Consider the following 135,136-nt stretch of genomic DNA (forward strand, 5'->3'; position numbering starts at 1 on the left):
AATGAGTTGAGTTAATGCAAATACTGATCGCCAAAATGGTGATTTGTGGAAATTGAAACTCGATTGTGCTGTCAATATATATTTTTTCTATCTGCGCACTAAAGGGCAGTGCCGTGGTTGGATAGTGCAGATTAAGGGGCGGTAATATTGTAATAAGACTCGCTACCAGTGGCGGCTCGTGACTGCTCATCCGAGGGGCGCAAATTCAAAATAAGTGCCTGCTGCCGTTTATGATAAAAGAGACGCTCACGTTCACAAAATACACGCAAGACACTCACTTAACAGTAAACTCTGATTATGCATGAGAATAAGCGAGTATCTGGCAAACGCGAGCGTCTCTTTTATCATAAACCCTTTAGACGCTCTGCAGCAGGCACTTATTTTGACAAAACATGTGATGCACATGACGGGCTACATACATGTTGTGACGAACTTCGCATCAAGCGCCTCCGAAAAAAATAAGCCACTGGCCGCCACTGCTACCTACTCACAAAACAGGCAAAATCTGAATGACCTATTTTTCAAATGCTTGCAGCGAATGGTTTACCAAAACTAAGTAACTGTGTTGATCTTTTTCACGTTGTCTAGGTTTATAAAAACAATGGGGATCCAATCATAGCAATAAAACATGGAAACGTCAGATTTTGATACTATGGTCACTTTTAAAAGGGCTAGTGTTCATGTAGCAGCGGGTTCAAAGGTCATGGGTTCGACTCCCAGAGAACACACATAGTGATAAATAAATGTGTAACTTAAATGCACTGTAAGTCTCTTTGGATTAAGGTACCTGCCAAATGAATATTAATGACCATATGTATAAACTGGACATGAAATATTGATTTGAATTGAAATGAGTTTATTATCAAACTAGTACAGCTAAGTAGGAAGCCATTAGTTAGGACGACACTCGATTATACCCAATTTCCCAAACATTTTGAGTGCTGAAACGGACCGATCAAGTGTTCAAGAGAGCTGTGTGCTTTTTGACCTCTTACGATACCTCTTGAAAGGAACGCTATGCCCGCTCTCATACTGTTTACTGGACTAAAGCAGAGCTACAGTCCTTGATCATGATGTAATCTCTTTGTTCAAGGTCTTAATTAGTTTTGGACACACGAAGGTCTTCAAACTGTATATTAATGCTAGCGTTAAAGTGCTCAAATGGAAATGCAGTTTATAAAAACACTCCTTTCTGTAGACGTCTCCTGTAGTGACGTGCATGAAAGCGCTTCGAGCCATGAGAAAGTAGGAACGGTCATTTTTCAGTTACAGTCTAAGAACCTTCGAGAGTCTGTTCAGACGCCACACGCTGAGACTTTCTTTTCGAAGACAGACGCGAACGAACTCCACAACCTCTTAAACGCAAACTGGTTTTCAGAATAAAGAGTACTTAGTACAATGTTTGGGACAAATGGCCGGTTCTTCTTCATGGTTGTTCATTCAAAGTAGTGCTACATTATTGCAAGCACGTGATAAGATTAACTAATTACAGCTAAATGCTGATGGTTAATTTGGTTGAGTGTCCTTAGTGAGTTCAAATGGGCCAAAAACTATTAAAAAAGAAGAGAAAATGAGGAAAACACACAGAGACCCACATTAACCACCTGCCACCATGAAGATGACAAACAGATGCTGGCATATGTAGATTTAATGCTGCATGACAGTAATTTTATTTTGACAGCTTGAAATGTTCTAGTGAGTTGAAATATGCCTGGGCTTGGTTTGGAATAAACTTAAATGAGACATTTGTTAGTTATGTGCAATAATGAAAAACAGCAATTACAAAGCTGTACCATAACTGTACAATAAAAACTAGGGATGCATAAATTGATGTGCCTATAACGATATTCGATGAATTAGAATGACATCTACTGATACTGATAGATAACGATAGTTTTGCTTTTTACTCCTTGTTTCAAATTATGACTTGAAATCGTAGAGATGCAGAGTATACAAATGTGCCAATACAAAATTCTGTGCCGATACCGATATTCGATTGCTTATAATGACATTTACTGATACCGATATATACCGATAGTTTCGCTTTTCACTCCTTGTTTCAAATTATGTCATTAAATCCTTAAAGTGCAGAGATTACAAATGCACGATACAAAATGTCTGCGCCAGTACCGATATTTAATGACTAAAAATGACATCTACCCATACGATAGATACCGATAGTTTTGTTATTTACAAATAATCTCATGAAATCTTAGAAGTGCAGAGCATAGAAATGCACCGATACAAAATTTCTGTGCCGATACCGATATTATTTTACTTAGAATGACATCTACCGATACTCATAGATAACGATAGTTTTGCGTTTTACTCCTTGTTTCAAATTATGACTTGAAATCGTGGAGATTCATAGTGTACAAATGTGCCAATACAAAATTTCTGTGCCGATACCGATATTCGATTGCTTAGAATGACATTTACTTATACCGATAGATACCGATAGTTTCGCTTTTCACTCCTTGTTTAAAATTATTATGTCATTAAATCCTTAAAGTGCAGAGAGTACAAATGCACAATACAAAATCTCTGCGCCAGTACCGATATTTGATGACTAAAAATGAAATCTACCGATACTGATAGATACGGATAGTTTTGCTATTTAAAAATAATCTCATGAAATCCTAGAAGTGCAGAGCATAGAAATGCGCCAATACAAAATTTCTGTGCCAATACCGATATTCTGTTAGATAAAATAACATATACAGATACCGATAGATACTGATAGTTTGCTTTTAACTCCTTGTTTCAAAGTATTATGTCATTAAATCTTTAAAGTGCAGAGAGTACAAATGCACGATACAAAATGTCTGGGCCAGTACTGATATTTAATGACTAAAAATGACATCTTCCGATACCGATAGATAACAATAGTTTTGCTTTTTACTCCTTGTTCCAAATTATGACTTGAAATCCTAGAGATGCAGAGTGTACAAATGTGCCAATACAAAATTTCTGTGCCGATACCGATATTTGATTGCTTAGAATGACATTTACTGATACCGATAGATACCGATAGTTTCGCTTTTCACTCCTTGTTTCAAATTATTATGTCATTAAATGCTTAAAGTGCAGAGAGTACAAATGCACAGTACAAAATTTCTGCACCAGTACCGATATTTGATGACTAAAAATGAAATCTACCGATACTGATAGATACGGATAGTTTTGCTATTTAAAAATAATCTCATGAAATCCTAGAAGTGCAGAGCATAGAAATGCACCGATACAAAATTTCTGTGCCGATACTGATATTCTGTTACTTAAAATGACATCTACTGATACTGATAGACACCGATAGTTTTCTTTTAACTCCTTGTTTCAAATAATTATGTTATTAAATCCTTAAAGAGCAAAGTGAGTACAAATGCACCGATACAAAATTTCTGCGCCTGTACCGATAATTGATGACTTAAAATGACATCTGCTGATATCAACAGATACTGATAGATTAGCTTTTCACTCCTAGTTTCAAATTATTATGTCATTAAATTCTTAGGGGTGGTTTCCCGGACATAAATTACCTTAAACTAGGATTAGGCCTTAGTTTAATTAGGAAATATAACTAGTTTTAACAAACATGTCTTACTAAAATATTACTTGTGTGTATTTTGAAGCAATACAAAGAGCACTGATGTATTTTAGGATATGTGAGTGCAAGTTGTTTTCAGTTTGGACAGCTCTTACATTTATTTTAGTCTAGGACTAGCCTAATCCCTGTCCAAGAAACCGCCTCTTAAAGTGCAGAGAGTACAAATGCATAGTTTTGATATGTTTTTGCACCTTTTGATTGATAGAGTCCGACCTGATCATCATATGTTTTTAAACAATCTAACGATGTCCAATAGTGAGAATAATGCTTTTATCTACTGAATTTAAATTTTAGGTCGATATTTTGGCACATCCCTTCAAGGTTGGCTTAGTTCATGCCAAGTTGAAATGTGATTATACAGTCTATTTACAGTCACCCTAAAATCACAAATAAATCAGTGGGTCTTATGGAAAGAACTGATTTAAATAACAGTTTGAGCAGTTTAGAGCCAATAAACAGACAGTATTTCAGTCATCTTAATCATAAAGCATTGCATTCTCTCCCTCTCGCTCGCCCGCTCTGTCAGATCTAGGTCAGTCGATGCTGAATTCCCTCTGCGGCACATACTGCACCTCAAAGGGGATCTGCTTAGAAACTCTCACCGCTCAAGACATAAAAGAGCTAAAATCCCACCTAACATATGGACTCAGGAACACAGAGGAGACATCTCTGATTTGACTTTGCAGTAAATCACTTGCAGCCGTACTGAAAGTCACTTCTGAGACAGAGAGTTCTTAAACTTATTCTGCTTTCTTCAGACACAGTGACAGCATTACAAAATATTTTCGAGTTACACAACAAGGGAAAAATACAAAAGGATGTTTTATGATTTAATTGTGTTTATGTCAGGAAAAGCATAATAATATGTATTGTCTGAATGCACTGTAAGTCCCTTTAAAAATGTAAATGTAAATATTATTAGCAATATATAAGAAGTATAGTAAATATATTGAATAAATTATTGTAATGTTTGTAATTATTGTAATCATGTAATCAAACTGGGTGCCATGCCCCCTGGGGGGCCCTGAGATGGTGCCAGGGGGCCCCAGTTTAATCACATTTTATAAAATAAATAAGTTTATCATAAATTATGTGTAATTAAACCTAAAAAATAAGGTTGCATACAAACTAAGTTGGACACTTTAATATGTTTTGTTTAATTTAAATTCTAAGTTTTGGAATGTTTTTATATATATATATATATATATATTTTTTTTTTGGGGTGGGGGTGCACAAAGGGATGCACAGTACATAAGGGGGGGGGGGCACACGCCAATACATTTTGAGATCCACTGCTCTAAAGCAACAGAAAGAATGTAAATTTATATACAGTATAAACTAAATTGGTCTATAATTTTTTTCAGGTTAGGTTTGTTAAATATTTCGTTAATGATATTTTATTTATTATATATTTATTACATATTTGAATTATGTATTTATTTATTTTGAACTCAATTGGGCCTACTTTACTATTTTAATTGTAACTTCCCATTTATTGCATTTTTTTAATTGCGCGAATTACTTTTATTACCAAGACTAAAAATATTTTTATACTCTTGTGTTATACTTGTGTTTCTGTATTTATTTATTTTCTTGATGAAATTAAATGGAAAGCTGTATGAAAGTGAAACACGGAGGGGGCGGAGTCAGACGTTCGTTCCCAGAATACATTGCGCGCAGGTGTCATGGCGGCTCTCTAGTCAGCGTCTGCGTGTGTTTATTATTGTTCATCAACCTCTCTAATTCTCTCTCTGAGGTGATTTTACACTTCACTAGTGAAGTTAACACATCTTCAACAACCTCTGACGACATCGCGGATACACTAAACCTATTCAGCACGTGTCGTAGGCTTTTGTTTACCTATATGCTACGTTAAGCTAGCGCTGTGTATGACGTAAGTTATTAAATGTATCAGAGCTCATAATAATGTCAAATATGTTCTTATGATCGTTTATAAACTCATCTGAAATCTTATTTATCACAATCAGGTTCTAAAGCGAGCACTATGACCACACAAGTGAGCTTGATTTAAATTTAAACACCTGCGTGTTTACTCAGCATACTGTATATTATTTATAGGAATGCTTCTGTATGATATTAAAATTGTTTTATTACTTTCTTTTTAGTACAGTATACTATTCAAGCAGGAGCATGGTGAGTAAACACACACAACTGATCTGTGTTAGATCTCAAAACCTACCGAGACGGCAGTTTTGGCCATTCATTCATTTTGCTTCCGCAGCTCACGAGGATTCGATCTGGACGGCGGCGTGGGGTCGCAGCGAGAAGGATGGATCAGAAACCATCATCACTGGTTCTCTGGATGACCTCGTGAAAGTGTGGAAATGGTAAATCGTTATCTATTCCAAGATCACATTTATGCATTTAGATTTCAAGGTAGATTTGTATGTGGTGCATACCTTGCATATAATTATTCTGTTCACCGCTCATATTTTGATGGTTAATAGGACGGATGAAAAGCTTGAGCTACAGTGGACCCTCGAGGGTCACCAGCTGGGTGTCGTCTCAGTAGACATCAGTCAAAACGGGGCAATCGCTGCCTCAAGCTCTTTAGACGCTCACATTCGTCTTTGGGACCTGGAGACGGGCAAACAGATTAAGTCTTTGGATGCAGGCCCAGGTGAGTTTAGACACATTATGATCCTCTTTGTTTTAAGGGTGATTTGGTGGGTCTTTAGTCTTATAATAAAATAATAAACTTTTTTATATGGTTTGCAGTTGATGCCTGGTCTGTGGCATTTTCCCCGGATTCTAAATACATCGCCACCGGCAGCCATCTTGGGAAGGTCAACATCTTTGGTGTGGAGAGCGCGAAAAAGGAGCACTCGCTGGACACCAGAGGGAAATTCATTCTGAGCATTGCTTATGTAAGAAGATAAATAATTACAGGATATCTTGAATCATATGTAAATGACAGTGCAAACAGTAGCTGCGTTTCCATTTTCAGATTTGAGCAAAACTTTAGCGTTATTTTTTAAATGGCTATTGTGAAATGACGGCGTTTCCATTAATCAATATTAGGGTTGCATAAAAATTAGTCTATAGCAGAATAAAAGTTTTTGTTTACATCATATTTATGTGTGTACTGTGTATAATAACTTTGTATAAATAAATACACACACATGCATGTATATATTTAAGAATATATACATAGAAGAATATATATATAGATATATAGAAGAAAAGAAGCGCACGTCTAAAACTAAATCTTACATCTAGTCAAGGGTAGACGTAAGTATAAAGGCTTTTTTTCTATGGCAAAAATAGAAATAATGAAATGTGACTAGACATTGGCACGTCTAATGCACAGGATGAGCAGTGAGCTTTCATGCATGGCAGAGAGAGAGACCGCACCAATAAATTATATCACGAAAACATAAATATTTACAAAGCCACAGTAGATGACTTATTAAAAGCTTATCACACTGTTGGGGCTTATTTCCCGATAACTACTGGCTGCCTCTACATTATCCCTTACTTAACGCAAATGGCATCTCAATATCACTGCGGTTAAATGCATGCGCTGAGAGTAGCTGCGACTGGTTGTAGTCTTAGTTTGTGCAACAGCCGTAAATATTTTTCACAACGTCGGACGTAGCTAAGCTCAATGTAGGGCTTAAGGGCTCGTTACAGTTGTGCGTAGGTCCTACGGCGTAGGTTCCGCGTTTGTTTTCATTTATACTTTTGCGACATTGTCCGCTTCGACGTGCAAACACACGCGCAGACCGCTGGTAGGCAGTATCCACGCGTGTAACCACAGTAGCAGCACGACGTCAAAGAAGAAGAAGCTTGGCAAGTTAACCCACAAACAAAGAAGAAATAGCAACTTGTTGTGTATGATTTGAGAAGACCAGCAATCATGGAAGTAAATAAACAGCGATTTCCGTTGCAGTTTGAGTTAAATCACTCCTCAACTTGGCTCATCTTTGTTTTCGCCGTCGCAAACGGAAATACCTATGACGCAGGTTTTTTTTAACTGGCGGGAGGGGTTCTGGTGGACCAATCACAGTGCTTGTGGTCCGCGTAGAACTGACACGCTGTTAAAAATTTTGTGAGGTGCACGTCAGGCTATAGCCGTGCGTAAGTTGTAGGCTATCCGTAGGCTATCCGTAGCCTGTGCGTAGCTCTGCGTAGCCTGACGTGCACCTCGTTAATTTTAACAGCGCGTCAGTTCTACGCGGACCACAAGCGCTGTGATTGGTTCACCAGAACCCCTCCCGTCAGGTAAAAAACTGCATCATAGGTATTTACGTTTAAAAGTATTTCCCCAATAAAAGTCGCTGTTTATTTACTTCCATCATTGCTGGTCTTCTCAAATCATACACAACAAGTTGATGTTTCTTCTTCGTTTGTGGGTTAACTTCTTCTTTGACGGTGGCGCTGCTACTGTGGTTAAACGTGTGGATACTGCCTACCAGCGGTCTGTGCATGTGTTTGCACGCGGACGACGAGGCAAAAGTATAAATGAAAACCGTCGCGGCTACGGCGTAGGACCTACGTACGACTAAAACGAGCCCTTAACCTACGGCGTAGAGCTTACGCACGACTATAAATCGGGTTTTACACCCAACTATTTTACGTCCGCCTGGTGCAACCGGCCCCAGGTGACCTGAAAATGCGAAAAACTTGTGTTCATTGCAGTTTTGCAAAATACACCTCTTCTGAATTGCCTAAAAAAATCACCTCATGTGAGTGTAAAAAGTTTTTGGCAATATATGGAAGTTTTTGGAAAATTGACGTGCTTCCGTTGCACACATTTTCTATTCGCAATGTCAATTCGCGCAATTTAAAGGGTAATGGATACGCAGCTAATGTTACTCACAGTATTTAATGCAGTAATAGCTACAAATGAGAGTTATTTGGCACGTGTGTGTTTCTGGGAGAATTTTTTTGTTCATTTTAAATTTGTTCGATATTAATTTGATTTAAACAAGATTTTAAAAATAAGTACATCGTAGTAGTACTTTGCAACAGTGATATTGTATAGTTTATCCTAAAGATGCCGAATTTACTCCTTCAGTTTTCCATATCCCTGAACTCTCTCCATCTCTCTCCCTAGAGTCCAGATGGAAAGTATTTAGCCAGTGGTGCCATTGACGGAATTATTAACATCTTTGATATCGCGACTGGGAAACTCCTGCACACGCTGGAAGGTCAAAATATTTCTCCACAGGATTCAATCTGTCTTCAGTTTCTCTGTTAATATTAAGTGTCAGTGTTCAGCAGACATGCTGTCTGGTAGTCTGATCCTCATGCAGTCTGCTAGATGGATTAAGAGTGATTGTAAGTTTTTGTAAGACGTAGTTTCACTTTACTGGCCGTCGCTCAAGAGTCATAAACATCGGTTTCCATCACCGAGCGACGTTTTTTCTCTCCGCCCTTCAATTTCTTACCCATCATTACTTTTGTTTGTTCAGATGAGTACGGCTATAAATCTCAAAGTGTTTGGTGTTTTATTGTGGCAGTCTGTTGTGTGTAGAAAACAAGATTTTTATTTTAAAAAATATTTTTTGTCTACATTACAACGGGGAGATTAATATGAATGCTGGAAAATACATATCAAGCAGTTAAGTGTTAACCAACCAAGCCCACCCTCTTATATCAGTACATAAAGGTTAGCTTCAAACATATGAAAAAATTTGGCATTTTACACTTTTTTTGTAAGAAATCTTAACTTAAGTGTATAAAGTGTATTTGTAATGGGATAAACACTTCCTTACTTTTCTTTCTTATTTTTGTATTTCCAGGTCATGCCATGCCCATCAGATCTCTAACCTTCTCTCCTGACTCTCAGCTGCTGGTTACGGCATCAGATGATGGATACATTAAGATTTATGACGTGTATGTACAACTTCACATGGATTCATCAAATAATTTTACCCTGCACACATGATTTAAAAACCTGTTTGTATGTGTGTGTGTTACAGGCAGCACGCTAAACTAGCCGGGACGCTCAGCGGTCACGGCTCCTGGGTGCTGAATGTGGCCTTTTCACCTGACAACACACACTTTGTGTCCAGGTAAGCGTTGATGTCATTGGCTTTATTAGGATTGGGTGATATTTTTTTAAACGATTGACTAGTACGTTAGTTTATCATTGTGCCATTTTTTTGTCTTTGTAGCTCATCAGATAAGAGTGTAAAGGTTTGGGACACCAACAGCAGATCGTGTGTGAACACTTTCTTTGATCATCAGGATCAGGTGAGTACCCCGATGTGTCGACACCATCGTTCAGCTGTCTGAATTGAACCTATGACTCAAGATGGGAGTATAGATGTTGGATTTTAGATGAGATGAACGCTTCAAACTGTAGTCAAATGACTGTTTGGCCCTGTCCCAAATGGCGCACTTTACGTGGACTTTCAGTCTCATGGCCTTAAATTGCGCTTGCTCACTTAATCTACGAGTCGGTAGGGTGTCCCATCTGTCATTTTTACGTTCCGAAGTGTGCTCATCAGCGCCCCCTTTGAACCCTTGACTAAGGGGGTCTACGAGTCCGGAGTGTGCCATTTGGGACAGAGCCATAGTAGCAGTTTGTTCGCGTATTATGTTGTTTTAGTTTTTAAAGCGTATGCATCATGCATGTGTTTGTGCACGCAGGTTTGGAGTGTTAAATATAACCCAACGGGCTCAAAGATCGTCTCGGCAGGCGACGACAGAGCCATCCACATATACGATTGTCCGATGTGAAGAATCGCATAAATGTGGCGTCTTGCTGGTCCAGTTTCTAGAAAACTTGTGCTTTGCTTGTGTAATCTGATCGAGCTCAACGATATCCACACCTACATAAGATTACAAAATACAGGAAAGTTTTTTATTTTGTGGTTTCATCAATTTCAACATCTGTATATGGAGATACAAATAAATTTTCATTTTTTTTCTAAATGTTTTTGTTTAACCTGTGTATTTTCTGTATCAAGTACACCACATCACATGTTAACATCATACAAACATAACTTTCTTTATTTAATGCTGCCCTCTACAGGCCACTAGCTGGTACTGGACCATTGCCAATTTAATGGACCAATATAAATTTAATAACTTACTACAACACTGTAAACTAGTTTTTTCAATTGATCAGATTTAATACAACTAGAAATGTTTTAGGGACAAAAAAATTTGACATCAGTAAACATAATATTCTGTCATTATTTTAATAAATGAATTATGATTTCTTCAGATCGAGGACAAAATCTTTATTCATTTACTATTGAGCTTTCCTTAAAAACAGTTATGTATGAAGTATACAAATAAATTAACAATCCCAAACAGCTTCATTCTTGTGCAGTTCATTTAATGCACTCGACATTGAGACTTGAAGCACATTTTAGACAAAAACATTTATCACAGCAGTTATCAGAAATAAATGAATTACATAAAACTTTTGGCCCCGAACCATTTTCTCTCAAAGTAAAATGCAAGGCCTCACAAACAAAATATGATCAGGTAAATAAGTTGTTAGTATGAACAACTCGAACCTTGACTAATACATTTCCATAACTTGCCAGTTTAGTTATGTTTGTTGTGTTAGAGACTGGACTCACAAAGACCAATTTCTAGCTGATTAAATATCTGAAAATATGCTTCAGAACTATAATAAATATCTATAAAAATGTCCTTGATGTTTCTGGAAATCTCGATATTAAAATTCCCTGATAATTCCAAGTTTTCCATATTTGTGGAAACCCTGAATGTCTGTCGAAATAATACTTCCAACCACATGGCGCCCACCGTATTATAATAAATGCTTAAATCAATAAACAAACAACAGGTGAAAAGGATGAATGACACAGAGTTCCATGTTGTTTCATTACAAAATACTAATTTGGGTCACACAAAGGTAATAAAATATACAAAATACTCAACAAATGTTAAAGAATAACACAGTTTCACAGTCGAGTCCTTCAGTTATTGCCTGGTCCTCATAAAAACATCAAAGGCATCCGTTGAAAAGGGTAAGAGAGGCCCATAAAACAGGGCTGAGGTATGAAAATCCAACACGGGGTTTAGGTGGGTCCATCTTTATCATCACCAGTGTCTGTTGTGCACCAGTTCAGGCCGTAGGCTGAGTCTCTTTAACGTCTCGTAACCGATGACGATCATGATGGAGGTGGGTGTGGAGGAAATGATGCGAGCAGACAGACCCTTGGTGAGACCCCAAGCGCCCTCTTCGGCTAACAGCTGCTTGAACGTTTCAATCACAGACGAGCGACCTTCAACCTGCAAACGCAGACGTATAATCTTAACACTAATCATTTAAATACAGCAAAACTATTTAAAAATCAATATTATTTTAATTTTTTTAACATTTTTATATTTTTAAAGCTGCTTTACAGAAACAGAAGTATAAGTGTATGCTACACAAGTATAAAAAGCATAAGAGTGCACTGCAGAAGTATAAGAAATATAAATATGTTAGAAATGGGTTTTAGGGAAGGAAGTATAACAGTACACTTCAGAGGTATAAGAGTGCACTACAGAAGTATAAGAAATATGAATATGTTAGAAATGGGTTTTAGGGAAGGAAGTATAACAGTACACTTCAGAGGTATAAGAGTGCACTGCACAAGTTAAAGAGTACACTACAGAAGTATAAGAAATATGTTTTAGGGGCGGCAGTGGTTCATGTAGGTTGTCTACAAGCCAGAAGGTTGGTGGTTCATCCCCGGCACATGGGTGAATGTGAGGCAACTTGTAAAGCGCTTTGGATGGCCATAGGTCTGTTAAAAGCACTATATAAATGCAGTCCATTTACCATTTACAAAGTGCAAGAAAAGCCATTCGCGCACGCTGGGAAGAAAGTATAACAGTACACTTCAGAGGTATATGAGTGCACTGCCCAAGTTAAAGAGTACACTACAGTTGTATGAGAAATGTTTTAGGGACAAAGCTTTCGCGTGCGCAAAAAAAGCGTTCGCGTGCACTGCAAAAAAAAACGTTCGTGTGCGCTGCAAAAACAAAGCATTCGCGTGCGCTGCACAAAAAGGAGTTTGATTACGCTGCAAAAAAGCGTTCGCTGCAAAAAAAGCATTCGCGTGCGCTGCAAAAAAAAAAAGCATTCGCGTGCGCTGCAAAAAAAGCATTCGCGTGCGCTGCAAAAACAAAGCGTTCGCGTGCGTGCAAAAACAAAGCGTTCGCCTGCGCTGCACAAAAAGGAGTTTGAGTACGCTGCAAAAAAGCGTTTGCTGCAAAAAAAGCGTTCGCGTGCGCTGCAAAAAAAGCGTGCGCTGCAAAAAAAGCGTTTGCGTGCGCTGCAAAAAAAGCGTTCGCGTGCGCTGCAAAAAAAGCGTTCGCGTGCGCTGCAAAAAAAGCGTTCGCGTGCGCTGCAAAAAAAGCGTTCGCTGCAAAAAAAGCGTTCGCATGCGCTGCAAAAAAAGCATTCGCGTGCGCGGCAAAAAAAGCATTCGCGTGCGCGGCAAAAAAAAAGCATTCGCGTGCGCGGCAAAAAAAGCATTTGCGTGTGCTGCAAAAAAAAGCATTCAATTTCACCTAGCTTCTCTGTGAACCCACAACCTTTCCGCGGCTAACACATTGCTCTACCAGCTGATCTACAGGACGACTTTACATCATGAATATGAGTAAAATATTCCTGTTACATATACATTTATGGTGCTGCTATAAAGCGTGACTGTCTGAAGTAGTTAATGCCCAAGTCTGTTTGTACCTGGACTCTTGCTCTGACCACATCCATAGGATTGGTTAGTGTAGAGGCAGTAGCTGCAGCCATTGGTCCGGCTATGGCCTGCAGGATCAGATGCGGACAGTCAGATGGGGCAAGTTTGGAGAGCTGCTCTGAAAACACACGTGCATGGATTTTAAGTTTAAAGATATCAAGTTTAGCTTTCGTTGTGAGAGAAAATAAATCGTCTGTTTTCCCTACCTGCATATAAATGATAAAAAGGCCACCAGACAGCACTGTTGGGTATGTAGGTGAGCAACGACGCCACATAGCCTCGATAAAAACCTCTTAATCCATCCGCGTGAAAAATCTGTACCACTATGTCTCTGGTATGTCCGAATGAAAACTTGTGTTTGGATGTGGCCATCGCCATCTTGGGCCTGAGCTTGAAGCGTGTGAGGTGAGACCCTTGACCCTGCACCATCAGCTGCTGGGAGACCACATCGATGGGCACCGTGATGCTCTGGGCAACCAGCGAGGCGGATCCACCCGCCACCAGAGACTTCACCGTGTTATTGGACGAGTAACAGGAAACGTACTTTCTCACCAACTCGTAGGTAGTGATGTATGCCTGACCTGAGATCAGGGTGAACGTGTTGACCATGAAGCCTCGGTAGAGGCCGCTCACCCCCTCGCCCTTCAGAATCTTGAAGAAAGCATCAAATGTGCCATTATAGAGCGATTTTCCCTTCTGGACTTGCAGTCTGGTGCGGATCAGGGTGAACGGGTAGACCGCCGCCCGTGTGGTCATGGTCATAAAAACACCCAATGAATAAAACTTCCTCTTGTCCAGATCCTCCCACTCGATGATCTGAATGTTGCGCTTCTGTTGCATCATGGCCACAGATCAAGACAAGATCAGTCACACGCACGCCTTCAGGTCTATCCTGCAATTACAAATTTAATTTTACTCCAGAAAAGCAAAACTACTAGACTACACTTATTACTGGCTCCTTACGCTCTCTCATAGTTAAGTCGCTTTAAAGAAAAGGGTCTGCTGAATGAAGTGTTAAAGGTACAGAGTTTAAAGGTCACTGCATGTGACTCCTGGATTATGTAATACACTTGTACTGCATAGACAGTTTTCTTTACAGGGTCAAACTTTAAATGTGCAACAAAAATAACAGTCTGAACTTGGGGTCATACACATAAATAGATTAGATTTTGAATACTTTTGAAATGTTTTTTTCATACACCTTCCTGGAATTGCGTGAAAAAATAGGAAAGTCATTGGAAAACTATATGTTTTCAGGAATTCTGAGTACGTCACTAGGGTTAAAACACAAAAAATTTCAATAAATAAGTATTTATACTTACAAAATAAAATGTGAAAAATGAATCCAAATAAGAAAAAATGTCATCAATGACTGAACGTGTTAACGCACACGCACGTGACCCTGATGATTATGTATTCATACATTGTATAAAATAAACAGTGTGCATCACTACAATTACTTCTTATTCTGCCCATCATTCAAATTAAATATGTTATGTATTCTAAACACATTCTAAATTTGAATCCAGCTTTCTTTTTCAGATACACTGTGACCTTTTCAGGCCGAAGCTGCATAAATGACAGGTCTCCTACTGCGCATGCGCGTCGCGATATTCCAAGAAAAACAGACAACCTGACACCCCAAACATAAAAACAGCATATGTGCCCCTCCCTTCGCATCTGTACGTTGCTCTTCTCGCCTTTCATGTCTCAGAAATAGAAGGCATTTGTAAAAATAGAAGTTAATTTGCCCTCGCGCGATAACTCACCCGGTTATCGCTCCATAATTTCCGTTTGTCCATCCAGCGGCAGATCCTGTCATGATATAAACGTACCACTATAACCCATAAAACGATATTTGCTGTGATCGACTCGCGGCCTGCTGTTGCTGCTGGAAAGTCATGCCGAGCGATCACTTCTCTACACTTCCGGCGCATGCTCACACGTCACTCTGACAGAACCGGGTATCAGGATGATTGTATGACATAAAAAAAAATGATTGTATGGCATAAAAAATGATTGTATGGCATAAATTGCACCTCTACAGCTGGTTAGATGTTGGTACGGACACTTTTTTTAACGAATTTCATATTTTGGTGTATGTGAATGGATAAAAAAGGTGCTTGATGGAAAACATTATTATTATTATTATTATGTTGTGTAAATGCCATATACATAAATTTAATTGGAGCATCCATATCCCTTATTTAAATTGTTTTAAAGATGAGTGCAAAAATGACTTATTATCCCTAAAATATCTATCCAAAAATATTCCATCCACCTGTGACATTTATACATTTATAAATACTTTCCTTCTGATTATGTACCTATTTATTTTATTGTTTTTTTTTCTTTTTATGATTTTATTTAAATGTGCATACAACTGGAAGACACAATATGCTTGTTGTCTCCTACTTGATTGTGTACATGTTGATTATATGATATATCAATTAAAAAATTATATATTTTTACCTTCATATAGCTTCATGTTCTAATTTTGTTGTTATGTTGTGTGTTGTTTGAATCTGTACGAATTCTGTACATTTTCTGTATTATTTACACCGCTTATTCGAGCGTGTGCGTATATTTTCTTATTATTTAGTCAGGTGTTTATTTATTTTACATCATTTTTATTTACAGGTATTTATTTTGTGTCAAGCCCCTGCTATATTATGAAGTTAATGGCCGTTTCAAGTTGATTATGTAAGTTAAATGCCATTTTTTTAATATTTTGTTTTTTCTTTAATAAACATAAATAAAGAAAGAAAAAGAAGAAAGTAGCACATAATCTGATGTTGTGTGACACTGCACGTTTGCCAATCTTTTTATTATTTAAATATATTTCATAGATTTAATATAAATATATTTCAATTGCCATATAATACAAACAGTATATCGTTCACAATTATGAATCTCACTGAAAAAGTTTACAGATAGATGCAATAAAATAAAATGGCCTGGCTCCAAACCAATTTCTATATATTTTGTTGTTTTATGCATGTAAATGAAACAATGTCTTTCGTCACTATTATTTGTTCACATTAATGCATTCATTAATAATAAAAGAACATGAAAGCAAGGAAAATGCTTTATTCATTGTCTGAACATTATGTACCAAGCTGAGTGCTACGTCATTAATATGCAATAAGATTTGTTGCTAAACAACACACCAATAAAGTACTCTAAGAGATGCTGTTTGCTGATTGGATGCTTTGTGTATACGCTGGGCTCTGATTGGCTAGTATTTCAGGGTGGTTCTGTTCGCTGATTGGCTACCGGCTGTGGCTCGAGCGAGTGGAGTCGTGTTCGTGTAAAGACTGATCATGGCGCTCGGTTCTCCTCAGCACGGTAAGAGCTCTTTAAACACACAAAAACAGCAACATTTACCTTAATTCCACCACTGACAGGGATATAGTCAACCGGTCATATTTTAATTTATCACAGTGTATTCAGACAGTCGTCAGAAAGTCGCTTTTATATGGAAGAGGGAGGGGGTTTTGTCGTTAGCGGTGCGGCTAATGCTACGCGAGAGCTACTGACATTTGGCTTGACTAAACACACGGGACGGAGTGAACTAGTTATGTCTCTGACTAATGTGTGACAGACTTGACAGCATAGTTTTGCGTGCTAACATAGTTCCCTTGCTATTATCTATGTAGGCAGCTTACTGGGATTTGAGATAAGCACTATTATGTACAATATTCAATTATTGTAGTAGTTTGTTTACACTAACATTTAACGTATCACTGTTTTGTAGATTGATTGTAAGATGCTTTGTTGAAAACGTCACTTAGACCATAAACATACAATTTTTACATATTATAATATCCTGCTTTGCATTATGCAAATGCCATGTTATATGATTATGACAGTAACGTTACCATACTATATATACAGTTACTGGTGCCGCCCAATTACTTAAAAGTGTAAATATTCTTGTTTCATCTTACTTGGCATGACTGGCACTTGAGGATTGTTTTTTCTAATATGAAAGGTTCATAGATGGGCCAAAATAATTACAAATGTCAAAAATATAAGTATGTAACATGAATGATTAGTCATAATGTTTATCATAGAGGTTTCCATAGCCTGCTAGAATAGAACGTAAACATTTATTATGTTTATAGTTTGTGTAAACCAGAAGTCTCTTTAAACTTGAAATCTACATTATGACTTTCAAAAGAAAAAACAGTTGTGCAGAGGTACTTAATACTTAAATTATGTTTCACAAATGCAAGGGGCTTTCTATATAGGGTGGAGTGTGTAATTATAATTACTCGGGCCACCATGGTACACAAACATTTGGGTTATTTCTTCATATCAGCTGGACTGATCCCACTGTAATTTTCTGTCTGATGGTGATAGTATTGTCAACAGTGCCTTGATTAACCTGTCACAAATAAAGATCACTGAATGAATCACTTATTTAGTTGATGTAACAGTTTTTTGTTAATGTACACACCATATACTGGTTTGTCTTCTGTTGCTGTATTTAATCTAACCTAATCTAACCCCAGCAGCAATAAGAAGTGCAGTAGGTTGTGGGTGATAAGCATGTACGTGCATGCTCCTCTTGTGCAACTGAGCCTAAACTGCGATATATATTGCTGTTTTTGAACTTGTGTGCATTTCATGTCAAGTTTCCTGACCCTCCGATTGGTGGAAAGTGAGTTGAAAATTATTGAGTTGTCTGAAAGTTTTTATCTTTATTTACCTACCTGTATGTTGATTTTCTGAAAACACAAAAAATAAACATTTTTGAAACCATTATGCAGCTGTTGATTGGGCTGTACGATATTGGCAATATGATGATGCTTTAAGTTTGTAAAAGCAACTTGGATTATAATATTATTGAATAAAATTATATAACCAACATAGATTTTTTTACATTCTTTTAAGGGAAAGAAAGCATCACTCTTTGTCTCGCCTCGCCAGTCTAAACCTTTGATGTAACTTTTGAAATCATTCAGTTAGGGCAAATAATTGCTATATTCATATTGCGATATGTATATTTGCAATATTCCTGTATACTAGAGCAAGGTTTCCCAAACTCTTCAGCCCATGACCCCCAAAATAATGGTGCCAGCAATCGCGATGCGCCCCAATCTTTAGAGATGGTTAAAGTAGGCTTTACAAACATTGTGGGCAACGGATCACACTAATAGGTATATGCAAACACAAGCATAATGACAACACAAAGCATAAAAATGACCTACGCGTACATGTCTGAATGTTTAATGTGGTGATGTAAGTTGATCTGCTACAAATAATGTCGTAATCACCCCAGGGGTCACGATTGAGGTTAATTTAGGTCGAAAATGCTGATGGGATTTTATTTTTTATTAAACTACAACTTTTTTATATGTTGTTAAAATAATGGATAAAAATATGCCATTTCTAATTGTAACAAAAATTATTGAAAAATATTGAAACTTTTGAAAATTATTTCGCTCCCTCCCTCGCTGTCTCGCAACCCCCTTAGGGATCCTGACCCCTTCTTTTGGGAACCACTGTACAAGAGGTCTGCTTTCCCGCGGGACCCCAATAAGGATTCTTGCATTGTGGGATTAAATTTCTGAATAAAAGACAGTAGTGGTCAGATATAGAGGTCGACCAATAAGTGCATATGTTTTTTTTTTTTTTTTTTTTTGGACGATACCGATATTAGAAAGCTGGTTTGCTGATATAACACAAATGTTATCACGGTAAATAAGATACAAACAGAAAATTGGTGAAACTAGAAAAAAAACTTATATGCATACATTTATAAATATACCCTTTTAAAGTACTTAAAACATATTTACAAGACATAATTAATGTGGATCTGACATATTATGGTACTGTTAATAAGTGTGTTAAAGTAGTGTGGTGTTGTGTGTGAAACAACATAACGTCATGTTAAAAAGTGAATAACGATTCGTCATTTTACTGTCTGACAGACTTTGGCTTTACAGAACAAGTGACACTGAATGTCTATTTTATTACAAACATCATATTTAAGTAATAGAAATATTTCTTGGCCGTTTGAAATGATCTGTCAGCTGATAAAAAAAAAAATCAAAATATCGTCCGATATACTGGCCTGTGCAATATATTGTCCTATCACTAGTCAGAACTCTGGTGTACCTTGAATTGGAACAGGCAGTCTGACAATAGCCCACTTCCGACATCCCAACATCCTTTGACAGAGCAGCGTATCCGCAATTCGTATCCGCAAACCATCATCAGTCAACAACATGTTTTTCTAATGTTATTCATGTTAATTTTGCTAATAATTTAAGTCACGGATGTTTAGAAAAAAGTACAATGTTAAAATATTTTTATGTTGACAAGATGAATAAATATAACTTTAAAATAGCATACATTTTATATTTCTTATATTTGAGATTCTGGAAACAAGTTTTTACATTTCGCAGGATCTGTCGGGTTGGAAAATAAAGAATTTTATTCAGATAGCGGGTGAACACAGAGTGGTGCGGAAGCGATCCTTGCAGGAGCGGGACGAAAAACAGTCCCGTGCAGACTTTAGTGTATACTTTGCTGCCCCAGTGATCGCCAAGCCACAAATTAGACAAAAAACATCCCAAAAGTGTTCCATACTAAACTTGCATCCGGACTTAATTAAGTTTCTCAGTCACATGGACTTCTATGTTTTATTGCCCCTTTGAAGTCTGACAGCAGTGGTCACTGTAACCTGTTATTACTTGACAAAAAATTGAACAATTCTTCAAAAATGTTTACTTATGTGTTTCACAAGAAATATTAACAGCATACCTAGTTAGTTAGTGATTGGAATGACATCATGGTCTGCAAATAATCACAGAAATATAATTTCTTCGAGGCATTTCTGTGTGGTGTTTTCATGTTCTCGCTGTGTCAGCTACTTTACTGTTACCTTTGGTACTCCTTTTTCTCGTCACAGGCCAAAAACATGCAAATTTGTTGGATTTTAGATGTGAAATTGCTCTTCCCCAAACATGTCTATGCATCAATATGTGTGTGGATTAACCGGTTCTCACCATGAATATAGCCATAGATGCTCGAATGGTGTTAATAAGAATAAATAAAAAATTCAAAACATGATTTCATGGGAACCCATTGAACTGTTCGTGGTCTCAGTGCTTTGGTTATGTTTGTCTTCCGTTTATAGCTATGGCTTCTGTGTGCTGCTGGGAACTTAAAAAGGAAAGATTTGAAGGCCAACAAGCTTTGAACAGAGACTGTTTAGTGTTTAGTGAGCAGTCTGTCTTTCTGTTGTAATCTGGGCCAGTTCTGTTCAGTCATAGCAGGTGCATGGTCATAGCCAAGTCTAAATACAAATAAGATAATTGAACGTTGTTATATTGAGCCATTCAGACACATACTGCATCTATTTCCTGTCAAAATTAGATCCATCTATTAGCGAATTCAGTATTTTTTAATTTAACACTCACTGTTTTATACAGAGCATCCATTTGGGCATTTGATCGACACACTTCGGGGGGAACAATATGAAGAGCGAAGATTTTTCAACCCACAGATGCTTGATGATGTCAGATATGGTGAGTTTGAGAAACTTTAATTGTCAAAAAACAACTTGACCACAGTCTAACAGGAAATCATGCTTAAAAAATGGCAAGGGTGACATGTACGGGATAAAGATATCAAACTCAGCAAGGCTTAGATACCCGAGGTGGTAACCAGTGGCGGCCGGTGATTTCTTTTTTTTTCCGTGGGTACATGATGCGAAGTTGGTCACAACATGTATGTAGCCCGTCATGTGTGTGTTTCGTTATTTCAAAATATGTGTTCGACGTGTCGAGTGAACCCATGTGCATTACGTCAAAATAAGTGCCTGCTGCAGACATCTAAAGGGTTTATGTAAAAAAGACACTCGTGTTTGCCAGATACTTGCATAATCTCATGCTTAATCAACCTTGCGTGTATTTTGTGAACGTGAGCGTCTCTTTTATCATAAACGGTGTTGACGTGTGTGCAGCAGGCACTTATTTTGACAAAACACGTGATGCACATAGGTTCACTTGACGCATCAAACACATATTTCGAAAACACGAGCAACACACACGACACTCCGAACACATATTTTGAATTTGTGCCCCTTGAAAGAGCACTAACGGGCCGCCACTGGTGGTAATGTGTTACCTGGAACTACTTCATAGGTGTGCATGTACTGAACAATAATACTTTCCTGTAAAACATTTCTCAGCCAATCACAATGAAGCATTTAACAGCCCCATGGTATAAATATATATAAAACACTAAGCGTCTCTCATGCTACAGAAAAACTCCCATTCTGTATGCGGGTTCTGCTGGAGGCTGCGATTCGAAAGTGTGATGGGTTTTATGTGAAGAAAGAAGATGTCTCCAGTATTCTGGACTGGCAGAAGCAGCAGAACCAAGCCGAGGTTCCGTTCTTACCTGCGAGGGTTCTGCTGCAGGATTTCACGTGAGTCACATGGTTGTGTCTACTGGGCTTGTTTATAGTGTTGAGTGTGTACTGAATTATTTCTGTGTGTTTTTAGGGGTATCCCTGCTATGGTGGATCTGGCCGCCATGAGGGATGCTTTAGCTAAACAAGGGGTCGATCCGAGCCTCGTAAACCCTAAATGCCCTACGGACCTCATCGTCGATCACTCACTGCAGATCGACTACAGCAAATGGTGAGAGTGAACTCTGAGTCTTATCTCTCAAGGGATGAAGGAAAGAATAAAACAGCACTTATGTCTTAAAACCCAATAATCACAGTATGAACATAAAGTACTATAAGAGCCTTTAATAATTGTTTAGGTCTTGTAACGCACACAGTTATTATGGTGGTGGTGATGTATTGTGGATAGCTTAGTATGTAAGTCTTCACTCTCCGTGTCTGTCACCTCGTCTTAAACAGGCATGACAATAACATGTTTTCACTGTTTTATAGGTACCAATTTATGATAAAAAGTCACGTGACACTACACAGTGTAAACATACTAAAAAGTGCCCTACCTGTTTCTCAGTGCCATCCAGAGCCCTCCCACCCCCGTGGACGACAGTCATGGGTCCGCTGCCAAATCTCTCCCAGGTCGGCCTCGTGGGGGTAGCAGCAGCAGTCAGTGTGGGGGTCAAGGGCGCGGTTGCAGTAAAGCAGCATGCTCAGACGCCCCCAGTGGCCGAACCCCAGCCGTACAGATAGAGAACACACCACTGCTGTGCCCCTTCCACCTGCAGCCTGTATCAGAGTACGGCTACACCTTACGCAAACACACACACACAGTATTTACTCCCTTCTATTGTTTACATTCTCTTTTGACACGTTTTTTTTTTTTTGACACCCACAGGCCTGAGACGATGCTTAAGAACCAAGAAATAGAGCTGAACAGAAATAAAGAGAGACTGCAGTTCTTTAAGGTGAGATTTCACCCTGTGTTTCCAAATCTGCGGTTTATTCCCTTGGAGTTCCTGTAAAAAGGCTAAAAAGGACACAAATTTTACCTGCTGTGTTGATTGCATCGTTAAACGGTTTACATCATTCAAATCACAAGAATTTCAGCTTTCCAAAAATATGTGGCATGTTTAGCTTTTTGTTTTTTTACACTAGAGTTTTAAGGGGTTATTGAAAATTGAAAGAATTTAGTTCATCAGCTGTACATGGTTCTTTTCATGTTTTGGTCAACGTGATCTGCCGTAAGGTCGTACTAACACGCGTATATTCAGTGTTTCTCGCAGAAAATTTGTTAGTTAAGGTGCTAGGGTTGGGGCCAAGGGCGTGGCAATACAATCAATATTTTTACCTCTAACTGAAATAGCTGCTTGATGAAGTGAAACTAAAGGGTTAATAATCACAAACTAAAGCAAATGTTGTAGAACATCTGGAGAACGATTATAGATTGTACAAAAATGGAAAAAACTGATTATTTCCCACTATTAATGACATTATCTGTAACTACTGTGTAACTACTGTAGCATGTAAATAATGCACATACCGGTAAATAAAGTGAGCAAGAGCACTCAAAAATTATATCTAATCAACAGGCACGTGAAACCTAGCTAGCAGGTTGCTCAAACAAAAAATCACCAGCTAATTTACTTTAAATTTGAACTATAGACTAATACAAAAACAGGCTTAAATAAACCCAAAACATAAGTCCACTTACAGTTCTCACGGACATTTGTTTTATCAACTGGCTATCCTCCAGACATGACGGACCAGGTCTTTATCTCATTACGCTGTGTGGTGTGAAGTGCGTCCGCTCTATTCTCCGAGATGTTGTATCAACTGGCTAGTTATCCTCCAGACAGTGACGGTCCAGACCAGGTCTTTCTCATTTCATCCTTGTGAGGTGCGTGCCCACTCACGGTGTAAGCGCGTACGCGCAATTGTCCGAGATGCACTTGACGGCCTTTTGTGCATTGAAATGATTATACTTTTTTTGGACGACCTAGTTAAGGCCGTAGGGTTTCCCAGCTTAGGCGGGCCGCCCGAACTGAAATGTGCTACGGGAAACCCTGATGTTGTACTTTGTGCAGCTCCACTGCATTACAGCTACGCACTCCGCCATCTGCCAATACCCACCGGTTCTGTATTTGTTGCAGAGCGGCTGCGTGCTGAAGTGAGGAGGACCAGTGAGGTCTCGCAAATTCACGTGATGATCGCGCAATATCTAGTTCTGTCTCCGCCCATTATGATGTTAAATTATGACGTTTTGCTGGACCAGACCAGATCACAATACTAGATCTCACGAATTCAGGTATGATCACGCGATATAGTCGATTCGGAACGCAGTGGAAATGCACACATTAGCTGTGTCCCAATTCAAGGGCTGCAACCTTATAAGCATAAGGTGAGCACTCGGTCTATCAAGGTGGAAGCTTCAGAAGTTCGCGAAGAGAACTGAAATGAGACAGATTAACCTTCGGTGGACTCATAATTGGCGTCACCCGCTGCATGCGCCTGTCAGCAGGACACAGCGGACGTTTCTGACTTATTAAAATAAATATGAAATCAGAAAAATATTAATTTATTTTAGAAATTTGACACGTTGATGTAGTTTCAAACTATTCAACAGTATATCAAATTAATCAACCTTAGAAATATACGCAACATAAACAAATAATATTAACACAAAACATAACTTATAATACTAAAACAGTGACAAGAAAAAATGTTTTCTGATAAATACACTTTTATTTAATAAAGGTTTTAATTGTTTATTTTAGAATATCCACCCATTATATTCAGCCGTTGCAGACGCGCAATGACTCTTGGGATATCCTCGGCTGTTAAGGATCCATTCATTCTATCCTTAAAAGCGCGGAGAAATGAGGACGCATTTTGAGGCTTCATTCTAAGCATCCTTTGAATTGGGACGGCCTTACCAGCCTCAAGTCGCGCTGCTGTGACGCAATCGGTCTTAAAATACGTCCTTACAAGGTCGCAGCCTTTGAATTGTGACACAGCCATTGACTTGAAAGGAAACAGATTGGCTCCGCCCCTGGCTGCAGGCATTTCGCAGTCGGGTGAAATCCGGGGTTAGTTTGCAGCACTTCGACCTCGGCGCGCAGTAACATCATCACTCCTGACTCCTCCCCCTCCGAGTTACCTCTCCCATTTCTGAATATTTTACTGAGATTTATAATCCTGTGCAAATTGACCAAAAATATTAAAGAGATCCTGTGGGGACTTAAGTTTCAAAACATTGCCAAATTTTAAACATCACGAATGCGCGTATCCAGAGCATGTGATCTTCTGCAATGCCCAAACACGAAACAGACCCTCCCATCTGTGGAATAGCCTGTGAATTTTAGTTCGGTACATTAAATCACATACGTCATGGGGGACACAGTGAAACTCGTAGGTTGTTTGGAAAACTTATCCCATCTGAATAATGCCTTACAGTGATTTTTTTATTTTATTATTATGTTTATGCAAAATTGACTGTTTAATATATATTTTAGATATGGCATATTTTATTTTTAAACATCTGGGAGACACTTTTATCCAAAGCTTAGCAGTGCATTACAGGGTGGCATTTTATCAGTTTGTTAGTTCCCTGGGATTGAACCTTTTGACCTTTTGTGTTACTCGTATAATGCTCTGCCAGTTGAGAAAGAGGAACATTAGGCTAGTATTGACTGACTATTGGGCTGGTTCTATTATGCAAACCTGGCAACCCTGAATGTCTTGTGATGAATATATTATTTATGTTTCTACGATTTATATTGATGTAGCATTTAACTTTTGCAATTTAACACAAGTAGAAAAAGACTTGAAATAACCATTTCTTGTATTTTTAAACTTATATTGAATTATATCAGAAAAAGGAACAATTATTAGTTAGAAAAGGTTATCACATTTTGGTGAATGATAAAGAAAAAATATATATTTCCTGTATTAATATGTTTTCTGTAAAACTGCTATAAATGTGCATGCTGGTTAAAACCATATAGGAACAGGGTACCCGCGGAGTCTTAAAAGTCTTGAAAAAGTATTGAATTTCATTTTCCCATATTAAGGCCTTAAAAGGTATTGAATTTCACCTCAAAGTCTTGAATTTTTCACGGAGGTCTTAATTTTTCAAATGATCAATAGATTTATATGCTGTTAATTCAGACACAAAACTCGCGTGCACAAAAACCACGCGCGTGCGATAGATACGAGCGCAGAACACTATCCATGTTCGGAAAAGCATTTTAGCGAGCGCGCAGAACACTATTCGCGCGCGGTAAAGCATTCTCGCGTGTTCACAGAACACTAATTGCGTGCTGAAAAACGTCCTCCCAAGAGCGCACCTCTGTTCAAAGTCACGCGAGCAAAGTAAAAAGTTAAGTAAAAAGGCTGGGATGATAAAGTAAAGGCTGGGATGAGCGCTCGATCGACTTTCTCTATGCGCTCACAGCTGCACCACACGTACTTGCTCGATCAAGATGACTTTGGGACTGTGGGGGCGGGACAATGACGGGAATCCTCGCACCTGTGATCGGTTGTTTGATTTAATCAGTGACACACACAATCTTCTGTTTCACAATCCGTCTCTAGTAAATCTAGGTAGAGAAGACACGTTTTAATATGATCATTATGTTGAGAAGGTAATTTATATGTTAAACAATAGTCTTGTGTGATCCATGCAATAATAAGCTGCAAACAATAACGCAAATTTGAAAGCTATTATATATTTTGTTTACTGTTTAATTAGATAATATCATCTTGCAATATATACTATAGGCTACATATTTACATTGTCACACTAAGTTAGCATTAGAAAACTTTAGTATGGTCCTGTATAAAGATTAACAGAAAATATTAACAGACATATATAAATATATGAGCTTGTGTCCAGTTTTTTGTTTGGTGCAGTGAACAAATCTCGTCTTCTATGGTCCCTGAGGAATAAACAGACAATTGTGCTTAACTCTTTCACCGCCAGCGTTTTTAAAAAAAGTTGCCAGCCAGCGCCAGCGTTTTTCATGATTTTCACCAAAGTTTAATGCCTTCCAGAAAATGTTCTTCTTTAAATATATAAACATACAATATACCAAATGAAAGAACAGACCCTCTGCTTTCAAACAAAAAAAACCGTTTCATCCTACCTTTAGTGGTTCTTTTGCAATCAGCTTTTGAATATGGGTAGGTTTTTGCAAAAACACCATATTTTGAGCAAAAAGCAGAAATAATTCCATTTTTATGACGGACTTTTCATAGAGATCCCATTCAGAGCGATCTTTAAAACAGACACGGACATGCAGCAGCTTGGCATAGGGCAATACTTCCGGTTTTAAAAAGTTGCGGAAGGGCGCCACCTGGTGGATAATAGCGGTATTGCGGAAAGACGGAATATCTCGTCATTGGCGGGGAAGCGTTTTCTCTTAATTGACGAGAAATCTCGTCAATGGCGGGGAAAGAGTTAAAAACACCAGACACATTTATTACGAAAGTAAAAAAGAATTGGATTTCATCTTGCTGTGCTTTTCTTCTCTCTAGTGGTGTTCAAAAGCCTTTAAAAATGTCAACGTGGTTCCTCCAGACATCGGTGCGGTGCATCAGGTGAACTTGGAGTACCTGTGTCGGGTGGTACAGGAGGGGGAGGGGTTTATTTATCCAGACAGCGTAGTGGGAACAGACTCTCACACCACCATGATCAACGGTCTCGGCATTCTAGGCTGGGGTGAGCATACATCTATAGCTCCTTTTATCTGGTTTATATCGATTATGGTGAATACCTATAACTTTATCTCTCTCTTTCTCTGTCAGGAGTTGGAGGAATTGAATCAGAGGCAGTCATGTTAGGTCAACCAGTGACTTTGACTTTACCCGAAGTTGTGGGCTGTAAACTTGTGGGATCTATAAATCCCCTCACCACATCCATCGACGTTGTCCTGGGAATCACAAAGGTACATCAAGCTCTTCTAGTGGGTTACGATATTACAGATAGAAAGATGATTAGCTACTGCACGGGTCATGGAATTTCTGGAATATCATGGAATTTTTAAAGGTCTTTTCCAGACATTGAAAGTCAGGGAATTTTATATTTTTTGTTCAAATCATGGAATATCAGGAATTTTTGTTTGTTGCATTTATCAAAATGTAATCCACTTGTGACGTACGGAATACCATTTCCTGGTCCAAGCCTCTGCTGACTACAATTTTAACAGTTCACAGTCTACACTCCATAATCCAGGCTCACGACATCCCGAACGCAGGTCATGGAAATTCAGCTTCTTAGTCAATGAAAGTCAGGGAATTTTAAACTTTACTTAAAGTTAATGTTTAAAGGTATTAAAGGAGTGGGACCTTTTTTGGGGAGATTGCAGTGTGAATCATCACTATATGCAAAATATTTATTAACAGTCTGTCGGATCTTTGTTTCTCAGCACTTGCGTCAAGCTGGAATTGGTGGGAAGTTTGTGGAGTTCTTTGGGGCCGGTGTGTCACAGCTCTCAGCTCCTGACCGGAACACGATCGCTAACATGTGCCCGGAATACAATGCCACCGTGAGCTTCTTTCCTGTGGATGACATCACCCTGCAGCACTTTAAACATACCAGTACGTACCATCTTGCGTACGCTACATGATATAGCTTAAGTTTTAGTTAGTGTATTATGTAACTATAAAATGTTTTGTTTTCCTGACAGTCTGCAGTGAGGAAAAGCTTGCTCTTTTAGGAGACTATCTAAAGGCTGTGAAACTCTTTAGAAGCTACGATGACCAATCAGAAGAGCCGCAGTATTCTGAGGTGTGGTTCATTAAAAGTCATCGAAATGGGCGGATATGTTTAACATTTTTACAAAGAGTCAATGTCGTTGGTGTCGTAGGTCATTGAGATGAACCTGAGTTCCATTGTGCCTCACGTCAGCGGACCCAAACGGCCGCAGGACAGAGTGGCCGTGTCCTGCATGAAGGAAGACTTCATAAACTGCCTGAACGAGAAGGTGAGTGCACACCTGCACACATGTCCAATTTGCACATTGCACATCAGTTTTGTTTTATCCATGTCTATGCACAGGTGGGTTTTAAGGGCTTCCACATATCCAAAGACAAACAGGGAATCCAGATCCCTTTCCTGCACGATGGGGCGGAGTACAATCTCGCGCACGGCTCCTTGGTCATCGCTGCCATCATCAGCTGCACCAATAACTGCAATCCGTCTGTCATGCTTGCCGCAGGTGAAACATCAACACGCGCAAAATCTAAGCTATCGTCACAATCTAGACACTGTAAAAAAAACGTATTTGTGTGTTTGGTTCAGGTCTGCTGGCAAAGAAAGCGGTTGAGGCTGGTCTGTCAGTCAAACCGTATATCAGGACGAGTCTGGTGCCTGGAAGTGGAACGGTCACACATTACCTGAACACAAGCGGAGTCCTGCCCTCCCTCAGGAAACTTGGGTATGCATGGCATACATGTAAACATACACGCCGGTTACTATTAAGTGTTCTTATAACCAACAAAAATGTTAATGCGTTACAGGTTCGAGGTGGTTGGTTATGGATGTGCCACGTGTGTGGGTAACACAGCACCTTTACCTGAAAGTGTGGTAGATGCCATCAAGCAGGTGAAGAAGTGCTCCTATCTCTCTTTCTTTATATCTAGTCTTCTGCGTATTAATCTGAACTGTTGCCGTTCACAGGGGGATTTGGTGGCGTGTGGCGTGCTTTCTGGAAACAGGCATTTAGAAGGACGCCTGTGCGACTGCGTACGGGCAAATTATTTGGCCTCGCCCCCGCTGGTGGTTGCGTACGCAATCGCAGGTACAGTCAGCATTAACCTGGAGAAAGAACCGCTAGGTGTAAACTCGGAGGGAAATGAGGTGTTTCTGAGGGATATCTGGCCATCTAAAGAGGAAGTGCAACACACGGAGGAGAACGTCGTCATCGCCTCCATGTTCAAAGAGCTGAGAAGCCGGGTGGAGGTGAGAGGAAGTCATTATTCTTTACAGAGCATCATAAACAATCAGTTTACATCTAAGACAAATGTTTTTTTTTATTTGCAGAAAGGAAATGCGTTCTGGAACAGTTTAGAGTCGGCCAAATCTTCCCTCTTTCCGTGGGATCCCAAATCCACCTACCTCCGCTGTCCATCCTTCTTCAGCAAACTGGTGAGTGTTACCCTGTTCCAGATCTTTTTGGGAATCACCGCTTCAGTACCAACATCCATTTTCTCTCTCCTTCTCAGTCTAAAGAAGTAAGCGCTCCTCAATCCATTGACGGTGCTCACGCCCTGCTCTTTTTGGGTGATAAAGTAACAACTGATCACATCTCTCCAGCTGGCAGCATTGCTAGAGTCAGCGCTGCCGCCAAATACCTTCAGAGCAAACGGTGAGACCATTTATAGACTTTTTTGTCCCTCAATACTATTTTTGTAAATGTATCTGTTTATATGTATATGTGTCCTTTACTAAATTTTTTCAGTTTGACCCCTCGTGAGTTTAATTCCTACGGCGCACGGAGAGGAAACGATGCCGTCATGACTCGAGGAACATTCGCCAGCATAAAGCTTCAAAACCGCCTCATCGGGAAGACCGGACCCAAAACACTGCACATTCCAACGGGACAGACAGTACGTGAAGAGACCCAATCTGTGTGAACGTGATATGAGCTTTGAGAAAAGATGCTGGGTTCATGTTTCGTGTGTTGTTCTGTCGCAGATGGATGTGTTTGAAGCTGCTGAGCGCTATCAGAGAGACGGAGTTCCCGTCATCATCCTGGCAGGAAAAGAGTACGGCTCTGGTAGCTCACGTGACTGGGCTGCTAAAGGACCTTATTTACTGGTACTGTACCATAATCCACTGCTTCTATTCATTCATTTAGGAAGTGTTTACCAGGCGCTTTTATTTAAAGTTTATCCACTTTAATCCGACTTACAACAGTGAGGAAAACAATAAAATTATTCATTATACCCACATATTTCACATACTCACCGCTTAATATCTAACTTTGTTTTGGATATGTTCAGTTTTAGGAGTGCCATGTATTTTTAATATCTTTAATATTGTGCTAAGAATAAATAGCAACAGAGTACTTTAAACTAAGTTTATTTATTTACCAAGCAAACTAAACAACACGTAGATTACCTAGGAAAACATTTGTTATTTTCTATGAGGTATTTGTTCAAGAGTTCAGTTTAGCAACTAGTCAGATCATTAAAAAAACTGAAACCGGAAGTAAAGTTCGGACCAGAAGAGTATCGCGTCACTGCACGTGCGTCCGATGAAACCGTCTATAAACATACAATATATCAAATGAAAGAACTGATCCTCTGCTTTCAAAAAAAAAGTTTCATTCTATCATCATTTCTTTATTTATCACCTCTCAAATATGGGTAGGTTTCTTCAAAAATACAAAAGTTTTTTGTTAGAGATCAGATTCAGAATGATGATCAAAACTTACTTTGGCTGTCCCCGTCTGAGGATTTACATATTTGAACCAGAATTGTCGAATCTTTCTTTAGTCGAATATTGTGTGTGTGTGTGTGTGTGTGTGTGTGTGTGTGTGTGTGTGTGTGTGTGTGTGTGTGTGTGTGTGTGTGTGTGTGTTAGGGCTGGGTAAAAAAATCGGCGCATTTCCGGCAAATCGACGTAATCGACTAGTTTCCAGCCCTAATGTGTATAAACATTTGTTAAAATGATTTCTCATAACATTTTAAGCCCGACATTATACAGAACATCACACAAAGATTTATTCACGCACACTTATTTATGTTTTTCACGCAATATTTATTGAAAGCTACTTCTTCACATATTTTTTGTATATCAATATGATTATACGCTGTATATATGTGAAATCAGATAATGTGCACCTTTATACATCCAAAACTAAATTATCCGAATTTCATTACACATCTTCAACGATTCGACTGTAAGATTGGTAGTCGAATCAAGCTTCTCCTATCGAAGCATCGAATCTTTGATTATTCGGGGTCACCCCTTAAACATATACAGAGTTTTACTGTTTTTTGGTTCTGTAGATGTTTCAGTGTTTGTAAGTTGGGTAAGAGCGCCACCTAGTGCATAAAAGAGGAAGCGTTGTCTTGATCTACAAGATAACTCATCAATGGTGGAAAAAAACAACTGATCTTTGCTCAAAACCCAAACATAAGTTTTAATCATAATATTTGTATGTGTGTGTTCAGGGTGTGCGCGCTGTGATTGCGGAGAGCTTTCAGAAGATGCACAAGAATCATCTGGTGGGAATGGGCATCGCTCCGCTGCGGTTCATGCCCGGAGAAAACGCAGACTCGCTGGAACTGTGTGGGAAAGAGCGATTCACCATCAGCTTCCCTCAGGAGCTCACGCCGGGACAGATGATCACAGTACAGGTAAAGCAACAACTGCCTCAGGTCAGCATGATTTGATAATAGACCTTTTCAAAAGATGTAAACAACACTGGTCCAGAAGCACTTCCTGTTTCAGTTTTTTAACACTAGATAAACGTTGGGATAAATTACAACCAACAGAACATATAGAACTGAATCAAAAAGTTAAACAAACATCTTCAAGATAATGATGTATGTGAAAAAAGTCACAAACTAAAACAGGAAGTGTTTCTGGAACTGGAACAGTGTTGTTTACATCTTTTGAAATGGTCTATACAGAACTGTCACGGCCAACCTTAAATATACACAATAAAGAATTCAAGTGCATTTGTAAAGATAAATATTTTAACTTTTATATACCGGGGAAAATGAATTAATTAAAACTAAGTGCACTCAAAATCTCTTGTCTTTAGAGATTTATCATGTTAACTTCAACAAATGCTATTCATCACAATTATTTTAAATTCCCGAAAGCTGCTAATTCAGTCCTAATCTCATAATTACACCTCACTGTTTGAATGAGCTCATAATCTTTTTGTGTTTTCAGACGAGCACGGGCAAGAGTTTCAGCGTGGTTTCTCTGTTTGAGAACGAGATGGACGTTGAGTTTTTCCGACACGGGGGCATCCTGAAGTACGTGGCTCGATCCCTGTTGCCATAACGTAAGAAATTAGAAACACACCATGGACCTTGGGTTAGCACAGCGCCACTTAGAGGCCTTCAGGAGGTGTTTGAACTCTGTAAGCTGTGCCTCCGGTTCGCCAAATCCTCCATTCCAGGAGGACCTCCTCCTTTAGCACTTAAAAACAAATGTCCAGCGTTTTTCTCCAAAGCTGTGTTTTCACAGTCACTGATCTGAGAAGAGGCTTTGTTGCTCCCTTACGGTGCTGATTTTGACACAAGCACATTAAAAGTGAAAGTGCTCATGTATACAGCGACGTCCAGGCATACTGTTACTTAACATCTCTCTTCTTTATGAAGGTTCATCTTACCATCACAAAGAAAAAGCACTAGTTTTGATCCGATCCAGTGAAGTGTCACTTTATTTATTCTGGTCATCCCTTGTCTAACATTGTGATTAACAATGATGTAAAAATATCAAAGGAAGTCCGAAGTTTCTCTTTTTAGGACAACGTCTGACAAGGTCCAAGACTTTTGTCTACAAACATGATCATCAGGATATGTTTATTTGATTTTCATCAACAGCATTTTGAGTCACTTAACACATTAGAGATCTAAATGAAGGCTGGTTTGTTTTGGTATTTTTTTTTAACAGTGCTGTTCGCCTTCAAGGAGAAACTGACACGCTGTTTTGCGATGTTTGGCTGCATTTATATTCTCTATGTGAAGTCCATATGCAACTCATAAGTGCTGGAGTGATTGATGCAGTAGAATAAAAAAATCATTGTTAGATTATGCTGTTATTGTAAATAATTTTTAATAAACATTGACTTAAGCATGTGGAGTTTGCATTTTTTTCACTTGTCAATTCAAGGTTTTTAAACTTTGTTTTTAGAATCTTAAAGTCGCCGCGACACGTAAGTAACGATTGCCTTATTTTCACATGGTGCCATTTTTCTGAGTGAAACCGGCTTCTGAAATGAAATAAGGCAGGGCTGGATTTGAATTTGTCCATTGAAATCTTATTGGAATCTTTTAAAGTTGGGTCGTGTTGCTAATTGCTAATTAGAGATGCTAAACAATTAATCGCGATTAATCGTTAGCAGAATAAAAGTTTTTGTTTACATCACATATGTGTGTAAACTGTGTATAATAAATATGTATATATATAAATATGAACACATTCATGTATAATTTTAAGAAAAAAAATGTATATATTAAGTGTTTATATTTATATATAATATAAATTATACATAAATATACAAGTGTATATACACATGTATACATTTCTAAAACATATACATGCATGTGTGTACATTTATTTATACAAAGTTATTATACACAGTTCACACACATATATGATGTAAACAAAAACTTTTATTCTGCTAACGATTAATCACGATTAATCGTTAAGCATCCCTATTGCTAATGCAGCGATTTTCTCCCGGATCCCGCCAACCTGCCATACCATATGACCGGAAGTAAAAGAGAGATCGTTTTAAGGAGGGGAGGAGATTTGCATTTTTGATTAAAGATTATGAGGGCACAAATATTAAATAAAAAGAATGAAGCTCACAAATAAGTCCAAAATAAAAAATACCACAAATATTCCAAAACAAATTACAGTTTTCCTTTAATTTTTTTGGCAACTTTAAGATGCAATAATGAATACATTTGGCTTAATTTAATTAAAATTATATGTATTTTATTTTTTAAATAAGAGGCTTTTGTCAGTGGTGTGTCCACGTCTGTTATTGGTCCTCCCGTACTCTGGGGGCGCTGTGGAAGTGAGCAGCTATGCTTTTTTTGCCTAGAAAATCATATTTAGTCCAGCTCTCCCACTCCCATCAGCCCCAAAGGTACAGTGTGAATGAAAAAATATCTTAATCCTCAGCGCTAACCTTTGTTTGAATGCGTGTTTGAATGCGTGTTGTAAGGCAAAGTGAAACAAAAGTAGAATTAGTTTTAAAAATAGTGTTAGTTGTGTAATGATCTTGACATTCAATTAAAACCTGATCACACCAACGATAATAACTAAATATAAAATTGTAAAAATTGTTGTCAATTTAAAATAAAGTGTATAACTATATTAATGTCACGATATAAAGGAACGAGATCATTCGGGTCACTTTTAAGAGCGAAATTCTGCGTCTGATAAATCCATTCAAATGAAATGTCTAGCGAATTTAAAATTGCAACTCGTGGGCTTAGAATAAGCACAACTTGGACTTGACCGCCCAATAATGGGACCCTTTCGTTAAAGTTATTTATGTTTTGTTCTTTTAGTACTTGAAATAATAATAATAATCAGCTTTAATACTGCTAACCAGAAAGAGAAGATTAGCCAATCACCGCGCGGTCTGAACACACGTGACGCGCGGCTGACGTCAATGCAGAGTGGACGCGCTTCCCGGTGTAGTGAGATTCTTTGCAAGTCCCCTCAGTGAACAGACAGCGCGAGCGCAGACTTTAGGTATGAAAATATCACTATTTTATTACATTTTACATCCTATACGTGATGTACACATCAATGTGGATGTTTCCGTGAATAGTTAAGAAGCAAAGCTGCTGTGGGTTTAATTGTGTGAAGGATATTTTATATCCAGTGAAAAGTTGCTGCTTCATGCTGTTATGCAGATGCTAATGCTAAAGCTAAACACATTCATACAGGAGAAACTGAAAGCAGCTTTAAAACTCACATTTGTACTTCATTTCCTTTTTCTTTTTCATTTAAAATCGTTGTGTTTTTCTAAAAGTGCGTGTCTTTGTGAGTGGCTTTGTTGTGTTTTGCTAGTTTCTGTTTCATTTTGTAGCTTTTGGGTTATAGGTAATGACAGCGGCACAATTTCTGTTATTGATCATATTTACATCCAGGTATATTTTGTTACTCATCTATTGTGCATTTTTCCCTCATTTTTGCAGGATTTTTTTTATTATTAAAGCACACAATGGTGAGCATTGCATTACGATGAATCTTCTTTTTATGTATTTTATTCATATACAATGCTGAACTTATTCTTTATTTGTACATGTGTGTGTATGTATAGTCTCGAAGATATGACTCTAGAACGACCATCTTCTCTCCAGAGGGTAAGAGCCTACATTCATATATATGATTTTATTATGCATTACTCATGTATATATGAATGATGACGTCAGTATGTGTGTTGTGTTATTGCAGGCCGGTTGTATCAGGTAGAATATGCCATGGAGGCTATCGGTCACGCTGGCACCTGTCTGGGCATTTTAGCCAATGATGGTGTGCTTCTGGCGGCAGAAAGGAGGAACATCCATAAACTTCTGGATGAGGTTTTCTTCTCGGAGAAGATTTACAAACTCAATGAGTGAGTAATGATCTGCACATTTGAGTCAAGGCATGATGAATTAGATTTTTTTAAATACATAGCTTTAGTATTGTAAGAGTTGACTAACACCAAATGTGTGTCATTCATTTTATAATCCAGCGACATGGCGTGCAGCGTAGCCGGAATTACATCAGACGCCAACGTGCTCACGAACGAACTGAGACTGATCGCACAGAGGTGAGTGACACCTTGTTCACAACCCATGTTGATGAGACCCCGACTAATCTTTACATTTTTAACGTGTGTGTTTGTGTGCAGGTATCTCCTACAATATCAGGAACCCATTCCCTGCGAGCAGTTGGTTACAGCCCTGTGTGACATCAAACAGGCATACACACAGTTTGGAGGTACAACAGTGAATTAAAAATCATAACCTGTTAACAATGTTAATGCTCCTGTTAAAGCTCTTTGTTTTATCAGGTAAGAGGCCATTCGGTGTTTCTTTGCTGTATATGGGGTGGGACAAACATTATGGATTTCAGCTCTACCAGAGTGATCCCAGTGGAAACTACGGAGGTTGGAAAGCCACGTGTATCGGCAACAACAGCGCAGTGAGTGGAGTACTTGGATTTGAGTGATTATTAAAAGTTCAATTGAATTTGCACCTAATGCAACATCATGGCGCGTTTCCCGGACAGGGTTTAGGTTAGACTAGGCCTTATTTATATTAGGCTCCAGAGTAAAAGTCGCATCAATCAAAAATGCGTCATGAAGATGAAAAACATATAAATTGCAATGGACTACACGTCACATTTATTTAGAAAACGATATCACAAAATCCCAGCCGAAGAACAGACATTTAATCTGGAAACTATACTATAGCAAATAACTTCCGGTAAACTCAAGTAAGAATAAATAACAACAAAGTTCTTTAAACGTAGTTTATATAACAAAAAAAAACACATAGATTACCTAGGAAACCAAAACATTTGTTATTTTCGATGAGGCATTTGTTCAAGAGATCAGTTTAGCAACTAGTCAGACCATTAAGTAAAACGAAACCGGAAGTAAAGTTCGGATCCAGACGTGTATGGCGTCACTGCACGTGCGCCGGATGAAACCGTCTATATTGCTTTAGTGAATAAGTTAAAAACTATTAAACTTGATTGTTTAATTCAATACTAGTTTTATATTTCTTTGGAAAGTTTAATAAAGTTTTTATCATAAAAAATTAGTGGCCCGTCAGAGCCAGTGGTGTAGTGGGCAATGCTCTGTCATATGGCAACCTGAGTTCGATTCCCGGCTCGAGGTCCTTTGCCGATCCCATACCCCTGTACTTTCCTTTCCTCTCATATACACCTCTGTCAAATAAAGGCAAAATGTCCCAAAAAAATAAAGTAGTGGCCCAAAACGAATATTCACAATTTGGACAATGCTTTCCACTACTGGTGCACCGTAATAATATTTTTGTGCTCCTGATGGCGCTAACGTCCTCATTATAATTTTTTGTCTATTCATGATTGTGTTGTGATCTTTGAAATGTAAGCTTTTCTCTGAATACACATTTCACAAGACTTTTTTTAAGATGTTAAATAAATCTTCAGTGTCCCCAGAGTACATATGAGATGTTTTAGCTAAAAATATCATATAGATCAATTATTATAACATGTTAAAATTGACACTTTGTAGGTTTGAGCAAAAATGTGCTGTTTTTGGGTGTGTCCTTTAAAATGCAAATGAGCTGATCTCTGCAATAAATGGCAGTGCTGTGGTTGGATAGTGCAGATTAAGGGGTGGTATTATCCCCTTCTGACATCACAAGGGGAGCCAAATGACCTTTAATGACCTATTTTTTCACCTGCTTGCAGAGAATGGTTTACCAAAACTAAGTTACCGGCTTGATCTTTTTCACATTTTCCTAGTTGATAGAAGCACTGGGGACCCAATTATAGCACTTGAACATGGGAAAAGTCAGATTTTCATGATATGTCCCCTTTAAAGTGTGTCTGTGTGTGTTGCAGGCTGCTGTGTCGATGCTGAAGCAGGACTATAAAGAGGGAGAGATGACTCTATCAGCTGCCCTCGCTCTCGCCGTCAAAGTGCTCAATAAGACCATGGACGTCAGCAAGCTGTCTGCAGAGAAAGGTGTGTGTGTGTGTTTGGCATGAGGGAATAAATGTTTTAGCATGCAGATGCGGTGCCAGTGGATTAAGATACTCTGGCATAGAGCAGAGTTTTGCATTATTTATGACCATGACACCACATACAAGACCCACAACCCATCTGAGCCTGTTCAGAAAAAACAAATTAAGTTCTATATTTTGTTATATTTTCTCATCTGTGCAGTGGAGATCGCCACACTAACACGAGAAAACGGCAAAACCAGAATCAAAGTTCTGAAGCAGAAAGAGGTGGAAGAGCTGATCAAGAAACACGAAGCAGAAGAAGCCAAAGCAGAGAAAGACAAGAAAGATAAGGAACAGAAGGAGAAAGACAAATAAAAACCATTGCACTTCTTTTCTATTAAATCGCAAAGCCCCTCTGGGATTCATAGAGAAATCATTTTCTGTCTGTCAATCTGTTCTTTTCTTTATTAAAGACAAAACAAAAAAATAAATGTGACAGTTTGTGTTATTTCTGCGTTGATTATGTTCTGCAAGATTTTTAAGTGGGAAAGATCGAAAGCCCAGGATTATACACTGCAGGATTTTTGCAGTCCTATAAAGATCATTACACTGTGCGACATGGATCATTTAAACTTGGGTATAGGCCAAACGTGTAGACTGTACGATGATGACAACTATTGAATCGGAGGCTGCGACAACGTCAACGTTAGCGCAACATCATCGGCATGCACCAGTCGTAAACAAATACTGGTACGCTGGTAAGTTTCAAAATGGTTAAGTTCAAGACATTTGTACATTGATATGCTTCTAATGTTATTTGGGTAAAATTTTTGATTTCATTTTTGAAGGATGTAAAAGATAAATGTTTAAAAATGACTCAATAAGCATACATCGGATACTGACTGACTCTTGGTGGTTTTCGCGGGATTTGGCGCGTGTTGAATAAGCGCGCGCGGATTCCAGTCACAGAGATAAAACGTCGTTTTACCGATGAACTCCAAATAACCCGACAATACAGTTACGTTGAGAACATTTTAATGGAGATTATCGTGACATAAAACACTAGAAATCGACAAACGACCCGCAGATCTCCACAATCAAAATAATGAGGACTACATCAGGTAAGTGTTTTGAGGGAAAGCCCCCTATATTGTTTTTTCTCCTATACTTTATTACATCACAATTGGTCATTCCTACAATTATGTGCCATTTCAGAGTAGTTACTTTCCACAAAATGCTCAAATTATGATTTTTTAATTTCCGCTGAAAGAGGTCTTGTAAAACTAAATGGACCTATTCAGGAGGACATTATGATGTAATAATTTTTACCAGATTTTTTAAATGTGACATGCAAAATGTGTTGCAGGACATAACAAGTGTTAAGATTAATTGGTTAATATTTACATTTTTAAAGGGTTAAAATGTCCCTAAATGTGTGACTGTATTTTAATAAAATATTATAACTATTTTCCTGTACACGTTAGAGTTCCTTGGGGGTAAAAATGACCCCAGAAATTAAAGGAGTGATTACAAAAAATATATACGTTTTTAATGATACAAATAATATATATATTTTTTGTTTACTTCCCATCTATGCATTAAAGCTGTGTTTTGGGAGATATGAAGGATTTTTGTACCCGTTTACCATTCAATTCCTCAACTACACCATTAGGTTACCTTTAAAATATCAAATTTTTATGAAAAATTCAGATACATTTTGATCTTAATTTGATTTAAATTGTTTTTAGATATTGATCTAGATGTTATGTGTTGAATTTGGCCATTTGGTGTTTAGAAAAAAACAAAAGAATCACAGTTTAGGAAATAATCATTTCGACCAGCAGAGGCCCATAGAGACCCATTCATTTTACTGTATGTGGCCAACTGCTCAACATCAGTACTTTAGTGAAAGGTTTTGTGAATTTATGTTTATATAAACATTAGAAAGGACATTAAAAATAAATATTATTTCAAATAGTAGAATTTTTTGTAGTTTTTGATGCATTTTGAAATGTCTGTTGTTACAAAATGCCACAGAAATTTGAATGTGTGTGTTTTACACCTCTTTAGAACGACCGAATCAAGCCCAGTTTTTATATGAATCTAGACAGATAATCTGGAAAAGTCACAAAATCACACTGTAATTTGAGCACATTTCTTCTAATGCAACAAAAATTTACTAACTTAATCATATTTTGAATAAAATGTACACTATATGTTCTGGGGACGGACTCAAATGGCACCAAATAGTAGGAATGACTGTATCATTATTGCTCATATGACGAGTTTGGTTCCAAAACGAGACTTAAATAAAAAAAAACATGTTTATTATTATTATCATGTTTTTCTTGTGCTACTCAGCTGTATTTTTTTAGTTATGAAGGCTTAAATTAAAGCAAACCACCTGCGGATTGATTGTTATTAATTGGAATGCACAATCAAAAAAAGAATCAAAATCTGGTTTTGGAACCAAACTCTTTATATATTTATTAGCTTTGTGGCCATGTTGTTCAAGTGTATTTCTTGGAGGAATGACACATTTTCCATTTTACCACATTTTTCCCTCAAAATCTAAACAAAAACATAAGGTGTTGTCTGGAAATCAGAAAGATAATTTTCTAGCAGACCAACTAACAGTAAGCATTTATTTGTGACGTTTTCCTCAATTTTACTTAAATAGCTTAGCATTACTGTCATCTTAGGTCTGTGTTTGATATGGAGGCCTTTTATCTTGATTGGGTTGTTTAAAAAAAACAAGTTTTGTTTTTCCCACGTTTATTTGAACATAAGTAAAGTTTAATGTATACAAGTGTAGATTGTCAATAAATGATAATATCTCATTTGCTCAAAATTCTACACTACAAAAAATCAATCAGTATAGACAAAATAAAATCAATTGCTCAAGATAAAAATAAACTTTAAGTGTATGAGCAAAGAAACTCTCTGAAAGCGTATTGTTACAGCTATAAGGAAAGGTAAGTGATATTTACACATGCAAAACCCAAAGACCATCCTGCTGGTTAAGTACACAGAACTGGATTCAGAACATTGGTTCAGGATTTGGTACAGATTGCACCTAAATGCACCAGAAATCTGAGAAACGGAGGCCTCCGTATTGGGGAATGTTTTTGCATCTTATACCCGTAAATGCAACGGGACCGATTTTGCTATCTCATGGCGCTGCTACGGTAGTAAATGTATCATCTCTGTATGAAACTTGAGGCCATAGATTTGAATGGAGACCATTATCTTTGGCAAGTGTGTTATGTTCGCTAAACACAGCAAGACATCTCGGCAGCTCAAAGCATATCTCTCTGTAATGGATATACAATGCATCGCAGGCTAAATCGCATGTGTTTTCCTAAAGTGCTTGCGGTAAAGTCCCCAAGGGGCAAGGGTGGAGTTGGTTCTTGTTTCCTGATGGTTGCTTTTAAGATGGTGAAGAAAAAGGTGTGATGCATTAAGATGGGACTCGTATAGAAGACTCTCTATAGGAAAAAACGAAAGCGAAGATGTCAGGGCCCTTTGAATTACATGTAAAAGCCACTGAGGAGAATCTAAACAGGAATTGGCTGTTCCCTCGCAAACATGCTCATGCATCTAGAAGTAGGAGTTTGTGCCTGACTTGTTGTTTTAATGAATAAACTGACCAATTTCTACTCGAGTCACAAGCAAACCTTACAGCCAAACTGAAAAAATATTAAATAAACTACACTTGATTCAAGTGCCTTGGGGTCTGGAATGATGCACTTTATATTGAAGCATTCCTATTGCAGTAGGAAGGTGAAAACTCAAACCTTCCGAGTTGAATGTAAATCCTAATGGGTTTTTGAAGACTCGTTTGTCTGGAGGTCTAAATGTGCGGTGGGTGAGACGAGTAAAACAGTCTTAGTTGCTAGGAGCTATGCAGCTTGTTTCCTTTGAGCACGTTGAATGATTAACTAGTCAAAGTAGTGAAACTGTTAACAAACAATAAATCCAGGACAGAGAGCTGTGCCGAACTGGAATCAAATAAAGAATCACCAGCACCCGTATGCAAAGACTTCACCGGAAACATAATACAATCAATTTAACATTTCCCTTCTGCAAAAATCATAAAACCCATTATCTATATTCAGTATGTCCACTACATAGTAGAGTATACAACAGTACAGACAGTTTGATATACAGTGTGAATTACAGAGGATATGCCGAATTTCTGTTTAGCACCAACCCAACTCTTGCTAATGAACCGACCGATCGGAATTGATCGGTGGGATAATAACAGAAACTGAACCAATCCGTGTTAGCTGGCCCTTCCCCGTCTTAGCCCTTGGCTAAAAGTCACTTTGGTGCAGGGTTATGTTATCACAAAGAGGGTAAAGAGGAAGGCTGGGGGGGAGTTGATGGTCACTCTTCATCAGAACTGTTGCTGTCCATCGAATAGACCATAAAGAGAAGTTCGGGTCGGGCCGGCACCAGCGGGTGACCCGGTTTCACCACTTCAAAACCCATGTAGTGAAAGGTCTTCATTAAGGATGCTGCAAAATAAGACACCGACGGTTAGCAACAGACAAGTTAATACCAAATCACCCAAAATCGTGGGATTAATCCAATTTATTGTCTAATTCAAAAGGTTAATTCGAAAAATAAGTCGAATCTTTCACCCGCCCTCCAAACCTGTACAGCTTGCTTTTTAAAGAATGTGCTCTTGGCTTCATGTGAATAACAGACTGATTTTGTCATTTTTCAGGCAAATGAAAATATTCCACTTCAAAATGGACGCCAATGATGATCACATAAGAAGAGATGATGTTTGACATCATTGGCATCCTACCCGTTGACTTTGGAAGGCTTTATAATAAAGCAAATACAAAAACAGCCTTGGTCTCTATTATCTACAAGAATGCAAATCATAGTTGGAAGGACAAGATGGTGAGTGAAGGATGATTTGGGTGAACTGGTTTTTTTTTGCATTTGATGGATCTTACCTCGATCGTCTCTGTTTTTGTAAAACCACAGGAATACGAAGCTGACTTTCAGCTGCTCTTCTGCAAACTCCAGCAGCCTGGTGAAACTGCAGCGGAGGAAGAGAGAGAGAGAGGGTGACGCACTGCTGCTTTTACATAATCTCTATCTTATATAATAATGCACCAGCCACAGAACAACATTAAGTTAAAACACACAAAGACGCATCTTAATACTCCAGATGCCAGTTCAGTGCCTACTTATGAAGGTAAAACAAACTGAGTGTCTTCTCTAATGACTGCAAAGATTTCAAAAAATTATTGGATGTGACTGATTCAGACGAAAACCGACTGTCAGAACTTCTTTCAGGACTTGGTTTTCCATTCGTCATGCCTGTTGCAATCTCATACCATTTATGAAACGTCAAATGGAAAACCAAGTCAAGTTGCTTAAAGCCAGCTAAAAGTTTTACTTGTTTCTGTTAAAGCCAAACCCTGCTGAGACAAATTGATCTAGTCCTACAGCCAGCGCCAGTATAGAGTTATACAGTTAAACAAATTATTAACCAGATGTGCGTGTGAATGCGTACCTTTCTTTGCTGCCACTGTGGAGAGCTCCATCAGGGATTTCCAAATAGAGTGCATCGTCTGAAAGAACCGTGTCCCAGGAAGAGAACCGTCGCTCGCTTAGCTGGTACTGGAAGAGCAAAACAGGTGGATCCCCGCTTACCGACCCCGCTCGGGTCACTGTCAACTTTTCGTCCTGGGGGATGAGAGGAGATATAACATTAACAAGTGAACATCTAGCGATATAGAGTTTTGGTTTTTACTTGTTTCTAATTATTCATGAAATCCTAAAGGTGCAGAGAATACAAATTGTAATACTGTTGTCATTGTGACCCAAATTCAAAATAATCAGATAGAATAATTTCTGATGCGTTTTTCTGCCCCTTTTGATTGCCAGGATATAATCTGACCTGATCCGGCCGATGTCTAATAGTGGGAAAAAATGCTTTTATTTGCAGGTGCCAAAATATTGGTGCGGGTAACAACATAAACAAACTAATTTTCAGATTATAGGCCAAAATATCGGTGCATTAACAATGTAATCAAACAAATTTCTGCAATTATAGGCCGAAATATCGGTGCATCAACAACGTAAACCAAAATTTTTTTTTTCGCAGATTATAAGACAAAATATCGAGCATTAACAATGTAAATAAACAAATTACAGCAATTATAGGCCGAAATATTGGTGCATCAACAATGTAAACAAAAAAATTATGCAGATTATAAGACGAAATATCGGTGCATTAACAATGTAAACAAACAAATTACGGCAATTATAGGCCGAAATATCGGTGCATTAATAACGTAAGCAAATTTCTCCAATAAAAGGCCAAAATATCGATGCATTAACAACATAAACAAAACAATTTCTGCAATTATAGGCCGAAATATCGGTGTATCAACAACGTAAACAAAAAAATTATGCAAATTATAGGCAAAAATATCGGTGCATTAACAACGTTAACAAATTTCTCCAATTATAGGCCGAAATATCGAGGCATTAACAATGTAAACAAAATATTTCTTAGATTATAAGACGAAATATTGGTGCATTAACAACGTAAACAAACAAATTAAACCAATTATAGGCCGAATATTGGTGCATTAACAATGTAAATAAAAAAATTCTCAGATTATAAAATAAAATATCGGTGCATTAACAAGTTAAATAAATTTCTCCAATAATAGGTCAAAATGATGATGCATTAACAACATAAACAAACCAATTTCTGCAATTATAGGCCAAAATATTGTTGCATCAACCACGTAAACAAAAAAAATGATGCCAATTATAGGTCAAAATATCGGTGCATTAACAACGTAAACAAATTTCTCCAATTATAGGCCGAAATATCGGGGCATTAACAATGTAAACAAACAAATTACACCAATTATAGGCCGAAAATCAGTGCATTAACAATGTAAATAAAAAAATTCTCAGATTATAAAATGAAATATCGGTGCATTAATAAACAAATTTCTCAGATTATACGCTGAAACATCGGTGCATTAACAATGTAAACAAACTAATTTCTGCAATTATAGGCCGGAATATCGTTGCATCATCAACGCAATTGTTTTTCTCAGATTTTAAAATGAAATATCATTGCATTAACAATGTAAACAAATTTTTCAGATTATAAGACAAAATATCGGTGCATTAACAACGTTAACAAACACATTTTGCCGATTATAAGCCAAAATATCTGTGCATTAACAACATAGACAAACAAATTTCACTGATTATAAGAGGCAACGTGATTTTCCAGCAGCACATATTTTAAATTAAGGTATTACAGTATTAAATTACTTCTTATGTTTAAGTATTTACGTAAAGTATATTACTTTATTTTCAGGGATATCCTTCTACTACAAAAAATAAAATACAAGTAGATCAGTTTTACAGCTCGCATAATTTGGTCTTGCAGAATTTGGGATCTTTTTTACAGTTTAAAATATGTTACAAACTCATAAAACTAAAGGAAACACTTGAATTATAATAGATCAACCGAAGATTCACCTATGCAGGAAACGTCAAATTTGCCACTTTCTCTCTATTTAATAATGGTGTCTAAGGGTGTTTTCACATATACACTGTTTAGGTCGGCCCAAATGACATGTCGCTCCGAGTACGGTGCGTTTGGATCAGTGTGAACACAACAGCTGCACTCCGGTGCGCACTAAACGACCGCTCCGAGACCGCTCTAAACAGGTGGTCTCGGAGCGGCTGTTGCCGAACTCTGGGGCGACCCACCTGTGGTGTGAACACTGCTGGACCTCGGGCCGAACCAAATACAGGAAGTTCTCCACATGTTTGAGCCACTGGGCTTTCGTTGTGACGTGAGCCGGGTGTTATATTGTGGGTTAACAACAAACAAGCCAATCCTGGTCCGTTGCATAGAGATTCGCTGTCTCCTTTACGTTTGAGCTGATGATTTTATAAATGCATAGCTGTCCTCCACACACAAGTAGTGACATTACGGGCTTTTAGCAAACGGCTCCGTGAGAAAGGCTTTAATAGAACAGCTACGCAATTTCGCGTTAAAGCAAAGAAACTTCGCAAAGACGTACAATGTTTATCTCCACATCTTGATAGCTGCGCTCTCCCTGTCAAGCTGGTTGTCGTGGAAACGTGGGGGTGGTCATGAGACGGTAAAAGCTGTCAGAGACCAATGACAGCGCTGACCGTTGTCACATGGTGTACGGTGCGGCATTTCGAGTAAAGTAAAAAATATATATATATGTGAACACGGACCGCACTAACTGAAAAATGATACAATGTATTTTTGTGCGCTCCGAGGCCGCACCACGTGCGCACCAACATATGTGAAAACAACCTAAAATTAACAAAAGACATATTAAATATCACTTTTTTAAGGCAGAGTGAGTCTACCATCCTTTTTGTGACTGTTCATCTTTAATCCTCTAATACAAACACGCGACGTAACCCAGTTTAATGTTTATACTGCATCAGTTTGGCTGTTTAATTTCGGTAATGAAGCCGTCGTAATCCTGGATAGTTTCATATGATTGTCTGGGTTGAGTCACATGCCGCTCTGAGGGATATTTAGATAAGATCGACTGAAATAAATGAGCTGACTGAAAAATAGCCAGCAGCCATTTGTACAATAGGCCCTTTCATTTATATCACAGGTGTGAGTGATCCAAACCCCTCTTTAACCTTTTGAGATGGTCACATGTCTGAACACAGACAGTGCTGACATCTATAGCCTCACATACACGGTCAGGTGCATGACCAGCTCGAGTGCTCGCCGCTCTGCATATGTAGGCCAGATGGAAACTCTAGCTGTAAATATTCCACAGAGCTACGTGACAAAAAAACAAGTTCTTTGGTATCCCTCCACACCCCTGGTTTGCTGACCCTGTCACTTATTGACTGGAGGACATTTACTGTTGCTAGTCTACATATTACTTGTTATGCAAGTCTCTATCCATGTATGCCTACAAAGGTCTGACTAAATGTTGTAAAGTTACTATCCATACTCTATAATGGGCAAGAATTAGTGGATCCAAAATGAAAGTATGTTAAAGGACTTTGTTGGTGGGGACTTCCATGCAAGGGGGGATCCGCGGTGTATATAGATAAAACAGCTCATTCTTAGGTAATAAAAACAATACAGTTCATTATGTAAGGTCTTTAAACACCACTGATAATGTAGTTATGCATGTTATATTGCTTTTTTGTCAAGATCCTACTAAAAGTCCCAGTATGCAAGGCAAGTTCCCGAAATGGTGCACTATTTCCGAGCATGCATCTGCAAATGCTTTTCGAGTTAATATTACATGCAACAATTATTTACTGTGTTCCTTTTGCTTATTTGCTAGAGCACTGTGTTAGCAATGCAAAGGTTGTGGCTTTGATTCCCAGGGAACACGCATACCGATCAAATTTAAAGCAGGAATGCACTAGTAGCTTTTGGGAAAAAGCATTTGCCAAATTAATAAATGTAAACGTACATGGCCTAGGGCTGCATAACAACTAATCGCAACTAATTGTAATATATAATATTTATTACACACAGTATATACACATATGATGTAAACAAAAACTTTTATTCTGCAAACAATTAGTTGGATAAGTTGTTATGCAGCCCTATGCAAAACCAAATAACAAAGCATATGTGGTCTACCCACCTAGCATACAGTTTTTGTTGTTTAAATCCCTATATTTCATACACAATCTCGGTCAATACAGTATACTTTGTAAGACTGCAGGAACAACATGTTGACTAAAGGAAAGCGGGTTGATTCTACAGCAGATGGTAAGCAACGTTCTCCGAAACTCCCGTGAGATTCCCATTCGCTGCTACCAAGGGCAGAGTTTGCCGTGGGACACGAACTCCGAATAAACAAAGCGTTTTAATGTTGCATGTCATTCCCGGGAGACTTTGCAAAACAAAGGTGTGTGCTCTCTCACCTTGTGCAGTACACTGTGAGGGAGATCCCTGCCTGTCCCTCGCCCACCCGGGATCTTCGTCAGTGGGAGAGGGGCATCAGGAGCACCACAGAGGCCCCGGAGCCTGCTGCCTGGAGCCTAGCACAGCACAACTACATGTGAGAAAAAGAGAGAGAGTTCATTATATATATATATACATTTTAAAGGGACACTCCACTTTTTTTGAAAATATGCTCATTTTCCAGCTCCTCTAGAGTTAAATATTTGATTTTTACCATTTTGGAATCCATCCAGCAGATCTCCGGGGCTGGCGGTACCACTTTTTGCATAGCTTAGCATAATCCATTGAATCGGATTAGACCATTAGCATCGTGCTAAAAAATAACTATAATTTTTTCCTATTTAAAACTTGACTCTTCTGTAGTTAAATTGTGTACTAAGACCGACAGAAAATTAAAAGTTGCGATTTTCTAGGCAGATATGGCTAGGAACTATACTCTCATTCTGGCGTAATAATCAAGGACTTTGCTGCCGTAACATGGCTGCAGGATGCACAATAATATCACGCAGTGCCCGAAAAATAATAATATAATTACGCCGCCATGCATCTATGGTCCGAGGTGGTGCGAAAGAGTGGAGGCAGGGACTAATTTGCATATTCATAGATCCATGCATACTAAATGAGACAAGGGAGTAGTGTTACATTCGAGCGGTTTTAAAGCATGAGGAAATTACTGTCACAGGTAAATTTTTCCTATTATAATGCTCAAAGATAAGTTTTAACTGACTACAGGGAGACTTTAAAAGCTAGCCAAGTATAATAAACACAAAACAGGAAAGAATGACAACAGTGTTTTAATTACATAACCTATACTCTCGTTGGCTCTGACATTTATGAATTAAGTGCATGACGCAGTTTGGCACCGGACTGGCATTGCTAGTAGAGATACCCGTCCTGCCAACAGCACAAAAACAGTCTGGCTGTGTGCTGAACTGCAGTGTTGGCACTTTAAAGGGAAATCTCTCTGTGTGTTTAAGCATCTTATCAGACACTATGTCACCTTGCAATGTTCTCTGTTCTGATGTTTTCGCATTAACAATTACAGACTAAATACACAAACAAATCAGTCTGAGTATAAACACAGACAAATCTTAATGTAATTGATTCCTTTAGTAACTTAGTGACTGCCTACCCTAGTGGCCAGGCCGATTAATTAATGGATATTTTTCCATTTTTAGATTATTATCATGCATAATAACACATCAAGGCATGGACATGAAGGCATAAATGACCTATTATAATTTTATTTTGCGTACATATGTGTAAAATATTGTGTAAATAGTGTGATAGTTTCATAAGTGCATGTATGTGTCCATGGACAGCATATAGGGGCAGTTTCCCGGACAGGGCTTAAGTTTAGTCCATGTTTGAGCTGCCTTCATCTAAAAACACCTTGTACTGATATATCTTTACATATATAAGAGACATTGTTTTGTCTCAGAATGCACACCATGTATTTTTGTAAGGTATGTTTGTAAAAATTACTTAAATGTCCTAATATAACCAAGGCCTATTCCTGGATTAATGCTAAAATGCATAACATTATTAGGGCTGCATAACGATTAATCGCGATTAATCGTTTGCAGAATAAAAGTTTTTGTTTACATCATATATGTGTGTGTACTGTGTATATTAATTATGCATAAATAAATACACATGTAAATACGCCTTAAATATCTACATGTATGTGTATATACATTTTTATATTTATAAATAATTTATATTATATATAAATATTTAATCTATAAATATTTTTTTCTTAAAATTATACATGCATGTGTGTGTATTTATTTATACATAATTATTATACACAGTACACACACATATATGATGTAAACAAAAACTTTTATTCTGCAAACGATTAATCACGATTAATCGTTATGCAGCCCAACAGTAAAAGTACAGCATATATCGATATCTAACTGCTGACAGTAAATTTTAATAAGTGCAGCTTATGGCACATCATGACAAGCTGACCTCAGATCAGTTTACAGAGAATATGCGCGTTAGGAGAAACAGATGTTTCACTTTCCACCAGACAGAGAAGAGACAGATCACAAACAAGCACATGATGTAAAAACAAGTCTGTAAATAGCAGCTTGGCTGAGAACATTTCGCATCCCAGAGGGTTTGAGTTACAGCACTGGCGTTTAGAGATCAGTCGTATATCACACACTGACAGAAAAACAACACTTTTTTTATGCTGTTTTCCTACCTCTATATCTATTTACACGGTGAGAGATAAACGCATATGTGACCTGTAATGATCGAATAATCCATTATGGAGATGATGAATGCATTTGTGGGCACATTTATGGGCACAGTTCCAGTATTCTGGGTATGGTTTCTGCTAAACACTGACCAAATGAAATGAGTTTTCAAAGCTGTCATGGTTTCTCAAGATTACCCAGCAGGCAAATTAAAGTAGGGAGGCGTAGGGGTTTCAGTGCCCTGGCAACCAGACATGTAACCCAGGTGACATAATCTGCATGAAAACAGGCTGTGCCCAGCAACATCTATGTTAATCTCCCGACTCTATATCTTTGTTGTAGTTTATATCACGGGACTTTTCAAATGCTTTATTCTGATTTTTCCATGGTGGGTATGCATTATTTTTCGTTTAACGCGCACAGCTAACCTGTCAAAATAACCACCAGAGCGATGTCTGTGGTAACTGTGGCATATGCTGAATAATTGACTCCGGTCCGGGTCTTTTGAATTATTTGAAAATAATCCCCTTTGTGTCGTACCGCACTATTTTTTTAAATAATGCAATGGCCTGTCATCAATTATTTCTTTCGTAAAGAATGGGTATTACTGTAGCAGAGTTTTTTTTATCAGTCCATTCCCTCGCCGCTATACAAAGCAGTGTGCATCTATGAGTGAAATCAAATGTCAGCTTGTTTTGAAAGCCGAAACTTTCGCCCTCTGACATTCAAACCCCTCCGCTGTCTCTGATTATACCTTCTGAATCAGGAAAGGCCAGTAAAAAGAAAAGTGTCACAAGTACACAACAAGACGAAAACAAAAACAGGTTTGTGGATCTTTCTTTCCTGGTTCTGTGAAACATGCAGATAAATTAAAACGAGTTTAACAAGATTATTACTAATGTAGTTCCTAAAATAAAACATGATACGTGCTTGCCCATGCTGAGGTCGAAGCAAAACATGGTTGCCAGGGTATTGCATGGCTGGTTTTTAGCACACTTTATGTATTTGGTTGCTTACTACACTCAAAAAAAGGCTGGGTTATTCTCGACCCAACACTGGGTCAAAAAGAGATGACCCGTTGGGTTGTAATTTAGTCTATGCTGGGTTGTTTTAACCCATTTTTGGGTCATATATGTACATGTTTTGGGCTAGTAGTTTAACCCAACGGTTGGGTTTGTCTCTTTTTGACCCAACACTGGGTTGAAAATAACATCCCAAAAATCTCTTATCATTCGGGTCCCTAAATGTGATCTGCTTCCCAAGTCTAATTTAACTTAATGGGATGCTTTTGCTTGTTTTATCAAAGGCTTTTAAAAAAGCTAAAATCATATCTTTCCTAAGCAAATCATATGATTTTTGTTTTGCGAATGTTCAAACGAAAACGTGAAAAACAAAAGGCTGCTGGCTTTATCATCGAATGACATTCGCCCTGACCTCATAAGCTTCAAGGAAAGCATGGGGTGACAATCCGGATCTGATGAAAGACTTTAAACAGCGGTCTGATTCAGGTTAATCTTTAGTGCCTTAATTACCGGCGCTGCAAAGATATGCTGGAGTAAGACCAGGAAACAAGTCCAAACCAAAACAGGATAACGCGAGTCTTCCAGGAAAACAGTTATCATTTGGCTACAGTGGGGTTTAAAGGGTGACGTCCGACCTTCAACTCCCTGCAAATGCGTTTTGGACTTATCCCTGGCCAGGGAGATATGGCAGGTTTGTGTTTTTCGCATATCACATTACAAAGCCTCAGCATGCAAATGGCCTTGTCGACAACAAGTCTGACATGTTTGTGTTGGATTCTCGTGAGCTTTATTACTTTAGTGCCGCGCATTCTCCAATAAACTCTTTCTGCGCTACGGATCTGGCTTTTTGCCATGCATGACAAATAAAAAAAACAAACGTGAGAAACAGGACATTGTGTGTTACGCGAGTGTGGATGGATTTGTATCGTCATCTCGTGACCTGCAAAACAAGCCATATGGAAAATGCTTGGCTTTCCCAGGAATGCATGACAGTGTATGCATGAAATGAATTTATTTATGTTTATGACATGCCTGCTGTCTGTATCTATACAGCAGAGATGGTGACCTAAACAAGAAGAAAAAAGTACTATATCTTATGTAACGTTAACATTTTCTCCCTTTATTCCTCGCTCAATACGGGTAAATAAGGTTTATTATGTTAGGTTTATCTTGTTAGAAAAACACATTTGATTGAAAAAACAACCTGGAGTTACACAACAGGTGATCTGGATTTTCCATTATTTAGAGTAAGAAGTGAGACTCTGTAAGTAAAAAAAAACTAGATCTTAAATCCAATACAGATTAAGTCTGCATGCACTGCTCATGAATCCCAAATGAGTTGAAATATTTATAGTATCAGTCGTCTCACACTAGTGTAGCCTAATAGACATTTAATACGCGTTTATAACAGTCTGCACATTTAACTATTTTATATACCTTACCTTATAATTTATTAAGAGGTTATTTACTTTTAGGTACATTTTATTTATTATTATTTTATTTAGTGGCACCTTTAAGCGATAGGAGCCCAAAAGGTCATCATTGGGTCGATCTCAGGAACACACATTCTGATACAATGTAGTAAACGTCGCAATGAACTCGCTTTGGATAAAAGTCTGCTTAATGCATAAATGTAAATGTTGACATAATCAAACATTACATAAAAATGCAAATACAATGTTTATTTATGTCAAAAGTGTCACTAATATAGATAATAATATATAAAAAGATGACAAAATAATCATTATCTCTACACTTGTGTGTACAATGTTGCATCTGCATGACTGTAGATATTAAACATTTGTGTGTTTTCTCACCTCTCTTCCGTGTTGCACATGTTTTTCTCGTGGACTGCTTTACTCCGATAACCCAAACAATGACTGTTAAGCAGAAAGTCCAGGGAGAAATTGACCATATGTGTAATAAAAAAGCGATGGTGAGTCTATCGATCGATGCTTTCTGTCACACGCGCCCTGCGCTCTGACACAGAGTACTGGATGTGCTGCGAGCGACGTAACGAAACCTATCGTGAATATTCATTAGGCTACGTTACGTCACTTCAGGTTGCCATTTGATTGGCGAGTGCCACGCAGCCTAATTAATATTCATCGATCTGCGGCGAGGTGAATCGTGAAAGGGAAGGTTCTGACGAGAGGGGATACAGCTATGGCCAAATCTCGCGAGATGTTGGGTTTAGGGTTAGGTATTTCGATGAAAAACAGCGGGTCTGGCTAGATAGGATATTGCTACGGCATAAATCCCGTGAAATGTTGGGTTTAGGGTTCAGTTTGGCGGTAGGATTAAGATGGAAAACATCGCTCATTCGACGAGATTTCACGCGATTTTTGCCGTAGCTGTATCTCTTCTAGCCACAAGAGGGAAGCTCGGAACAAGGAAGAGCGATTCCGCTTTTTCTCAGTAGTCAGTCTAGTTTTGTAGTTTGATAAGGAATTATTTTGAATTATTGTGTTCTTCAACTCTATTAAACTATATAGTTTAATATATACTGTTACTGGAGAATTCTGGGCACCGAGGGATTCTGGGAAATGCAGTTTTAATTATTGAGACTTCTTAAAGGGATAGTTCACCCAAAAATAAAATCATTCTGTCATCATTTACTCACTCTCATGTTGTTACAAATCTGTATAAATTTCTTTGTTTTGATGACCAGAAAGGAAGATATTTTAATATAAAAGATATCAAAAGCTCCATTCACTTTCACAGTATTCTTTCTCATACTATGGAAATCAATGGGGCTCAGGTTTGGTTTGGTACAGTTTCAAACATTCCTCAAAATATCTTCCTTTCTGGTCTTCGTAGCAAAGAAATTCCTACAGGTTTATAACCAATTGAGAGTTAGTAAATGATGACAGAATTTTCATTTTAGGGTAAACGATCCCTTTAATTCATTTACGAATAAACAAAACAAGTAAATGTTTCTAGAATGAGCAACACCAAATGAAATATTGGCAAATATCACATCATCAAACACAAACCAATGGTGTGGGCCCTAAAATGAATCCTATTATTGAATTTAAATAGCTTCTGCAGTTACAAGACTGATTGGGGAACAGTGCAGACACAACTTATGTAAACGCTAATGGAAACATCCCTATGCCAAAAGATTAAAGGATTAGGAATCGGACACCATGAGATCCAGTCCATGCACAGGGTTGGTTGAGTGGGGTGTATGACCTCCAGAGAGGACCCACAACTTACTCAATATCCTAATGATACAGTTTAACTTCAACAGGCCACTAGGTTTCATTTTCTGTAGTAATGAAACGACATAGGGCGTGGGTTGTGACCTGCTTAAATCTCATTATGAGAACAGAAAGCACACCTATTAGAGGCACTTTATTTTTTGTTTTTGTTGTTGTTTAGCTCATTAGGCTATGTATAGCTTTAATGGAAATTTTTCTAAACAATTAAACAAGTTGGGTGACCTAATATGTCACTTCACATCACGTATGTGTTCCAGGTATGTGTCATTTTAAACCCTAAGGACAAAAACTTTTCTTTGTTCATTAATAATGACACCTCACATGCAGTGATGACGAATAATCAAAATAAATAGTACATAAGCCAAAAGAATGAAGGTTATTAAAGCAATAAATCAGACAGATTGGTTGATTGTTGTAATGAAACTGCACTGAAAATTTAAACAGAAATGCGTTCAACTAAAACTTGCTGACACACAGTGGTACACGCCGTTCTGTTAGGCTAGCAGGAACACAGGGTATGTGTCATCCCATGGACAGCATATGCTACAGATCTATTAAAAGCCCCATTGTACCTTTTCCTCCTTGGCGCTCTTGTATATCCAGGAAATGCTTGTTTACTGTGTCAGGTAATCAGCTCGAAGAGTCTCTGTCACGCCAGCTTTTAAATTCTGTTTCATTCATAACATAAGCTGATGCACAGACAGGCACCATTTATTTGATCTCATATATGCATATAGGTTTCGTATTTAAAGAAATGTCTTGTTCTGACTAAGCTCTCATCTAGTTTCTGACTTGCTGCTTGGCAACAATAAAATGCCTCAGTCTAACCGAATGAACTTTCACCAGCGATGCCGAGTTCAGGCTGTTTCTTATGCATGCTCACCTGGGTGTATTCTCGGTTTATTGACGTAGACAAGTGTATCAGGTACCTGCACATGCTGAGGCGCACTTACTTATCAATTAAAGGCACTCTGTGCACCCTGACACCAATGGTAATCAATATGCCAAAAGAAGAACCTTTGTAGCACCTGTGTTGTGCGTTAACCATAAGTGGTGCTTTATTTGTGCTTTAGCAGGTTCTACAGAGGTACTATATATGTGCTATATAGTGCTAAATATTGAGTATGAGCTTTTAGTACCATAACTTTTTTTATTAATAGAGTATATCCATAAATGCTCCTATAGAAGTAAATAGATTTGAACTCTGGCCGTGATGGACATATTGAATATCTGGCATTGATCAGATGGTTTTAAAGCGAGTGTGTGAGTACAGTACAGCACGGTACAGTGTGTTTGTAATACATTAAGCTGATTGACACTAATACGTTATGTTCTTGGCTTCTTGGTTCTTAAAGTTTCCATTGCAATCACACAGGATATGAATAGTGTTTGAATGCCATCTGACTTACAAACAAGAACACAGAAGTCCAGTTTCATTCATTCATATATCCACCAGTATTGTCATTACTATTATAACATGTACTTATCATCCATACACATCTCTTTTGTGTTGTCTAGTCCAGTGTAGTCTAGTCGTAGACTAAGGGATATTCTATGTCAGGACCCATCAAAATATATTTTTAAAGAAAAAAAATGCAGAAGAAATACATTTAGAAATAAAAAAAGAAATTTGTTCTCTTTTAGAAGAGAGTAGGGTTTTTTGTCATTAGGTATGAATTAAATTTAAGTTTAATTGCAATCCCAAAATACCTGATTTTTAAAACTAGTGCCTGAAAAAGATTCATCGCGATTAATCGCATTTAAAATAAAAGTGATTTTTTTGCATAATATATGAATGTGTCCTGTGTGTAATTTTGATGTATATATAAATACACACACATTCATGTATGTATTTAAGAAACATTTACATGTGTATATATATATTTATTTATATTTTTATATATTCTACATTATATAAATAAATAAAAATGATATATAAATAAAAAAATCAGAAATGACTATATGTATGTGTGTGTGGTTGAATATACATAATTACACTCAACACACACATATTATGCAAAAAAAAAAATCACTTTTATTTTGAATGCGATTAATCGCGATTAATCTTTTCCCAGCACTAATCAAAACCATTATTAATGTCATTATTAATTGTCATTAATTTGACAAAACAACAAAGTGACCCACCTAATCCCATAGTCTAGTGGGTCCCAACCCATAGTTTGAAAACACCTGCTTTAGTCCCAGGTCCCAGTAAAATTCAGTATTAAGTGTAATCTCTTTCTAGGCACTGAACACATCTTGAACTTGTTTGAGGAAACTGAAGTCCTGAAGTCATTAGATTTCAATTGGAAATTGTGTCATATATAGAGTCATGAAAAGATTGCGAGCCAGGACTGAAACTCTGGTTGCCCAAAGCAAAACTACATGGAATGTTGCAGCACAGGTCACAGGTCAAGGTTTTTGCCCCTGACATGTATTCTTTTAGAATGACCCTGTGAAAGATATAATTAAATCCCTTGTTCACTCAGCACTTAGTCTAGAGGTGTTTTGTACTGTAACCAGTGGTTCAAGTGTGTCTAGTTTCACTAATGTGCACCTGCTCTCTCTGCTCACCTCACCTGCAGATGATCAACAGGATTAGTTCAGGGGTCAAATGTGACACCTAAAGGTGCCAAAGAATGCATTGAAATAATATGTTAAATTGTTCTCTGCAGTAGCGAGGCAACATAACAAACTGCAAATTTCGTACCAACTCTTGCAAGCTTGTCTGTCTCAATATCAGGAAGCTGTCTCTTTATCAAGGGCCAACTATTTCTCCAGTTTAGTTTCAAAGAATTCTCACTGTCCGAAGACTTTATTTTCAACCTTAAACTTTGTGCTTAATCCTTAAAACTCACTTGGTTTAGGACCAAGTGTAGATCTGTGTGAGTGGTTTTGCAGCTTCTTTATAGACAAGATTGTGGGTATTAGATCACAGTTTTCATCATCCTCATTTAATAGTTGTTACACTGTACAGACTAGTTCTTTTAGTCTTTCTGATTTTCAGGCCTTATCATACTCTGATTTGCTGGCTCTGATTTCAAATATGAAACTAACTACTTGCTCTCTTGATATTATTCCTGCTGCCCTTTTTAAGGAGGTGTTGGATGCTGTACTACCTAGTGTACTCTCTATCATAAATGCCTCCCTGCATAACAGTACTGTGCCATCCTGCTTAAAACATGCTGTGGTTCACCCCTTTTTAAAAAAACAGATCTTGATTCTTCTGAACTTTGAACTTTTTAATTACAGACCAATCTCCAAATTGCCCTTTTTGTTAAAAGTCCTGGAAAAAGTGGTTTTAGGTCAAATTACACCATACTTAATCCCAAATAACATCCTGGATCCTTTTCATTGCGCATTTAAGGCTAAACACAGCATCGAGTCTGCTCTATTAAGGGTGACAAATGATATTTTGTTATCAGTCGACTCTGGAAATTGTGCAGTACTTGTACTTTTGGACCGAAGTGCAGCCTTTGATACGGTGGACCATCATATTTTGTTGAAAAGATTACACTCTGAGGTTGGTATCTGTGGTGCGGCCTTAGATTGGTTTGAGTCCTACCTCTCAAATAGGACCATATCTGTAGAAATTGGAGAATTTTCATCATCATCAGAACCAATTACTTGTGGGGTGCCTCAGGGTACGATTCTGGGTCCAGTTTCATTTTCTATTTACATGCTTCCACTGCGTCTAATCTTTGAACGTTATAAGATCTCTTATCACATCTATGCAGATGATACCCAGCTCTATGTACCACTAGACTTGGGTGATGATTCTGTTTGTTCTCTGTTAGCATGTTTAAAGGACATAAAAGGATGGATGGATGAACATTTTCTTCATTTAAATGAAAACAAGACAGAGGTTATCTTGTTTGGCTCTAAGCTACAGATTGAAAATCACAGTAAAACTTTGAGTCACCTTCAGTCAAAACATCATTCATATGTTAAAAATCTATAGTTGAAGTTTGACAAACAAATAACTCTGTGGTCAGAGCAAGTTTTTTCCAGCTTAAAGCAACTTTAAAAAAATTACAGCAAATCCTTTGCTTTAAGGATTTGGAGATCGTTATTCACACTTTTATATCCTCAAGGCTTGACTATTGCAATGCCCTGTATTGGCATTAGTCAGTCATCTCTGTCACATCTACAGATTGTGCAAAAAAGAGAGAACACATTTCACCAATTCAGGTCTCTCTTCATTGGCTCCCTGTGAAACAAAGAATTGACTTTAAAGTTCTCATTTATGTGTTCAAAGCTCTACATTGACTCGCCCTACTTATATTTTGGAACTTTTACGTTTTTATTTGCCTCAGAGATCACTTCGAACTTCATTTCAGTTATTTTTAAATGTTCCGAAATTGCGCCTGAAAAAAAAAGAAATAGATATTTTTCAGTCTATGCCCCAAAACTTTGGAACACACTTCCTCTCACAATTAGAGCTACTCCCACATTAAATGCTTTCAAAGCATCAATTAAAACTTACCTTTTTTCTCAGGCCATCTCATAGATGGGTATTTATATTGTAGGAAATTTTTAAATGCTATAAGCTGTGGTGCTATGATGTATACATGACTGTGATTTGTTCTGTTTTTACCTTATTTTAATGGCTTGTTTAATTTATTGCATGGTTGTTTTGCTTGTGAAGCACTTTGGTCAACCTTCGTGTTGTGTAAAGGTGCTATATAAATAAACCTTGACCTTGACCTACATAAGGGCCAGGGTGGCACAGGCCCACTCAGATTGACAGTTGGCCCACCCATTCAGAAGTGGCACATACTATTTTTGTAGAAAAGTAGAAGAAATCACACATACTGTAAATTATAATAATCTCTTTTTTTTTAAATCCCTAAAATACGCATAATTCAGAAATAATTACGCATAATTCAGAAATCTCTCTCTCTCTTTCTCTCTCTCTCTCTCTCTCTCTCTCTCTCTGAGTGGACCAGCATTTATTCAAATGTATGCAGACGACACTGTGATTTATGTACATGACAAAACAAATGAACAGAAAAATCACAAAAATTATCTGCTGTCATGATCAAAATCTCGGAGTGGTTAAACCAGTGTTCTTTATCACTAAATGGCCAGAAATCTGCCTGTACGTATTTTAAGATTAAGAAGATGGATGAGGTATTACCTGAGATATTGTAAATGGTGACAAATTACAAATTGTGTCTGATTTTAAATATCTTGGAGTCATTTTAGACACCCATTTAACATTCGAAAAACATGTTAAAAAACCCCCAGCTTAGAAATTTTACATTTATACGTCGAGTCAACTTTTAGTAGAAGCTGCAAAAATCTATTTGCACTTTTTTAATCATTTTTCCATACTGCATTTCTTAATGGTCACAAGCAGGAAAATCTACTCTTCGACCTTTACATAGTTTATATAAACGCGCTATAAAAGTGTTTGATAAGAAACCTGTTAGACATCATCATTGTCTTGTAATTCAGATGTATAATTTATTTACTTTTAATCTTGCACCTCCACCATTAAAGAAATTTGTTTAATTGCACATTTTAGAAAGACAGTGTTTGGTCGATCAGTGTTTTCTGTAACAGCAGTTAATACTTGGAATAACTTACCAACTGAGATTAGACAATGCACTACATTTGTGCAGTTTAAATTACATTTAAAAGGTTGGTTGAAGGCACGTGAGGTTTGTGATCATACACCATATAATGTAGTGAGTATGTTTTTATATTTCTCTGTATATTACTGTGTTTAAATTGTATTGTATTTTAACTGATAAATTGGTGTACTCCTGCCCAGGGACAGCAGACGAAATTTAGCTCTGTTGCTAATTCTGGGGTAGTATTATTACTGTCCATTGTCCCTGTCAAATAAAGAACTAAATAAAATAAATAAATTACTAGCTTTATTATTTGCGAGTGTTTCTAAACCTTGCAAATGTTAACTTTCAAGTTATTTTAAACTATTTGAACATGGAGACGCACGTCTCAAAAAATACACAAAACAGAATCTCTCTGCGTTGACAGGACACATACATACAAAATTATCTCGAAATACCACAGTCTTGGCAAGTATTCTCATAACAACAGTCAGTTATGTCTTAGAGTAAAAGCAAACAGTTCAGAAAGAAATCAAACGTGTGTCTGTATATGGATCCGTGCTTATTCGGTCTTAAAGTGAGAGTACCCTCAAGAAATCTGCTTATGTTTTTGTCATTATGTTAATCAAACAACAGAAGAATCAATTCTGTAGCTTTAAAAAGTTAATATATTTAATTTATACAATGAAGAAGACAATGCTATTTTTCATTTAATTCAATTTCTGTAAATACTGTACTTTATTTGTAACTTTGTTATAATTTTTGTGTGAGCATATCAGTGAACACCACTGACCACTCGGTGAGTTTCACGTCTTTGTAAACAAAAGCATTTTAGGAAGGATTGTTCCAGTGCACCATTAAACCTATTGTAGGGGTGTGAGGTGAAACGCAAACAAGCGAAAATTCTCAGGGCAGCAGCATATGTCGAAAATTCAGTCAAAACCGTTCTATTTCATCATAAACAATCTGAAAACAGGGCTTTAAGTGAAAAATACCGAACTTGTTCTTTAAATGTCCATTTACAACCCTAAGATTTGTCCTCAGAATAAAATGTTCTATTATTACATTATTTGAAAGGGTTATGAATAATGATGTTGAGCTCTTCTCTGATTGGCTGTTTCTCAGAGCAGCTCCTTTCAGTAGCTCTGTATGTGTGTGTAAACAGACCTTATATGTTTGAGCCTGTATTAGTCGAATGTACAGATTTTGAGGAATAATCAATTATTTGGAGATTGTTAATGGATGTTTCTGAGTGGTAAGTTTGTATTTTTCAGTATGGACCTGCAAAATGTAACTGTAACGTCAATAGTAGAACTTCAGCCTAAACGCTACCATATAGCATTAACTAGCATATAGCGCTAACTTAGCAGTCACAATTTAGTTTTTTAGCATTGTACTTAATTTAATGTGAAATTTAATGTTGGGGCGTACTTCGCAACTGTAACGTCACAGTTAGTGTTATGTTGAGATTGGTCTGTTTTCCAGCGGTCTTTTGCATGCACAAGGTTTACATAAGAATGAGGAAACAATCGTGTTTGAGGCTCATGATGATATGTCATTATTATATACAGAAATCTTCTTATTTATCTATGCCTTGATAAATACAGTTTTTCATTCATTTTACGGCACCTTTAAGATATTCAGAAATTTCATCTAAATTTAAAGGAATAGTCTACCCTTTTGCCATATTAAACTATGTTATTACCTCAACTTAGACGAATGAATACATATGTATCTTTTTTCAATTCGTGCACTGTACACCGCGTCGTGAATGTGTTAGCATTTAGCCTAGCCCCATTCATTCCTATGGTACCAAACAGGGAAGCCACCAAACGCGTTTGTGTTTTCCCTATTTAAAGTCTGTTACATGAGGAGTTATACTAGTAAGTATGGTGCCACAAAAAAAATAGGAATGAATGGGGCTAGGCTAAATGCTAACACATTCATAACGCGGTGTACAGTGCACGCTTTGAAAAAAGATAGGTATGTATTAATTCGTCTAAGTTGAGGTAATAACATAGTTTAATATGGCAAAATAGTAGACTATTCCTTTGAAAATTGTTGTAAAACTTAACCTAAAAAGACATCCTAACTATAGAAAACATTTTGAACAGCCTAACAAATGCCACATTATTTGGTGAGCGCAAGTGACCCATTTTCTGATTTGCTCCACACACACAAAGGTCATAGACGTACTCATGGACTGTGTAAAGTGGCCTTCAACTTTTCAGTCCTGAGATCCCTTATTTTTCACTGTTCCCATCTGGCTCTATTTTTATACACGGTGCCCTGAGAAAAAAATCCAGACGATCTTTTTCGAAAAGTGTGTAAGTAGGAAGGGCAGCGGGTCGTGGGAATCGCTTCAACGCACCAGCCTGGACCCTCAGTAGAGACTCGCTTCCACCGAAAACATCAGAAGTGCAGTAAAAGAGAAACTGAGGAAGTGAAGAAACAATGTATGAGTAACAAACACGGAGCTGAATCAGGGTGTGGGACTGCAGAACACTGACAGTTATTTCTCTGGACCCAGTAGCCCACGGAGAGAAAGTCCTGCTTCCCATAATTCTGCGTACATTTCCGGGATTAAAGCTCTCACGGTGACCAGTTCTTATTTACTGGTGTTATTGCTATATTTCCGCTTCCTTTAACACTAAATTTTAAACTATTTAAAGGATACTTTGTGACTAACCTACATTTCAAAGGTCTCTTGACTGGAAATGAACCATGCTGAGCGGTAATGTCTGCTTTTGGGTGTTGTTTATGGAAATGATTTCCATTAGGAAGCTAGAACGTGACCAGTACAGCGGTTTAAGCAAAGCAATCGGTAAATAACATTGTTCCTGTCTTACACAACAAGGGGGGTCATGATGTTCTTCACAGAGATGCCATACAAGAACCATTTTTGGTTCCCGAAAAAGCCATTTATTTCTTACCTTTTTATATTCAGTTTTGTAATATTTAGGTAAACAGAACTTATGTGACATTCTGACACTGAAACAGCATTAAGCACTTAATCGTCATGTTGTTACTGCCCGGCTTTCCTTAATCTCTGTGCTTAAAGACCAAGCGTGTGCAGATATTCCGGGTATGTCCGGGCCTCTGTGTTCTTCCCAGCATTCCAGTAAACATCTGCGGTATAACGCGGTTTCAGCGTTCTGTCCACACGATCTGAGGTGGACCGAGCCATACAGCGAGGCTTTAGAGAGACACATTTTTGCAGAGTCGAGGGAATTCCTCTCATACTTCCGCTCACCGAGTCCATTTCTGCATGACCAAATCTCAGCAAAACAAGGAGAGGAGCCATGCCTTGGTGAACGAAACACCTTAAAACAATTTGTGATGCTTTAAACAAGCATTGCCAGGTTGGTCAGTCACATGGCATTTCTACCAAATAAATCTAGTTGGTTAAGGTAGTAAGAAGCGTATCAGCAACACAATATGCTGGCGGCAGGGAATACTGGGGATGAGAAACATTGTGAGTGTGTGTTTTTGATTTTGATCTCTTAGTGTTTGGTCAGCATGTCTTTGACCTCACTGTACAGCAACAGTGCGTGCTGGGAAACATGTATCCCGGAAACTTCTTGCATGAGGAGGAAATCTCAAATCCATGATTAGAGAGAGAGAAAGAGAGATGGACAAGATCTTCTTGGGTGTCAAACTGCTGTTACTTTTAAAAGCTTTATTGCAATCTGAAAAAAAAGCCCACACTCACAATTAATGCTTGCAAACAAATATGTTTGTGTGCTTGCAGTTGGCCTACATTCATCACCTGACTCAGAGCCCGCGGCGCTGTTTATAAAGAGCTCAAAATACAGCAGCTGACTTGAGATCTGTCATCTGAGATCTGCTGAGTACTTATGATCATTATTTATCAACCAACTTTTGGTAACGTAAAAGAAAAGCATGTGATTTTTTTCTTTCTTTCTTTATTCATTGGACAACTTAAACGGGATTGTCTCAATAATTATTGTCTGATATTTAAGTTGTCATGCACTGATCTTAACCTCTACTAGCAATAAACTACTTTTATGGTACATTTTTATGCATTTTTTTGGCAGATGATAGTATTTAAAGAGACTTTTACACTGCATTTATTTTATGAGTACGTGCATTCCCTGGAAAATGATTTCATGACCTTGCCGTTGCTAGCACCGTGCTCCAGTTACAAAAAACTGCTTTGATTTTAACTTTTTTGCAGCTTGATAGCCCATGGTTACTGTATGCTTTTGTTGTATTAAAAAAGCACAGTTTTTGTCAAAAAGAAGCTTTTTGTGTTCACATAAAGAGCACCTATTTCATTGCTACAAACAAGTTTTTTTTTGTGTATTTGGTATAATACAATTTTGTATTGCGTGGTTTATGGATAAAAATGCATCCTTTTCCACATACTGTACATTTTTGTAGCACGGATTTGAAAAGCTCTGTGTCCCTGATTGGCCAGATAATCTGTACATTGTGATTGGCCTGAATACCTCTGATTTCAGCCGGAAATGTGACGCTCAGTACCATATTTGAAAGATTTGCGCACAATGCAATGCTAACAGGAGTTAACTTACAGGCTGTGAGTCCGAAGTGGGAGGAATTATGATAATGTCGATCTTTACTACATCATAAATCCCAGGAAGTAAACTGTTGTGTTTGTTGTAGTCAGGGCCGGTTCTAGATATTTGGAGGCCCTAGGCAAAATTTATTTTGGAGGCCCCTCACACCCCTCTAATTTTCAGAATAATGTGAGAATGTGTTTTTCTACTGCGTAAGAAATCAGATGAGCACTACTAATAAACATGTTTTTCCCCATTACTTTTACTTTTTATTAAGTTTTATCAACAAATTGATTAACTATATGCTAAAATGTAATTAGAAATTATGCAAAACCACATGTGTTAAAAATGTTAAGGCAGTCACATTAATTTAAAACACCACCTTTTTGGGATAACACAGGATAACAGTTTTGCTTTCTCCAAAGAGTAAAATTAAAAAGACAACAGTACATTGCAAAAACCCAACCTTAAAAAAATTATAGGTGAACACCTCCTAGAAACTTTTATTGTTTTTTTTATTTTAACTTGGTATAAAGAAGAATTTCCCTCTTACTTAACCAATATACAGTATAAAGTTATCTATGACTATTGCAATTCCTTTTTATAAACTACCTTAAATATCCATACAAGTCAGCTGCCACTGGAAGTTAAACAGACAAACTACTTTCATGACTTAAAAAACTAAAATAAAGTGTAGAGAACTTACAAGATATACAGACAGTTTACTTTAAGTAACGCCAGTTTTGTTTGCTGTTCGACTTTAAATACAAACTTTTTTAAATACAAACTTAATTCTTGCAGTGGCGGCACCGCATAAAGTTGAACTCACCTTAAAACTTTATTTAATGCTGTCAGTAGTGCACATGGACTTAGCAGTTATGGAGGCCCCCCTTCCAAGCTTGAGGCCTTAGGCATTTGCCTACTCTGCCTATAGCTAGCGCCGGCCTTGGTTGTAGTCTGATTTACGTTGGAGACGATAACTCGCGTCATCGTTTACTTTGGGGTTTGTACCGTTTGCATATCGTTAACATGTACTAATACACACTAACACACTAAAGGAAATGAAAAAACGTGAATCAGACCATTGGTGCTCTTTAAGAAATTGTCATAGGGGTTTGAATGGCATACAGAGGTTGACAGACCATGACAGAATTTCCTTGATTGGAATAGCATTTTGGGCACTGGTCAGTCAAAGTGACAGTGGATACATTTGTTTATGTAAAGCACAATTTATTTCATAAGAGGTAAGACGTTTGCAGACATTAGCTTTGCCTCTGAATCAAGGATCTCTGTAGTGTTGTATTGGCAGATAGCGCCATCTGTCTGTGGCTGGAGGTAAGATTTTAACAGTGGGTCATCACCATTTTTGTAAAGTATTTTGTCGTTTTAATAATGGATATTAATGTAAAACTCCAAACATTAAGACATGTTAATTGGTTAACAATAAAAAATGCTTATACGGCAAAAACTTTATTAAATAAAACAAGGCTTTAAATATACATTTCTTAATAATTATGAAATATTTAGTTTTTGAATGTAAGAAGATAAATTACTATACAGAGAAATTTTGCATAACATTCAACAAGATGATACACAGTAGTAAAATAAATATTAACACACCATATAAAAGTTATGTTGAAAAGTACGATCCTCTGTGTGACTTACTTTACTTATATATTATATAAACAAATATAATTAATACATGTATACTGAACGTTTAACAGAAGTTAATGGCAACCACATCGTTCATTTTTTACCGAATGAATCACTCTTTCGAATCGAGTCTATGCGATGGCTAGAATCAGAATCGCTAGAATGATCTGAAACGACTCGTGATTCGAGTTCAAACACTTGGCAGAAACCAATGAATTGTTTGGAGCGGTTAGTAATGCCAGAAGACATTTTACAACATAAATAGGAGAAAGGTGAGTATTTACCAGCAATCAGTTAAATTAAACCTGCAAGAGTCCCAATCAGGAAGAATATATAAGTTCAACAACACTGCACGTGCAAGACATGATGTTAACCGAAAGCGCTAACAACACTAAAACATTGATCACAATTAGTAATTAAATATTTTTACCATTATACAGTATTTATTGAGAAACACTGAATAACCATTTACTACCACTGTACCACAATATCCAGAATGTATCAAACCATATACGATCCCTTACGAAAATTAACCATGGTTTTATTGTGGTAAAAGTGTAGTTACCATGGTTTTTTGGTCAATTGATTACTATGAGCAAAACCATGGTTTTACTAAACTAACCATGGTTTAACTATGGTTTTTGAAATGGTTATTTTGTGGTAACCATGGTTTTACTACAGTAACCATGGTTTTTTGGTCTTAACTGTAGTAAAACCATGGTTAATTTTCGTAAGGGATGTTATCCTGACATTTTCCTTATGAAAATGAATCTTGTTTTTTGTAGCCCAGTGTAAAATATGAAATGTTTACTCTCTCCACTAGGGGACGCAAGAGGCCAACTACATACAATAAATAACAATCTCTCTCTCTCTCTCTCTCTCTCTCTCTCTCTCTCTCTCTCTCTCTCTCTCTCTCTCTCTCTCTCTCTCTCTCTCTCTCTCTCTCTCTCTCTCTCTCTCTCTCTCTCTCTGGGGGACGGCACAGTTGAAAGGTCAGAGGTCAGTACAAGTCAACTACAGCTGAGATGTGAATTGTGTCATTTCCGTTCTTAAACATCCTTGATGACAAAAACAGCCTAAATTAGCTAAACAGTTTATCTGGAAAGCGGATTAACTGACCATTTAAAACCATTTAAAATTCACTGGGTATAAGGATCTGGTATGTTTTGTCTGGTCACCCATTATGGCTCAGTTTAAACAGCTTCTGCCACTAACAGACTAGCTTTGTATGTATAAACCCAGTTGGTTAAAAGAACCATTTTATAGGTCTTTATTTTTTGGTAAATTTTAAAGATTGACATCCTTCTCAATCTTGTTTGTATAGGGAAATGTAACCAGAATATTTATAAAAGAATGAAGACCGTACTGCAAATGTGGAGTGATATGAGGGTGAGTAAATAATGGCAGAAATTTTGGCTGAACTCTCATATTTTGCAAAGTGGAATTTAAGCTATTTTAAAACAGTTTGCTGTATGTGAGGATATCACAAATTATTTACATGCCTTAATATCATCTTTACACAGAAGCTACATTAATAAATAGATATCTTGATTCTGATTGGTCGTTTTAGAAACTTTTATATCGCTACAGAAACCTAAAGCACACACCGCTAACTAGTGTAAAATAATCATCTGCCACACACACACAGTGTGTTACAACACAGACTGAGGGGGCTGCGTAACTAACAGCTGGACATAATAAACCAAATCTCCTTCTTTCATTCTTTTCGAGTTTTTCCACAGTGTTATGTTTCATGAGGCACATCGGTCATGTGATACGATGTTCGGATGAATTAGCAGATCTGAGGAATAAAAAACCAGAGGCGTCTTTGCTATTAAAGAATCCAAATGCTTCGCACCGGGACCTCATCTGTGTCAGCACTTTACAAAATCCTCAGAATTCTTTTGTCACATAAGGGAAATATGGGACCACGTAAAATCTCTTCAGAGAGTAAGACTTCACACAGGTCTCATTTACATATGTACACTTTAATAAATCTGACAATGATTAATAACTACTCAGATTTTTTATTACCCTAGTGAAAACCAGCTAAAGTGATTTTTTTTTTGTGATCATCCTATTTAATGTAAAGAACATTGAGTAAAAATATAACCTTGATATCTTTAATATTGATTAAGATCAGATCAACGATTGAAATCAATGTAAAAATCAAACTTTGATGCTCCCAATCTCATTATTAGATTATGATACTTTTGCCTGTATTTCACAGGCAGTGTCACATTTAGGTTTTTCATGATCCATTTGGTGCCTCATGTTTAAATGCTTAAAATAGTTTTTTAAATAAATTCCATCATTTCGCCAAAATCGTTTACAAAACTGGTGTTTCGATTTCATGAAAAATGTAAAAATATTAATTTGGTATGGATAAATTAGACCAAACAGTAAAGGCAAAGCAGTTTGTTGTTTTAAAGAAGACACTTTAAAGGCGGGGTTCATGATTTTTGAAAAAAAAAAACACACTTTGGAAAAGGGAGTCGGACCGAGTACCAAAACACACTTGTAGCCAATCAGCAGTAAGGGGCGTGTCTACTAACCATGGTTGCCTGGGTTGCGAATGTGTGGGACCGGTCTATCAAAACAAGGCCCAAGATTTATTGGAGTAGGGGTGTGTTTGTTTAGGAGTTTATACGAGAAGTTTCTAAAAATCTAAAAAATATATGCAGTAACATTTTTTGTAACAAATAAAAAATAATGCAAGTATATATATATATATATATATATATATATATATATATATATATATATATATATATATATATATATATATATATAATATATAAGTATCACAAAAAATGTACTGGTTTTAGTGGTTTTACCAACAACAGCCACTAGGTGTCATAGGTTTGCTGCATACTCTTGTTACAAATTAATAAATTACTGTCATTGCATTATTATAACTGCTAAAAGGGTTTGAAATCAGACCTTTTCAACAATATATAGTTTGTTGTGATAGATTAAAATGTACATGCAAAATATTGAAATAAACTCATGTGTCCCTAAAAAGCCCCTGTGGTCCGATTCCAATTTTACATTTCCTTTGGTGTGTAAGTGTGTGTTAGTACATGTTAACTATATGCAAAAGGTACAAATCCCAAAGTAAACGATGACACGATTGTCTCCAACGTAAATCTCTTTTCTTGGACTAAAACAAACACACGGATTGTAGGCAACAGTTTACTTCCTGGTATTGGTGATGTAGTAAAGACCGACATTATCATAACTCCTCCTACTTTGGTCTCACAGCCTGTAAGTTAACTCCTGTTAGCATTGCATTGTGAGCGAATCTTTCAAACATGGTAAGGAGCGTCACATTTCCGGTCAACGTCAGAGGTATTCAGGCCAGATTAGCTGGCCAATCAGGGACACAACGCTTTTCAAATCGATGAGTTTTGTACAAAATCAATGCGTTTCAGGAAGCGAGTGAAATCTGGAGCTACAAAAATGTATGGTGTGTGGAAAATAATGTGTTTTTTGAACCACTCAAACTAGGGATGCACCGATAGGATTTTTTTGGGCCGATACCGATTTAAACAGACAACTTCTGGCCGATACCGATGCCGATACCGATATTAAACACTTGTATACAATACTATACAGTTGGTCTATTAGCTAGTTTATTTCTGCCTCAAATTATTTTTACTAAACATGGATTGGATCTAATTAACATTCAACTGACCAACATAATAAGAGAGGCACAAATTAAGCTAAAACAAATATAATAAGACAGCATGACAACCTTCAAAGGTGGTTTTTGCTATTCAGCATTTATTTTATTAACGACATTAACTTATTTTTTTTTTACATATAATGGATTTCTTTATGCAGTTAATTAATAAACAATCGGTATCGGCCTTTCTTGTGCTATTGCCGATATGCCGATGGTTTCAAATTCATCAAAAATCTGCCGATAAATATCGGCGGCCGATACATCGGTGCATCACTAACTCAAACACATTGTTTTATACCAAATACACAAAATAACGTTTTTTATGAATGAAATAGGTGCTCTTTAAAGAATCTAAAGCATGAGAGTAAATTTGTTTATCATTTTTTGCTCACTATGTAATTCCCATTCCTCCATTTGCTTTATTTCATAGTTGTATATAAATGTTAGAGTAAGGCGTGTCAGACTTTTAAATGTAAACGCATTATGAAATGATGTTTCTCAGGGATTCAGTGTGAAACAGATTGACCCATATTTCAGCGCCATTATTGTGCCGTTCTTTGTTTTTGGTTGTTTAGTCCTAAAAAAACATGCAAGTCATCTCTCTTTCTCTCTTACTCAAAGGGTCTGTTGTTCAAAAGACAATACAGACTGTGGATCTCATACATTGGATTATTAATCTGTTTTCATGTTCATTCACCTCGCTCTTTCTCTCGATGAACTTCAGATCAGAGGGAGTTTAGCCTAATTTACTGAGGAGAGTCTTTCATTGTGATGTCACCATACTGGCATGTTCCTCGGTTGATGAATAACAAGTGGAATTCCAGTCGGGAAGTGAACGTTAGCCCAGCGCAGAGGAGTTTACTCCTTTAGTGTTGCGTCATGATCAAAACATTTAATCTGTCTTGCATCACCGAGGGCCTCGTATCCCCTGCCGAACGTCTTGGCGAAACCAAAAGATCACATTTTTCCTCAATTTAAGATTCGATTCGTTTTGCATTCGTTCGAACAATTGCGAAGAATTTATACAAGGCTGGATTAATCTAAGGATAGGTGAACCAACAACTTTCCGGTTACCAACACTGAAGTTTGGCTGTGTCGAGAGAGAGAGAAAGCTAGAAGTAGAGTTGTTGAATCATGCAGGCTCTGTGGAGTTCAGTGACGGCTGCTCTTCGTCTGTATCTCTCAACTTGAAATGGCAGTTCGATGTGAGCATGAAATATTTACTCCGTTAAGTGGAGATCAGCTGGATGGTTCTGATTCAAGACGAAGTCTGTGGAGACCTCGCAGGGCGACAACTCGCAAAAAGCACACGGTTCGGCACTCTGCTCCTTAGTCATCTGCATTAAAACACAAATCATCTAAAATTCATGAGTATTAAGATTTATAGGCCGAGCATGCCATCTTATAAAGCTATATGTTGATCATAGGATTTCTTAAAGTACCATAGCCATGCCAGATGGTGACACATTTCTCTAATGGCGACGACGACAACAACAACAAAAAACACAGGATGTTTATTCCTGTTCTTGTTTCTTTCTGTGCATTTCTTAAGTAAACCAATCTGCAAATTTTTGCAGTGTGATAAATCTGTTTTAGTAGCCCAAATCAGAGCATAGAGGTGAAACCCATAGACGTAAATGTGGTAACAAATCCTTTCCAATCTCTCTCTCTCTCTCTCTCTGCATTCTTCTAGTGTTAGATAAGTCCCCCTCTTGCCAACCAAAGTAAAGTGATGTATTCAGATTTCCATGATTCGACTTCCTCATTCTGCTTACTGAGCCCATATATGGCTAATTTCCATTTTCCTGATTAAATCGGTCCCTCGCTCATTGTTATTGCTATTATTGGATACTTGTCACGCAGGTAAATAATGGCACTTTTGTAAGTTTTGTGGAATGTGCGCCTCTGTGTTTTTGGTTTCTTTCTGTTTTATTGGAACTAGATGTTCTCTTAGATGTGAATGCTTTTAAAAGGGAGTCATATTCTTTAAATTTGTTAGCTTTTATTCCACTAATAATGTTAGTCAGGGTTTTATGCACCAAAAACATTTTGAAGCCATTATTTACTTTCATGACTGTTTTTCACCCTCTGTCAGACCTTCAGCATGAATTTGACCCATTCATTTCCTTAAAGGGATAGGTCACTTTAAAATGAAAATTCTTTTACTCATCCCCAAACTTGTATGAATTTTATTTCTCTGATGAACACACAAAAAAAGATATTTTGAGAAATGATGGTAAACACACAGCAGTAAGTGACCATTGACTTTCATAGTAGGAAAAAAATATTTTGGAAGAATTGTTATAAACGACTAAGAAAATGTTTTGATTAATGATGGTAAGCACACAGTTGACGGTGCCCATTAAATTCCATCATATTTTTTTATTCCTACTATGGAAGTCTATGGTCACTTACTGCTGTGTGTTTACCATCATTTCTCAAAATATCTTCTTTTGTGTTTATTAGAAAAAAAGAAATTCAAACAGATTTAGAACAACATGAGGATGAGTAAATGATGACAGAATTTTCATTTTAAAGGGGACAGAGAATGAAAAACCATTTTTACCTTGTCTTTGTTGAATAATTGTAGTCTACCCGCATTCACGAACATTCAAAAAGTGCTCCTAGAAATTCCTCTTTTAGAAATGTCAGCCAGAAAACGGCCCAATCTGAAAAACTGATGCTTATGACATCACAGGCATCTCACTGCCCCTCCATTTTGAAATAATTGGCTAAATTATTTGGCAGCAAAGTCAGCCAATCAGTAATGAGATTGCAAGTTAAGCCAGTAGGGGGAGCCAAATAGGGGCAAAACCACTTGTTTAAAATCCCCCACCCTAATAGAGCTATCTGAGAGAGCTTTTTAGGAAGCTTCTAAGGCATTACAGACCCAAACAATAATTTTTTGGTCTACATGTCACATCACAGAACAAGGATAAATACCCCGTTCAATCATTCTATGTCACCTTTAAAGTGAACTATCCCTTTAATACTTGTTCCAAGTGCGCACTTTTCCAAATGACAATAAGTCTTGTTTTAATAATCCTAGCTTTGTGTTCGTGAGAGCAGAGGAAAATCTTATTATGATCAATTTAATTAAATTTGTTTTACTCATGCTGTCGATTAAGAGAACTCATCAGGTATTTCCTGTTGACTTGGGAGATGAATGCAACTCGAGCTCGCATTTGTCCAGTGGAATGTCCGTCATTTAAGTCCCACCTCCTCTCCCTGTCCAAACAGGAAACCCACTGCGACACGATTACGTCAAAGTTCCTCAAAGTTCTCATAACTCTTCGGACAAGTGTTTAGATTTATGAGCTGTGTGCACGAACGCACACTCGAGCACGTTTTAGTAACCTCACCTCTCCTCTTTCTGTATTTTTCTCACTCTGTGTTTCAGATTCACTTGAAGCTTTTTCATATTTAATGAGATTAGTTCCACCCACTGCCCGTGCCTTTCCGCAGCCCAAGTCAGGACAAAGCAGTAGACTGAAAAAACAAGGCCTTTATTTTATGGTCAGTAATTGGCGGTAAGACAGGTCAATTTGAGCACAGATCAGATCTCCTGGCCCGTCTGCAGCTACAGGTCCATAGATGGTGCTGGTTTGGAGCTGGAGGTCATATGTGTGTGTTTAGGGTAGTGTGTGACTTTCTTCTTATCCTGGTGGAAATTTGTGGTGGAAAATGTCGTAATAGACATTGCACACCATTGCAAATCATTGTAAACACTCAGAGCATCTTACCAACAGCTAGTGACGATTATTTGCGTGTCCCATTAAAAATGCCAGTCTGGAATCAATACTGAATCGCAAGGCTGCGATTTGTTTATAAAGTGCATTTGATAAAGCAACACTCGTTAAAGAAATTCATTCAAAATATTCTTTATTATCATGAAAATAGATAATAAACCGCGATATAAATATTGTTGTAGACATTTCCTGGAATAGTGTTTGTAATGGTACTTCTTGTGTGGAACAAATGGCGTTTCTGCCCGAAAGTGCCCTCTGGCTTTTGGGTGTGCCGGGATTTCACCGTAATTCATTCAAATTCATTCATTGAGAAAATTTGCATTTTCACAATTAATCTTCACAGCCCTACCAACAGCAAAGTAATGCCCTGGCACAACATCAATGTGCCAGAAACACCATAGCAACATCTTATCAACGTCTACAAAACTCCAACAAACGCATAGCAATGTGCTAGAAACACCTTATCTACCACATAGCACTGTGCCAGGAATACCTTAGCAACCATCCACAACACTTCAGCAATCACACAACACTAGCAATTGCATAGCAGTGTGCCAAAAACACCTTAGCAACACTTTAGAAACCCCCCACAACACTTAGCAATCACACAACACTACCAAACGTAAAGCAATATTCCAGAAACACCTTAGCAACACCTGATCAACTACATAGCAATGTGCCAGAAACACCTTAGCAACCGTCTACAACACTCCAGCAACTGCATAGTAATGTGCCAGAAACACATTAACAACACCTTATTAATCACATAGCAATGAGCCAGAAGCATCTTAGCAACCATCTAGAACACTCCAGCAAATATGTTGAACACCATAGCAACATCTTAGCAACTGTCTACAACATTCCTGCAAACACATAGCAATGTGCCAGAAACACCTTGGCAACCATCCACAACACTTCAGCAATCACACAACACTAGCAATTGCATAGAAATTTGCCAGAAACACCTTAGCAACATCTTAGCATCCACATAGCAATGTGCCTTAAAACAATAGCAACTGCAAAGCAATGTCCCAGAAACATCTTAGAAACATCTTAGCAACCACCTAAAACTTTAAAACTCATAGCGATGTGCTAGAAACAACTTAGCAGCACCTTATTAACCACATAGCAATGTTTCAGAAACACCTTAGCAACATCTTAGCAACCATATAGCAATGTGCCAGAAACACCTTAGCAACATCTTAGCAACCACATAGCAGTGTGCCAGAATCACCTTAGCAACCATCTACAACACTCCAGCAAACATGTTGAAACACCATAGCAACATCTTAGCAACTGTCTATAGCATTCCTGCAAACACATAGCAATGTGCCAGAAACACATAGGCAACCATCCACAACACTTCAGCAATCACACAACACTAGCAATTGCATAGAAATTTGCCAGAAACACCTTAGCAACATCTTAGCATCCACATAGCAATGTACCTTAAAACAATAGCAACTGCAAAGCAATGTCCCAGAAACATCTTAGAAACATCTTAGCAACCACCTAAAACTTTAAAAACACCTTAACAACTGTCTACAACACTGCAGCAATCACATAACACTACCAAACTTAAACCTCTTAAACATCTTAGCAACCGCATAGCAGTGTGCCAGAAACACCTTAGCAACCGTCTACTACAACACTCCAGCAAACATGTTCAAACACCTTAGACACATCTTAGCAACCATCTACAACACTCCAGCAACCACATAGCAATGTGCCAGAAACATCTTAACAACACCTTATTAACCACATAGCAATGTGCCAGAAACACCTTAGCAACCCTCCACAACACTCCAGCAAACATGTTGAAACACCTTAGCAACCCTTTAAAGCACTCCAGCAAACATGTTGAAACACTTTAGCAACATCTTAGCAACCACATAGCAGTGTGCCAGAAACACCTTAGCAACCGTCTACTACAACACTCCAGCAAACATGTTCAAACACCTTAGACACATCTTAGCAACCATCTACAACACTCCAGCAACCACATAGCAATGTGCCAGAAACATCTTAACAACACCTTATTAACCACATAGCAATGTGCCAGAAACACCTTAGCAACCCTCCACAACACTCCAGCAAACATGTTGAAACACCTTAGCAACCCTTTAAAGCACTCCAGCAAACATGTTGAAACACTTTAGCAACATCTTAGCAACCACATAGCAGTGTGCCAGAAACACCTTAGCAACCGTCTACTACAACACTCCAGCAAACATGTTCAAACACCTTAGACACATCTTAGCAACCATCTACAACACTCCAGCAACCACATAGCAATGTGCCAGAAACACCTTAACAACACCTTATTAACCACATAGCAATGTGCCAGAAACACCTTAGCAACCCTCCACAACACTCCAGCAAACATGTTGAAACACCATAGCAACCCTTTAAAGCACTCCAGCAAACATGTTGAAACACTTTAGCAACATCTTAGCAACCACATAGCAGTGTGCCAGAAACACCTTAGCAACCGTCTACTACAACACTCCAGCAAACATGTTCAAACACCTTAGCAACATCTTAGCAACCATCTACAACACTCCAGCAACCACATAGCAATGTGCCGGAAACACCTTAACAACACCTTATTAACCACAGAGCAATGTTCCAAATACACCTTAGCCACCCTCCACAAAACTAGCAAACATGTTGAAACCCCTTAGCAACACCTTAGCAACCCTTTAAAGCACTCCAGCAAACATGTTGAAACACCGTAGCAACATCTTAGCAAAAATGTTAAATTTTAATTGTGTCTTGTTCCAAATTCAACACACTCAATACTTAGATGTTGGGGAGGTAATGTAAGCATGCAGAGAAGAGAGAGTCGAGGAAACGGTTGTTTAGCGCTGAGAGAGTTTTCAGGTGCGCCTGTGGTTTATCACTGACAGCTTGTAGACGTAATCCAGAAGATGGTGGGAAGAGCAGCAGAGAGACAGAGAGATATAAACAGAGTTGGCATGTGTTTTTGTTTCAGATCTCTGATTGATGCGCTCAGACTTTCTTCAGCTCAGGGTACAAACACTCACAAAAGACCTCTCGCATTGAGCAGAAGTTCCCAAAACTCTCCCAGATGAAAGCGTGAGGTGACATTACCTCATGAGCGCATTTGCATGGGGAAATGGTGAAGATTTCCATTGTCCTGTTTTTAATTTGAGAGTGTCTGACACTAAGATAAGACTCTTCAAAGGAAACACAACCCCTGGGAATGTCTCTAATCTGAAGATGTTACTGTAAGCTTGTATTTATATAAGACAAAGATGAAACGATCTTTCCCGAAATCAAGCTCATGCTAACTTGCGAATCCAGGCTTTTACAAAGACTGATGAAGAATCACCCACTTAGGGATTAAGAAAAATATTGTCATTTTATAAGCAAATGGTCTGTTGGTGGTCCACAGTTACGTCATATAAAACCAAGGCTGATGCATTTTAAGCATAACATGTTAATTTGTGGAAAACATGCTATAGGAGTGTTTCAAGTTTATTAGACTCTATATTTATCCAGAGATGTTGTGACAGGCTGCTGGGATTCCCACGCTATGTGGATCAGAAATGGGAATAATGGGTCACAGAGGAAGGCCTAACATCTGTGGGTGGAAGCCCAGCAGAGATTTCCCTCTGCTTTAACCCCGGTGGGGATGTATATGGTGGTCATGAATTGGTCAATCATATTGGTCATGGGAAAGGTGGAACAGAAATTATTCCGATAATAGAGTTAGGATTTAGGATCGAAACCACAATAATGTGAATATTTACTTTTATAGTAACTTTTGTTGACCCTTATAATTTATTTCTTTTTGTTATATTTGTTAAAGGGATACTTTACCCAAAAATGATGTTCAATCTTTTATACATTTCTTTGTTCGGTTAATATTTTTGGCGTATGCTATTTGTGGCTTTTGTGCGTACGTAGACTTATAGTAAGGATCCTATGCACAGTTTTATGAATGAGACCCCAGATCTCTTTGGTTAGTAACATTTTACAAAATATCTTCATTTGTGTCCCTTTAAAGGAACAGTATGTAAGAAATTTATATCAATTAATCATAAAATGGCCCTGATATGTCACTAGACATTAAGAAATCATTTTCATTTCAAAAACATGTATTGCTGATAACAGTGGTCTGGCCAGGATATTGTCATTTAAAAAGTCATTTTGTGTATTGGCCACCAGCTGTGTGATTGCAGTACCAGTTTTGGCCACAATCCTACATACTATTCCTTTAAAGGTTTTTTAGTGGCATCTAGCGTTGAGATTGCGAATTGTAACCAACCTCAATTTCGAAACATAATGAGAAGCTACGGTAGCCACCAAAGGACAAACATGTCATCATCAACCAGTGGCGGCTCGTGACTGCTCATCTGAGGATGCGCTAATTCAAAATAAGTGTTCGGATTGTGACGTGTGTGGTTCCCTTTTCCAAAATATGTGTCCTGCGTGTGGAGAGATCCTGTGTGCATCACGTTTTGTCAAAATAAGTGCCTGCTGCACACGCGTCAAAACCGTTTATGATAAAAGAGACGCTCACGTTCACAAAATACACTCCCTTAACAGTAAACTCTGATTACCCATGAGATTATGCGAGTATCTGGCAAACGCGATCGTCTCTTTTATCATAAACCCTTTTATTTTGACAAGACACGTGATGCACACACGATCTCTCAAAGCGCAGAACACATATTTTGAAATGACGAACCACACACATGACGGGCTACATACATGTTGTGATGAACTACGCATCGTGCGCTTCAAAAAAAGAAGTCACCAGCCGCCACTGTCATCAACGTAGTGAAAAAACACGTTCTGTCGAACAGTTTGTCCATTTAGGGCTACTGTAGAAACATGGTGGTGACTTCCATTTAAGTAGATACGCAGTGTATGTAGATAAAAACGTTTCTTTCTAAGGTAATAAAAACAATACAGTTCATTATGTAAGGTCTTTATACACCACTGATAATATAGTTCGAGCACATTTTATTGCATTTCTGTCAAGAGATCCTTTTTAAAGTTACACACTGCACCTTTAACTAATGTTAACACATACAACTTTATTATAAATTGTTACCAGTCACTTCAAATGCTGCTTTCAGTCCTAACTTTGTCCCGATCATCTTGATGGTTCTACAGATTATCAGATTTTCCCTCTGTTTGATGTGTTAAGAGTGTCCGAACCTTATCGGAAGAACATGGGAGCCGCATGTTTAATATTAACGATCAGAAATCCTGGGGAGAACCCTGAGGACAAACGCGTGCACACTCTTGAGATTATCACGTGAAACAAAATGATATCCCATTAGAAAGTGAGATGATGGAAGACGGAAGCAGTCATGGCGAAGCACGATGCAAAGTGAACTTCTACAGACTATGTTCCCGCTGTCTCCACAACTTCACCCAAACCCTTTTCTTTTTTCTTTTGAATTTTCTGTGAAAATCCTTCCAAACACTATCATTGAAATTTCTTTTTGAATATCGTCCTCCATGCTTATTCTGAAGTCTCACAAGATTTTGCGAGATTTCCTGTGTTTACAGTCGAGACTCTAGTTGAAAATTTGTTTGTGTGGGTGTGCTGTCTTTGACACATCATGGCACACCACACACAAATCTAGGATTTTTTTATCCTCATGTTTGTTGTCTATCACATTTTGAAAATCTTATAAAATGTGTACTACCCGGCATTACATTGCATTTTGTTTTGTTCGAACTACTTTGTAATGTCAGTGAAGAATGCTGAATACATTGTGGAGGGAGATTTCCCATGTTTTTCTTTTCACTCCCAAAAATTCCCAGAGAACTATATTAAGGAGCTTTGGAGATGCGCTCAGCGACACAGTAAGGAAAAAGGTCATTTTTCTGCTATTTTGGTTCTCTTGAGACCCCCTCAGCTCTCTCCATGTTTCTCTCCCTCTGTGAACGTCCTGTTAATCGTTTCTCCTCCATTTTTGTTGGGAACATGGTGCCCTTGACCTCTCACTGCAAAAACAGAGAGGGCTTGCACTTAATTTATGACGTCATGGGAGAGTTACCGCTCAAACGCTTTCCCCTGCATCCGTCTGTCATACGTCAGGTGTGATCTCGATCGATCGGCCCTCGGTTTGTCCTGTGGTTCCCCTGGTCACGGGACTTCTTTTGTTCTGCACATGCACATGTTGTGCTACAGTGTTTTTGAACTGGACCGCATCCAAATCCCTCACTGACTTCCAGTGGTTTGTCCTCCTGCACAGAGTAAGGGAGAGCCGGATGGGGGAGAGCGAGTTTGGAGGGCCCTTCAGAATGTAAACACCTCATCGTGAGGACAGACTGTTCTTATGCTTGGCATTCCAAAAGAAGAGATTTATAAAGCTTAAGATGTAGAAAGACAGACAGAAAGAGTTTTTTAAGTCTCTGGCTCTAATCTTGCCTTAGCTGAGGTACAGATCTGTGCAGACAGATCATGTCATCAATCAGACCGTCTCTATGTCGCTCTTACACCACAAAGTCTCACTAAACTCACCAAAGATGCATTTCTGCAGGGCCTTGTGTTTGAGTAGTAACATCTACTTAAATTATTGTCTTTTCAAAAGTGAGAGCTCTACATGCTGACCTACAGCAATGTAAAAACAAAATGTTGGTTCAACTTTAAAAAGTAAGTTACCTGGTTCCCTTAAAGGAGAACACTACAATTTTTCAGTACAGCGCATTTTTTTTTTGTACAGCGCATCGTGAATGTGTTAGCATTTAGCCTAGCCCCATTCATTCCTTAGGGTCCAAACAGGGATGAATTTTGAAGCCACCAAACACTTCCATGTTTTTCCTATTTAAAGACTGTTACATGAGTAGTTACAGTACATGAGTAAGTTCATTAAATTTAAAAATATTAGTTGACTCAAAAAAGTTGTGTTACCTAATATTTTTAAGTTGAATGAACTCAAAATTTTAAGGCAACCAGGTATGTTTTAAAGTTAAACAAACTTTTTTTACAGTGTGTGTGACTTACCTGCTTATTACAAGCATTACAGTAATCTTCAGGAAAAGCAGTACAATACTTTTGGTCATGAATTCTTGTATTCTTACTGTAAACACAAATGAAAATGTTCTGCTTTGACCATGAGTGTTGATTGTATGTAATATGATGTTTGTAGGATTAGCATTGCTCTGCTCCATACTTATTTGGTATCAGACACTTAAACTTGGTGATGACTCATGGTTTGTGCCTCATGAAGATCAAACCAGCAACCATCCAGTTGCCAGCCCTGAACTTTAAAGGAATACTCCACTTTCATTTAGAAAAAACCTGATAATTTACTCACCCCCATTCAAGATGTTTATGTCTTTCATTGTTCAGTCGAGAAAAAATTAAGTTTTTTGTGGAAAACATTCTAGGTTTTTTCTCCATATAGTGGATTTTGGTGAACATCAACAGTTTACAGTTTCAGTGCAGCTTCAAAGGGCTCTAAACGATCCCAACTGAGGCATAAGGGTCTTATCTAGCAAAACCTTTGCAAAGTACTTTTTAAAGGCACGGTGCATGATCTCTGAAGGCCAATGTGGACATTTGAAATCACCTAAACAGACACGCCCCTACCCAATAGAATCTGGACCTTCTTTTGATAGACCCACCCCACACATACGCAACCCAGGCAATGATGTAGGTTAGTAGACACGCCCCTTACTGCTGATTGGCTACAAGTGTGTTTTGGTTCTCGGCCCGACTCCCTTTTCCAAAGTTTTTTCAAAAATCATGCACCCCGCCTTTAACCACAACTTCTTATCTTGCACTAGCTGTGTGATGCGCCAGCGTGACCTTACGTATAACGAAATCACATCGAAAGGTCACGCATGACATATGCGAAACTACCGCTCCATTGTGGAGAAAGAGGACCGTTCTGACATTGTTGCATGTGGAATGATGCTAATTAATGTATTTGTGTCAGTTTATTGTTTGAAATGATCCGCAAGTGTGCGTTAACATATGTAAGGTGCATTGTTGGGGAAAGTTACTTTTAAAAGTAATGCATTACGATATTAAGTTACTCCCCCAAAAATACATGCATTACATTTAAATAACTTTTGCGTTACTTTTTCTTACTTGGCTAAGGCTTGATTTCTTTCAGTTTTATGACTGAGAAGTTCTGCATTCAGAAATTGCATATTTCCATCGCAAAAATGTCAAGCTATGGCCTCCTCCAACGTGATTACATTCAGTTTAATTCAATACATTATTTTTTTATAAATTATTATTTTTTTGAATTAATTAAACTGAAAAGTAACTTGCATTACTTTTTTTTAAAAGTATCTCAAATATTAATGTGTACATTTATAAAGTAATGCGTTACTTTACTCGTTACTTTAGAAAAGTAATGTTATTACGTAATGTACGTTACTTGTAATGTGTTACCCCAACATGTGTGACCTTTCGACGTGATTACGTAATACGTAAGGTCGCACTGGGATATCACATGGCTAGTGCAAAATGAGAAGTTGTGGTTTAAGTGTTTATTTTATTTTATTTTTTGCAAAAATGCTGATCGTTTCGCTAGATAAGACCCTTATGCCTTGGTTGAAGTCGTTTAGAGCCCTTTGAAGCTGCATTGAAACTGTAAACTGTTAAGGTCCAAAAAAGTATTAATTTGAGAAAAATCCTGGAATGTTTTTCTCATAAAACTTAATTTATTTTCTTCTGAACAAAGAAAGACATAAAGATCTTGGATGACATGGAGGTGAGTAAATTATCAAGATTTTGTTAATGAAAGTGGATTAATTATTTAAACAATATACTCCCTGTGGCACGTCTCAGAGGTAATTGCTGATCTGTAAAACATCTGTGCTGGGCAGGACAGTTTTCCGACATGATATTTACACTTTTGATATCGGAATTTCTAACTCTGTGTGTTTGGACCATAACCTTGTAGTTGTATAAGATCTCGGCCGATTAAGGAAATACCCTAAAACGCTGATAAGATTTGAGAGCAGAACATAAGTGGACCTTAAATAAATCTACAAGCTAATTACAAAATCACTGGCGTAATTTTCTGTCATTATCTGTGTCATTATGTTGTCTTGAGTGTTATCAAACACAAATGCTCCACAGGAAGTGAAGGCCTGGATCTTTCCTGTTGTGAGAGATTTCAGAGTGTTTGTCTTCTGTGGAAATGAGGGCGCAGAGGACAGAGGGGGTGCGGAGAGAGCGTTTTAGCACTGAGATGAAGCTAATGCGATTGGATGTATCCATCGAGGCGAGATAGAGAGAGTGAAAGAACGAAGAGGGGAAAAGGGATGGAGAGAGAGATGGGGGACGCAGAGGGACCTGCTGCATTTATAGCCTAGGTGAATCTATGGCTTTACTTGTGCCGACTGCAACCTCTTGTGCTGGTACAAGAAAGTGTGATGCAGCAAATAAAGGAAATATAACCTGTATAAATGAATATTAACCAATTGCATTATCTAAGGAAGCCTGTTTTGAGAGAGAGAGAGAGAGAGAGAGAGAGAGAGAGAGATGGTGAGACCCATAACCTGATTAATCAACACAAGGTGGGAATTTAAACTTTATGTGACACAAATAAAGTAGGAAACAAAGTGACAGTTGAGGTTATAAGTTTACATACACCTTGCCGAATCTGGAAAGTTTTGGAAAAAGAGGAATTTTGAAAATTAAGGTTTGTTTTTAATTTAGTCCTGCCATGAACAAGTTATTTCACATGAGAGATGTTCACCGAAAGTTCGCAACAGAGAATAATATTTGTACAACATGTTTTTTTTTTTTTTGCCTTTATTAAACAGTGAGGTTAGGAGATTAAAGGAAAGTACAGGGAGGAGAGAGGGGTACGGGATCGGCAAATAACCACGAGCCGGGAATCAAACTCGGGTCGCCAAAAGTACGAAAGCACCACAAGTCGGAGCGTTGCCCACTACACCATCAGCTCCGACATGTACAACATGTTTGATGCTGGACAATCCTTATATTTTTTCCTCCTTTGGACAATGGAATTCCCATTTCCTCCTATGCTCAGGTGTGTAATGCTTCAGTCCGTCTGAACAATGACCTCACTTCCTGTCTTTATATTCTTCACATTTCCTGCTTGAAGTGATACTCCAGCCAAATATCAAAATCACCCCATGATTTACTCACCCTTAAGCAATCTGAGATACACAAATGTCCATCATCTTTCAGACGGGCACATTTGGAGTTATTTTAGTCTTTGCTCCTCCAAGCTTATAATGGGAGAAAACAGGGATCTGGGAAAAACTTCTGACTTTAAACCGACAAAAGTGCATTTATCCTTCACATAGGTAATCCACACGGGATTCTGTGAGTAATCGACACAATTTTGTAAGAAAAATATCAATATTTTCAACTTTATAAATTGTAATAACTAGCTTTGGTAACGGCGCCATCTTGGACTAATATGTTTCACTCGAGAGTTTAAGCGTAGTAAGTCGTTGCCATGGGTCTGTTACACGGTGACTCTCCTGAATGGCGTCGTTACTAAAAGCAAAAGTTTATAAAGTTTAAAATAAAAAAATTCTTACATCGCATTGTTTAACTGCAAAACCTTTATTAACCCCGTGGAGCCATATGGATTACTTATGTGAAGGATGGGTGCACTTTTTTGGGCTTCAAAGTAAGAATTTGTTCCCTGATACCGGTTTTCTTTCATTATAAAAGCAAGGACATTCACTAAAAAAACTCCAAATGTGTTCGTCTGAAAGATGATGGACATATGTATTTCAAATTGCTTGAGGGTAAATCATGAGGTAATTTTGACATTTGGCTGGAGTATCGCTTTAACAATAGGATATATTTTTTCACAGACCCCTTCTTAAATATGAAATCAAGCTTTGAATAATGACAGGACTGCCTGTCATCTTCTGGTATAACTGGATTGTCCAAAGTCCTGTTAAAGACATCATCCTGTGCCCTCTCAAGACACTTGCCATGCCAACTTCATCCTTTGCGTTTGCCAGAGGCCGACAGCAAGCAGAAACTTTTCTTTCCAAAGCCACAGCGCTGTGAATGATTTAGCGTCCCTATGGCGGCACTGCTGGGAACAGCGGGGCTTCACCGCGGCATGCTTTAGTGTTCATCATTTATGGAAGTTCAGGGAAAAAAGGGGCTTGTCCTAACCACATCCCTAAGCTAGAGGTTTGCAAAGCTGGGGAGCATAAATAAGGTATGTTCCTTCTCCGTGATGTCTGTATAGATGAGGTGACACAGTCCGAGGGGATCAGGAAGGGCCAGGCGGGAATGAGCTAAGGGGAATGTGGACAGAAAAACATACACCTACAAGAAGACATGTTGTGATTGTGAACAGTGAGGTTTATTAAGTATGACAGCAGCAGCGGGAGATACTATGAACATGAGAGTTTCAAGCAGGTTTGTGTCTGACTGGCCGTAGATCATTAGATGCAATAATATTAGCATAACTATTAGGATTAGTGTTTCATGCTATAATGTTTAATTCTGTTATTGGTGTCCTGTTATTGTCTAATGTATTGTGGGATATAGTATTATGTTCTGTTGTTCAATATGTACACTGCCAAATCAAGTAAATAACCTAGATACACCGTGCATACACTCTTAAAAAATAATAGAAAAAACATCTTTAGTTCCTTAAAGAACCGTTCAGTCAAAGCATGTGCTTTAAACCAGGATTTCGCTTAACCAGTTTTTAAAGAGCATCAAACCGCAGTCCCTGATGGACTTTGCCTTTACATTTGTGTAAGAAATAAATGCAACATTTGATTCCAGATGACAAATTAAGAATTGAAACCGAAGGCTTTCCTCTCCTTCTTTCTCATCTATCATTGATGTCCGTGCCATTTCTTTTCACTGGTTTGCTCTCTGACTGGCGAAGGGATGTTTTTAGCTCAGGTTGGGTAATGAACTGTAAGATTTAACTGTGGAAGGAGAAGCAGTGAGGTGGAAGGCTGTCCCTCTGAGAGCAGCTAAAAGCCTGCTGTTATACCCCACATCCCACCAGAGCGACACCCGCAAAATCCTGCACAGGCGTTCTGTATAAGAGCCGCAGAAATATCCAGCTCCTGTCCAGTCTAACCCTTATCCATCTGTCTGTCTGTTTTTCTGTCAGCCAGTCCATCCATCTGTCTGTGTATCTTGATCAGAGCTACACGAAGATCCACCTTTGGTACAGTCCAACCTTGATCCGACCATCTGTCTGTCTTTGTCAGAGTAGATCCATGTCATGTCCAGTCCAACCCTTATCCATCTGTTTGTTTGTCTGTCTGTCTGTCTGTTTTTCTTCACCAGCCCTACAGTAAGGTCCAGTTCTGGTAGTACGACCTTGATCTGTCTATCTGTCTCTCTGTCTTTAGCAGAGCCACAAGAAGATCCAGGTCATTTCTAGTCCAACCCTTATCCGTCCGTCTTATCAATCTATCTGTCTGTCTGTTTTTCTGTCTGTCTGGCAGTCGTCTGTCTGTCTTGACCAGAGCTACAGGAAGATACACCTCCAGTAAAGTCCAACAATGATCCATCTGTTTGTCCGTCTGTCTGTCTGTTTTTCTGTCAGCCAAGTCCGTCTGTTTGTCTATCTTGATCAGAGCTACACAAAGATCCACCTTTGGTACAGTCCAACCTTGATCCGACCATCTGTCTGTCTTTCTGTCTGTCTTTGTCAGAGTAGATCCATGTCATGTCCAGTCCAACCCTTATCCATCTGTTTGTTTGTCTGTCTGTCTGTCTGTCTGTTTTTCTTCACCAGCCCTACAGTAAGGTCCAGCTCTGGTAGTACAACCTTGATCTGTCTATCTGTCTCTCTGTCTTTAGCAGACCCACAAGAAGATCCAGGTCATGTCCAACCCTTATCCATCCGTCTTATCAATCTATCTGTCTGTCTGTCAGTCGTCTGTCTGTCTTGACCAGAGCTACAGGAAGATACACCTCCAGTAAAGTCCAACAATGATCCATCTGTTTGTCCGTCTGTCTGCCTGTCTGTCGCAGAGCCTCAGGAAGTTCCAGGTCATGTCCAGTCCAGCCTTTATCTGTCTGTCTGTCTGTCTGTCTGCCTGTCTGTCCCAGAGCCTCAAAAGATCTAGAACATGTCCAGTCCAACCCTTATCTATCCATATTATAGCCATCTATCTGTCTGTCTGTTTTTCTGTCTGTCTGTCAGTCGTCTGTCTGTCTTGACCAGAGCTACAGGAAGATCCACCTCTTGTAAAGTCCAACAATGATCCGTCTGTCTGTCTCTCTGTCCTTCTGTCTGTCGTAGAGCCTCAGGAAGATCCAGGTCAACTCCAATTCAACTCTTATTCATTTCTCCATCTGTTTGTTTCTCCATCTGTCTGTCAGCCTGTCTATCTGTCTTTAGCAGAGCCTTAGGAAGTTCCAGGTCCAGTCCAGCCTTTATCTGTCTATCTGTTTGTCTGTCTCTCTGTTTGTCTTTAGAAGAAGCATAGGAAGACCCAGATCATGTCCAGTCCAACCCTTATCTATCCATCTTATTAATCTATCTGTCGTTTTTAGCTCTGATACAGTCCAACTTTGATCCGTCTGTCTGTCTGTCCATCCGTGTCTCTGTCTGTCTCTCTGTCTGACTTTAGCAGAGGCATAGGAAGACCCAGATCATGTCCAGTCCAACCCAGTATCAATCTATCTATCTGTCTGTCTGTTTTTCTGTCTGTCTGTCTTGATCATAGCTACAGGAAGATCCTTCCAGAGCCACCTCCAGTACACTCCAACCTTGATCCATCTGTCTGTCTCTCTGTCCTTCTGTCTGTCCTTCATAGAGCCTCAGGAAGATTCAGGTCATGTCCAGACCAGCCTTTATCTGTCTGTCTGCCTGCCTGTCTTTCTGTCTTTAGCAGAGCTTCAGGAAGATCCAGGTCATGTCCAGTCCAGTCCAGCCTTTATCTGTCTGTCTGTCTGTCTTTAGCAGAGCCTTTCGGAGATCGCACATCGGACACGCAGCTCAACGCTGCACCGTTCTGAAAAAAAATCAAACACATTGTTTTCTATGAGTATAGGCACACTGGCGCCGACAGGTGGGGCCTGTCTGTGGCCCCCAACTATGACTCAGGAAGTTGCTCAAATCCCTGTCACGCCACAGCCCACCACTCACATAGTTTAACATTAAATAACATCATATTTGTCCCAAATCATTAACGATTAACATTGGCTGCTAACGTATATTTTGCATTTTGAAGTAGACGGTATCTGACTAAGCTTGCGCTATTTAATGTGCACTTCCGGTGTACAATACCTCCGAGTTGTCCTAAACACGACGCGGCGCTGAGCTGCGCGTCCGGTGTGCGACCCCCTTTAGGAAGATCCAGGTCATGTCCAGCCCAGCCTTTGTCTGTCTGTCTATCTGTCTATGTCTTTAGCAGAGCCTTGGGAAGATCCAGGTCATGTCCAGTCCAAACTTTTTCCATCTGTTTGTCTCTCCATCTGTCTGTCTTTCTACGCAGACGCTCTGTACCAGAGCCACAGGAAGATTCTGCACATGTCCAATCCTTACCCATCCATCTGTCTTGTCTATTTATGTATCTGTCTCTCCGTCAGTCAATCTGTATGTCTATCTGTCTGTACAAGAGCCACAGGAAGATCCAGTTAAGGGTCCAGTCTTACCCTTACCATCCATCCACACTGTCTGTCTACCTAGATATCTGTCTGTCTTTTTATCTGTCATAGTGGTACAGGCTTGTTCAGACTACCTGTTAGACCAACATAGTCTGGCTATTCCCTAACAAAACTTTACTTGTTCATCAAGAAAAGTCTTGCTGCTGGTTAAGCTTATAAACCTGGATGGGACAGCAGTGTCCAAAACACAATACATGCTGTTTAGCCAGATCACCTTGGTCAACCTGGTGGACCAACAGGTAGTTTAGTACCAAACTAGCACTGACTAGTATGAACAAATTCTAGAATTAATAAAGTTTTAGTCATAACTAGGTCTAAAATACATCATTTATATAAAATCTTAAAGCCAAGTCTAAAGCACAAAATCTTTTTACAACATCGAACAGTGTCTGAAGTTAAAGTTTTCGTTTGGATCGGGTGCTTTTTGTGTTCTGTTGCTGATATATCAGGTGGACACTTCAGGGGGCCGGTGTCACTGCGAACTCCGATCCCTTTCTACTGACAACAATACTTCTGACAGACAGACCTTTTAAGGAAGAAAAGACAAAAGTAATCCATAACACACAGACAGACACACATGCGTTATTGTCCCAACCTCCAGCTTCCATAGAAATGAGCTTTAAATAATTCCAGTTCCCAAAAACTCCCGGACAGACAAGCCTCACTATGTTACAATATTTTGCTTCGTTCTTCATGCTTTGATGTACATGAGCGCCTCTCCTCCCTAAAAGGACAGGGAGAAACTTTTAAAATCCTCAAGCTCTAATAAAGGACTTTCAAGTGTTATGACCACACGGGTTTACAAGACTCAGATCTTCCGTCCTGATAATACTGGACTTCTCTTCTTTTAAAGTGTTTTCTAGTCTTTATAGTAGTTTAAGTACTTCTTTTACTCTAAGTCAGTGTGTTTTATCAGCTGACAGAGGCCTGCAGTGATCCACTGCTGATTTGTTGGAAAATAAACACGGACAGATTAATTTATCTCAGCTGCTCTGAGCTCCATAAAAGGCTGTGGTCTTCTGTGAGTGATTTGTTTACGTTCGAGCTCATGAAAGTTACATATGAAAAAATATAATCTCATCTGGCTTTAACAATGAGAATAAAAAAGTGTCATGAACTATATTTAAGCTTTGTGAATCTATGCATTCTGGACTGGACACATACCTGGACAAGGAGTCATTCAGCTTTTATTTTGCGGATGTGTTGATAGTTTCAAACTCTTGCGTCTGCATGAATGTTCAGATTTATGAAAGTTTTGAGAGAAAATAGAGGCATGTGCCCAGAGGAAAGATTTATTGCTCAGATGTTGCTCTTTCAAAGCTTAATAGAGTCTTTGGTTGTTTCATTGGAGTGTCTCTTTCGTTTTTCAAAATTTCTTTTTTTTTACAAAAAAATGTAATATACAGTTTGATTATATAAATATACAATTCAACTGGATTGCAAAACAAAGATTATTGGACCGGTGAAATTTTTATAGGTTTTTTAGCTTCTTGGCAAATGTGAGCACAGTTTGATATATTGCTGAGATCTTGGGCCAGTTAGCAACCTCGCAACTTACCACGTTTTTATTCAGATAAAATAAAGCTAGTATGTGATTTACTTTCACTGTATTGGTAGTTCCAGCTTTTTATTTATAATGTTTCTCTCTCTCTTTTCCTCTCTATCCTGGCTTCCTTTAATGATTTGCACAAAACTTTAGCGTTATTTTCAAAATTTTGATTTAAAAAAACTATTGTGATAAACTAAATGACAGCTTTTCCAATAACGAATGTTATGCAACTAGGATATTATTTTAGAGTGCTTCGAAAGCATACAAGAGCAATGGACACTCAAATCGCTCTTACGGCGCATTCACACGTAAGCGTTGACGCTTCCCATTCACTTTTAATGGGTGACGTCAAACATTGGCGAACTGAATTGTGGATCCGTCGGCGCTGCGTCAGTGCCGTTGCTCGCGGCAGAAGTTGAACATTTCTCAACTTTTCAAGCGGCAACGCGTGCGTCAGCCAATCATATAGCCTTATGCAAATAACCTAGGCAGAGCCAGCCAATTACGTTTATGGAAGACCGGAGCTTGTGTTGCGGCCACAGACATTGGCTGTTGGCCACGCTTCAGACAAGCCTTCCATTAAGCGTTAACGCTTACGCCCCGTGTGAATGTACCGTTAGTATTCAGGTTCTTGCGATGCCGCATGAAGTCGAACACACCTCTTCTGTCTTGATCTTTAACCAAACATGCCGCGCTGTATTAAAAGCATGACAAATTCATGTGACTGAAAAACCACCTCACTCGAGCATAAAAACTGTTTTGCAATATATGTGAGTTTTAGCAAAATTGTGTTTCAATTGGCTGCATTTTCAATTTGCGCAATTTGAAGGATACTTGAAACATGTCTTCTCTTACTTTCTTAAAGGATAATTCCGGGATTGAACACTTTGAGTCTCATTTCTGGTTTGTTTTGGATGAACTACAGTGATGGACACAGAAATTTTGACAATGGGTCATGTCTTGACTTTTTGACTCGTTTAGAAGCGTCTCTTGACTGCTTCAGAATGGAAGTCAATGACCATGCACAAACATGTCATTAAAACAACACTTAACGTTCATTTTCAAAACTGTGCTACTCATCGAGTGGTTCGAGGTCTGGCTCTAGTAGAAATCAAATCGAATATAAGAAGCTTAGGAAGGAGGGGCTGAACATATTTTTCTCTTTAAAGGCATTCTAAGCGAATCTGAGAGACGTTAGTTTTTGTTGATGTTTGAATTGTTTTCAAACAGACGGAACGTAGCTAACTCCTCCCCCTCCCTTCCGTGCTTTCATGAACGCGCCCAACCCCCATCCCCAAATCCTTTTTGTTGTTTATTGGCTGGAATACTTTGTTTTGTTTTGTGGTGCTAGGTTTGGCCAATATGTTGTTATTGCCGTTTGTGAAGCCTGGGCTGTCTACAGAGATCGCGTTTTTCACAGTTTGATCAGCGGACATGCAGCAAGCAGATAGTGAGGAGATGTTTGCTGTATGTAACAAAAAATGTTATGGTCTAAAACGCGTCAATTCGCTTAGAGCGCCTTTAATAAAGGCAGGAACCTGTGTGTGTGTGTCTGTCTGCCTGTCTGTCTGTCTACAGTTTTATTATGTGTGGCAGATGTGTTGCTGCGGACCCAAGGGAGTGTAGTGCCTTTTATTCGTGCAATATGGAGATGTGACACGTTTAGAATTAATAAACTTAAAAAATACTACAGAACATTGCAAGCCGGAAGCAACGTGCCTGTCACGCGTCCTGCGAGAACAGCATTAGTGAAACAAAACACAAGAGCAATACTTTTAATAAGGTAGCCTAACATTTTTCTAACAAACCAACACTCCCGTATCAGAAATTAGCAGCACAGTAATTACTGACAACGTAAAGGGTGGGCTATTTAAATAACACAACAAAAATATCAAGTTTATTTATAACACTTACACCATCCAATATGTTTTTTTTCATCAGCAGAACAATAAAGAAGATATTTTGCAGAAACCCCAGTGCTCCGTCATGCAAGTCAACCGATCCGCACACTTTAAGAGCTAAAGCATATATATCCAATACAACAGTAATCCCCCATAACTCCGGGTGACATATTGACGTCTTGTGAAGCAAATCAATCAGTTTTTGCAAGAAACTTAACGTTATTTACAACACTATTAGCGTGAATGCCAAAGCAGGAAGCGCGCTTTCCGTTTGAGGCGATCTTCTACTGGTGGCGTTTGGTGACTGTTTTTACAAGAATAACGTTCAACATAAGCATATATTATTTAAATACCAATGAAGTGGGGTCTACGTTTTTATCCATTTTATTTTGATGAACATGACACAATAAAAACATGGCGACAACATGAAAAGAGCTTTAACTGTTATAAAAATACAAATTTGTGCGCATTCATGGAACTGAGGGCGTGAAAATAAATACGAAACACACGTGATTGTTGTCATGTGGTGAATCCGACCAATTGTGAAACAGCTGAGTTGTCATTACAGCCCGTGCAGCTCCTCTTCGGGAACTGCGCTAACTCAGGCGGCTGATCTCGAATCGGTCTCGCGGTTCTTTACAGTCATGTCCCTTCGGCGCCAGCTCAAGTCGGACAAAATAACTAACTGGCATGCACTGCTTTAAGTCAGCCGCTGATCAGTCTGCGCAGAGCCGCATGAACTCGAACACACCTAAACACACCATGTGTCACATTTAAAGCATGATCATGTGACTTTTACGCACGTCAGGTGAAAAATACACATACACATACATAGCATATACATTTTTTACAATATATATATATTTTTTTTTCTAAATTGCCGCCTCTCTCTCTCTCTCTTAAAGCGCAACTTCTTCCCAACGAACTTTGTCAGCAGAGGTTCAATGCAGAGAGCAAACAGGGAATTCACCTTAAAAGGAGCCCGTTGAGTCTCTATAAACCAGTGTGTATATACAACTGTATGAAATAGTTTACAATCACTCCACCACTTCTTAAATAGATCCACAGTGTCTGTTTTTCCAGTGCGTGTGAGCGACACCCTGTATTTGCACTGTTATTATGATTGTTACAATCATTAAATGCACTTTCTAACAATTATTCCTTTACTAATCTTTGACTTTTTATTGAGTGATGCACAGGCTCGCACCACAAATCGTTCAATGGTATTCTACCAGACAAGCATGTGATACATAAAACTTTGAACCCTGGGAAAGAGTGTGTGACTTGAGGTGTGTGGATGTACAGCACAACGTTCTGTCACGAATATCATGAGATCATTCGTTTGATGTCTCTCTACCTGAACTTTATCCAAACAAAACTTAATTTTTACTTAACAAATTCAGAATTTCTTCATCTGCCAAAGGTTCCATTCTCAGGGATAGCTTGAATGGCTTTAAATTAAAGCATGCAACCATGTGCATAGATGTAAATATACAAATAGTTAACATATATATTTTTTTTTAAATTCTGAGGACTAGAATTTTTACTTCAATGTTGGTGTTTTAGTTTTATCTTATATTAGAATATTGCTGCCTTCACGTGCTATGGAAAAGATGATATTTTCCATTTGTGAACTGGTATTTACCAGGGTGTTCAAGTGATTTTGTTGTTGTACTGTATCACGTGTGTAAACGGCCTGATCGCTCATTACAAGGTAAAGCTACATTATAGCGATGACGCTGGTAGTGACGATTCTTTCAGACCAATCAGTGATCTACTGTGTTTTCGCGTAACGTTTGGTATCAGCTCGGGTCGCTTGGAACCACAAACGAGGTGTTACGAAAAAAAGTGTCGGGTACTACGTACTGCACCCAATGGAAAAGCTCCCAAAAGTAAGCTGACCTGACCCAAACTAAACCAAACCAAACCGTGGGGTACTATGCAATGGAAAAGCGCCATAGTAGGAGGCTTCTATTGACTGCTAGCATCTGCTAGCTGGTAGGTAACACCAAACGGTATTTTAAAAATTGAGTGTTAATGCATTATATTACAATTGTCAATGACACAACATTGTATAGGGTACAAAAACTATGCGCTAACAGGCAGTGTTGGGGAAAGTTACTTTTAAAAGTAATGCATTACAATATTAAGTTACTCCCCAAAAAAGTAACTAATTGCGTTACTTAGTTACTTTTTATCGAAAGTAATGCTTACGTTACTTTTTAGTTACTTTGCGTTACTTTTTCTTGGCTGAGGCTTGATCTCTTTCAGGCCTTGCAGGTGTTTTTTATGACTGAAAAGCTCTGCATTCAGAAAGTGCATATTTCACACAAAAGTGTCCAGCTCTGGCCTGCCATCTCTGTTTCTGACTCAAACTGTTCCCACACAGGCGTGTACGCATAATGTGACTACGTTTAGTTAAATTCAGTACAGTTTAGTTAAATTCAGTACTGTTACAAATAAACACGTTTGTGATCTTTTTTGTGATTTTAATATAGTAAAAGTGCGGGGTCAGAAAAGTCATTACAGCAGATTGAGTTGTGTATTATTCGGTATCGTCAAAAATGCCTACTTGCGTCGTAGGCTTTGAAAATCGCACCAGGACTGCCGTTAAGTTTTTCGTGATTCCTGCAGAATCTCAAAAACAAAAATTTGGCAAAAAAAAATTAATGCAATTAAACGTGCAGACTGGGACAATGCAACGATCAAAGAGGCTTGTGTTTGTAGTGCTCACTTCATTTCAGGTAAGTCATCATTTTTCAGCCCTGTTAGATTAAACTAGAAAGGCTAAATGGTATGAACAGTTTGACCCCATGCTGCGCGCGCACCCGGTAGTCATTCAATGTTTACAAACCTTGAAGGGGTCTATACGACTCTGGTATTTACCATAATTACCATAGCACGTGAAGGCAGCATTGAAATTATGTATTTAGTATGACGTTAGTGAAACAACAGAAAGAACTATACTTTTAATTTCTTCCTTCATTTTGATAAAAACATTACGTGAGGTGGTTTATAAAAAGAACCCAACGCCACCAGACCGACATGAAACAGCAATAAGAGCTTTTAAATATTTTACCAGCGCTCTGTAGTGCATCAGAGACGCTTGACAGCGTTGATAGATGCATCGCTGTTGGATGAAGCTTGCGGCGACCTTTCCTCCGCTGATCTGAGATCAGCTGTCTGTAGTTCTTCACAATGATCTCCGACCACATAAGATCCTATTTAAAGGAATATTCAGATTGAATGCATTTGTGTTGGAAAGCATTTTGACCCACAAAGTAAGTGTAACTTTATAACCGTCAACACATTCATACCACAGACGTTGTTAATCGAGCGTAACTCGTAATAAACCAAGAATATACCCTTTTATTTGATCACAAAACAAATAAGAGGTGAATGTTTTATCCATCTTGATAATGTTCTGCATGAATCTGTGTTAATTTATACAAAATACACTTTCTGTCTGTTTATAAGCAGTAATGCTGTAATCCTGCGTCGGGTGTAAATCACGCACCCAGAGCGAGAGTGATTCGTCGGCTTCTGTCAAACAAACGGCTATGATTTGCCGCTCTCGGCCTGGTGTGGACTTCTGTACACTGTCACAGCAGAGGAATGAAGCTATACACAAACAGGAACATGGGTAACCCCTCAACGTTGTTTTGAACTTTCTACATCCTTTTGAATTTTATTACTGACCCCAATGTGACCTCTCTGCTGTTAGTATCACGGTTCTCTGAGCAGTAACGGGTGTGGGTGCTCTCATTTAGGTCCTCTTGATGTTATCTCCGTGGCGATGAAGAATGTCAGGGGTTTGTTATTTATACCCCTCGTGTCTGATAGCGAGGTGATGGTGGCAGACGTGTTTATCTCTAGCAGCGTTCTCCCCCTCACTCGCCCCCTGATTAGGAAGGGGCCTGGTGGTCTCCTAAAGGAGGCGCACACCCGCTGGGACTGTACAGGGTAAGAAACGCCCAACTCACACCCTCTGTTTATCTGATGTCTCGATTAACCCAAGAATTGCATTTGTAAACTGATTTTGGCAGAGATTTAGCAAAGGCTTCGGCTAAGGTTTAACTTCCTAAGACCCGAGCTTTGGTTTTGCCTTTTTTTTCAGATTTGTTCCAGCTATTTTGGGGTTAGGAAGAACCAATAAATATAACCAAATATTTTTCTTTGAACATGAATCAGTGTAATTGTCCATGTTTGTGTACAACAAGATCCAGATATACCGAATTAAGCATTATGGTGCAAACAACAAAAAAATGTGATGTCCAGGTCTTAGGAGGTTAAGGGTCAGTTTAGATGAATCCAGTTCTAGGCCTTAGTTATATTAGGACATTTATGTTGTTTTTACAAACAAACCTTACAAAAATAAAATTAAATACTGCATGTGTGCATCTTTCCTGAGACAAAACAATGGCATCAGCCATTATATATTTGTATATATATATATATATATATATATATATATATATATATATATATATATATATATATATATATATATATATATATATATATATATATATATATATATATATATATATATATATATATATATATGCTCAAACATGCATTTTATTCAGGGATTAAGATAAACCCTGTCTAGGAAACTGCCCCTATGAATTTAACGTATTTAATATTTGGAAATTGTGCTTGTTTTTGTAGTTAAAACATTTGTTAATGTGATGACTCAAAGCAAAGACTTTTATTATAATTATCATTATTATTATTATTATTATTATTATATAACTATTTTAGTATCTTAAATTTCCCCAACAAGGTTTTAGTTTATAGACCACCTAGTCATGAAACAGGCATTTTACCAGCCACTGGTTAATCAGTGACTCTTAACCCTATCTAAAATACCTGCTCATGAATATTCATCACTCGCTGAATGTAAGAACGGAAAAATACAGTATGTCCATCAAAAAAAAAAAAAAACTTAATCTGCACCATAACAGTTAAAAGATACACTTAAAAAATTCAGCATGTAGTTAAAACAGGTTTACAGGTCAATTCTAAGTTTTGATTTATAAAAAACAAGTTGAAATTGTTTAACTTAATTTGTTATAATCTGACTTTTCCCATGTTAAAGTGCTATAATTGGGGCCCAATGCTTCTATCAACCTAAAAAAAATGTGCAAAAGAAAATCCCAGTAGCTTCGTTTTGGTAAAACATCCTCTGCAAGCAAGTGAAAAAAATAGCTCATTGATATTCGGCTCCCCTTGTGATGTCAAAAAGGGATTTTTTTATAACAATACCGCCCCTTAATCTGCACTATCCAACCACGGCACTGCCATTTAGTGTAGAGAGAAAATAATTGACGGCACAATTGGGTTTCAATCTCAACAAACCACCATTATGGCGATCAGTGTTTGCATTTCATCAGCTCATTTGCATTTTAAAGGCCACACCCAAAAATGACACTTTTAAAACCTACAAAGTGGCAATTTTAACATGCTATAATAAATTATCTATGTACTTTGCTAAAACTTCACATATGTAATCTGGGGACACCAAACACTCATAATGGGTAAATATTGGACAGAACCCACCGCTGGGTTAAAATTGACCCAATGTTGGGTTGTTTTAACCTAACTGTTGGGTTATTACCCCATGACTGCATGCCAACACCCCAACATTGGGTCATTTTTAACCCAGCATGTGTCCTGTCCAATATTTACCCGTTATGAGTAAGAAATTATCCAGACATTATCATCTTATGCATGTTTCAAGTACCCTTTAAGTTAAAGTAACATAAAAATATATGTTGTTTTGTGTATTTTTACAGTGTAAAACTGTAAATAATGTTTATAGGTAAACAAACAGTACAATGTGGCTATAATATTACAATTACTGTCAATATTATTTCAAAACACAAAAATATCAGACCATCCATGAGTGAAGGTGTAAACTGCTGATGCTGTGGCATGTTTTTCTTAGATTTAAGTAAAGGGTCAGATTGTTTTAGTTAAGCGGTAAGAACATTAGCAGGTCAATGATTGTTAAAGTCTCAGATCTGCACGGAGTCACAACAGCCATTGAATGATTGTCCTGCAGTACAAAGTCAGGAAGTGTGTTGTTCCTGCATACACAGACTTGAGTCTACATTATTACACACACACACAGTTATATACACACTGCTGCGGTAAGTCTACCGGAAGCCAAATTCAACTGTGTACTTATTAAACCTCCTTTACTGGCCTAGCACACATGTATGTGATTGATAATACTAACAATACTGAGAAAATAACCATCATATATAAGTATTTGTTAGGGAAAATTTCAGAAGGTCTTAAAGGGATACTCCACTTTAAAAAATAAAATAAAAAATGCTACTTTTCCAGCTCCTATAGAGTTAAACATTTGATTTTTACAATTTAGCTGATCTCCGGGTCTGGCGGTCCGACTTTTGGCATAGCTTAGCATAATCCGTTGAATCTGATTAGACCATTAGCATCGCACTCAAAAATGACCAAAGAGTTTTGATATTTTTCCTATTTAAAACTTGACTCTTCTGTAGTTACATGGTGTACTAATACAGACAGAAAATTAAAAGTTGCGATTTTCTAGGCAGATACAGTATGGCTAGGAACTATACTCTCATTCTGGCGTAATAATCAAGGACTTTGCTGCCGTAACATGGCTGCACGAGGCGCAATGATATTACGCAGCACCTGAAAATAGTCCCGTGCTATAGAGGGTATGTATTGACATCACTTTTCCATGCGACCACGCCGGAGCACACCCTGTTGAGTGGCAAAACATTCAACAAAATGTCTGCTTTTCATAGCTGCTGCGAAAAACGCCAATAAAACTGGCTATTATCAGCTTTAACAGTGACCCTAACAACTCAATAGAAAATCACAACTTTTCATTTTCTGTCTGTATTAATAAACAATGTAACTACAGAAGAGTCCAGTTTTTAATAGGAAAAATATCGAAACTCTTTGCTTATTTTTTAGCGTGATGCTAATGGTCTAATCAGATTCAATGAATTATGCTAAGCTATGCTAAAAGTGGTACTGCCAGACCCGGAGATCAGCTAAATGGATTCCAAAACAGTAAAAATCAAATGTTTAACTCTAGGGGAGATGGAAAATGAGCATATTTTCAAAAATATGTCTCTTTAATATCAAAACATCAAGAAAACCCAAATTCACTTTAAGTTTCTATTAAAATATTATTTTATTATAAACAAGACCAGATATTAAAACAATGTTTATTTCATACTTATATTTAAATTATTATTTTTTTAACAAGTCTGCATAATAAAACTATTGCCTTTATATTAATAATAGCTATTCTCATATTTTCAAGGGTTTTCCTTAAATTATTTTAAATAGTAGGATTCTAAATGCTATGTTTTGTCAGTATTTACACAGCAATATCATATTTTTGGAGGACAATGTTGTACTGTCTTTGATGTGGCCTACTTGATTTAGTGTGTGCACAATTAAATGCAAAAATAATAATGTGTTTTAGTTTTCACAAGGTTTAACGGTTTTTGCAATGTTTTTGCAATGGCTGCACAGCATCATAAATGTTTCAGACTCGGCGCATTTACCATAAACACTCGCGGTCGCGATGAATCCAGAGCGCGTCACGAGACCCGAGGCACGCGCGTCATGCGGGACAGGCGCGAGATCACGGACATCCGAGGACTTCTGTAGATATAATCATATATGTGATTCTAAATTTCGACAGAACAAATCCAGTTAATGTCTCTAATGTGGAGCCAAAGACCCTCAGAGTATTAAATCTGTCCCTTTATGTTAAAAGAGACCACAACTGTATTAAAAAATAATAATTAAATGTAAAATAGGCAGAGTTTTAATGTAAACGATTTAGGCTACAGATGGATATGCTGGGGTAAAGATAGCAATGCTTTCATAGCATAAGAGACGAGATTGGATATAAAGGCACCCTTTATGACAAAGAGGTGATGGATTCAGGATTAGATTTAAAGGCAATGTGTGGCGTTTGAGATGTAATGTAAATGGAAGCAAGATTAAATCATATTGTGGATTAAATATGAAGGGTTATAGGGGTTTCATATATGATATAAAAGTTTGAAAGTTGGGATTATATGAAGACATTTAGATGACATGTTGGCAGGGGTTCGATGTAATGGAGGGGATAGATATGAAGGCAGGGTCGAATATGCAGATGATGCCGAGGTGGGCCGGGCCTCGCGCAGCTGAGTCCCATCTGAAGCTCGAGTGCGCGCTTTGAACATGATTGATCCGCTAATAGGACAGACGAGCAGACGTACAACTCCAGCTTTAAATCTATCAACGGTTCCTCTTTTCTCATTTCTTTCCACCTCAACTCAAACGAGCTTGATGTGATCGAGAGGGGAAACAAGCAAACTCCAAAAATCACCTCCTTTCCCTTTCTCACCCTCACCGAGCACCTCTCACCTTTATTTTCGGATTCTGGCTTTAACTCACGGCTTCACCTGAGCACAAACGACACCGAGACTTTCCTGCAACTTTAACGCACAACAGGGGGAAAATCACCGACAGGGAAAACTGAGTTTGTTTTGTTACTTTTTCTGGCACAACGACGCGTTAAAGTTACACAATGAGTCTGAAGTCAGATTCAGAGACGAACACCAGTGTTTCATTAGAGGAGGAGGTAAGCGCAATAAACTTGTTTAGTAAACATAAAGTTGACTTGGTCACGTTAAAAGTGTCTCCGGGCGGATGATTGGTGAAAGTGCGCGCTTGGCACGGAGTTCAAAGTAAAGTCGCATTGCGCGTCTCTGAAGTCATTTAAAGTTTTTTTCAGGAGTTTATTTACTGAAATGCGCGTGTTTTGTGAAGCTAAAATGGGTTTTGGTGTAAAAGAATGGAGGGTTTATTGTGTTGTGAGAGGAATGCGAGTCTGTTGATGATTAATCTCCATGTTGGCATTGAAGTGTAAAGACTCACCTGATGACACAGACTTTTGTTACAATGTACGTATAAAGTTTAAAGCCATATGCGTTTTAAACTTTTTGTTTAACTGGACCCCAAACAACTAAATACTTTTATTTGCAATAAAAAATTGTCGTTTTACATTAGCTAACAAATGCTAAACTAACAAAAAACAATACTTCTACAGCATTTTTAAAGCCTTATTAATTTCAACATTTGATAATGGCCTACATTTACAATCAAACATTTTATCTGTTAGTTGATAATGTTAGTTTTGTTTATAATACCTTACAAAAATGTAAATTTAATTTAACTACAGTTAGAAAACATGGTTTTGTCAAAAAAATCATGGTTAAAGCATGGTTATTGTAGTAAAATCATAGGTTTGCCTATGCTAATCGATATGCCAAATAAACCGTGAACTGTAAAAAAAAAATGCAGTTAAAACAACTTTGTTTTGCAAGTCAATTTAACCTACGATTTTAATTTTTGGCTTAAAGTTGACATAACTTAAAAATTAAGTTTAACTATTTCAACTTGAATAAGTTAGAGTAACATAAAATTTATTGATTGGCAGAAATGTTGCATATTTGTTTACAGTGCACTCAAAATAAAATGTTAAAGCACTAAGATTAATAAGTCAGCCAATAATAATTATTATTATTTATTATTATTATTATTATTATTATTATTATTATTATTATTATTATTATTATTATTATTATTATTATTATAATCAATACAAAAACAATTCATCCTTTTTTTATCATATTAGTTTATTGTGTTTTAGTTTATAACAACAATAAACATCCCTTACAAAAATTAACAACCAAATCACATTGTTTATTATTTGGCTAATGCATTATAATAAATAAGGCCTTATTGAAAAGTGCTACTTAAATATTTAGCAATGGTTTAAAAGGTTTTGGCTTTAATATGGACGTGTTTTGCCGATCTACTGTTTTAAATAAATTAGAAATTCAGTCAAATTAGCAACAAATTAGTTTCTACACAGTATATAGATGCATGATGCCTCATTTATGAATTATGTTTCTTTTGGTGTAAGGCACATTTTGTGTGTTTGCTTGTTGTAAGACTTAATGCATGCACTTGTACCAAAACACGTCAGATGGGTCTGAAGTTTAATTTTAAGCAGTGTCCGTAATGTCATACAGTACAGGTCTTTTTAGTTGTTAGTGGTTGGAGAGGTCTTGGGCTGGGTTTCGTAGGGCGTCGTGTCCTGTCATTGTTTCTTTGTAGCACCGGGTCAGTGCATTTTCAAGCCTGGACCTGTGATCATCAGGACTGGTTTCCTCCCCTCTCAACCCAAATAAGCTTTTGTTTCTGTCCTGAAAGACCTACGTCCCATTTCACCGACCCTAGCTGCACGGAGAATCGACTTCATTGTCCATTGTTTGTTTTGTGGCGCGTTTTATTCCCTTTTTATTAAATTCCCGTTGTTTATTTACCCTCTCAGCTGTTGGCTGAGGTCGCTTGAGTATTTCTGGAACATCAGAACGTTTTTGCTGAACTCTCTTTGAGTTTACGATCACAGTGCCGATGTCCCCTGCAGACGCTCTCGGACCGGCAGGAAATGATGGGTTTCCAGTGCTCGCTGTATTGGTGGAAGTGATGAAGACATCTGAAAATCTGAGATTATGGGGTGTGCCGCTGGATATTTGTCCCGAATTTTTCGTAGTGCACACTTGTATAAGTGGTAACCTAAAGTGTGCATATTAGTACCTCATGGGTACATATCTGTACCTAAATCGTACATGTCATAGCACTTTTGGGTTTTTTTGTGGGCCACCTGAGTGATGGTGCATCTCTTTTCCCATGCATCACATTTCAAACCCAACACTAAGTTTAAGTGACAAATAATATAAGAGTTGATGAAATTGCTTCAGATTATTGCTGTCCCCCTCTCAAGCGTTTAGAGAATGTGATGGGTCATGTTAAATCTCTCTCTCTCTCCCCCCTATCTCCTTTTCCATAAAAGGTCATAGCACACTGTGTGCTTCCTTCACTTTATATCTATATGAAGTTGACATCTGTTTTTAGACGCTCATTACATTCATAACTTTATAATCTGTGAAACTTGATCTTGATTTGTGGGATGAAATGTTTTTGAGGAATTAAAAGTTCAAGGTGACCTCTGAACATGCCCTTTTTTCCAGTGTTTATAATGATTTTTTTCCCCCTCTGTACTTTGTGTTCACTGTAATATCATCCATCCTGATCATTAAGATAAATTTGATTTTCTACCTTTTCTCATTCGAGCAGAAATGCCGTTTCTGCCCTGCAGAAGTTTCCACATCCACGCTAAGGGTCGCGCACACACAAACACACCTGATCACCACGCACACACTTCTGCTCACTAAAACTAACACAGTCTCATGATTTAATCTGAACACATTTAATCTCAAATAGCAAAATCTGCAGAAAATGAAGACACTCTGACACAATAGGAAGAGAGGGAATCAAAGGTAGTTCTCATTTTTAACTTTTTGTCTTATGCATCACTACAAGGTCAGAGGTCATGGGATTGTTGGCATCTTTTCAGTCGTATTGGTTGTGCTGTTGTCATGTAGGCATTTCCTTGTTTTAGGTTCGAACGCTGTTTGTCAGCGGCCTGCCTGTCGACATCAAACCACGTGAACTTTACCTGCTGTTCAGACCCTTCAAGGTGAGCGGGACGTCCATTAGAATAAAACTGCTTGGGATTGGTTCTTATCTGGTTGTAAGGTTTTAAATTCATGTTTTGCTTTTTGTTTCTTCTAAATAAGGGATATGAAGGATCGCTCATAAAACTGACCTCAAAACAGGTGAAAAAATTACTTTGCTCAGTTTAAACTTGGCAGTCTTCCAAAAACATTTCTAGATTAGATTTTTTTTAAACTAAGATATACACATCTATTAATTGTTAATTTGGTTATGTTATACATGTGTAAATATTTTGGAGGATAAAGTATGACATGGATGTTGATGTTTTTGAACATGCAACCTTGTAATGCACCGTATGTCACTAAAAAGCATCTACCGAATGCATAGATGTAAATTAACCCAGATGCTGTTGTTCATCAATGTCAAATTCAATATCTTTCTCTGTATTTCTATCCATCCTCCAGCCCGTGGGGTTTGTTACCTTTGACAGCAGGTCCGGGGCTGAAGCTGCAAAGAATGCCCTAAACGTAAGTGATCGCCGATCCATCAATAAACGGACGTGATGGCAACATTTAATTATTTATCAGACCCCTCCAAACGAATACTGCGCTTTTCTCTATGGGAAAGTTATTTTTTACTGTGGTCTCTGAGAAATTCCATCACGTCATTCGTTTTTAGCTGAATGTTAAATGCATTGGGAATTAACTGCCAAGTTAAGAAACAGACGCTTGTGGAGATATATGGGCCTTATGGATTGATTTCTGCAAAATCTTAAGCATTTTAAGCAGTGAACTGTTTGCTTTACACCAAGTCTTGTTTCTTCACAGGGAATCCGTTTTGATCCAGAGAGTCCTCAAACGCTGCGTCTGGAGTTTGCTAAAGCCAACACCAAGATGGCAAAGAGTAAACTAATGGCCACACCGAACCCATCCAACCTGCATCCAGCTCTTGGTGCGCACTTCATTGCTCGAGACCCTTGTAAGTAAAGAAACACTGTGATTTGAAGGGTTAATTTAATTTTCAGTTGAAGGGAAACATGCTTTACGTTTATTCATTTAGCTGACGCATTTAACCAAAGCTACTTACAATTGCTGATGGATAACATAGCCAGATATGTTAAAACTTGTTGGTTTTTATGCCTGTGTGTGTAATTTCATAGATGACCTAACGGCGGCAGCACTTATCCCCGCATCCCCGGAAGCGTGGGCTCCGTATCCACTGTACACCACTGAACTGACCCCAGGTCTGCCTCATGCCGCTTTCACGTACCCTGCGGCTGCTGCAGCCGCCGCCCTGCACGCCCAGGTGAGCGACCAGCCGATTCGTTCCCTTCTCTCGTTTGCTTTAAGGTCTATGCCAGGGATGGGCAACTTTGGTCCTGGAGGGCCGGTGTCCTGCAGAGTTTAGCTCCAACTTGCCTCAGCACACGTGCGTTAAAGTTTCTAGTATGCCTAGTAAGACCTTAATTGGCTGCTTCAGGTGTGTTTAATTATGGTTGGAGCTAAACTCTGCAGGACAACGGCCCTCCAGGACTGAAGTTGCCCATCCCTGGTCTATGCGCTACATACTTGAATTGAGAGCATGCAACTGTTGTGGCACATTCAAGTACAACTTGTATGCACTTATAGAAGACTCACCTATGTAGCCAATTACCCAGAATCCATCAGAACGGCATTCTTTGGCCTGTGAGCGTTGCTGAGAGATCACGTTAGAGAAAAGCTGTTTTTAATTGCATCTGTGTTTGGATTATGACTTGGACGTTGAGTGAATCTGTGCCCGGAGAGGGCCAGTTAAACTTTAGCTAATATCTGTGTGTGTGAATGCTTTTACGATGTATTAAAAGCAACACATGTTCGAGTCCTCCCTCGCAAAGAGGCGCCTTGATCTGCTTGAGTAGTTTTCACATTCATACAGGTGGACCTTGGTTATTGCGGTGCATCATTATCGTAAAGATTTTAGTGTACACTTGTATGCAAAATAAACCATGATTGATTTAGGAGACTCTTGACTTGACAGAGTTTATCGATTGGACAACTAGACAGTGCGGTTGTCATGACAACAACCAAATCAGAACTAAAGGTCATTGATGAAGAGGTTTCACTTGAGCTGTGCCGTATGCGGTTTCTTTACATTTTATGCATTTTGCAGCACATTCAATCTGTACATTTTATTAGCATGTGCATTTTCTGGGAATCAAACCTCTGACCTGCGCGTTGCTAGTGCGATGCTTTACCAGTTGAGCTACAGGAACACCCGAGCTTGAAGTGACTTGCGTTTGAGAATTCAGTTAGCACCTCTCTTCAAATATGATCAAACGAGATCTAAAGAGGTGTTGCATTACAATCACTAAGGAGGTGTGATGATCTGGCTACTTATGGACCCATGAGCAAACTGTGTTGCTGGACAATAATGGGCTGTCGATCTACAGAAAGCTGCATGGATGAAGAGTTTGATATAAGATACAATCGAGGTGGTACCCTTTCAAAAAGTACAGCTTTGTACCTAAAAGTTGCAAATTAGTACCGCAAAGGTATGTATTGGGACCTTTTTAAAAGTACGGTCCCAGTTGTTTTTACTGATAATGGTGTACATATAAAACATTATTAGTGACTTGAATCGCTTTACATTTTAAAGTTGGCATGTGTACATGTAGCCTGGATGATGTAAACAGTGGGGAAAAGTCTTCCCTCGCATACCTCACCCACCTCAAAATTACTGGAGATTAAAAGCTTGTTGGCTTTAATTTCCTAATGGCCTGTGCTCTTTGTGTGCCGCTGGTCCTTCGAAGCGTTCGACGGCTCGTGAAGTATGTGGGAAGTTCACTGTAAGTGTGTGAAGGTCTGAAACGGACGTGCCAGGCTGATTGCCGCCCTTCTCTTGCCCTCGGCAGAGGAAGGGAGTGCTTTGTGAATAGGGAAAAATAATGTGATGTTGCTGAAAGATGTTTATAGATGCACTGATAACTTTAATGCAGTCAGTGAGTTCAGAGCCTCCACTACTGTGGTAAAAACACCAGTGTTGTATTATCTCAGTTCAGTACCCACTTGTCTAGTTTGTATGTATCCGATCCTCCATTTTGGCTTTGTGCTTCTCAGGACCTCATGGTTTTTTGATATTGAGCATGACACAACACAAACAACTATACTAAGTTCTTTGGGGAACTTGAAGGTTATATAGAAATGATTGATTGTTAAAGATCTTCTGATCTCTTCTGTAGATGCGCTGGTATCCATCTCCATCTGAAAGTTCTCAACCAGGGTGGAAGTCACGCCAGTTCTGTTAAAAAGATCAGTGAGTATCAGAATCCTCTCCACTCGTGAACACCATTGTGTTGTGATGTTTGTACATTGATTTTTTTGTCTCCACAGACGCCAAGTGTTCAGTACCGGATTTTTAATTTTTCTCCCGTTTGAAGTAAGCGGAACTACGCTCAACATTTAATTTAATCAGGTTTATTTAATGGACAATCGAAACATGAAGGAATTTGTTCTTCTCTGAAGCGCTCTGATGAACGTGGTGAGATGCAGAGGATACTGACAAACTTCACGGTACTGTCTCCGGTTTCAAACCTGCGCTCGACGAGCCAATCACGCGCAGGCGTTCACTCGTCTAGCTGCTCTATTTGCGGTTTTATTTTTTTGGGGGGGGGGGGGGGGGGTGGTTTATTCTGCATGCATTAAGTTATGAGGTGTACACAAAAGCATTTGTCTAGTCACTTGTGCTTGTGCTGACATGACTCCAGGTCCCAGCAAACATAAATATTTTATTGTCTTATATTCTCTCTTTCTCTCGCTCTTTCTTTCTTTCTTTCTCTTATTAAGAACTGATGATGACATGCACTGGTTATTTGTATCTCTGTGTGATTTCAGAAAGAGTTTTCCAAACTTTCAGTCCTCCTGTATCCCGATCTCACCAAACCTCCAGTATCGGTGTCTGCTCTGAGAATATTTGAACAAAAAAAGATAGAAAAATGTACAATGTTTTTGTACGTTTGTGTAATAATGAATATTTATGCATTATTTTTTTGTGAAAAGTATATATGTATGAGCAGTTTAGTGTTCCCTTGTTGTTTTGCGGTTTTCTTTGTTGATGTTGATTCTGTCTATAGCCTGTTTGAAGTAAATAAGTGCAATTCATGATTTATTTTCTTTGCTCTGGTGTTACATACTGAAAGTTTTCTGAATGTGGCAGTACTGCGCGTTTAAATGGACTGCTAACATGAGATTGCTGTATTATATAACGTTTAAAAAAAAGTCAATGCTGATTTTTCAGAATGTGAAACTGGAGAAATTAAAAGAGATTTGAGGATCTTGTGGTTGGCTTTTTTTTTAAGTTGCGAGTGCTGAGGTCTGTTTACACACACACACACAGCTACTGAAATTAACTGCTCTGATAAACAGCCAATCAGAGCAGAGCTCAACATTAATATTCATGACCCTTTAAAATAAAGTAATAGGCCATTTAGTTTTAAAGGCAAATCCTAGTGTTGTAAGTGGACATGTACAATTTTTGCACTTAAAGTTACATACCTTCTATGTAGATATCAAAGAACAATTTAACATTATTTCAATGCATTCTTTGGCACCTTTAAGTTTCCTATTGATACGATTAACAAAAATATGTAGTAGACATGAAAAACTTTTTGCATGCATACACAAATTCCTTTATTAAACATGGTAATGGCCCGTCTAGTAATATTAAGCATCCAGTCCTGCAAAAACAAAACTGATAAGTCCGTTCCAGCTTTGATTTTCCAGTGCTTCGTTTAATCCTTAACATCTCCTTGTATGGATTTAACACCAGACTGCATATGTAAGTGCTTGTGATATGTTCATTCAGAGGGCTTTAGCTTATTTTAGGAAGCACACACCGTATCTGCTCTCTCCTTCCATGTGTTTTACCTTTTAAGGCGTCTGTTTTCAGCTATTAACCTTTAAAGAAAAATAAACAACATCTAATAACATCTACACAACTTGTTGAAAGCTAATACTCATTTAAAAAGGTACTTCTGAAGGTGGTGGCCTACTTGTTGTTTTGTGATTCATCTAGCACCATATTCTTTTTAAATAAGCAATAATTAAAATATTAAATTCCTTGTTAAGGAAGAGGATTTTAAACAGGTGATATCCTGACATCCTTTCTATTCATTAAACTGGTAATTTAAAGTAAAAATACTTGTTCGACTTCATACCGCGGCACAATAGTGACAGGTGGATGACGTCAAAGTACCGCGAGAGCGATTCGAGAACCCATCAGGAAGATTCCTCTCAAACCCCTCTCGCGGAAATTTGACGTCATCCGCCTGTCGGTTTTTGCGGCATAGCATGTAGTCGAACAAGCCCATTGAGTGTTTTTGAAAGGTAAGTTTGAATGCATTGCATTGTGGGATATTTTCCAGAACAGTTTGCTCTGTTTAATCCTTCCAGTTTTGGCAAATGTAGCAGAACTTCCGTACATTTAGCTGCATAGAGATTTTGTAAAGTAGATCATATTGACAACTGAAAAATATATAACGCAAATCCAAAAAATGACATATTCGTGGTGTCTTGAACAATCCATGTTATGTGATGAATAAGTCACAACTTAACGTAGTCATGTTTTGATCTGAAGCAACAGCAGCGCACTATGTTGACATTGCTCAGAAAAACAAATGTTTGTCCAACTCCCACTTCACAGGAATTTCCTGAATCCAAGGAAAGACTTCGTGCCTTCCCACTCATGTGACTGACATAATGAAGGAATGGGAATAAAAAGAGAAAAATGTCTGTGGGTCGTTTTTTATAATGCACTTGAACCCAGAGATGAACTCTCACGAAGGAGTTCAAATGAAAGTTGCTCTTTTTACCAGCAGAGGGAGATGTGTTTAACTGTGGATTAAACAGAAGTGATTTACTATGCTATCTCTACAATATATCACATATGCAGTATGTTATGTGTGTATTTGTGATGATGAGTACATTTATTTATTGAGTCATCAACGATATATCTCATTTTGTCTTTGACATTCGTTAAACAGTAGGGACTGCATTTATTCATTGTGATGCAAAGTTTCGACCAGAATTACACTAAAACAGCTTTATTGCTATAAACACTTCGCGTTTGGACTGTACTACATGTCTAAATTGTAAACATGAATTACACTGTGCATGAATATATATTTAATACATACAGTAGTGCAGCTCACGATTCGACTCCAGCGACACAGCGCTGGCGCCATCTGGTGGAAAAAATGAAAACTGCAGTTTTTTAATGCAGCAAAAATCAATGCAAAGTATTATTTCGAGTTTCGACTGTAAATATAAATGTTAAAGGCAAAAAATAGATTATTAATTTAATGTGTTTTAAATAAATGAATTAAATAGTTTTTGCTATGATTAATTGTCCTGATTATTATCAATGTTATGCTATTTACTTTTTATTATGAATAATGTATTGTTAACTTATGTGAATCGTTTCTATTATTAGAAAATATTAGGAATCATCAAACGAAATAAAGTGAGTGAAGAAACCCCTTTTTTAAGCAGACTTTTAATTATTTCACGAGTTCACCTGCTCGAATACCAAACGAATTTATTCTGTTTATTTACATCAAATATATTCCATTTATTTGTTTTAAGACATGGCTGCTGTATTAAGAGTACATTTCTATAATTCATTATTTTAATAAAAAAAAAAAACACTGTGCCGTGCACGCATGCGCCCGGCGCGGCCTTGTCTGTTTCAGCACCCGAGTCACGTGACTCAGTCGCTCATCGCCGCTGCTCCGCACGGTAAATCGCATCACGGCAGCAGAGATGTCCGCGAGCTCCGCGTTTAGCGATGAGAAGGGAGGCTCGTCCGGCGAGCCCGAGTACGGCCACGACCCGGCAAGCGGCGGCATCTTCTCCTCCGACTACAAGAGGTGAGACGCGCTTACATCTGTGAATCGTTCGCTGTACAGACAATAGGCGTGTTCGACTTCACGCCGCGCTGCGCAGACTTATCGGCCTATGGCATCACAGTACCGCGAGAGCGATTCGAAGGCACAGGTCTCGCGGTACTTTGATGTTATACGCCGGTCGTCCTGCGCAGGTCTGTGTGAAATCATTACACGCCTAATCTCAGACTGGGGTAGACGCGCATGCGCGGATAAATCTGATGGAACAACAAACGATGATAAACGCGATATTTGTGGTGTTAAACAAGTTATTGATGTGATGTTTGTGCGTAATCGATATGATTTAAGCAGAAGTTTAGGCAAAGTATGTGTTATTATTATTATTATGCACATAAACACCGCGCCTAATGATCGGACAGATCTGATATAAATCTGACTGAGAGAAAGAACATAAATATGTTTTTGGTATTGTAATCTATTTGAAGTGAGATGTGTGTGTTGTGTTGTGTTTATAGTGTATATTTGTGTGTGTAGTGAGGTTTGTATTTCAGCACCGGATGGTGGACAGCGCTCGAGCTTTTACGTCATGGCCTATAGTCCATAATGATGTTCGTGCTAAATATACTTTTTGACTTCAAGGCTCTCTCCTGATTGAATCTTTGTTTTATGCGCTTACTGGCTACATATTCATCTTAATATACATTTACATCTGCTTTTATCTTTAACTTTACCTTCTGATTTACTTCCTCTTTTATCTTCACTTCTACATCTCTTTTTTCTGTCTGATCTCTCTTGTTTACTGATGGTGTGAACCAGTTTGTCACCACCACCACCACCATCTCTCTCTCTCTCTCTCTTTCTCTCTGTGGTTATATTTAGAGGCAGCTGTTTCAGATCAATGTGGTGTGAGGAACATAAAGCTTCTGGTCTGTCACTCATTGCTCAAGGTTATATGATGTGCTGTCCCTTTAACCCAAACTTTTCGACATATGCCCCCTTCCCTTGTGTAGGGTGCATCCCTAAAATTTACAACATAAAACAGTCTCAAACTTAGACTTTGAATTGAACAAAACATAAACATTAAATTATATAATATATTGCTGTTGGTTCGTAACTGTATTTTTCCGAGGTTAGATTACACTATAAATCATTACACGGCAAATGCTTGATTCTGATATTCCATAGTCCAAGGCATGTTATTCCAAGATCAACCTGATCTCACGAATTTCCGTGGCATAGTCACGGAATTTTGTGCTCATTTTTCCGTGGCATTCTCACGGATCTCCGCATTTTTCCGTGGCCCTGCTATGGACTGTCTTTTTCCGTGGCATTCTCACGGATTGGTTACTCAACTGTTTTGTCCTATTTTCTTACCATTTTCGCTTCGGTTTAGGGTTAGATTTACATGAAATGACATCCCTACCCAAACCCAACTCTAACCCCAACGCCAGGCGACAATTGTTTAAAGTTTAGAAAATATAAAATAATAAATCAGCAAAAATAGTATAAACCAATAGTTAAAGTGACATATTAACGCAAACACCAAATCTAACCCTAAACCGAAGCGAAAATGGTTTGAAAATAGGAAAAAGCAGTTGAGTAACCAATCCGTGAGAATGCCACGGAAAAAGACAGTCCATAGCAGGGCCACGGAAAAATGCGGAGATCCGTGAGAATGCCACGGAAAAATGAGCACAAAATTCCGTGACTATCCCACGGAACTTTGTGAGATCATGTTGTCCAAGATAACTACCACTCAAAATTAATAACAAACAGTACAGTTTAATATAAAACAGAAAATAAATATAAATATGTCTTTTAATAACTTATATACCAAATAATAAACCAAATAATGTGTTTGTGACATTTGAATGTCTTGTCTTATCTTAAAACCGAAAGTAAACATGTCTGCATTTGTAAAAAAAATAATGTTTAAAGTTCAATTTTTAATGTTCCTTACCTTACTTATGAGGTAAATAGCCGTGGAATAAGCAGGATAATGTACATGCAGCAGGTTGTTATCGCGAAACAATCCTATTTAGTCTGATCACACTGTTGGGGCTTATTTGTGCGATAACAACATGCTGCCTATACATTATCCATTACTTAACATATTTTATAATATTTCACAAAACTGGGGGCCCCTGGCACCATCTCGCACCCCCAGTTTAAGAACCCCTGCTTTAACTGGCTTCAGCGCAGAGATTTTGTGATCTATTATTTCATTCTTTAGCTTAGATGCAGAGCCAGAGTACATTTTCTTGAGTACAGTACTTAAGTACAGTTTTGAGAGATCTGTACTTTACTCGAGTATCATTTTCGGGAGTACTCATGACTTTACTCAAGTACATTTGAGAGGCAAATATTGTACTCTTTACTCCACTACAACCATAGGTACCCGTTACTTCTTCTAAAAAAAGGAAAATCTCGTAAACCCTCAATTTGTTGTTTCCCTCTCTTAAACATGATTGGATTGTGCAGGTGCCACTGATTGGGACAGCCTATCAGCAATCACCTTCAGCTTTCCGCCAAAGTCACCATGGTCAGATTTAGATAAAAGACGAAACCATGGACGAAACAATCAATGATCCCGGGAATGTGCCAACCCGTGGCCCCACCTCGCCAAACTTTTTCAATTTTCCGAACAAGTTAATGATAGTTTTCGCTTCAAGCGTTTGCTGTGTTACCAAAACAAAACCTCATCACCGCCTACAAAAATTCAACCCCTTGAGCGGCCGGGATCACTGGTGATCCTGGATTATTGTTTTATTGAAAATGAATCTTCAAAACATCACACTGGTGCGCATATTTTGAGAAATAATGATTCATTATCACATGTTAGTAAAATATTTAGTCATACAGAATAACATTTCTATTCATTTCCACTGAATTATGCGATCTAAAGAGCGAACGGAGCGAGATGGGTGTCCTCTTCCAGATTTGCGTCAGATTTGACCTCAGAGCTCTATGGTTTGCTGTACAGCTGTCAATCACCTCACGTCATTCAATGTGCGCTGTGGCAGTAGTAATGCAATATTTAGAAAATGTACTCTTGTACTCTTGATACTCAAGTACTTTTAAAAACAAGTACTTCAGTACTTATACTAAGAGTATCTGTACTTTTACTCAAGTAATAAAGCTGTGTACTCTGTCCGCCTCTGCTTAGATGTTGGTCTATTTCTTTGAGCTGTTTCACTGTGCATCATTTCAATTTAAACAATTTGTGTCTCAGACAGAAGAGTGAAACAGAAGCACACATGCACATATTTTCATGCCTTTTATTTTAGTCTGGTTTGTTTTTGAGCATTCACACTCCCTACAACAACTACACTTTTGTTTACTACACCTTTAGGGGGCGTGCACACCAAAGTTTTTAAACACAGCGGACGCCAAAAGCCAGCTTTTTCAGCAAACTACAGGCTTTCTTCAGCTGAGCGCTTTTGTTGCTGCAATACTTCTGCTTTGTTTATCAGTCGTTGTAGAGTACGCCGGTTGGTTGTTGTATTATTTGTCCCGCCCTCCTTCAGTGTGATTGGACAGTCGTGTGAGAACTGACATTGATGACGAGCTGAGCTTTTTTGACTCAAAGTTGAATAATTTTCAACTCTCAGTGCTCAGGGGGCGTGCACACCAAAGCTTTTATGCCCACCGCGCATGTTTTTAATTGATTCCAATGGAAACTCGACGTTTTCCAAATAAGCCAGCAGCGACGGTTTTTCTGCGCTCAACGCTGAGATTTGAAAGAGATTCAAATTTGAGTGAAAAGCTCTGCTTGTCAATGTCAGTTCTCACACGGCCGTCCAATCATAGTGGAGGAGGGGCCGGACAAATATCACAACAACCGAACGACTCACATCTCAAGTATCACAGCTACCACCAAAGCGCCCAGCTGAAAAAACTGCTGGCAATCTGTGTCCTCCAGGCGTTTTTTAGCCGCGTTTAAAAGTTTCGGTGTGCAAAACCCCTCACCGTTGAGTGTGGAAAAACTGCAGAGCACCGGCTTTCAGCGCAGAAAAAAATACGCCAGCTGAGGCTTTTTTGAAAAACGCCTCGCTTTCATTGGAAACAATTGAAAACATACGCCGGCATCCGTAAAAACTGTGGTGTGCACGCCCCCTAACTCTTTCCTGCTATTCAACAACATGCGGATATGCTGAAGTACTTTGTTCTTAAAGGCGGGGTGCATGATTTTTGAAAAACACTGGAAAAGAGAGTCAGGCCGACAACCAAAACACACTTGTAGCCAATCAGCAGTAAGGGGCGTGTCTACAAACCGACATCGTTTGACTGGGTTGCGTATGTGTGGGGTGGATCTATCAAAAGAAGGTCCAGATTCTATTCGGGTAGGGGTGTGTTTGTTTAAGTGATTTCAAATCTTAACATTGGCTTTCAGAGATCATGTACGCCACCTTTAAAGTAAAGGGAAAGTGCAGATATATAATCTGATATAAATATGTAATAAGAGTTATTTTGTGTTACTGTCTTTCACTATAGCAGTGTTTAGAATTTAATCAGTTGTACTAAATAAGACAGGCTGTGAAAGTAGTAGACATTCAGCCTGTTTCCACCAGGGGGTGCTATAATCCTTCAGTTGATCCCTGCAGTTAAATGCATATCAAAATTGCCATACTTGTCTAAAAAAGTCTTATTGTTCATGATTTTTTGGTGGGTTGGTGTTTTATTGCAATGTAGTGTAATGTTGCACATTGTCTTTAACAAAGGTTTTCTGTAAATTAGATTAAATGTTTCGGTAGCATCCGTGTAGCTCAATGGTAATGCACAAAAGTGGCCCATGCAGTATATATAAATATAGATAAACAAGAGAAATCTGCATGCTGTTTATCTCTTTCCTTTATTTATAAAAGATAAAATAGCAATATTGATCAAAACAGATCTTGGTCAGGCCTTCTGTAAAAAATATATATAAATATTTCTGGTCAAAAATGGTACCCCCATTGGTACTAAAGTATTAGTACCTAAATATTAGTATAGAGCTGGATTAGTGTTTGTGTGTGGTTAAACTGGTTTCGCAGTAAACATGAAGAGCAGTGACTCTCACTTGCTGTTGCCATGGCAACACACTTTTCTGATGTCTACTGTACAGCTCTCTGATTCTTCGGCACGCAGCATCACGCTCGAATATTCATAAAACAGGACGAACAGATTGTGTATCTGAGTTCAGCAAGGTCCAGGCTTGTCCGAAACGTAGGAATGTTTCTGTACATTTTTCACTTCGGTGTGAATTCTGCATCTGTCTGCGAGTGTGAATTCAGCAGCTTTCCCTCCGTGTTTTTCAGCTGATATCACTTCTGGTTCATCTAGAGCAAGCTGGAAATGCAATGTCAGCCTGAGTGCATTGCATTGTGAGAAACAGTGATGCGTACAGGCCGATGACCTCATCCCAGAACGCATTGCACTCGACACGACGTCGCATTTCAGCTGAATGAAAATATGCATGTTGAATACTGATGTACTGGTGTGTGTATGCACAATGCACACAGCAGTATGGTCTTTGTGTGTATGCACATCGAAATTGAGAGGTTTTCCTGCAAAGAGCCTTTAGTGCGGCGTTTAGCTGAGTCATGCCTGAGAGAAGGAGAGGCAATCGACTGAAAATACAATGAAAAGAGGACGAGAGAGGGAAAAATGTGTCAGGAGAGGGAGAAAGAAAGAGAGAGAGAGTTTCCCTAGAGGGGCGGGGTTTGGTGTTGGTGGGCGGGGTTTGTTCCAATGAACAATCAGAGCGGCGTGCGCACCATCATTTGGATCTGAGCAGATCCAAGAGGAGCTCTCGCCGTCAGATGAGACCTAAGACAGAGTCAGCTCTCGTTTCATCTCAGGGCCACGAATGAGAAACGCCTCCAGATTCAATTCATGATCATCAGATGTTACGGAGACCTGTGGATCGGGAGAGCTGACACCTGTTGTTCCCGAGATCGGATTTTACAGTTGTCTTTGACATAAAGGTGCCTCGGGGGGAATCTGAGCAAACTTTGGGTTTCTGCAGGTAAAGTTCTCAGGATGACTACCATGCAAAGGTTGCTTCAGCTCCCGGTGAATGCCGTGAACATGGTGAAGAGCGTGCAGGGAGCTGCCCAGGGTCAGGAGGAGGCACTCAGCCCGGTGCTGACACCAGACAGCGGACCTCAAAACTGGTACAACGCCGTCCAGCCTGAAGAGCTCCGACACCTGAGATCAGGGGGGACGGGGGGAGGCGGAGGGGGAGAGGGGACCGAGGAACGGCATGGGACGGAGGAGGGTCTTACCAACATTCAGACACAACCCTTACGGTATGCTAAGTTAACACATACGCGAGTGATATATCTGTGAGTGTGTGCACAATGTGTGTTGTTTAGTGGCTAGCTCGGGTGACGAGTGAAGTATCGGTGTCAGCTCAATTACGTTGGGAATGCAAAGTTCACGGGTTTGATTCCAGGGAACATGCATATTGATAAAAATGAATGCATATGTACTGGAAATAAGACACACGTGAGATTACGATCAGAGGAAAACCAGAAGCAAAGACTTCATTTGTTCCTCTCAGATCTTCTCAGCAGGTTGTTGTACCTGTTGAACAGAGGTGATTGTTAATAGTCACATCTGATTGGTCCGTGATAGTCACATGTCACAGTGATTGATATAGAAGATTGTTAAGATCAAATACACATGGTTGCTATTCATCAACATCAAACAGTAACGTAAAGAGATGCTGACAGAGAATTTATGAGTCTGTTGAGATCATGACTGCGTATTTGTGTGTTAGAAACCCTGTGGATTGCTGTATTATGAATATCATTAATAATATGGAGCTACAAGTGTCTCATGCGCGTAGAAGGGAAAATATATTGACTCTCTGCAGGGCAGCCATGTTATATTACATTTATTTATTACATAGCGACTATATATTTACTGGCCGCATGTTTCTCTCTAAAACCAGATACATACTCTGTGCAAATGTGTAGATACAATTGCAAATTAATTATATCAAATATATCAACATTGTAGCTGTGACCCCACTTCAAGCTGCCATAAGCAGAGGCGCACCTTGTCAACAGGCAAGGCAGGCAACTGCTTGGAGCCCCGAGCCACTAGAGGGCCCCCGAGTTTGTTTCTCGGATGGCCAGCTACACCCGGTAGATGAACAACATGACTGCATATCAAAATTCCGATTGGATGGAATGTTGATTGACATTGGCTTACCCCAGTCAAAATCCAACCCAGGTGGATAACTTGCCAGTTTCGAAATGAACGTAGCGAATGGGTGACGTTGTTTCGTTCAGTCGTGATGTCGCAGTTGATCCGTATGGATCACAACCCAAGGTTTGGCTCGCATGTGATTGCCAGATTAATACGCAAATTTAAATAGGAAAAGTTTATCATTGGCACGTATTTCAAAGGCTTGAAGGTGCTAACACTCAAGTGATTTAAAACAATTTAACCGCATATAAAAGGCGCTAAAGTGAGCAGCCCTCTGTACCCACATGTGGTTTAATGTGCCCGGTCCAGCTCCAGTCAGGCACGTGCCCAAGTGTAAATCTTCTGGTGTAAATCTCAAGTTTAAATTTTAACAGTTAACTAGTGCAATCCTTTACAAAGACAATCGCGGCAAAAACGGATCTATATGCAATGTAGTTACCCAATTTACGCTTGTAAAAGCGACAAAGCAGTAGCAATGACGCGTGCACGCACGTATTCATGTCCGCGCGCGTCTTTGCGTTCATTCGCGCACTACCGCATTCAAAAGACGCCACGCGAGTGAGTTAGCTTATGAAAACATGACGAGACTAAAGGAAGTTTCTAAATAACAATGCTAATATTATTTTGACTCGATCATTATTGGCTTCTGTAGATATACATCAGAAATGTTTTGTGCAAAGCAGGGAAAGGGAACAAGAAATGAGAGATGATGAGTTCATTAAGGGAGGTAAGACAAACTACATCCTCACCCTGTCAGGTCTCAAACGTTATCAAACAAATCTCAGGAAAACCTTTTGTCAAGTCTGTAGAATTGCATTGTTGCTGAGAAAATCAACAGATGTATGTGTTATACTGTTCTGTATTTTCAGATATGAAATTAATATTAAGTTTACTAATATTTAACTCTAGGACACTAACTTACATAACAGTTAGCAGTAACTATGACTGAGATTATTTAATAGCAGTCATAAAATGACTGTTTCTTAAAATATTTTTGTAAAAATAAGTCATTAATCATTGCTATCATTGTATAATGTAGAAAATATTTCTCTGCTGTCATTATTTCCAAACATTTTATGCCATTTATGCATCCAAACATGTTAATAATTTTAGGTATGATGAGGATTACACTTGTATATATGTATCTTTCGCAGTAACTATTGCACTGTAGAATAGTGGCTTAAGCAAAGGTCATTGTATAGAAGTATTGTACACTTCTTGCACACAGGGAATTTTCTGCTTGGGGCCCCCATAGACCCTAGAATCGCCTCTGGCCATAAGTAACTCACTTAACTAATGCACCTGTAGCTCAGTGTAGCGCATTGGTTAATGGGAAGATTACGGGTTTGAATCCCAGGGGACTCACTTGTTAATTAATAGATGTATAGCTGTCATGCATCGGCTTCGGATAAATGTATTGCCCACCAGATGCATAAATATAAATGTGTAGTTCATTTACAAGTCTAGATATCTGTTCCTCATTACAATAGTTGATAAGAAGGAAAAATTTGACATGTATGAAAGTATTGTACACTACTGCCGCTATACTGTCTTGATTTTTAGTATGCGACGCACACTTGCTTTGCTTTATGAATTGCATCACACATTTAGAACGCAATGATGTTTTAAATTCACAAAGGATTGTATGGTTTCGAGTTTTAGTTTTATTTGATGTAGATGTCAGCGAACATGAAAAATAAAGTATCTAGCTATCTATCTAGCTTTCATTCATTCATTCATTCATTCATTCATTCTATCTTTCTTTCAAATAAGTGACCCTGGACCACAAAACCACACTGAAAAAATTATTCATTCAATTTACTCAATTTTTTAAGGTAAGTGGTTGCAGTCAATTTATTTAAGCTACATTTAAATAAAAATAGAAAAAAACTTTTGTTTAAATGTACCTTAAATTAAAAAAAAAAAAAAGTAAATTGAATGAACATTTTTTTTTCAGTGCAGTAATAACGGTCAATTTAAAGGGGACATTTCACAACTTTTTTATGATGTCAAATAAATATTTGGTGTCCTCAGAGTACTTATGTGAAGTTTTAGCTTCAAATATCATATAGATAATTTATTATAGCATGTTAAAATTGTCACTTTGTAGGTGTGAGCAAAAATGTGCTGGTTTTGGGTGTGTCCTTTAAAATGCAAATGGGTTCTTCTCTGTACTAAACGGCAATGCCGTGGTTGAATAGTGCAGATTAAGGGGCAGTTTATCCCCTTCTGACATCACAAGGGGAGCCAAATTTTAATTACCTATTTTTTCACATGCTTGCAGAGAATGGTTTACCAAAACTAAGTTACTGGGTTGTTATTGTTTACATTTTCTAGGTTTATATGAGCACTGGGGACCCAATTATAGCACTTAAACTTGAAAAAAGTCAGATTTTCATGATATGTCTCCTTTAAGGAAATTGAACATCATTTGAGTAAATAAGCTTTGCATTGATGTTTGGTTTGTTAGGATATGAGAATATTTTACCGAGATGAATATCTGGATTCTAAGGGTGCAAAGAAATCTAAATACTGATAAAATCGCTTTTAAAGTTGTCCAAATTAAGTCCTTAGCAACACATATTACTAATGATAAATACATAGGAAATTTACACAAAAAATCTTGAATTGAATATGATCTTTATTTAATATCCTAATGATTTTTGGCATAAAAATGCATAATTTTGACCCATACAATGTATTGTTGGCTATTGCTACAAATATACCCGTGCGACTTATGACTGGTTTTGTGGTCCAGGGTCATATGTACATTGAAATGTTTACAGTTTTTCTAAGTTGCTTTGGAGCATTTCTCAAATCATTTTAAAAATTTACAAAATAATGCATGCATTTCTCAGAACAGTTCGTACAAACTGCACATCATGGATCCTGGCCAGGACGCGTCCAGAAAGAATGGCACGCGTGGTCATCCTAGTGAACAAGGCAGTTAAAATGTTTAGCCATGTTGTCAATATACGAAGTGTACACAATTATATTATATATATATATATATATATATATATATATATATATATATATATATATATATATATATATATATATATATATATATATATATATATATATATATATATATATATACTGTGGATAAAATTCACATTTTTACATTTTTAACAAATTGCACACATTGTGATTTTGAAAAAACAAAATCATATTTTAAAGAAAAAAAATTACAAAATTAGAAAGGTTGACTACGGGGCCCATAAATAAAGTTTAGTTTTGCGTGCGGACGTGAAACTAAACTTTAGATTTTTTTTACTCCATTGTCACCTTAGTGGCTTGGTAGTTGACTGTACACTGTAAGAAATGTCAAATTTTCTGTAACTCAAAATTTCCTTTACAGTAATTTATTTATTCAGTTTACATTTACAAAAGACTAAAAAAACTATTGAAAACATGCTTACAGTAACAGATTATGACACAAAGGTCAGCAATTTTGAATCACATGCCTTGTATGATAAACTAATTCCTATTTCCGGTATTTTAATAAAAATGACGTAAGCAATTGTGTACATAATCATCTGCATGATTGTAATAAAGCATTTGCAATTTGTCCAAAACAATGAGAATTTGCCTTTATGTTGTGCACAAGATTGATATTGTGGAGGTTAAACAAAGTGTTTTGAAAAATGTATTTCTGATCTGAGAAATGCTCCAAAGCGACTGAGAAAAACTTTAAGATGAGGCTGTAGAGGCAAACTACAGCAGTATAGTATAAAGTGATAAGAAAACTATATTAAAAGGAATAGTTCAATCGTAAATAAAAATTTTGTCATCATTGTCTCTGTTGAACACAAAATATGATATTTTGATGATAAACACACCGTTGACTTCCATATTATTAGTAAAAAGGAATAATATGGAAGCCAGTGGGTACCATCAATGGTGTGCTTACCATCATTTATCAAAATATCTTATGAATATCTGTGTTAAAGAATCTCATACAGGTTTTAAACATCTTGAGGGTTACTTTTGGAAAGAACAATCCCTTTAAAGGGACACTCAACTTTTTTGAAAATATGCTCATTTTCCTGCTCCCCTAGAGTTCAACATTTGATTTTTACCGTTTTGGAATCCATTCAGCTGATCTCCGGGTCTGGCGCTAGCACTTTTAGCATAGCTTAGCATAATCCATTGAATCTGATTAGACGATTAGCATCACGCTTAAAAGTTATCAAAGAGTTTTAATATTTTCTTATTTAAAACTTGACTCTTCTGTAGTTACATCGTGTACTAAGACCGACAGAAAATTGAAAGTTGCGATTTTCTAGGCAGTTATGGCTATGAACTATACTCTCATTTTGGTGTAATAATCAAGGACTTTGCTGCCGTAACATGGCTGCAGGAAGCCCAATGATATTACGCACTGCCCCAAAATAGTCCCCTGCTATTTAATGCGAAGCTGGTTGAAACGTATGTAGCCAGTCATGTGGGCTGCTCGTCATGTCAGAATACGTGTCTGATGTTCGAAGGGGTTTATGATTAAAGAAACGCTCACGTTTGCCATATTCCTGCTTAATCTCATGTGTAATCAGAGTTTATTTTGACATGATGCATGATGCGCATGGTTCACATGACGCACCCAACACATATTTTGACATTATGCACATGGTTCACATAACGCACCCAACACATATTTTGACATAACGCGCCACACACTTGAAACTCTGAAGACTCTCGGAAGAGAAGTCACCGGCTGCCACAGGTCCTTTTAATGAAGCTGGTGGGCCAAAAGAAGACTTACTGGTTAACCTAGTTAAGAAGCCTGGTTAGCACACCAGCACACAGGCATCCAGTGCTTTCCAACAGGGACTACTGTCAATACACACAATATGATCTACAGTCCAGAGTTGAATTAATTTGCTAAAAGCTTCTGTATGTATTGTAAATGAGTAAGTGCTCAGTTGGTGACTGTAAACATACAACTTCAACTTTCATTTATTTATGTATATATATATATATATATATATATATATATATATATATATATATATATATATATATATATATATATATATATATATATATATATATATATATATATATATATAAATAAATGAAATGTATTTGTTGCCCAAAGTGCTGCACAATAAGTAAGGGATAATGTAGAGGCAGCCGGTAGTTATTGGGAAATAAGCCCCGACAGTGCGATCAGGACCCGACGCGAAGCGGAGGGTCTTGTATCACACTGAAGGGGCTTATTTCCCAATAACTACCGGCTGCTTCTACATTATCCCGCTTATTACACGGCTACTTGCCACATAAGAAAAAAAACTGGACATGAATATGAATTTGAAACATTTTATTGCCATATTTGTTTTAAATTAACATTTTTATCCTTCCGCGAAACTTTGCACAGATGCATAAAATGATCGTAATACCTTATTAAGATCCTCTGCTTCATACTTGTCTCCATTTTTTCTCTTTTAGCCAGTCTTTGAGAAGTTTTAATGCCCATTCTGTATTTTTTTGTGTGTTGGCTTCGTAGCTGTCATGCTCTATTTTGTCAAGTTCAGTCTCAGTAAGCTGTCTGTGTCTTGTCGTGGTTGTCCAGTGTTTGTCACAAGATGGCGCCAAACAGACAGTAATCTTTATTGATCTTTATTGGCGCGGAGCGATTTTACTCGTGCAAGTAGTCCGGCTATGCGTTATTATTTTGGATCGGTTATTATTTGAAAAGAACGAACCTGCAAATGTCTCAACTGACCAATCAGAATCAAGCATTCCAGAGAGCCGTGTAATACAGAAAAAGAAATACAGCACTCTTAAAAATAATGGCGCTTTAAAGGATGCCATACAAGAATCATTATTGGTTCCCCAAAGAACCCTTTCTTTCTTACCTTTTTATAATCTAAAGAAGCTTTAGCTATTGTAAACAGAAATGTATAATATTACATTGAATATATATACTTTCTGCGATGTGTTACATGTGACATACTGTATGATGATGTCATGTATTTTACACAACCTTCTTTCAGATCACGACTCAGAACTTGTGTGTGTGTAAGAGGGCTCAGGGCTCACACAAAAACCTGATTTACACATCATGACACACAGTACACACTTACATTACATTATACACACAAACACAGGAGACAGACCTACTGATGGGTGGAAGGAAATGCCGCCCCCGCAACACAAACACATACACACATGCTGGATGATCACCTACTGATACACACTGTTTATACGCCGTGAATCTCCTCGGCCTGTCGCGAACCTTCTCTGCTCTTCAAAGCTAATGAAAGTCTCTGGGGAAATCTTTAATCGTGAAAGCGATGGATGTTCGTGGGGTGTGAGAGACGATGGCAGGAAATCTATTCGCTGGAGTTTATTGCTCTCTTTGTTGCTGTGGAAACTAGAGAGCGAGACCTGGGTGCATTGTGAGATATCATAGTCATTTCATTTCAGTGATGTGACAGGCACCCGGGGAATGTTTTTAATTACCCGATTGTGTCGTATCCGCTGGCTCATAACATTTTCGTTGCTTGAGGTTTGAGAAGAAGATGGGGTTCGAGCGAGGTCAGGTGAGCTCTGATTGGCCGCGTCATTCTGAATCCCCTGCGACATATAAGTTACATCACAACACATGACGTTGAGTTCAAAGCTGTTATGACATCAGGACATGCACTGTGATGTCACAGGAAGTTTTGACTGTACAAAGAAAACTTTTAAAATCTGAAAGAAAGATTCTTCATTTGAGGTCTTTTCTAATTGATATTTGGACGTCCACACACACAGGTTGCCCACCGACACACGAGAGAATGATTGGTCGCAGATGTCATCACCTCTCCGTCATTACTTTGTTTTAACGTTAGATACATCATGAAGATTGACATGTGGATGCGGTTGCTATGGTGACACGTGCCTCTCTCTCTCTCCCTCAGAGAGATGGACCGAGAGGTCATGGCCTCATCTCTCAGATGCTACACACAGGACTTAAGATGGGTTCAGCTGTGCTGGATTGATAAATTGACCCAGGATCAGATTTGATTTTGTGTCACTTAATGTAGATTAGATAAACTTTATCCAATGAGAATGAGTTCCCTTGTATCTTTTATAATGGAGGTCTTTGTCAGATGTTTCTACTTATATACCTTGGCAGAAGTAAATGTGAAAAAGATTTACATTTATGGTTTATGAATTCTTTTGTTGCATCACTTCGACCTCGGCGCGCAGTAACGTCATCGAAGGTCAAAGTGCTGCCAACTAAGTGCTCTTCCACCATACAATATATAGTTTTCATTTTTATCCGCTTAAAAAATCAGCATGTTTTATTTTGTGCCACCATACTTACCCATGTAACTACTCATGTAAGAGTCTTTAAATAGGGAAAACATGGAAGTGTTTGGTGGCTTATAAATTCATCCCTGTTTGCAGCCTAAGGAATGAATGGGGCTAGGCTAAATGCTAACACATTCACAACGCGCTGTACAAAGATTAAGTGCACACATCGAAAAAAAGATAGGCATGTATTCATTTGTCTAAGTCGAGGTAAGAACAGTAAAATTTTGAAAAACTGTCCTGAATTGAAAAAGTGTGGGAAACCCTGATGTATAGACGGTTTCATCGGACGCACGTGCGCTGACCGATACACGTCTGGATCTGAACTTTACTTCCGGTTTCGTTTTTTGAATGGTCTAGTGGCTAAACTGATCTCTTGAACAAATACCTCATCGAAAATAACAAATGTTTTGGTTTCCAAGGTAATCTATGTGTTGTTTTTTTGCTTGTTTTATAAATAAACTGCATTTTAAGAACTTTGTTGTTATTTATTCTTGGCGGAGTTTACTGGAAGTTACGTGCGGACCACGACAGCCGCTTGTTTATGTTGTTACTGCTGAAACCGTCTATTGGTTTCAAAGAGCTCTTTTCAACCACACAGGATCATTATTATCTTTCACATTATAAAAAAATCATTTAAACACATTTTAAAGGTCTCGTTCTTTCTGTGTTTTTAAAGCTTTGATTGTGTTCAAGTGCGCAATATAACATGTGTACAGTCGGGAAGTAGAGGGCTGTAGTCCAAACCGACCGTTCGCTGTAGGCGTTGAAAGGTGAATTCTGTTAAAGAAAATATATCGCCTGGCAGTGAACTTTGAGCTTTATCATTTTGCAGATATTATTTATGCTATTATAGCAACATTACACACTAACTAAAGTTTGAAAAATGGGATTGTCATTTATATATATATAAATGACATTAAAAAAGGAATTGCAGACCTTTATATTTTGTCTCTAGTAAATTCTCTAGTATTTTGTTTAGTTGGCATTCAGAATCGTGGGATGATCGTGATCTTTATTTAAAGCTAGTATTTCATCATTCATATATCCAAAGAGTATTTGGTGTTGTCAGATTTATAAAAGAAAGAACAGCCTTTCCGATTTTTGGCGGAAAAGGTCAAACACTTGAAGGTGTGTGGTGGGCGAATTTTTTTTGCTGTTGTTCGTGTTGTTTACATTACATGCACGTATGCGTTATTGCAAACAAAACACGTGAGATTTTGATTTACTTACGCCTGTAGTTGTGACTCCTAAACGGGGTCCTTTGAAGTTTTGACCGCTCCAACAATTGTAAACAAGTGGAAAATCCGGAATCAAACTGAGCCTTGTTTGTAAAGCAGTCCTCTCCGAAAATGCAGTCAGGGAACAAACTCATTCGCAATTATGTTGCTGTCCGGGAAAACGAACTGCATCCACTGTTGTCTTAACTCTTTCACCGCCAGTTTTTAAAAAAAAGTTGCCAGCCAGCGCAAGTGTTTTTCATGATTTTCACAAAAGTTTAATGTCTTCCAGAAAATGTTCTTCTTTAAATATATAAACATACAATATACCAAATGAAAGAGCAGACCCTCTGCTTTCAAACAAAAAAAAACGTTTCATCCTACCTTCAGTAGTTCTTTTGTAATCAGCTTTTGAATATGGGTAGGTTTCTGCAAAAACACCACATTTTGAGCAAAAAGCAGAGATAATTCAATTTTTGTGACGGACTTTTCATAGAGATCCCATTCAGAGCGATCTTTAAAACAGACACGGACATGCAGACGCTTGCCATAGGGCAATACTTCCGGGTTTAAAAAGTTGCGGAAGGGCGCCACCTAGTGGATAATAGCGGAAAGACGGAAAAACTCGTCATTGGCGGGGAAGCGTTTTCTCTTGATTGGAGAGATATCTCGTCAATGGCGGGTAAAGAGTTAAGACAGGGAAAGCTGAATAAGGTTTTCTTCTCCTTACATCCAAAAACACACTTTTTTTGTTGAACTATCTTGCTAAAACAAAGTTGTGTGCTGTGCAGTGATACCGGTGACTTCTACTCGACAGAGCAATGCTAATGCGCGTTCTCGCTCTCACTTGACGTGCAGGACAGGCGTGCTATTCTGGGGGTAAAGGCCCATAAAAGGAATATGGGGTCAATCAGTATTAACGGATACCCCGCTAATCGAAAAAAAAAAAATTACGAAACTTGTAGGAAAAAGGAGGCATGAGTTTGGCTCAGAAATACTCTGTTACAAGCTCAACTACTTTTTTGACACTTTGCTTATGTTTCGCATGAGGACAACAACTCTTAAACTGTGTTAATAAGTCAGAATGTAGAAATAGCATTAAACCTCCCCTTTAAAAACGACAAGATTGTGATTCAAATGTTTCCCAAAATTGTGCAGCCAGGCGATATATTTTCTTAAACAGAATTCCTCTTTTAAAGCCTACAGAGAATGACCGGTTTGGACTACAGCCCTCTACTTCCTGCTTTAATGACGTCACTAGAACAGTTTTTTGACTAAACTCCGCCCACATGAATACATCAGTCGCCAGCTAAGCTAACCGCAAGCTAATCTGCTATCGAATCACAACACACTAAACAAACTACACAATCAGACCTCGATACGTATTTCTGAAGGAGGGACTTCATAGAACAAGGAAGACATCAGACCATTTTGAGGACAGTGAAAACAGCACTATAAAGATAAGTAAATTGTGTGAAAAATACTGCAGTTTTTTACACGTTAAACATGAACACATGTTATATTGTGCACTGTAAACACAATCAAAGCTTCAAAAACACAGAAAGAATGGGAGCTTTAATAGATTTGACTGGTCAATCGATATTGAAATCAATATAACTGCTGGTGTGATACCAAGATGGCCGCCGAATGACTTGCAATAACAGCCGTCTTGAGCCGACATATAAAACTCGGCGGTTATAAAACCTGGTGTTTTATGACTGCATGTTATGTGCAGCTGTGTTTTGTTCATGCACCTCCGTCTGTGTTTCTTTTTATTGTTTTTTGCTCTCTATAACTTCACAGCCACACACATCTTTAATGGATAGATTGATTTCCTCCTTCTAACCTCGTAAATATCTACAGCGCTTTAACAAATCTCTCTATATCATCATAGGTCTTCAATAGTGGGTCTGTGCTGTGTCCTCCAAATAGTGTTTGAATTCAAAATTATTATTTTTTTAAATGAAATTAGGCATCAAATAAAAATGCATTAATAGGCTTTATTATAATAAAAATGATAAAATACTTGTTTGAAGTAAAGGTTCCACTGGTGGTCCTTGGCCTGAAAAAGGTTGAAGACCTCTGCTTTCTCAAATCGATGCTATACTTTCATCTTTTATGGATGGAGAGTTTGAACAGTTGAAAAATGTTTTCTCTTTCTTGTTTTTCATCTCCAGACATGATGACCTGAAGGAGATGCTGGACAGCAATAAAGACTCGCTGAAGCTGGAGGCCATGAAGCGAATCGTAGCTGTGAGTTTTACTTTTCTCTTCAAAAACCGTACCGTTTTATTACAAACATCATTCGGTAAAGGCAAACACAAATCACATTATCATAACATACGCTGATGTCATGAGTGATACAGAATCTGTTTTAATGGACCGTTGGTCAGCCTTTAGGAAATGCCAGGCTTGGTTTTATAGCTGTAATGATGGAACCTGAGCAGAAAACAGCACTGAATCAACCTCAACATGAACATTAGCAGAGAAAACAGATTAAAATCTTCATTGTTCGCCGTGCAGTCCAGAGGTTGTGCATTTGTAATTCTGTAATATATCTGTAATATCTCAGTTGCTGTTTGTTTTGTGTCTGAAGTCTTGGCGCACACCACTCGTGTGTAACAGTCGATTTGAGCGAGTGAATGGAAATAGGACAAGAATGCACAGCGTTTAATATTCATGTGTGGATTTAGTTTCCCTGTATTGTTGTGGATCAGATCAGGGCTGAAATATTTATCACCCAGAAGCCACAAACAGCCACCTGATACACACGAGGAACAGACATCAGGTCGATAATTCAGTCTGAACCCAAACTCACAATGAACTGAGTTTACTGTCTTTACACAAACTTATTCGAGGTTATCTTTTAGAAAAACCTGTCAAACGCCTTGTTATTTTTTAAGCCTTCACCATCAATCAATCTTAGCTTGATATTTTGTCTAATGCTATCACATTCATTCATTAAATGTTTTGGTCTTAGTTTCTATTTTATTTGTCATTGATGTATAAGTAAATTCCCAAATAGCCATCATGTTGCCTTCTAGGTTGACTATATACCCAGTATGGTCTGGCTATGAGTAATTCAGTTTCTATCTAAAAATAACCTTGAGTTCAGTTACGTGTCGTTTTGCCAAATTAACTTTGTGAGATGTATTATTATGTAAGCAACGTCAACAGATAAATACAAAGTGTTCGGTTTTGTTTATTTGTTTCTTTTTTTCACTGACAGCTCAAATTGTGCCTTGTTATATCCTAGACGTCTGGGATGGCCTTGGATGGCTATTAGATGTCTTTTTAAGCAAAATTGCTGTGTTTAAACTAGTCACTGAATAAGGCTAGTCACCACAAAAATGAAGATAAGTGATAGTAACCACAGCAGCATTGACTTCCCACGGGTCCTTGCAATCCTTGAAAGTTTGTGAATCTGAGGGAAAAAATTCAAGGCCCTGGGAAGTCTTTGAAAATATAGATACAGGTCATTGAAAGTGCTTGAATCTATTTTATGCAAGAAGTTTTCTGGAAAAGAAATCCATATTATTCCCTGTGTAGTGTAGGATAAGATCATAAAAATTCGACTCGACTTTTTAAGCACACGTGCTAAACTGTTCGCTTTAAATGCTTATATCTTTTGTATGCGAATTTTGATTCATACCAAAAGAATTTTTTTTTTGCATAGTTTTGTTTGACACATTTAAACGTCTCTGGTTACGTATGTAACTGTTGTTCCCCAAGAACGGAACAAGACGCTGCGTCTCCCTTGCCATACTTCCTGCGTCCCTGTAACGTCGTCTTTGGCAATATTTCAGATATACTTCCTGGCTGCCGCGTCACCCTGTCTTTGTCGTTAAGCCTCACCATTGGTTGAATTTGATATACACATTCAGACGCACTTACCCCTGGAGGCGTCCCCAAAGTGTCACCGCAGTGACGCAGCGCGAGTTCCCTCGAAAGGGAACTGTAACAATGTATCTTTAAAGGTAATACAATGTAACCTTGCTCTCACTTGAAATGTGTCCCGACATTTAGTCCTTAAAGTTGAGGGTATTGGACCTGGAAAGTTCTTGAAAGGTCCTTGAATTTGAAGTTAACTAAGGTGTGGGAACCCTGTGACTTCCATAGTGGGAATAAACAAATACTACAGAAGTCAATAGGTGCCGTCAACTCAACTGTGTGGTTAACATTATTTATCTAAATATCTTCTTTTGTGTTTAACACATTACAAAAACTCAACCAGTGTTTTAACCAACATGATGGTGAATAATTAACAGAATTTTCATTTTTTTGGGTCAACTATCCCTTTAAATCTACCATTACATGTTTATCAGTTTAAGGGCACCTACGATTCGTGTTTCTTACATTTCCTTTGGTGTGTAAGTGTATATTAGTACATGTCAACTATATGCAAAAGGTACAAAACCCTAAAGTAAACAATGACGCGAGTTATTGTCTCCAACGTAAATCTCTTTTCTTGGACTACAACAAACACACGGATTGTAGGCAACAGTTTACGATTAGTGATGTAGAGAAGACTGACGTTATCATAATTCCTCCTGCTTGCTAACTCCTCTTAGCATTGCATTGTGTCCAAATCTTTTAAACATGGTAAGGAGCGTCACATTTCCGGCTGATGTCAGAGGTATTCAGGCCAATCACAACGTACAGATTAGCTGGCCAATCAGGGACACAGAGCTTTTAAAATCTATGAGTTTTGTACAAAATCCCTGCGTTTCAGGAAGAGAAGGAAATCTGGAGCTACAAAAATGTACAGTATGTGGAAAATAATGTATTTGGATAATCCACGTAAATCACGCAAACACATTGTATAATACCAAATAATAACGTTATTTTTTAGTAATGAAATAGGTGCCCTTTAAGAGACTCACTTATTTTCAAAGCTTCGGCATCTTTTAGACTTTGGGTCATATAATTTTTTTGCTAGTTTCAGCCCAACGCAGTTATCGCTTTCACCTCCTGTGCCACGTTATTTAAATAGCAAACGATGGACGTGCTGGTCTGAAAACAAAGTATGTTCAGACGCATTATTGGCGTGTTGTTATTTTGAGGCAATTAAAATAGACTACAGTATTTTGTTATTTAAAGGCATTCTAAGCGAATCTGCGAGACGTTAGTTTTTGTTGACGTTTGAATTGTTTTCAAACAGACGGAGCGTAGCTAACTCCTCCCCCTCCCCCTCCCTTCCGTGCTTTCATGAATGCGCCCAACCCCCATCCCCAAATCCTTCTTGTCGTTTATTGGCTGATACACTTTGTTATGGTTTCTGTTTGTAGGTTTGGCCACTGTGTTGTTATTGCCGTTTGTGAAGCCTGGGCTGTCAACAGAGATCACGTTTTTTTACAGTTTGATCAGCGGACAGGCAGCAAGCAGATAGTGAGGAGATGTTTGCTGTATGTAACAAAAAATGTTTTATGGTCTAAAACACGTCAATTCGCTTAGAGCACCTTTAAAGAGCGCATTATATGCACCAATAAACTGGACGACAACGCGTATTTGCTTATTACACACACATGGATTCGCAGCACACAAACGCTTTTAAATATGAAAAATAAGGATTAAAATGTAAAAGATTATTTTATGTTTTGGACATAAATGAGGACAGATTACATGACTCTAGAAGGTGTGAAGAGCTGCTTCACCTGTAGCCTGGTAAGCAGAATTTTTTGCTTCTAAAAAGTGCTAATTTATTTTTAATTTTTTAAAATGCTACCCAATGAATTTGTTATATGATGGGTATAGGATACAGATTTAGATAAACACTAACTTTAATAAATAAAATGAGAACTATACTAGGGCTGTCAAAAGATTAATCACAATTAATCGCATACAAAATAAAAGTTTGTTTTTGCATAATATACTTGTGTGCACTGTGTATAATTATTTTGTATATATAAATACACACATACATGTATACATTTATAATATTTATTTATATGTCATTAATGCAATTATCTAATCAACCAATCACATGGCAGTCGCTTCAATGCATTTCGGTGTGTGGTCCTGGTCAAGACAATCTCCTGAACTCCAAACTGAATGTCAGAATGGGAAAGAAAGTTGATTTAAGCAATTTTGAGCGTGGCATGGCTGTTGGTGCCAGACTATTTCACAGTCTGCTCAGTTACTGGGATTTTCAGCACCTTGTTGAATCAATGCCACGTAGAATTAAGGCAGTTCTGAAGGCGAAAGGTCGGTCAAACACAGTATTAGTATGGTGTTCCTAATAATCCTTTAGGTGAGTGTATACATATAAGTGTTTCTTAAATACATAGATGCATGTGTGTTTTTATATATAAAAAATAATTACACACAGGGCACACACATATATGCAAAAACAAACTTTTATTTTGTATGCGATTAATCGCGATTAATCTTTTGACAGCCCTAAAAATAATACATATCATTGGTTTATTACACCCAAAACACACCCATTACTCATTACGAGAAGAGGAACAACTCTTTTAGGCGATTTTTCCCATCGTTAAACTAACAAAAGTGGATTGTTTGTGATACTTTTCGCAATAGGACCCTTATATTTTACGTTTATTTCACCCCATTAAATCGAGTCGTTATTTTCCTCACACGTTCCCCGAGGCTCTCTTTCCTGCACAAACGTTCACAAGTGTGTGGATGTGTCTGGAATTCTCTGATTGTTTTTTCTTATTCATCTAATACTCAGGTTCCTCTATCAGACTAATAGAAATGCTGTGTGCATGTGTGTGTGTTCGTTCAAACAGATGATCGCCCGGGGGAAGAACGCGTCTGATCTTTTCCCAGCGGTGGTGAAGAACGTGGCCTGTAAGAACATTGAGGTGAGTGTTAAACAGAAGAGGATTAGTCCATGTCACGTGTTAATACGAGATAGCAACGTAGTTCGGCTTTCAAGACACCTTGAGTCCCAGAGCTGTAGACATCTTTTATTATGAATATGTGTGTTTGTACTGGATTTGTGTATACAGTATTTAATATTTCTTTATATTATGTTTTTTTAGGTAAAGAAGCTGGTGTACGTGTATCTCGTGCGTTACGCCGAAGAACAGCAGGATCTTGCTCTGTTATCCATTTCCACCTTCCAGAGAGGCTTGAAGGTCCTTGAAAATCTCACACATGCATTTAATTATTTATTTAAAACAACTGAATAAGACAAATGCACAAAATGTAACAGGATCAATAGGATAGAATAGGAAATAGGATTTCACATGTTCTAATGCACACACATCTTACTTTTATTTTAAATATAATCTCCCTTTAAACCAAATCTTCCCACAAACCTGTCGACATTATCACATTTAAAGCAAAATATGATTTGCATAGTATATAAGACTTTCAATAAAAACTTTTATTAATGTTTATTAAACAACAAAAAAAGTTTGACTCTGCCCTCTAGTGTCAAATGAAGCAAATAGCCACCACACCCTTTAATCCTGTTTAAAGGCACATTATGTACGATTTTTGCATTAAAATATCCAAAAATCCATTGCACAGCGTTATGCATTTTCATTCACATGCATAATTATCGTTTCCAATGATCCGCCAATGACATAATAATAATAATTGCATATTGTGCCTTTAAGTCATTACTAATACTACCAATATCTGCTGCAAGTTTAGTTCATCAGTCAGTACTGACAAAGTCTGAATTAAACTATGTCATTTACTTTCTAATACAGGACCCTAACCAGCTGATCCGTGCGAGCGCCCTACGTGTGCTCTCCAGCATCAGGGTGACCATCATCGTACCCATCATGATGTTAGCCATCAAAGAGGCAGCATCTGATATGTCTCCATACGTCCGCAAGACTGCGGCTCACGCCATACCCAAACTTCACAGGTACCCTACCTCAGTAAATTATTTAAAGCAACATCCCCCAGCACGTCTCCAAATAAAATAATGGTGATTTTTAAGCACAAAAGCATTTCTCTATCCCTCCAGTCTGGACCCTGAACAGAAAGATCAACTCATTGAAGTCATTGAGAAGCTATTGGCTGATAAAACTACAGTAAGTTACACAATAACTTGAGATCTGTGGGATGTTATGGCCATTGTGATCTTACACACATGCCCTGTGTGTGTTGTAGCTGGTGGCAGGCAGCGTGGTGATGGCGTTTGAAGAAGTGTGTCCGGACCGCATCGATCTGATCCACAAAAACTACCGCAAGCTGTGTAACCTGCTGATTGACGTGGAGGAGTGGGGTCAGGTGGTCATCATCAACATGCTGACGCGTTACGCCAGGACGCAATTCCTCAACCCTAACATCAACGTATGTATCGGGGATTTGTGCGTGTGTGCGTCTGAATGATGTGTCCTTTCTCATCGTGTGTGTGTTTGTGCAGGAGTCTCTGTTGGAGGACGGTGGGGAGACGTCGTTTTACCCATCTGATGATGAAGAAGATGAAGAGAAAAAGGTTGATACGTCCGCTCTGGCCAAGAGGAAACCGTACGTGATGGATCCTGATCACAGACTCCTGCTGAGAAACACTAAACCCCTACTGCAGAGTCGCAACGCTGCCGTGAGTCTGTCATTCTTAAATTAAATATGAAAACTTTCTTAGTCTTTACTTTAAAAATGTATTTTCGCAAGAACCAATGAGGTTCAAAGTTGCTGAAGTGCCGCCATATTTAAATACCGTAGATATACTGATACATTACATCACTTAAACTATGGTGAACTTGTGATGTCATTTTTTTTTAAAAACACTTCTCTGTCGTAACCTATTAAGCCGATGGATGGATGGATGGTTGGATGGTTGGTTGGTTGGATAGATTGATAGATGAATAAATGTATAGATGTATGCCAGCAGCTATATCACCCTGTAGCCCAAGACAGCTTGCCCACTGAAGCTAAGTAGGGTTGAGCCTGGTCAGTACTTGGATGGGAGACCTCCTGGGAAAATCAGATTGCTGAATGTTAGTGTGACCAGCAGGGGGTGCTCACCCTGTGGTCTGTGTGGGTCCTAACACCCCAGTATAGTGACGGGGACACTATACTGTCAAAAAGCACCGTCCGATGACAAGTTAAACCGAGGTCCTGACTCTCTGTGGTCATTAAAAATCCCAGGATGTCATTTGAAAAAGTGTATG

The 135,136-nt window shown here is 38.1% G+C and overlaps 7 protein-coding genes across 13 annotated transcripts in view; 5 read left to right on the top strand and 2 right to left on the bottom strand.

Moving 5' to 3' along the window:
* Window positions 1-5,267: 5,267 nt before the first annotated feature.
* skic8 (SKI8 subunit of superkiller complex) lies at window positions 5,268-10,526 on the top strand. The gene is made up of 11 exons (XM_065291447.2): window positions 5,268-5,501; window positions 5,596-5,624; window positions 5,734-5,761; window positions 5,850-5,955; window positions 6,076-6,248; window positions 6,347-6,495; window positions 8,688-8,781; window positions 9,376-9,469; window positions 9,556-9,648; window positions 9,751-9,829; window positions 10,229-10,526. The coding sequence occupies exons 2-11, from the start codon at window positions 5,613-5,615 to the stop codon at window positions 10,316-10,318; spliced, it is 918 nt and encodes a 305-aa protein (XP_065147519.1). The 5' UTR covers window positions 5,268-5,501; window positions 5,596-5,612; the 3' UTR covers window positions 10,319-10,526.
* A 163-nt stretch (window positions 10,527-10,689) lies between these two features.
* slc25a44a (solute carrier family 25 member 44a) lies at window positions 10,690-16,272 on the bottom strand. 2 transcript variants are annotated; one of them, XM_065291445.2, is made up of 4 exons: window positions 15,072-16,263; window positions 13,509-14,194; window positions 13,293-13,420; window positions 10,690-11,848 (listed from the first exon to the last, which is right to left on the bottom strand). In XM_065291445.2, the coding sequence occupies exons 2-4, from the start codon at window positions 14,143-14,145 to the stop codon at window positions 11,657-11,659; spliced, it is 957 nt and encodes a 318-aa protein (XP_065147517.1). In that variant the 5' UTR covers window positions 14,146-14,194; window positions 15,072-16,263; the 3' UTR covers window positions 10,690-11,656. The 2 variants fall into 2 exon arrangements, 1 of the variants encoding a protein (XP_065147517.1); XR_010545080.2 differs by having other exon boundaries at window positions 11,710-11,848; window positions 13,293-13,415; window positions 15,072-16,272.
* A 291-nt stretch (window positions 16,273-16,563) lies between these two features.
* Window positions 16,564-33,547, top strand: ireb2 (iron-responsive element binding protein 2). The gene is made up of 21 exons (XM_065291444.2): window positions 16,564-16,650; window positions 20,748-20,843; window positions 21,583-21,748; window positions 21,825-21,962; window positions 22,299-22,520; window positions 22,620-22,689; window positions 27,260-27,443; window positions 27,530-27,669; window positions 28,150-28,321; window positions 28,411-28,511; window positions 28,591-28,707; window positions 28,782-28,941; window positions 29,025-29,160; window positions 29,243-29,327; window positions 29,403-29,684; window positions 29,766-29,870; window positions 29,948-30,090; window positions 30,184-30,331; window positions 30,420-30,542; window positions 31,904-32,089; window positions 32,634-33,547. The coding sequence occupies exons 1-21, from the start codon at window positions 16,626-16,628 to the stop codon at window positions 32,745-32,747; spliced, it is 2,913 nt and encodes a 970-aa protein (XP_065147516.1). The 5' UTR covers window positions 16,564-16,625; the 3' UTR covers window positions 32,748-33,547.
* A 1,547-nt stretch (window positions 33,548-35,094) lies between these two features.
* psma4 (proteasome 20S subunit alpha 4) lies at window positions 35,095-38,646 on the top strand. The gene is made up of 9 exons (XM_065297756.2): window positions 35,095-35,180; window positions 35,630-35,658; window positions 35,755-35,797; window positions 35,889-36,051; window positions 36,172-36,249; window positions 36,331-36,419; window positions 36,493-36,623; window positions 38,034-38,157; window positions 38,359-38,646. Exons 2-9 carry the CDS (start codon window positions 35,656-35,658, stop codon window positions 38,511-38,513), a joined length of 786 nt encoding a protein of 261 aa, XP_065153828.1. The 5' UTR covers window positions 35,095-35,180; window positions 35,630-35,655; the 3' UTR covers window positions 38,514-38,646.
* A 2,250-nt stretch (window positions 38,647-40,896) lies between these two features.
* On the bottom strand, window positions 40,897-53,374 carry oaz2a (ornithine decarboxylase antizyme 2a). The gene is given in 6 exon segments (XM_065291438.2): window positions 40,897-42,658; window positions 43,109-43,194; window positions 43,675-43,847; window positions 48,093-48,170; window positions 48,172-48,223; window positions 53,182-53,374. Coding segments are annotated over 6 exon segments (618 nt in total). The 5' UTR covers window positions 53,280-53,374; the 3' UTR covers window positions 40,897-42,527.
* Window positions 51,819-107,747, top strand: rbpms2a (RNA binding protein, mRNA processing factor 2a). Of its 2 annotated transcripts, XM_065297757.2 has the most exons (9): window positions 51,819-52,055; window positions 67,686-67,750; window positions 103,384-103,461; window positions 103,562-103,600; window positions 103,904-103,966; window positions 104,267-104,417; window positions 104,599-104,744; window positions 106,657-106,730; window positions 106,808-107,747. In XM_065297757.2, exons 1-8 carry the CDS (start codon window positions 52,016-52,018, stop codon window positions 106,720-106,722), a joined length of 648 nt encoding a protein of 215 aa, XP_065153829.2. In that variant the 5' UTR covers window positions 51,819-52,015; the 3' UTR covers window positions 106,723-106,730; window positions 106,808-107,747. The 2 variants fall into 2 exon arrangements, with proteins under 2 accessions (XP_065153829.2, XP_065153830.1); XM_065297758.2 differs by lacking the exons at window positions 51,819-52,055; window positions 67,686-67,750 and adding an exon at window positions 100,067-100,494.
* Window positions 107,748-110,158: 2,411 nt separating this feature from the next.
* The window catches only part of ap3b2 (adaptor related protein complex 3 subunit beta 2), a 51,420-nt gene continuing 26,442 nt past the window's right edge, over window positions 110,159-135,136 (top strand). For 3 of the 5 annotated variants that reach the window (XM_073813253.1, XM_065291434.2, XM_065291435.2), the window contains exons 1-8: window positions 116,079-116,606; window positions 128,216-128,291; window positions 132,791-132,865; window positions 133,046-133,141; window positions 133,724-133,884; window positions 133,987-134,053; window positions 134,133-134,315; window positions 134,389-134,565. In XM_073813253.1, coding sequence (XP_073669354.1) covers window positions 116,338-116,606; window positions 128,216-128,291; window positions 132,791-132,865; window positions 133,046-133,141; window positions 133,724-133,884; window positions 133,987-134,053; window positions 134,133-134,315; window positions 134,389-134,565 — 1,104 coding nt within the window. In that variant the 5' untranslated portion in view covers window positions 116,079-116,337. Of the gene's footprint in view, window positions 110,341-116,078; window positions 116,607-128,215; window positions 128,292-132,790; window positions 132,866-133,045; window positions 133,142-133,723; window positions 133,885-133,986; window positions 134,054-134,132; window positions 134,316-134,388; window positions 134,566-135,136 lie in introns of those variants that run through there. The other 2 variants (XM_073813252.1, XM_065291437.2) reach the window with 2 other exon arrangements.

This window comes from Paramisgurnus dabryanus, chromosome 23 (genome assembly GCF_030506205.2).
Source record: "Paramisgurnus dabryanus chromosome 23, PD_genome_1.1, whole genome shotgun sequence".
In the NCBI taxonomy this organism is placed as follows: Eukaryota; Metazoa; Chordata; class Actinopteri; order Cypriniformes; family Cobitidae; genus Paramisgurnus; species Paramisgurnus dabryanus.

Bases quoted from the DNA above. Each gene is read 5' to 3' on its own strand.
- psma4 (XM_065297756.2), top strand. The intron at 36,052-36,171 runs GTGAGTAATGAT...TTTATAATCCAG, and splicing joins AAGATTTACAAACTCAATGA to CGACATGGCGTGCAGCGTAG. The intron at 36,420-36,492 runs GTACAACAGTGA...TTGTTTTATCAG, and splicing joins GGCATACACACAGTTTGGAG to GTAAGAGGCCATTCGGTGTT.
- skic8 (XM_065291447.2), top strand. The intron at 5,956-6,075 runs GTAAATCGTTAT...GATGGTTAATAG, and splicing joins CTCGTGAAAGTGTGGAAATG to GACGGATGAAAAGCTTGAGC. The intron at 6,249-6,346 runs GTGAGTTTAGAC...TATGGTTTGCAG, and splicing joins GTCTTTGGATGCAGGCCCAG to TTGATGCCTGGTCTGTGGCA.
- slc25a44a (XM_065291445.2), bottom strand. From the start codon at position 14,145: ATGATGCAACAGAAGCGCAACATTCAGATCATCGAGTGGGAGGATCTG. The intron at 13,421-13,508 runs GTAGGGAAAACA...GTGTGTTTTCAG, and splicing joins TTTTTATCATTTATATGCAG to AGCAGCTCTCCAAACTTGCC. The intron at 11,849-13,292 runs GTACAAACAGAC...CTGCGTTTGCAG, and splicing joins TGGTCAGAGCAAGAGTCCAG to GTTGAAGGTCGCTCGTCTGT.
- rbpms2a (XM_065297757.2), top strand. From the start codon at position 52,016: ATGCGTTTTGGACTTATCCCTGGCCAGGGAGATATGGCAG. The intron at 103,967-104,266 runs GTAAGTGATCGC...GTTTCTTCACAG, and splicing joins CTGCAAAGAATGCCCTAAAC to GGAATCCGTTTTGATCCAGA. The intron at 104,418-104,598 runs GTAAGTAAAGAA...GTAATTTCATAG, and splicing joins CTTCATTGCTCGAGACCCTT to ATGACCTAACGGCGGCAGCA.
- ireb2 (XM_065291444.2), top strand. From the start codon at position 16,626: ATGGCGCTCGGTTCTCCTCAGCACG. The intron at 28,708-28,781 runs GTGAGTGCACAC...GTCTATGCACAG, and splicing joins TAAACTGCCTGAACGAGAAG to GTGGGTTTTAAGGGCTTCCA. The intron at 29,871-29,947 runs GTGAGTGTTACC...TCTCCTTCTCAG, and splicing joins CATCCTTCTTCAGCAAACTG to TCTAAAGAAGTAAGCGCTCC.